The sequence below is a fragment of the Pinus tabuliformis genome, chromosome Q (genome assembly GCF_031772625.1).
Source record: "Pinus tabuliformis cultivar Carrire ecotype Pingquan chromosome Q, CPIR1, whole genome shotgun sequence".
NCBI classification, from domain to species: Eukaryota; Viridiplantae; Streptophyta; class Pinopsida; order Pinales; family Pinaceae; genus Pinus; species Pinus tabuliformis.
Window position 1 is genome coordinate 316,711,710 of NC_142296.1, and position 144,179 is coordinate 316,855,888.

A 144,179-nucleotide genomic window follows, 5' to 3' on the forward strand; every position below is an offset into this window, starting at 1 on the left:
CCAAATTCGACATGAAAGATCTTGGTGCTACCAAGTATATTTTTGGCGAGGAAATTAAAAGAGATCGGGCAAATAGGAAGCTCTAGTAAAACCAGAGGAAGTATGTTGAGACAATATTGCAGAGGTTTAATATGCAGGATAGTAAACTGGTGAAGGTTCCTATTCCTATAGGTGTAAAGTTATATGTTAAATAGTGTCCCAAGGCACAAGAAGAGGAAGAGGTTATGTCTCCTGTTCCATCTGCAAGTGTAGTCGGTATCCCGATGTATGCAATGCTATGTACTAGACCAAACATTGCACATGTAGTGGGAGTATTGAGCAAGTTTATGTCAAAACCAAGGAAGGAGCCTTGGACAACACTGAAGCGATTTTTCAGGTATTTGTGTGGCACTAATGATTATGGTTTGTGCTACCAAGGAAGACTAGGATTGGACAGAGTTTTGGATATTCATGGCTTCATTGATGCAGACTGGGCTAGATATCTGGACTAGAGGAGATCTAAAAGTAGGTATGTGTTTAACCTATTTGGAGGTGAAGTCAGTTGGATGAGTAAGAAATAATCTGTAGTGGCACTATCAACTATAGAGGCATAATACATGGCAGCCACTAATGCAAGCTAGGAAGCAGATTTGTTGCAGAGATTATGTTCAAGTATGGGATTAGTACAGGGAGCTATAAGAATAGACTGTGATAGCCAAAGTGGAATTTTCTTGGCAAAGAACCCTGCTTACCATTTAAAGACAAAGCACATTGATGTTCAGTATCACTTTGTGAGGGATATGATAGAAGACAAAAAGGTGCTGCTCATAAAGGTGTACACATTAAAGAATACTGCAGATGCATTGACAAAATCTGTGAGCTTTGAGAATATCTCTTGGAGTAGAGAAACAATGGGCATTGCAGGGCTGGATAAATGACTAAGCTCTCCTGTAGCCCGCTATGGAAAGAAAACAACAAGTGGGAGAATGTTGGGTTGTGTTATATTGCGCAGTCGGGGGGTCACAAGGGGGATGGAAGCCCTCCCTATCGAGGGGGTTTGAGGGGGGCCAGTGGCCCCACTCTATGGGGTCTCAGACATCACCTCGGGGAAAAAAAATTGGACCCTATATTAGGTTGGGCAGACCTACCTATGGTTTTGTGCATGGTTTTCACACATGGTTTTAGAAGCGACAGTTTCAGGTCCATGGTATTGGATGTTTCAGCATGTATAAATATGTATTGTAACATTGAAAGGAGCATAATGAAAAGTTAATCTAGTAGTCCCGATTTTGGGATCCACGGGAAAATCTTTGTGTATATGTGTTTTATGTGTTATGCTCTCGCATTGTTTATTTTTTGTGTTTTAGAATCCTTAGGCAAGTAATTTTTGTATGGGGTTAAGACATACAATAAAAATTTTCTCCAATTAAATATGTACATAGGAATAATAACCCTCTATTTGTAGTATGACCTAGGAAAATTACAGGAAAGGAAGCACTCTTTTTCAAAATAAGTGACCAACAAACATGTGTGAAAAAATCCTTCTTCATATCATATTCCTTCAGTGTCCTTCTTTGTTAATCATTTTATGAAGAACATCAAATGGTCATTATTTTTAAGTACAAGGATTAACCCTTGGTGAAGTAAAAAATTCATCCTTCCTTGAACTTGGGAGGCATCGATGAACTGCTAAGTTATTTCTCAACTTCCTTCATCACACATGTGGTCCAGGTCTATGTTACTTTAATCTTTAACTATGAAGTTCCCTGAAATAAAGGATAGTTATTTCTAGCTTGAAGTAGAACTAGAATCCCTTCCATCCCATTGTTGAATGCAATGAATCTTGCCAACACAATAAAGGGCACTATAGGGGAAAAATGGATAGAAGGACTTTTGACATGAATTATCTCATCACTTATATTCACCGGACCAATATCTTGTAAAATGATCATAGTAGATGATGCAAAACAATTGTAGTAAATTAAAAGGAATGAAGTGCCACTAGGTCCTCAAGAGAGGATACTTTTTCATCTCAGGGCTCAAAAATAAGATTAGAAACACCACAGTTGTTACATTCATAATTAGGTTCTTACAGAAAAATAATATATCATGAAATATGCATTAGGCCCATCTGTATGTGAGATGAAATATGCATCAGGCCCATTTGTATGTATCACATAATGTCCTATTTATGCTCCTTTAGGTCACCGATGCAAATATCAAATACCTTTATATGGGGAGTAGCAAGATCAAATTTTCCAAATATATAACCTCGATAACTCTTCACAACAACACCCCTAATTATGAATATATATCTCAGCTACTTAAATTTTTCTGTAGATGAGCTACCTTCAATTCAACAAATAGCTCATATTGCATTCTGTGCCAAAGTTATAATTTTCTAGCTTCTTTGTGGCTGGAATTTCACTACAAGAAAAAAGCTCATTGGTGAGGGTCATGCCTATGACGGACCTTTAAGATCCATCACCAATGTTGCATATGGTGACGGTATTTAAAAAAGCATTGTTGTAATTGTATATAGTGATGGTCCTTTAAGGTTTGTCACCAAATCCATTTGCAATGACACTTTTGGTGAGGGTCATTAAATGCTCGTCTCTAATTCTCTCTTTGGTGACACTTTTGGTGAGGGTCCTTAAAGGCCCATCACTAATTCTCTCTTAGGTGACACTTCTGGTGGCAATATTTTATTAACCATCACCAATGATATTTTTGGTTACTTTTGGTGATGGTTAATAAATGTTCGTCATCATTGATCATTCCAATGAGTTTTTGATGATGCTTCATGCCTGCGGCGAACCTTTAAGGTCCATCACCAATGTCGCATATGGTGATGGTCTTTAAAAAATCATTGTTGTAAGTGTATACAGTCATAGTCCTTTAAGGTTTGTCACCAAAGCCATTTTCAATGACACTTTTGGTGAGGGTCACTAATGGCCTCTCACTAATTCTCTCTCTGGTGACACTTTTGGTGAGGGTCATTAAAGGCCCATCACTAATTCTCTCTTTGGTTACAATTATAGTGACGATGTTTTATTGACCCTCACCAATGCTCTTTTTGGTTAATTTTGGTGACAGTCAAAATATGTTTGTCGTCATTGATCATTCCAATGAGATTTTGATGATGCTATGTACCTGTTACTATATTTTTTGTCAAAATATAATGATTTAAGACCATTTTTGTGGAGTCTTTTTCATTGTGTGTCCAAGGTCATAGTGGTTATAATAATTAGTCAATTTGTTACGAATTAATTAGTGTGTATCATTTCCCTCAAGTCATAATAATATAGTCTTCCTATGAGTCAACACATGATTCATTTGTATTAGGTTTATTATCTAGCAAATTTCCTTTAAATAAAGTTCCCCTAGTGTGTGTAGGAACTATATTATTTAATAGATAATAAAGCTCCATCAATTCTATTAATGTGAGAGACCTAACACTCCTCAACACTCATGGAACACCTTAACATGCTTTGGATCAGTACACTAGCATTCCTTGGCATCTCGCATGCCTTGGAACATATTTGTACCTAGAACATCTTTGTACCTAGAAGATGTTTCTATGGGTGCGATGCCCAAGCACATGTTGGCATGCCATAGCATAGCATAACACTCCCCTATCATTTGTTCACATTCCCTGTAGTCCCTAGCATGCCTTGGAACTCCTTGGCATAATATTGCATTGACAAACATTAAAACTTGGCACACATTGGCACGTGGCATGTATTGGAATGTATTATTAGTGTGCCTAGCATGCCACTTTTGAAAAATATAAAGTCCCCACTTATGAACCCTCTTATGTGTTCATTTCCTTGCATTTTAGCTTGGTTATTCCTTTTGTTGCGTTGAAATGCCTTGATGCATATTGGCATACTTTGGAACCCTACACATCTTAGCATGTCTTAGCACCTGACATGCCTTGGCATTATTTGGCACATTTTAGCACACCCCGAAACTACCTAGCACACTCTAGCACTTCTTGACATTCCTTGATATTCCCTGGCATGCCTTACCCGTGTTTAGCATACCTTGTCACTCCCTCCATGGCATGACAGCTAGCACTGATTGACCCTCCTAAGAGATGCTAGGATGTGCAGGTATTTGGTTATGTATTTTTCCTTCTCCACAACCCCATGTATCCAATGAATCTTTACCAATATCCTCAAGCATTAAATCTATGCAATGGGCAACATAATAGGTCCAAAAAATAGTGGGGTGGATAATCTCAAAAATTCTACCAGCAACCATATAATTAGTTGCATTGTCAGTGACAATTTGTAAGACATGTTCTTCTCCCACTTATTGAATGACCTTCTACATCATTTCACAAATAATTTGTGCAGTCTTAACCTTGTGTGAGGCATCGATTAATTTGAGAAACATTGTAGACAAGATACAGGGATATTTATTAAAGTTTTATTCCTCTAATCTATCCATCCATCACTCATGATGGTGCACCCTATTTCTACCCATGATGAAAAAAACTAACGTAGCACAAGCATGACATCTTCAACACTTTCTAATAGAAAATTTGTCCTAATTCTCTCTAATGAAGTGGCTTTGAACACTGGACCTGCAACATCAACTACATCAATCAGAGCTTGCCAATAAGGACTTATGGCGCAATGGAAAGGTATGTCAGAATAGTACCAAAAGTTAGGAATGGCCTTCCTTGCCTTACTATGGATATTCTTTTCCAACCAGTATTATCTAAGGTAGGTTGGGAACTCAGTTTTGTGCGGGGAGGAAAAAAAGTGTTTATGTTTCCACCTCCAACGTTGAATGCAGAAGGACTAATTTGGCCTTGATTTTGACATGGACTTGGAGGCATGTGTGGGAAACTTGGGAATTGCATTGAGGATTCAACAGAGGGAGATGAAAATGGGATAGTGGAAGAAAAATTGTCAACTACAGGAGTTCCATTTTCTTTTTTTCTTTTCTTTCTTTGCATTATGCTGACTCAACATATCAATGGCTAAGGTTGCTTGGTGTTTGACATTTTAGTCAACGTTTTTATGGAGACCTATATCATGGCCTGGTATTTTTGCAAGGCAGTACTTGAATCTATAAATTCCTCCACTACATTTTGCTTTGCAAAATTTACAAAGGAGCTTGGGGTGTCCAAGAATCTTGTCACAATAAGCCCAAGCAAAGTCCTTCTCCCTCGACATTGTTGTTGTTTTGAACTTGTGTTTAAATTGCGGCTTCTGTCTAGATTTGGGGTTGTGCCTTCTATTTAATTTGGCTCCTGTAAAAGACAATAAAAAATTAAAATTAAAAATGCCATATATAACTTCACAAAAAATATGGTTGGTTTTAAAGGATATGAGGTTTTGTTAAGGATCAAAGAGGAGTTTGTCCAACAACATAAGCACATTTTGACCTAATATATCATTATGACCTTAAAACAAAATTAGGTATATATGAGGAAGTGGTACCTAAAGGAAATATTATCAACATATATTGCATTGTAACCTTGAATTTCCAGGTTTGTTTAGCATAAGACAACTGCACCAATACATCAATAATAGATTCTCAAAGAAAAAAAAACCCAAAGTTGTGGATGCATGGTTAAAGCCTTTGGAGTTATCAAGACATCAACCAAGGAAGGAATGCTTAATGACTTAGCCAATGGCTGGTATGAAACCACTTAGTGAAATTTTTAAATCTATTTAAACCCCATTTATAGGGTTGAAAAGTCACAACCAAAGGAGTACGTCGAACATTCGATTGTTGAACAGTGAAACTTGAAACTTGCCATTGAAAATGAAATTGAAACTTTAATACAGTAATATACCTATCATTTAAGCCAAGTACAAATGTACCTCGATTCTTGAATAGTGAAGAAGCTAAGCTTGAAGGTAACACACATTGAAGGTGATTCGAGACTGCCCAAGGGTTGATATGGAGTATGGATAGAGCACACACTGGCAACTGCTCAATATGGAGTCTGGACATATGCTCACGTTGGCGGTTCCTCGATATGGAGTCTAGACTGTGTAATAATGAGTAGTGATTCATTACTAAAGGTCTTGACGTATGAGTTGTGAGCATGAGAAATGAGAAATAAATTTTGGAACGACCGATGTTTAGTTTTTAGAAATGTAGCATACCTAAACTTGAACATCTTGTGCTCGTCAAGTCAAGGCTGAAAATCTAATATATTAGAATCAATCACAGGAATCTGCTTTAATCAGCAAGTTGCAAGTCAAACTTGCATTGACCATGAGTTAAACCTCGTCAACATGAGTTTGAATCACAATGATTTGGATTAGATCAATTGGAGAGTGATTAGATTCTGACTCGTGATTAATCACGATTAATCGACGAGTCCTGTTTCATTGCATGTAACTAAAATCTGAACTGAAAATAGGAGATCTTACAATTGAAACTAATTGTGAATTTTCTAAACTGAAATTGGCCCATCAACATTGTTTGTATTTGTGGTTGGGCGCGTCAACGGAAGAGATTCATTTTAAATCAGGTTCATGGAGAAAATTTTTATGGAAGTTTTTTGTTTTATGTTGAGGAAGACATAGTAATATTCTTTAATAAATTTGAATAACAATAGTATCTACATTGTATCTCCCGTATCTCATTATTTTTATCTCGGACTATAACTCATACAAAAGTGGGGTAATAGTGGACATGTAGCATCAAGCTCCACTCCTTTTAATCCAAAGTTCTTCATGCAAACCTTTGTGTCACTTGCGCCACAAATCCTTCACTGTAGAGTGTGCAGTTAACACCTACCTCTACATGACAAAAGCTACACATACATTTTGACTTGGTTTTTTCACCTTTTGTCCATTCTTTGTGTGGATTCTAGGACAAAAAGCTCCACATACTTTTTTTCCATACCTCTATGTGAGTGTAACTTTGCACATTTCCTTTTCTTCAACCAATATTAAAAGAATTTGTGAGCTTCTTTCAAGGCATGAATACATGCTTTAATCATGGAAATTAGCAATGTTTCTAAAGAAAAAAATAACCATGGAGTTAACCTTCGCCATTTCAAATATGTTAGGAATTTATTGAGAGTTTTAGAAATAATTATTAACCAACCCTCTAATTTTCACTTTTTCTTAATATAAATTGCATGTCTTATTACATTTCTAATCAAGAGATTTACATCAAATACTTGATCAAATCCCCAAGGAATTTTCATAAATACTTCCTTGTCCAGTAGAAGAATAAATGGTCAACATGTTAGCTTGGCTCCAATTTCTTGGGAATTAATAATTGTTCCAAAAAATTACTACTCTTGTTTGAATCTAGAACTATATTTAACTTTTGAAAATGGATTTTCCTCCAAATTGATCCTAAAAAGTATAGAAGAGCTCCCTTCTTAAAAGCCTGGTCATCCCATTGTCACCAAGAGCTCCTCCTTTTCCCCTAATTGGACCCAAAACAACATTGAGTACTTAATTATGATCCAACCTGAGAAATTTTGATTCACACTGCAACTCAAGAGCTATTCAATTTAAAGTGTGCTAATACGATTCATCATTCTTTCATTGAATAAGTATATTGTTTTTGAATTTTTCATTTGTGCTTGTAGTATGTGGTGCTCAACTTGTTTCACATGAAAGGGTTTTTATTCTTGGACTATGACAATGCAAGTAAGATTTAGGCCTTTTGTAGTATTTGTACACCATGATCATTTTTGCAAGATGTATGTCCTACGTGGAAGGAAATAAGCATTTATTTATTACCTCCTACAATAAAGCATTGTTTCTTTTATTAGGTGCCATATAACGTCCTCTACAAATTGAGGATGAATGGGACGTAATATCCTATCCATCCCCATAGGCTATAGTCCTCCATAAAGGGGAAAACACCCCCAAAATACCCATTATTGGGCAATTTTTGGGGAAACTGGGTTTAAGAAACCCAAATTTGGGGTTTGGAGTAAGGTTTACTCAATCACTTAAGAATATGAAACCCCTCTGGAAAATATATAAATAAAGAAGCATTGAATTCATTTTCGATCACCAGGTGTGGATTAATTCATTTTTTCTTGAGCATTAGGTCTGATATTTTTTGACCCCTTCTATCTCTTGTCAATTTAGGTGGTGAAATATTCCACCCTAGTTGGCATTCCCTTATTAATTATTTGTTTGGGCACAAGGGTCCCTGGCTGGTGAGCGAATTCTATTGGATATTGGTCTCTCGTCTTTTTCTGGGCACAAGATTTCTATTAAAGGTGAATGAATTTGGAGGATAGTGGAAGATAACTTAGTTCTGTTTGGCATACTCCTCTCTTGAAGGAAGCAACAAATCTTTTGAGTCCTTAATATGTTGTTTTGGGAAAAGTACTTACCTTAGGTAGTGGATTCGTTTCTCGCACCTAGAGTAGCGGAACTCTTTGCTTTATTTAGCTTTTGCATGCACAGTTAAAAGGAGCACATCCCTAGTTATTAATTCTCAGCCTTAGATAAGGAAGCATGCTTGCATATCTCATATCATATTCAATAGAGGCAGACTTTAATTGTCTTGTCTATCCATGCATGGAAGGTGATTTAGGATTAGTAGTTAAGAAAGTTGAGACATTGTTGTACATGTTTCTAGATTCATTGTACCTTCTAGACTAAAGCAAAAGTGAATATTAGTGTTTAAATTTTTTAGTTATTTGTTGTTTCAAAGAGTAATAAATAGTGATGTGACTTCAGTTTCAAATCTTTGTACTTTCTATTACTTTATTCAGTGGCATGTGCTTCCCTATTTAGAACAAAGGGGTTTTTCTACAATATCTAGACTCCAAAGCTTCTTCAATGGAAACTAAATATCAAATCATGCCCTCATACTCCAAAGCATCTAAGGCATCACCGTAGAGAAGCTCCAAAGTAGAACAATGAGCTTTAATAGGCCAACTCCAACCCCATGTCACCATACAAGTGTTGACATCACTACTACAAAAATTATTCTAAAGTGTTGCATCCTACACCAATTCCTAAGATGGATGGCCAAAGGGGTTCTAGAATTAGGCTCAACCTTCACTACCACATCTAATACTTTTCAAATGGATCAGTCCATTTAAACCATACCAATTTTTACACATTCACAATTTGGCCCTATTCTTATCAATTTATATTTTATATTGGAAATTCAGTCCTATTTTACTTGTTTATTAACTTTAGGAACAATTACAAGTCAGCTCCAGAAAAATGTCAACAAAATTGTCAGTTAGGTTGGCATTTCTCAAAATACTATCACACATGTATATATAATCACACATTTTTCTTTTTAGATCTTGATTGGTTGAACAAAACGGTTTGTTGTATGTGTAATTTTGTCCCATATCTCCACATCAGCACTTATAGATAACAATCTTCTTAATTCTCCATCTGTGTGCACAGTAAGGTCTCTTTTGGTTACTATTTTTGATGAAGCAACCTCTGACAATACACATTTTACCAAAGAGATGTTGTTGTTGGATAGAAATCTCTAGAGGAGTCTTACACCAGACATAAAAATGGCTACTATATATCACAATAATAAGCATTAACATATGAACATGTGGCAGACCCTAAGCTCTGTGCATTCAATCCATTACTTTTTCTTTCATGGTAGATCTCATTCGACATAGTAGATGTGTTTTGGAAATTGAGTGTGTTCGCATAAAAAATTATAAGGCCAAACCCAGATTCTCATGAGTCATGGAAATTCAACATATGTCTTGTTGACCTAAAAACTACTTGTAACTCATCTAAGGGCACTCATGTATAATCTCAACTCATCCCACTTAACAAGTTACCAAGACAAGGTTCATCACATCCAACCTTGGTCTAAAACAATTAAGAAACACAATTTACATCTTGACATGCCATAGCACCAGACATGTCTTAGAATTCCTTGGCACTATGTGGCATGCCTTAACATCCCCTACATTCATTGGCATGCTTTGACACTCCCTAGCACACCGTGGCACTTCCTAACATGCCTTGATAGCTTAGCATACCTTGCCATTGCCTAGCACATAACCTTGTCACTCCCTCATTAACACACCTAGAACTAATTGAAACTCCCTCTCACACACTCTTATTCATTCATTTCATCGCATTTTGACCTAGTGCTTCCTTATGTTTCTCTGACATCCCCTAACACTCCCTAGCTCACCCTAGCACCTGACACGTATTATCCTACCACCTTAACAAATTAACATTCCTTGGCACTACATAGTATACCTTGTCACTCTCTCCTTAGCACAGCTAGAGATCGCTAACACTCTTGGTCACAAACTCTTATTCATTCATTTCCATGTATTTTTACCTAGTTCTCCCTTTTGTTTCCCTAGCACTCCTTATCACTCCTTGACACATATTGTTACACCATAGAACCTATGACATCTTGGAATGTCGCCCTATCCTCTAGCATGCCTTAACACTGCCTAGCATAACTTGTCAATTTGTCCTTAGCACACCTCGAACTCACTGAAACTTCTAATCACAAACTCTTATTTTTTCATTTCCATTCATTTTGACATAGTTAGACTCCCTTTTGTTTCCTTGGCACTCCCAGCCAACACTTCCTTGCACCTGTTGGCACATCTTGGCTACATGTCGCCCTAGAATTCTAGTATTCCTTAGCATTGCCAAGCATGCCTTGTAACTCCTCCTTAACACAGTTGGAACTCACTGAAACTCCATGCCACACACTCTTATTCCTTCATTTCCATGCATTATGAACTGGTGCTCCCTTGTGTTTCCCTAGCACTCCCTAACACTCCTTGGCACACATTGGCACACCATGGCACTTGTCACTTCTTAGTAGGCATTCCTAGCACTCTATCGTCTATTGGCACTGCTTATCATACATTTTAGCTCCCTCCTTAGCACACCAATAACTTTTTAACACTCCCTATCACACATGCACATTCATTCATTTACATGTAATTGAAATGAGTGATCCCTTGTGTTTCCTCGGCAATCCCTAGCATGTGTTGGCACCACATCCTAGAACGTAGCACACATTGGCATGCCTTATCACTTGGCATGTCTTGACATGCCTAACATTCCTTGGAACTTTCTAACATGTGTTAGAACTTCCTAAAATTCCCTGCACACCTTGGCACTCCTTAGTTTTCATGCCCTCATAGATAAACTTACCATTTTTGTGACTTGGCAACCCAACCAAGACATTGAAAAAATAGTGTTGTACCTAGACCAAAGTCTCCCTTTGTCTCAAACTGATGTTTCCATCCTCTTATCACAATCATAGGCTTTCCTCCTATAAGTCCTAATATGAAATTCTCCTAGCACACTTTGTCCATGGGACACCTAGAATTCACTGACACTCCCTGGCATAATCTCTTATTCATTCAATTTCATGCACTTTGACCTAGTTCTCCCTTGTGATTCGCTAACACTCCCAAACACTCCTTGACATCCATTGACACTATTTGGTATATGTCAGCACACCTTTTCATTCCTTGGCACGATATGGCACCCCTTAATTATCATACCTTCATAACTACCCTTATTTTCTTTTCTACTTAGGAACCCAACCAAGTCCTCCCTCGACTACAACAACTTTACGATGCTACATTTACTACAACTAGACTATGCCTTGTTCCCCTAATGGACTATAAATCATCTTATGCTTCTCATGTCCAATCTTAACTCATCCCACTTAACAAGTTAACAAGTCAAGGCTCACATCCAACCGTGCCCATAAAACAACTAAGAAACATAGTTAACATCTTCACATGTCATAACATTTGGCACGTATAACAATCCATTGGCATTACATGGCACACATTATCATCCCCTACATTCCTTGGCATGATTTTCCACTCCCTAATAGACCCTACTGCTCCATAACATTCCTTGACACTCTAGCATGCCTTGGCACTGCCAAGCATATACCCTTGTCACTCCCTCCTTAACACAATAGGAACCTGATGACAATCCCTATCACACACTCTTATCCATTCATTTCTATGCAATTTGAACTAGTTCTCCCTTGTGTTCTCGTGGCACTCCCTAACACACATTGGTACACCCGAGGACCTGGCACATCTTGGCATGTCGCCCTGACACTCTAGCATTCCTTGGAACTACCTAGCATAATAGCACACCTAAAATTTGCTGACAATCCTTGTCACGTGCTCATATTCATTCATTTCCATGCATTTGAAGCTAGTGCTCCATCGTTTTTCCGTGACACTCCATAACTCTCCCTAGCATGCATTGGCACACCTTAGCACCTAGCACATCTTGTCATGTTTCCCTGGCCTCTAGAATGCCTTAGCACTGCCTAGCATACCTTGTCACTCCCTCCTTAGCACTCCCTCAAATCACTGACACTTCCTGTCACAAACTCTTAATCGTTCATTTGCATTCATTATTTTCACCTAGTTCTCCCTTTTGTTTCCCTAATTCTCCCTAACACTTCCTAGAGCTATTTGCGCATCTTGGCACCTAGCACATATTGGCTGCATGTCACTCTAGAACCCTAGAATGACTTAGTTTTGCTTAGCATACCATGTCACTCCCCTCTTACCACACCTAGAACTCATTGACACTCCCTGTCACACACTCTTATTCATTCATTTCCATAGATTTTGACCTAGTTCTCCCTTGTGTTTCCCTAGCACCCACTAACACTCAGCACACATTGGCACACCTAAGTACAATGAGTTTCAGTAACAGTCAATCCAAAATCATCTTATGCTTCTCATGTCCAATCTTAACTCATCCCACTTAACAAGTTACCAAGTCAAGGCTCACATCCAACCGTGCCCATAAAACACCTAAGAAACATAGTTAACATCTTCAAATGCCATAACATTTGGCACGTATAACAATCCATTGGCACTACATGGCACACATTATCATCCCCTACATTCCTTGGCATCATTTACCACTCCCTAACAGACCCTACCACTCCATAACATTCCCTGACACTCTAGCATGCCTTGGCACTGCCTAGCATATACCCTTGTCACTCCCTCCTTAACACAATTGGAACTTGATGACACTCCCTATCACACACTCTTATCCATTCATTTCTATGCAATTTGAACTAGTTCTCCCTTGTGTTCTTGTGTCACTCCCTAACACACATTGGCACACCCTAAGACTTGGCACATCTTGGCATGTCGCCCTGACACTCTAGCATTCCTTGGAACTACCTAGCATAATAGCACACCTAGAATTTGCTGACAATCCTTGTCACATGCTCATATTCATTCATTTGCACGCATTATTTTCACCTAGTTCTCCCTTTTGTTTCCCTAACACTCCCTAACACTTCCTAGAGCTATTTGCACATCTTGGCACCTAGCACATATTGGCTGCATGTCACTCTAGCACCCTATAATGACTTAGTGTTGCTTAGCATGCCATGTCACTCCCCTCTTACCACACCTGGAACTCATTGACACTCCCTGTCACACACTCGTATTCATTCATTTCCATACATTTTGACCTAGTTCTCCCTTGTGTTTCCCTAGAACCCGCTAACACTCAGCACACATTGGCACACCTAAGTACAATGAGTTTCAATAACAGTCAATCCAAAAAACCTTCCAAAGTCTAGCTAGTTACTTGTTCTTCACTAAGATATCAGGGTTAAGTTTATTGCATAGTGTTCAGTGTGAAAATATTACTAGGTATTTCTTATTGCATTACTTGGAAGGTCACTGCCACCAGCATGCCAGTAAGGTTCCTAAATCTTGGATTGTAAAACTAGCCAACAAATATATGACTATAAGATACTTGGGAAATTGTAGTTCTCTAAAGAGATTCATGGTAGTGATTTTCCCATTGTGTTAGACCCAAGAACTTGATTGTTAATTAGATGCAGAGAAGTGGTAATTTGATGCCATAAATGTCAAATGTACAGTTCAACAACATGATGGAGGCTTACCTCTGACATCAGAATTTAGTTCGCTATCTTTGTGGTGCAAAGCCCATGATGTCCAAGTGTGACACCCTCCTTGCAACAACACCCTTCAAGTAGTTACCTAGTGACTTCCTTGCCTTTGATTACCCTCTCCTCATCTTGTTCACTCTCATTTTCGTCTCCCTTACTCTCCTCTCACAGTGCTCTTTTGCTTCCTATTCTCCTTATCCCAATTTCTCTTCTCTTTCTCCTTCTCACTCCATCCTTCTAGTTAGTTAGGGCTTGCCTAACTAGATTTTCCATTTCTTTCCATATGGCCTCCCATTTTCTCCCCATATGTCATTTTCCCTCTTGCTAGGTCTATTCTAGAATCGACAAGGTGTGGGGGAGGAGAAAAATCAATTCATGTGTGCTAATAGGTTGTAAAATATCTCCATGTTGTCATTGAATGCATCAATACCTATGAATATTATGCCTGTGAGTGTCTGTGAGTCTTTTATTACGTCGTGGGTCGAATTATTTTTGCTCTTTCAACTATATGAGTTGAGCTATATGCTCTTTAACCCCCCCATTAATATAGTTCCTTATACTTGTATCATGCCCCTAGTATAAAGACATATGTATAGGTTTTTATGGTATATGTCGAGCTTTGGTTATTACCCTCACCTTGGAGTCATTGAGGCCCCATCTAACTCTCCCTAGTTAATACAAGGTTCATGGAGTTAGAAAAATGTTCCATCAATAATTATAAGTGGTTACCTTAAGGAAGGACCATTGGCTCAAGCCACATGAATGGAGATTGGGTCGATGCTTAGGGTTTTGATTCAGTTAGACACTATTCACTATTATATTTGTGGGAATAGAGTAATTATGATCTTCCCCATGTACACAAGGATAACTGAGAAGTGTTTCCCATAATCATGCAAGCAGAACTTCAACATGTAAATCAGGGTAACCACAAAATATCGATCATATTTATACAATGCAAGGTGATAGGAAAATATTTACATTATATACATAAATGTACTAAGATCAGTATCATTAGCATCATATCTACATATTTACCATAAGATGAGGGTCATTACAACCCCTTAAAAATAACCATAAGGCCTTTCTCTTTTGCAGCTCCTTGACCACAAAGGTTTAATTGAAAAACACATAGTTACTTTAAATATTTTTAGGTTGAGGCGACCACTTCAAGCCCTTGAACTTAAATATAATCAAATATTTGGAATTTGTTACAATAATAAATCCATTATGCACATTCCTCATCTTAGAGTTCAGTAGAGAGGGAGAATACTTGATTGATGACAACCTTGTAAATGAAAAACATTGCCTACTCATTGGTTGGACTCTCCACCACTAGTTGACACCACTAACACACACCAAAATTCCAAGATACCCATAATATGTGCCCTACACCCAAGGGCTTAGACTACACCTCCATAAAGTGTACCTTCAACTTCAGATGTCCCAAAACAGTAATATCCTAACCCTAGCCTATTTGTTAGCTTTTTGTAACTTTCTCCTTAAATAACATTTGTTTTTATCTATTTAATCCACTTACCATATACTCTCTCTTGTTTTCATCCACGTAGTATACAAGAACACTTATTTTTTAATACAAGCAAGTTAAGAGCACGTGTTTTGTTTTCAAATTCCAAAAGTATAACATTTATATCTCTATAAACTAACAACAAAATCATTGCACAAAAAAGGTAAGCTTAAAATTAAATTAAAATTATATTATTATTATTATGATAAATAGACCAAATATGGAAAAAAAAATTCAAACACAACCATAAAAAAAGCGTTAGTTTCTCAGATACAACTACAAACTTATTAAGCCAGCCTAGATCCATCTTAACCCGAATCTATCAAGTGCTGAGAGGGATCCAATATCTTGATGTGAAAAACTCTCTTTTGGCACTTGATAGATCAAGGTTAAGATGGATCTAGGCTAGTTATACAATACTATATACTATCTATATTTGTATCTATGTGTCTCTTTCTTATTCCCTCTCTCTATCTCACCCACAAAACATACACACTCTCTCTCCATATATCTCTTTCTCCCTCTCTCCTCCTCTCTACCTCTCTCTCTCTTCCCTCTCTCTCTCCTCTCTCCATCACTCCCTTGTCACTCCCTCTCTCTCTCTACATTTCTCCCTCTACGTCTTTCTTCTTCCTTCCCTCTCTCTCCCCCTCCAACTTCATCTCTCTCTCCTCTTTCTTAGTCCTCTATCTCCATTTCTCTCTCACCTCCCTCTATGCCCCCCATCACTCTCTATCTCTCTCCCCCCTCCATCTCTGTGCATCCCTCTCTATCTCTTTCCCTTCTTCCCTATATTTATCCCCACCTATTCCCTCTCTTCCCTCCTCTCTTCTCTCCCTCTCTCTATCCATATATCCCTTGTCACTCCCTCTCTCTCTCCACCTCTATCTCCCTACAATTATTTCCTCCCTTTGTCTCCCCATCCCTTCTTCTCTCTCTCCCCCTCCAACTCCATATCTATCTCCCCACCCTCTCTTATTCTTTGTCTCCCCTCTCTCTCTTCCTACCTCCTTCTCTTTGTATCCCCCCATCATTCTCTCTCTCTCTCTCTCTCTCTCCCCACCCTCCATCTTTGTCACTATCTCCCTCCTCCTCTATTCCCTTCACTTTGCTTGCTATCATCACTTGGATCCTTAATTAAGATAGATATATGTTGGTTCTTACTAATATTTGTATTATATAAATTTCACATCCTTAAATACAAAAGTATTTCATTTTTAATTTTATTAAAAGCTTAATTTAATTTATATGGGAATAATTTTAGTAGTCCTGAGGATAGAGGGTTTACATATATCTCAAAACTTATTACAACCCTTTTCCTATTAGCTTCAAATAAAAAATGTTATAAAATTAAACTAAATTAAAATATTTCCTTTGTGAAATAAGTTATGGTTTTTGGGCATGTAGTATTGATAAGCAATTCTATTGGCCCATGGTATTGTAACAAATCCTATTTACATGTTAATAATATCCATGGTAAAGTGGGGGTGAATATCCATGGTTAAGAATCTTGTCATATTGTTATAAAATATTTAGATTGTGAAATAATATATGATTCTTTGGCATGTGGTATTGATAACCCATGGTATTAGCCCATGATATTGTAACAAAGCCTATTCACAAGTTCATAATATCAATGAAAAAGCAGGGGTGAAGATCCATGATTAAGAATCATGTCATATTCGTATAAAATATTTTGAATTTTGAAATAAGTTATGTTTTTTGGGCATGTCATATTGATAAGTCATGGTATCAGCCCATGGTATTGTAACAATGTCTATTTCCAAGTTAATAATATCCATGTTTTTTTTTTTCTAGGCTAAGACTAAACTAAGTACCCACAGGGAATTGAACCAGTGACCTATCGCAAGGAGTTCCTTAACAGCGCACCCATTCACCGTCAATCCAAAGCCCCGTGGGCTAATAATATCCATGTTAATGTGAGAATGAATATCCATTTTTAAGAATATTTTCGTATTGTTATCAAATATTTTGATTGTGAAATAAGTTATGTTTTTAGGGCATGTCGTATTGATAAGCCATAGTATTGGCGCATGGTATTATAAACAAACCAAAATTTTACAAGTTAATAATATTCATTGTAAAGTTGGGGGTGAATATCCATGGTTAAGAATCTTGTCATATTATTATAAAATATTTTGGTTGTGAAATAAGTTATGGTTTTTGGGCTTGAGGTAATTGATAAGCCATGGTATTGGCTCATGCTATTTTAACAAAACCTATTCACAAGTTAATAATGAAATCAAAGTATAAAAAATTGAATTTTATTATTTTTATTATTAATTGAGCCAACATTTAGATTTTTCCACTCATCCACATAATTTTGACATTTATTATTATTATTACTATTATTATTTAACTAAGCCCATATTTAGAATTCTTTACATACTTACACTACACCAACACATCTACTCTATACTCTATAAATATTGTACTTATTATTTTTTAGGGAGGGAAATTTAGACATTTTTGGAAAAATTCAGCCTTAATTTTGACGTAACAAAGCCCTCCCAATTGCAATCTTCATTTACGTTCCAAAACAAGTATTATATTTTCACTTTTGATGGGGCGGAGGAAAAACGAGTAGATATTTTCACTTTTCACAGGGCGGGTGGGAAAATGAGATTAAAGAGAGTTGTGAATTATATTTTCACTTTTTATAAGGCTGAGGGAAAATGAGTAGCATATTTTCACTTTTCATACGCGTGGGAGCGAAAACGAGATTGAAGAGAGTTGTGAATTAAGGTTGATATTGAACCCCACCATTGGATCTTCAATCCATTAATGGTGCCTAGGTATGTTTCATTTCTAACCTCGCTGCATTTCCACCCCACATTTAGTGTTCTTCTACACAAGGACGAGTACACACACCTTAGATCTCTGGTTCAAAATTCACTATTGTTTTCATCCTTGCTTTTAATTTTAGAATATTTTCACTTTTCACAGCATAGGAGGGAAAACGAGATTTAAGAGAGTTGTGAATTAAGGTTTTACCAGACTGATATGGGACCCCATGATTAGATATTCAATCCATTAATGGCACCCAGGTATGTTCCATTTCTAATCTCGCTCCATTTCCACCCCACTTTTAGTCTTGTTTCACACAGGGAGGAGTAAACACACCTCAGATCTCTCTTTCAAAATTCACTATTTTCTTTATCCTTTCTTTTAAGTTTACGAGTAGCATATTTTCACTTTTCACAGGTCGGGATGGAAAATGAGATTGAAGAGAGCTGTAAATTAAGGTTTTACCACCAGCAAACTGATATCGAGCCCCACCATTGGACCTTGAATCCATTAATGGCACCTAGGTATGTTTCATTTCTAACCTCATTGCATTTCCACCCAACTTTTACTCTTCTTCCACATAGGGAGGAGTACAAACACCTCAAATTTCTAGTTCAAAATTCACTATTTTTTCATCCTTGCTTTTATGTTTATGCTTTAATCTCTATGCCACACTTTGTTACTATTTGTAGGGATGGGATTGGCATTTGATGACTTTGAGAAGCCATATATTATAATAAAGAAGCAGGGGCAGAAGACTCAAATGAGAGGCTTAGATGTTCAAAATTTCTAACATTGTGGTCACTAAGGCTATTATGAGAATATTGCGCACATCATTGGACTCCAATGGAATAAAAATGATGCTCTAGAACCCCTGGGGTGATGTCATCATCATTAAGCTCCTATTCTTTTTATTCATTCTCTATTTCTAGATCAATGAAACAACTCTTAAGTTATGAAAATTAGTAGAATTTATTTTAAAACTTGTATGATTCATAAATAAAAATAACTTAAATTTTCTGTAAAGAATAAAATAAACCATTAAATTATGAAAATTAGTAAAATTTACTTTAAAACATATATGATTCATAACATAAAAATTACTTAAATTTTCTGTAAAGTCTGAAATAATCCAATACTCTGCAATCTACTCACTCTTTCTCAGAAAATCTGAGGCCCACCGAGGTAGATGCTCTACATATGTGGATGCCTTCCTTTTAAAGCTCTTAAAATTGGTGAATGCGTTCAGATGTCATTCGGATCATTGAACGTCTAATGTGCATTAAGGGTATTTCAGCCCCTATATTTGTATGTGCCATATTCCATCATGTTGGTTCCATTTATAGGTGTATGTGAGTTTTCGTTGTGGGTAGTTCTCCTATTTTATAGGATCTAGAGTTTTAGGGCCTACATGTCAAATATAACTATATGTTATTGGTCCATGCATGTAATATACCCAATAAATTTTGTGCACTTTGAGGACGTGGTACTTAAGTTTACCACCCAAATTTATACAAAAAATTAACCTAAATTCACACAAATTTATGAAGTAATTGAACTCAATTGCTTCTGTTATTAACTATTTATTATTGACAGGCATGAAACTATAGATTTATGAAACCTAAATACACACAACCATTCCATTAATCATGAATCCATAAATCACAAATGCCGCTAACACAAGAAGTTAGAGAGGAAACTTAAAAATTAATTCAGCAATGAAATAAATCATAAAAAATTAGGAATAATTCAATACAATTCATATATACATTTAGGAATACTTATCTATCTAGAATTGTTCAACAATTAGTTGCAGAAGATGGAAATAAGATCACAACCATATAAACAAAGATCAATCATAGTTCATATTTTAGTTGATCACTCGCTTCATCATTGACTTTAGCACTATTTCACTTGATCACGGGATCCATTGTTAGTAAGATCTTTGTTTGACAATAGATCACACATAAGGGTACGAAGGCGTATTGTCTTACTGTCCATAAGCACACCTAAAATATAATCTCTTCATGAGTATAATTGATGACATTTACTATATTGGAGCTAAGAAGTTGCTAAATTGAAGATTAATTTTTGCAAAGGATAGTGAGTGATTTCACTGCCTTTTTTTTTATAAATCTTCCTCTCAGGCTTGTCCTTGAAATATAATCTCTTATTGAGTATAATTGACCACCTTTATTATATTGGAGCTAAGTAGTTGCTAAATTGAAGATTAATTTTTGCAAAGGATAGTGAGTAATTTCACTACCTTTTATTTTTATAAATCTTCCTCATAGACCTGTAGTTATTCCTGGATGATAGGTACAAACAAAACAACATGATGCACTTCTTGTCTTCACATTATTGTTTTTCAAGTATATGCTTCGAATAAGACATGATAGCTCTTTTGACAATACAAAAAGAACACTTAATACTTTGTGAATAATCTGAAGAAGTTCCTTGGTAGTGTTGTGCACAAACTTATGGAAAAGAGCAAGAAAGTGAAAGAGAGTCGTAAAATTGGTTAGAGCATAGATTTTCTACTGATCACTAGATCCATACTAATGATCCCATAGTGTTAGTAGATAATTGTTCCTTCAAATAATGATCCTCATATGTCTCGGGTTATTTTTTTTTATTCCACCTTCCATGGCGCTAACCTATAATGTGGAAGAATTTTTCTGATGAAGGCTGCTAAATTAACCCACAAAATTCAAAGGGCTCCAATTGACATTCTTATGTCCAGCTTCTAATTTCTTGTCTTTAAGCTCTCTAGCAACGATATATATATATATATATATATATATATATATATATATATATATATATATATATATATATATATATATATATATATATATATATATATATATATATATATATATATATATGATTGATGGGCCTTTCTAGACTATCTATATAAATCAATGTTTTAAAAACAAGCCGTTTCGACTCCGACTCAGTTGAGTTGCTCTAAGTCATAGCCCATCCTAGACCAGACTGGTCAGCCAGGTTGTTACCGATCCAGCCAAGTTGGCTAACTTCTTGGTCATATCGGTAACAACCCAGCCGGCTCGGACTCGACCAAGCCAACTCGGTCGACTCAGTAACAGCGGCTGGTCAAATCACTTTAGTGGCATTTTTTTTTTAATTTCATTTTTGGGGACTCCCTGGGCCTCGCTATCTGACTCTGATCTAGAGGTTGAGCCAGATGATGTTGGATCCTCTAGCAATAGCCAATAGTGCTAGTGACAATTTACATTTGTTGTAGAGGAAATTTCTAGCCTCCTTGATTATGTTCTTTTGTCTTGATCTCTATATCATCATCATGTACGTATTAGACAGTGCACTAGGTGCCATTTCGATATAATGGATATATTCCTGAGCCTACTCTGATCATATGTTGTCTTCTATCTATATTCTAATGCTATGTGTTTGGAAACATGAATGAAAATCTTCAAAATTATGTTTTTTTATAAAAAAATAAATATTTAATGTATTTTTAACAATGATCGCGTCCTCGAAATCGAGTCGGCCAAGTTGATACCAAGTCGGAGTCAGAATCAGAGTTGACCCTTGGCCGAGTCAGTGTTGGAGTCGGAGTTGGAGTTTTAAAACATTGATATAAACAACTAATCTCTCACTAGATAGACAATCAAGTTAGTAATCTAAAGTTTACTATCACATTTTTATTTTAAAAGAGAGTCCTATAGTTCTTCTCTCAGGGTTCCTTGTCTCCCTTCATGTTCACTTCCATCATTTACTTTGGCTATAATTTTTCTCAGTCAGACTATTTCTATGGTTTCAGTGTTCTAGTAATTGTTCTCAACATCTCTGTAATGTTTTCATTTCTTTGATATATGCTTCTCCAATTCACGTCCACTCCTCCACATACCATGATTTTTCTCTTTTCGCAACTGGCTTTTGGACATCATCTTACCATTTCTCATCCTGGAGTTGCTTCTCTCCCCTGAATCTCCTTTGTTGGATTTGCAACAAAGGAGGGAGAAAATAATATGCTTTGTTGGATTTTCCTCACTGCAGGTTCTTCCTTCTTTAATACCAATTGATGGGTGCTAGAAAATGCAAAACCTAAACAAATGCACACCAATCTATTGTAGGTAGATAAGAAATAAAATTTACTATCCATCTCAATGGATGGTGTCAATCACAATGAATGTACTTTGGTAAATAGAGGCCAAACAATTGCACATGATGATTTTATCATTAAACTTGTATTAGAAAATTCAAGTAAATTAGTAAAATAATAGTGGTGATACTCAATTACATTCACTCTATAGTAGAATTGATCCTCGTGCATGGGATTAAGAAAGGACAAATAAAAATAAATACTATTTTTCTCACATAATAATGGGTTTCAAAGTTTCTTGTTTAGGCACAGATCCAATGTTAGTTCTCTTTCTAGGAGTTTACCCTTCCCGCTGCTTGGTGATTATTCCTTAACAATCTCCTTCATTTTCAATGGAGTGATCTTCTTCAATTGCCCAGTGATATGCCTCAACTGACCCAAGGATCTTCATGCCCAATGATTGTGCTCAGTTGCAGTTGTGGAGAATACAAAATCCCTCTATAGTAACATCGTCGGACATGAGTACAAAATACATGGCATTTCCATTCTCCAGTAGAGATATGGAAGCAATTGTCCCTTCCACTAGAGCTATAATTTTGCTTCGCTTTAGAGATATGTTGAGGGAATAACCAACATCCAATTTCTGCTTTCCTTGCCTTGTATTTTCCATGGTGATGGCCTCGTTGGACTGACCATGGTATCTCTGAGTGGTTTTCCACTATTTGTACAAAGAGGGCTATAGGGTCTTGCTATCTTCCAAGGACTAAATAAAACTTGCCACAATGGAATGTTGAGTAGGGTTCAATCTGCCATACCAAATCAGATGAACATCCACAGTAGGACTACTGGTGAGCAAGGGACCATTGTGATAAGTTAAAACAAGGGGCTATTATTCAACCAATGCAGAGGAACACAGATCAATTAGAAGAAGTAGACATACGAAAAAATTCAACCCTCCCATTCCCAAAATCAGAGAAACCCTACAAACCCTAGAGCTGTTGGGTTTTTCTTGACAGACAAGAAACGACTAATTTTTTCTCCCTCCTTTGTTGGATTTTCCTCACTACAGGTTCTTCCTGCTTTAATACTAATCGATGGGTGATGGAAAATGCGAAACCTACACAAATGCATACTAATATGTTGTATGTAGATAAGAAATAAAATTTAGTACCCATATTAGTGGATGGTGTCAAACACAATCAATTTACATTACTAAACAGAATCCAAACAAATCCAGATAAGGATTTTATCATTGAACTTGTATTATAACAATCAAGTAAATCAGTGAAATAATAATGATGCTACTCAATTACATTCACCTTGCAACCAAAATTAATCCTCATACACAGGATTAAGAAAGAATGAATAAAAATAAATACTCTATTTCTCACACAACAATGGGTTGCACAATTTCATGTTTAGGCATAGATTCCATGCTATTTCTCTTTCTAGGAATTTACCCTTCTTGCTGCTCAATGATTATTCCTTAGCAATCTCCTTCATTTTCAGTGGGGTGATCTTCCTCAATTTTGCAGTGATATGCCTCAATTGCTCCGAGGATCTTCTTTCCCAATTATTGTGCTCAATTTCATTTGTGGAAGTCGTTTCCTTCTTCTCAGAGAGTTTGCTGCTTCTCTTAATTTGTTTTCCTCAATGAAATCTTCCACTTTAGCTTAGTGATTTCTAGTCTATGTTAAAATTTCTTTCTTAGTGCTCTCCTCCTTTGCAATGAATGCCTTAATTATTGCTGGAGTTGATTTATGTTTCATCATATAGCAAGATGTTTCTGGAAACAACAAAATCCGTGATGCCATGGCATCGCACCCTGTTGTATTTTTGTTAATTCGGTATCTCTTTGTTTTTGTCTTATTTCTCCAATAGTAGCAATTCGTCATCTAAACTCCTCTTGTTTTTATTGTGGTTCTAGTGTAATGGGTGAATAAAATAAGTACACTATATCTTGCCTTTCGTGCCTGCTATTTTTAGAAATGTCATGTTTAATGTGGGAATCGGTGAAGCTAAGAGTGATCTCCTATGGGCTCATGTAAGTCTCACAAGCACAAATTGATGATTAAACATGAATGATATGCTGGAATTTATACACATTTTTGGTGATGCAAGAACACTAATGGACTGGGGATGCTCTTGCATCACTCATTCCAAGATAGCCTTTGTTTTAAAATATTTGTTGAAGTTACAATTTATTTATCATGTGGCACCATTTGGTGTAGTTTAACAAATTGAGTAGACAAGTAAATGAATAGATTCAATAGAGAAGTGGATCCAAGCTTGAGATTCCAATGGTAGTTTTCTTGATTTTAATGATAGGAATTGGATTTGCAACATGCCTTTGATGTTTTTAACTACTTTCAAATTTTCCATTTGACAACTTGTTTATGCCCTTACTTGAATGCTATAATTTAGTTATTTTCCCAATAACTATTCGGAGTAGTTTATGTTCTACTTGCAGCAATAATCTTTGTTTATCGGGGTTCTTTAGATTTATAGGTTCATGTTTAAAGACATATATATTTGACTTCCCCTGGGTCTAGTCCATTTTATTTCATCCTTTTATTCTATCAATCCTTTTGTTTGTTGGTGATTTACAATTTGGTGATATCAATTTGTAGCTGCAACACCTTGTTGGATTTCTTAAAGATATTTCCTTGCCTTTATCTCACTAGCTTTCCTGTGAAGAATGATTATTTATTTGCATACGTAGGGTTGAATTTTAAGTGGTTGGTTCTGCATTTGAAGGAAAATTTTCTTATATGATTTCATTCTATTTGGTAGGTACATCAACTTCAGAAGAAGAAGTAATAAGATTTCTTGATCCCTATGTAAATATAGTTTGCTTAGATTGTAATGAGGATGGTGATGGTGATATTTTATTATTGTTTGATCACTATGATTCAACATATCATACATATTGTGTTGGCCTTGGAAGGGATATTCCTGAAGGAGATTGGTATTGTCAAGGCTATCAAACATCTATGCCTAGACAGTCCAACACACATGATGAAGATGTTGAGGATTTTGTGCTTGATTTTGACAATGGGGATGAAGCTTAGGAATCAGAGGATTTGTGTAAGATTCTCAGTTGGGATGGTTGTAGAAAGAATAAACTTAGAGCTCAATTTATGACCACCTTCTTCTTCTTCTACTCCTCTTGCATATACAAGGCCAGCTCATGTAAAAACAATTAACCGAAGGATTTTGCAACAAAGCACTCCAAATCCATCTCCTAGATTGCCAGATGCAGGAAGGGCATCACTTAGGTAAACTGAAGTATCTAGGACTACATCACAAGTATCCATTGTATGGACAAAACCTCTCTCAGGTCAGCACATACTTCAAGAGTGTGTACAGGCTTTACAAGACAGTTGGTCTGTACCAAGAAAAGGCTTTTAGTAGTTTTCATCTAGCTCTTCCCTTGACAGATTTGGGGCCAGAGATGGGACTGATGCAATTGTATGACCCACACCCAACAACAGTTTGCTTCTCTTTCATGAATCAACTTGGAGAAGTAATTTAGCCCATGTTTTAGAGATGGAAAATTGTACAGTTAATTCTGATGTTAAACAGGTGTGGGCAATGATGGATCGTACTCTAACATCAAGAGAAGATAATATAGGTCCAACTAATTCTCATAAAGATGGAATATATTGCCAGGGATCATCCTGTGGTCATAAAAAAATGATTTATAAGAATTGATGGGTAATGCAAGGTCAAGTGTTATGAGTGGAGGCATATTCACTACTTATGTATGATCAAGAACTAGCTATAGTCAAGATAGACACATTCTTGCAACTACTAACATTTTGGAAAATCCAAAAGGATAATAGAGGAGATCTCATGTAGGGATGTCAGAAATAATAGGTTTCCAGCACCTAGTGTTTATAATGAGATATTCGATATAAGATTATGTGAAAGAAGTAATAGTTTACATCATCAGCTAAAAAATGGCACTTCATTTAGTCAACCTCATGAAAATGGAGTCGGAAAAGTTGAAGGTGCAAAGGAGAAGGTGATCTCCATGGTAAAATATCACATGAAGCACACACTGGCAAGGGGACATAGGTAAAAGCATCTGTATTTTTCCCTCTTTTATGGTTTATCTCTATAGAGCTAATTTTACTAGGTGTACATTGTATGCATCTCAAAATTTCTCTTTAGGAAATCCTATTTTTATTTTTTCCAAGAAAAAATCTCTGGGGAATCCCAATGGATATTTCCCCACACTCATGGATGGCATCCCTAGTAAACCCATTGGCACTGACTAGTGCACCTCACCTAAGGGATTTTGAACAGGGCACCTACTAACATAGAATTAGCCAAATACCCAGTAATGTTAATGACATTTGGTTGGGCTAACCCCTTGGGCTCAATAAATCATAATCAACCACACTATTTTCCATATCAATATATTGATCATATTTAACATTTTGTTAGAGTAACCATAACAATCCAAGCATCTTCCTATTTTTATTTTGGTTTTTAATTCCTTTTTTGGTGTGGTGACAACTTTATATGACTGTACAGATGTTTATTTTTGTCAGAGTATATGTTGAAAAGTAGATGCTCTCTTACATTCTACCTTGTCTGTTATGTATTAATGGAGTTCAGTTTCATTAGTTGTGACCAAAGAACTGTGTGCTCGGCATGTATACAAGGATTCTTGTATCACTATTTATAAACTAAATATTGTCCTTAAACAAGCAAAGCAGATCCATAATGCTACATGTTTCCAATCCTAATAAATGATGTGAAATTTAAGTGTTTCCAGAATCCAAATCGTAGGTTTTGTGAATTCACTCATGTATGGTCCTAGAAAAGAGAAGTGAAATTTAATCATTTCCAAATCTTAAGCTCTCTGAATTCACTCATATTTGGTGCTGGAATCTTCTGAGCACATAGGAAGAATTTCTTTTAGTTGCATTCAAATTTTCCAAAAGTAATACTAAATTTCTCACTGACTATAATTCTCCCTGAAATGGTTTTGGGATTGAAAAATTTGTAAATATTTTTAGGGAAACAACTGTAAATAATTTTCCCAATTTAAAGTTTTATAACACTGGGTAGTAAAAGAATCTTCTATTTTCTGCTACAAATGTCTGATAGAGTCTTCTCGGAAACTGATCAGAAAATTAGCTAGATGCGCTGGACGAACTAAATAATTTTGAATGAATAATCACTTAACATAAATGATATATTAGGTTGCATATATATATATATACTTAGAAGCATGAACTGAAGAATAAATCTTAACGAGCTTGACATATTCTTAATTGAGTTGAATGAGGCTAGGAATAACTTTGAGTAGAGGGTGTTGAAAATGGCATAATTTTGTTCTATTTTGATAGATTTAGAACTACTATAAGCATACTTGCATGGGTGAGTTGACTATATTGATATCAATATTATGGTTTTATCTAATCCTTGAAAGGAACTTATAGTTGATGGTCAAAACTTCACATTCCTTTCATTTTTTTATCTTCACATATAACAAATATCTTTATGTTATAGTCTCTAGCTAGATATATATAGTAACGGCCACTCAGAAGTTGGATGCCATCATTTTGGAGCTTGACCTTACTCAACTTACCTTTGTTTGAGTTGAAAATGTCATTAGATCTCATTATATCATCTATTGCAGAGCATGAATCCAATTTACCTTTGTTTCAGTTGAAAATGTAATTAGATCTTGTTAAATCATATTTTGTAGAGAATGAATCCAATTTCTCATAGTCCATTTGCTTGAGGTATAAAAAACCTACTTTATTTCATTAATCTTACTTTTCATATTCTATTTGTTGATTGTGATTCTGCAGGCCACATCTGCATGGAAAATGGGCATATTTGATGAAGTATGGAAGGAGAGGGAAGCTTCAGTTATGTCATTTCAAAATTTCTAAGGTATGTAATAAAATTAAAACAAAAATCTCCACAGTGTTGTGCTTTAAATTTTTCTCTTCATAATGGATTATTTATGTGATCTCCCCTCTCTTACACACAACCAAAGTCTAGAAATACATGGTCTTTTGATATATGTGGACAATGGACAGATTTACACTAGCCATTTATCTATAAATTTACACTGTAGAAGATCAAGAATTTACAGTTGAATATTTCATTGCCACTAAATTAGAGTTGAAGAGTTAGACTCCTATTTTCTAGGCATTTACCTCACTTTTAAATCAATTTATTGCTAACTCTGTATAGACCTTCCATGCGAGGGCAAAGAGTGATCACTACCATTGCTTAATCTTTCTACAGACCATGTAACGATTCTAAATGTGTATAAATTAGTGGCTCCTTGGAGAATCCCAAGAGTGGCGCTATTGTAGCAACAATAAATTCATTTATTTTGAGTTCTTCATTAGTGCAGTGATAGTATATTGTTTATTCCATATAATACCTCAACAGTGTATGATAAAATTGCAATTAAGCCTGTCATAATATTTTGACTTACCCTCTTTCAGAGGGAAACTAGAGTGTGTGTCAAGCTTGCACACCAAAATTGTATCATGCTAAGTTTACCTAGGACAAGTTTTGTGGTTCTAAGCAAAAAGATACCTTTTGGAATTCAAGAGTCAACAATACTACAAAGTGGGAAAGAGGTTTCATAGTTAACCTGCCTTTCACATTATGGTTGGAGTTGGTTTTTTGGAAAGATTTTGGATACCCCAACTTCCTTTTTATGACTGAGTGCAAGATTGAATCCTTCGACATATTCCTCGCTCAATTTTCATTAAGTGATGGGTTTTCTTAGAAGTGCTTCACACCTATAAACTTTAATAGAGTTATTCTCGAGTCTTTGGAGGTGGTTATCTTTTCAAAGCACACATGTACAAGAAGAGGAGAAATAATATGCCTAACTTATTTTAAGTTATCTACCTGTGAATAGGGTGTTCCCATTCATAAACCAGACGATTTGCTCTACTTCTTTCTAGTGAACAGCTTTGGGACTTTCCATTTCTTATTTAATATTAACCACAAGATTGGAATCTACACAAGAACTCCATTCTTGTTTCAAAAGAGCCTGCAATCGACTTGTACCATGATATTTAATCTTTGCTATATCTATTCAAATCCTTGCTCTGTTACATAAATATGAAACATGCTACGTTGCATTTTCTATACTAACACTCCTAAAAAATAATAAAGTATGCCAAAATCTATCATTTCAAGTGATCTATGTAGCTCACCTTTTGGTTTTTCAATTATCAAAGTTGTTACCTATATTGATGAGATATTCTATGACTGATACGATAGTGAAAATATATGTTATAGTTTTATCTTTGTTTCTCTAAAGGTGTTTCTCCTCTAGTAGAGCAACAATAAACTGCAGTTTCCATTTAAGGGAGAAGTGTACCTAGTAGCAACCTTGGCCTATCTGCAGATGGGTTGAATGCACATTAGACTCTATCTGTGGCTTTGAAGGTGTTTCTCCTTCAACAATACTTCATCTCAGTAGATCCTTTGGTTTGCACCTTTAGTAGATCCATGCAGCCTTGGGATACATGTTGTAGATTATAGTGCTCCGGTGAGGTTGTAGCAGTGATGAAAGAAGTGCATTGATTTTAGGCATCTTGTGGTTGTTATATGAAAGCATGTTTATTTAGTGTTTCCTAAACATAGGTTAAACCATATTTAGCATGCTTTTATAGTTTTACTTAGATGCTCACTTTTCTTAATTTAGGTGTTTTTCTTAGTTCTGTTTTATGCACGGATTTATATTTAAGAAAAGTGCACAGTAGAGAAGGGCTCTATATTTTGAGAAGGGGACAAACTTCTAGGTAGGAGGTACTCTATTCTAGGAAGCTTTTTCCATGCAGGTTAGGTGCTTTATCTGAGAATCCCAAGAGGTGCTATTGTAGCAATACGAAATTCATTTATTTTGAGTTCTTCATTAGTGCATTTATAGTATATTGTTTATTCAATGCAATACCTCAATAGTGTATGATCAAATTACAGTTAATATTGTCGTAATATTTCGACTTACCCTATTTTAGAGGGAAACTAGAGTGTGTGTCAAGATTGCACGTCACAATTGTATAATTTAGAGTTTACCTGGCATGAGTTTTGTGGATCTAAGCAGCCAAATACCTGTTGGAATTCAAGAGGGAACAATACTACAAAGTGGGAAAGAGGCTTCATAGTTAACATGCCTTTCAAATTATGGTTTGAGTTGGTTTGTTGGAACAATGCTAGATACCCCAACTTCCTTTTTATGACTGAGTGCAATATTGAATCCTTCGACATATTCCTCGCTCAATTGTCATTAAGCGATGGGTTTTCTCAGAAGTGCTTTACATCTATAAAATTTACCAGAGGTGTTATTAAGTCTTCGAATCTAGTTATCTTTTCAAGGCACAAACGTACAAGAGGACGAGAAATAATATGCCTGACTAATTTCAAGTTATCTTCTCATGAATAGGGTGTTCCCTTCCATAAACCTAACGACTCACTCTGCTTCTTTCTACTGAACAAATTTGGGACTTTTCATGAATTGTCAGACAATTTCAACCCCATAACTATCAGTGTCTTATTTAAAGTTATACCCACTAGATTAAAAACTGCACAAGGAGAATTTCATTCCCATTTCAAAAGAACCTAAAATTGACTTATACCATGCTATTTAATATTTTATGTATTCCTTTGCATCCTTGGCCTGTGACATAAATGTAGGTTTTAACCCTATATAGAAATTACCCGCATACAAATTCTAAAAGATAAAAAATAAAAAATGAGAGCGCATAACACATAAAATGCATATACATAGAGATTTTCCCCTGGATCCCAAAACCAGGACTACCAGCTTGATTTTTCATTATATTCCTTTCAATATTGCAACACATATTTATACATGTCGAAGCATCAAATACCATGGAACGAAAACCATCGTGTCCAAAACCATGGACCAAAAACCATAGGTAGGTTCGCCCAACCTAATATAGGGTGCAAAAAAAATAATTTCCTGGGATGCTACCCCAAACATTGTAGACCCCCTGTGACCCCCTACTGCGCAATTGGTGCAATGAAGGTGGGGCTCCACCCCCTCTCTAACCCCCTGGTTCACTACATGGGTTAGTCGTGGAAAGAGTATAACACAACCCAACAATAAAGACGCAACAAGCTACCTTGCATTTTCTATATTAACACTCCTATACAATAATAAAGTATGCCCAAATCTATCATTTCAAATGATCTATGCATCTCATCGTTTGGTATTTCAATTATCGATGTTGTTATTTATATTGACGAGATCATCAAAAAACGAGGCCATAGTGACAATATATGTTAGAGTTTTATCCATGTTGTAATACAAGTGTTTTTTGCTTTAGTAGCACTACAATATATCGCAGTTTCCATTCACTGGAGAAGTGTACCTAGTAGCAGCCTTCTTCTATGTGCAAATGGGTTGAATTCACAGTAGAATTTATCTCTTATTTTGAAGGTGTTTCTCCTTCAATAGTACTTCATCTCAGCAGATCCTTTCAATCTACACCTTGAACAGATGCATACAGCCTTGGGGTACATGCTATAGACTCTAGTTTTGTTTTGAGGGTATAACAATGATAAAAGAATCGCATCGATTTTAGAAATCTTATTGTTTTTATATGAAGCATGCTTGTCTATCATTTCCCAAACTTATATAGAGCCATATTTATTATACTTTTATAGCTTGTCTTAGATGCTCACTTTTCTTAATTTAGGTGTCTTTCTTAGTACTATTTTATGCATAGTTTTTTTAAGAAAAGTGCACAATAGAGAAGGGTTCCATATTTTGAGCAGGGGACACTCTTCTAGGTAGGAGGTACTCTATTCTAGGGAGATTATGTCATGCATATTAGGTGCTTTATCCTAGATAGAGTTCCAAGTCCTTGCATCCTTGAAAATGTCCCTGCCAGACAAGACACCAGTGGATAGAATTCCAAGTCCCTAAATTTTCCAAAAACCAACCTGAGCCTAGCTATCTAGCCTAAAATCCTTTACATTCTAGTCATCTCTTGGCCATGATTTCATAGAGAGATCCCTCTATGGTTTGGTAGGGCTAGCTACCAAACTAAAATTTTCGTCTATGGTTACCTCCGTCGATATCCTCATCAACCTGGGACATTATGGAGGATAACATAGGGCATGAAAACTAGGGAGTGCCAAGGCATTCTAGTGAATGTAAGGTTCCCAAGTCATGGAAAATGCAATACTAGTTGTGAGGCCATGACTTCCAAGGTGTGTGAGGGAATGCTAGGTCATGCTAAGATGTGCCAGATAGTATGAAGACATGTCAAACAAGCTAAAATGTGCCAAGTGCTAAGGCATGCCAAGATGTACAAGGGTTCCAAGTCCCTACCTCCTCTTCTTCCATATGTTATCTACTTATGACATTTCCTTTGCATTATTTAGTGCATTTGATAGTTATAGGTAATTTGTAGGTTATAAATGTCTTTAGAGTTTCACTTCTAATTGAGTATTCCACTGAACATATTGATTCTCTTATACATAACTATTTTTACTTCCACCCAATTTTCATAACTTTAATAACCATTAGGTAGGGACCTACAACTTCAATGTTGCTTTGCTTGTTTAGTAAAATAGTTTTGAGACTTTAATTTATTGACAGTTGTAGAATTTTTAATTTATGAAGTTTCAAGGTCTAATTTTTTAAAATATAATAGTGTAAAGGGTTCTAGCTCAATGGAAGAGCACCTGCTTTACAGGTAGGAGGTTGATGGTTCGATTACATCATTCTCTGACATCCATATGGAATGGCGATGATCAATTTTTGGTGACGAAGGCTCTTTTGACCATCACCTATGAGCTTCGGTTACATTTTTCGACCCTCACCAAAAATATGAAATGGTGACGGTCAATGAATGCCACCATATATATGGATCAATAATGACAACCCTCAAAGGTCAGTAACCATAAATCGTTGTTGTTGATATGAAATGGTGACGTTCATTGTTTGTTATTATAGTCATTATTCATGATGGACCTTGAATGTCACCATAACAGCTATACTTCTAACAATGCAGATTTTGGTGACGGTCAATGAACGTCACCATATATATGCACCAATAGTGACAAATTAAAGATCCATCAGAATAAATCATTATTGTTCATATGAAATGGTGACGTTCAGGTTTTGTTGACCAAGGCTATGGTCCATCACCATTGCTCATATGCAATGGTGATAGTCCCTATCCATCTTTATAAACCATTATTGGTGATGAACTTTGAATGTGACTACAACACCTATACTTTTTTCGATGACACCTTTGTTGACATTCAGTTTTTAGTGATAGAGGCTATGGTCCATCACCATTGCTAATATGAAATGGTGATGATCTATATTTTTCATTATAAATCATTATTGGCGACAGACTTTGTATGTCACCGCAACACCTATACTTTTGGTGATGTCACTTTTGGTGAAATTCAGTTTTTGGTGATGAATGCTCTATTGACCATCACCAATGAGCTTATGGTGACATTTTTTGCCCCTCACCAATGTCTTTTTTTCTTGTAGTGTTTATAGCACTAGAAGTGATACACATGAATAGGAGATTGGAAACTATAAACAACTGCAATGACTATTTCTATAAAGCAGTAATGGAATCCATTTTTGCAACAATGATAGTCAAGCTTCTATGGGTTTTGTACTTGTATGGTGAAATTTAGCATGTTTGAATGTCCATTGGACCAAACCATTGAAATTCATCAACTAGATATATTATTACCAAAAAAAAAACTAATTTGATTTCTCCTTCAAGTATCCAAGTAGTCTTTGCATTCCTTCAAGTATGATTCCTTTGGAAATTTTTCACTATTTACTAGTCCATGCCCCGCATTCCTCTTCAAAGTCTTATATTTTACGATAGTGTGTAATATTGAGAAATATCATCCTAGGTAGTATGAATATGTGCATTCCTATTATTACACCATTTTAGCCTGATTTAAGAAGGGGATAAAAAAAATCATCCTTTTACCTCCCTTAGTCTGTTTCACCTCAATTAGTAATTCATTCCACTGAAGCAATGGTAAAAAGGGAATTTTGGGCTTTTATTATTAGTCTGTGAATTTGTAAGGAATAAGTATATTTCAAGCAGAACAAGAGAAAGTAAATAAATTAGAAAGATATACACTATTTTAATGGCATCATCTATTATAGCAGAAATGTTTCCCTCGATCTTGGGAAGATATTTTTAGTAGTAAAGGTTTATGGATTGTATCATGAAAGGATCACATTATGAGAGAAATTATAAGTTTGAAATTTTTAAGCACTAGCAATCTAATATTAGGTGGGGGATCACTCTTACAATCAAACAAAAAGAGATAATAGGAAAGGAGGTTGTCTCGGGTAGACTCTTTGCACAGTTTTGAGGGAGTTGACCTTATTTATTTTGAGCCCATCAAGATGGCTTCAACCTAGAGTAAATGAATGGTTGGAAAGGAAACAACAAAAAAAAGGTAAATAGATTCCTGGTGTTTGAAGTAGTGATGAGAAGCTCTACAATAATTAGATCATGGATTTAGGTGAGAGGGATTCATACCATTTCCTAATTATGTTGTAAATTGAAGGGACAACAAGCTTCATAGTCCTTTCAAATTCAACCTAATATGGGTCAAAGATGAGGGTTCATAAACCTTGTGCATGACTGGGTGAGGTAAGATGATAGTTTAGTGGAGTTGACAAGTATTCAATTTGTTATTGGTTTAAAAAGAATGAAAGGGATTCTATCAATTTTGGATCATGGTGCAACACTATTAGAAAAATTATTAGGTTGTAGTGTGCATTAGGAGGATATTCATTTGTTAAAATAATTTATAGGTGGGTATTATATTATGTACGGAGAATACAACAAAGTAAATGTTGACAATATCTACAAACATAATAAAAGTGTAGGGTTATCAATGGACGGGTCTGTTTGTAGCGTCTATGGGTGTGACCTCCATTTTTTTCTCATCACTAACAACTTGCAAGACTTGAAGCAGTCAGGCATAAACACTCTAAGAGGATACCGACAAGAATTATTCTTCTCATAGAATCTCTGATTAACAAATTCAAAGACCCATACCCATGACCAAACAATTCTCTAAGACCAAGTCACACTTGCCACAAGTAAAAATTGACCTTTTCTTGATTCAACTACATTCTCTTCTTCAACTTCAACCTTCGACCTTGCAATTCTAGTCTGAAATTCTCAACCTACTTAATTGCAACTCTCAACCTCCTGCAGACACTGAACCTTTCACACATGTGATAGATTTGAGGATGTTTTAGACTCATTATTTCCTTAGCTTGGGAAAATGTACTTTCTTTGACTATTTGGCTTACCTTTCAGACCTCTTTCACCCTTGATTTAACTCTTTGACTTGACTGTAATTTTGTCCTTCTGTAGCTTATAATGTGCCCTAGTTATAGTCCATGCATGTGAGCAATGAGCCCAAAAATTTAAGTTGAAAATCTATGACTTTATCCTTCCTCTTATCCTCTTTCTTTTCACTAGATGTGAGAGCATTTCTTGTCCAATTATCAAACTTTTGTGATCTTTCTTGAATTCAATTCAAAGTGGTTGACTAGCCTTTTATATATACGCTTTGTGTCACATCAAATAGGTTGAATTGTCATTGGCCCTTAGGGAAACTTGTCTTTTGTGAAGGCTGACTTGTTGCATGCATTTTGACTTGGTCTTGGAGGGTTCCTTCACTCTATTTTGACTCAAATAATTTTCTTTTCTAATATGTAACTTGCCCAGATGGGTCTTTCATACATGAAAATGATTTATAATCCCTAAAATCTCTCAATTGGAGCTTGACATATAAAATAAATTCCTATTGAGCATGAAAGCGATGCCTCAAAAAAACAATAATAAATTTATTTTTATTATTACATAAAATCATGATTACATATGTCATTATGAAGATCGAAACAAGTTACATATTTCAATAGTCTTCAAGACTCTTTCATAATAAAAGAAGCATGCAACCATTGTTGGATTTCCTTTGAGCACACAAATTCCACATCCATGTCATTTATGTTTCCTTGGTTAATATATTGCATCATTATGTTTGATATTTAATTAATTATTCTTCTATGCACAATAAATCTCTATCAAATAGCAGAGAAGGATGACTTGGATGTTTTAGAGATATATAATATGAATTGATTAAAAATTCTCAAGGCTATTTCTATTCTCATCCTTCTATGTTACTTATTTAGATAAAACTATATATTCAAATAGAAACTCAATTCAAATCAAACTAAAATAGGAAGCCTAATTATGAAGATACTTCTCTCTCCACTACCTTGCAATGATGTTATTTTTTGGAATTACACTTGAATTTCACTTATAATGACATAGATTTGTGTATTTATTTTAGTAGTAAATTGAAATCATGGTAAACATATGAATATCCCATTAAATATGACCTAACGTTGATTCAAATAATTTCATCTTTAGCCTAAGCACGTGGCAGGGTAATTTATGAGGTGTTAATTTTTATTAGAGGCATTGTTTGTTTGTTTGTTTTGGTTAGAAAAGGGTTTTCTCGTGGTTTTATATGACTTTCAATATATCATATGTAGCATGTTGAGAAATTGGAAATAACAATGTGTAACATTTATTTTTCAGAAACTAATGTTGAAGGAAATAATATAGAGTTTAACCAAGTTACATCCTCTTTTGGTAAGGGTGGAGGAAATGAGGTTGATTGTTACTTGACTCTTGTGTGGGTAGGATAAAAGAAATGTGATTGGAAAAAGCATGGGGAGACAATGCAGAGCATGTCTTGAATAGGATTAACTTTTTGTTGGAGATCCTATAGGCAGCTAAGCCATTGACTTCGGAAATTTTTCTAGTCGGGATTCCCATGGTTTTTAATGATGTGATTCTTTCACCTCATGGTCATTTTGGGCAAGCAAATGTTTTAGGAATTATAGAAAATACATCGGTGGATAGTTAAACAATTGTTTTATAATTGGAATTTCCATTGCATGGTATCCTCTCTTTATTGTTTGATTGTATTTTGAACGTTTCTTTTGATTTTTTTCTGTCTCAGAAATATGAAATTGAAAATACTTGGTATCATGTCAATTTAAACAACAACCAAATCTTGAAGATGAAATCACTGTTACTTGATATTAATTGAAATCCTTTTATTTTTTTTGTTTTAAAAGATTTTCACGACTATTAGAAAATTTTACTTTCATGTTGTTAATTGAGCACATTTTGTTTATATACTTGAACAAGTTCATGCATTAGAGAATGAAATGTTGTTGTGAATAGAATGACAAGGATTAGACATCACACCACAGATTATTTTTTTTCACAAGTTATCTACAACTTGAGCTTTTTAGCATGTAACTTAGTTGGCATGACTATGCCTAAGCTTTTCCTAAAGATTGAATACTAAGTTATTAAGATGTTCTTTTCTATGGTGACATTTTGTTTTTCTTTCTTTATACAGGTCATCTGGCTGCATAGCGACCACTATTGCCCAACTAAAGAAAACTTGTTCGTGTTTCCTGTTTTTATGGGGAAAATGGCTTCGACATTGCTGATGTTGAGGTATATGTCATATAGATACTTTATAGTCTACTTTATTTTATATTCTAGTGTTCATCATCTTTCATGTCTTACACTCTGCATTGTATATTCTTCTTCTTCTTCTTTCCAAAAAGGAACTCATTATTGATGGTAAGAAGCAGGAATTGAAGAAAGAGGAGAACAATAACATTGAAGCGAAAAACACAAAAACAGAGAGAGAAGTGAATCGATCTAGTGATACCCTTAGCGCCAATATCCCACATATGAAAAACACATAAAGAATAATGGTCAAGTCTTCAGAGTTGGTGAATTCCACTGCAATTTCTTGTCAGCACAATGATAATGCTTTAAAGTGATGAAATAATATTTCATGTGTAAATTGTAGTCCAACCAATATTAATTTGGAAACTCATATTGTAATAATTGACATTTCATATAGTATAATTTGTGGTTGAAATTATTTATAGTTGCACTTGATATTGTTTAGTATTGTAATTAATATATTAAACGTTGTGTTTTCATATTAGATGAACATGCACATTGTATGCCATTTTTTAGATTTAGTCAAAAAATCGTAATAATTAATTTATGTTTCTTAATAATGAACACATAAAATAAATCTAAAACTACTAAATTAACAACTTATATTGATTAATGATGAACAAAAATAAAATAAATATACAATTAAATTAGTCATTTATAATGATTATTAATGAAAGTAAATGGAATGAATATAAACTACTAAATTATTCATTTATATAATGAATATGAAATTACCAAAAAAGGATAAATGACTACTGGAAAAGATAATTTTTTTGTTATAAATTAAGACTCAATTTTTCATATATACGACTATTAGTAGCTAATTTACGGTATCTTATGACATGACCAAAATTTAGTCATATTTTTTTGGTCATTAATTAGTCTCAAATGATAACTTAAATTTCCATATATATGACTATTTGTAGCTAATTTACAGTATCTTATAACGCAACCAACATTTTGGTCATATTTCTGTGGTGATTAGTTGTTTTTCTTGAGTGATCATATAGTAATATATTTTGTTGTATATTTGGTCATTAATTGTGGTAGTTAATGATTATATCATTAACTAAATTAATGACTAAATTTATGAATAAATATACTACTAGATGATAAAATTGACACAACCAATTAATGAGTAAGCTAAAACCGACTAAAAATTGGTGACGTTATAAGATACTGTAAATTAACTACTAATGGTCAATGAATGAAAAATGGTCGTTTATATGCAAATTTTAGTCATTTTTTAGTAACTAATTAGCCATTTTGTACTAGTGATGGATTAATCTTACTTTGAACAAAAATGATTCAAGAAATTTGCAAAGTCTACTTTATAAAACAAAAATAATTTGATAAGATTTTTTTTTATTCTATTTATTTAAAGCTTGATTGACCCACAAGGCTAGAGTGTTATTGTGAAATAATAGTTGAGGTACAATTTCCTTCAATTCATTCTTCTACTGGCATCTATTGTTGAGTATGATGTTATACAACATTGATCTCATCAATCACCTACAGGTGGATTCGACACATTCTATATGATGCCATAGTCATCCAACATTCTTGTACACCCTCCCCTAAACTTGTATGTAGACTTTTGGCTCAAAGACGTGCAGCAAGGTTGCCAAGCAAAATTCTTTGAGTTGCAAGGGCTATTCTAGTCCTAATCAATCCATGTTGTTCGCACCACAAAATGACCATTAAAAGAAGGGTATGTATATTAATGCTAAATATCAATAAGTTACACTACCAGAATCATTAAGAAAGGGATGAAGAAGATCTTTGTGTAGGAAAGATAATAATTCTCTCATGATGTACAATAGAGGAAGATGGAGACCAGCCCATTACTAATCATATTTACCGGTAAATTTTTTCCAATTAGTTATTTTTTATAAATAAATTTTTCAATCAATCATTTTAACTTTTAACTCATCATGGATAATAACAATATTAAAATTTCCTACTCGAAATTTCAAACCTAACTATTCAACCTACCATCCAAAAAGATGATCGAACCCTAAACATGACCTATTCACAACTGACACAAAATCATGATGTGACCATAACATGATGGATCTAGTGCATGATGTGACCACAACTGTATAGTTGGCATGTCACATGTATGTGATGAACTTTCTACGAACGTCTTAACTATTTCACTCCCTAAACATTGCGCAAACATTTTATGTATTTGGGTCCACTGATTTAAAGATAATGCTCCACAAACTATATTTTTTGCATTATGTTTATTCATATTTATAACTTGACTATTTTACATGCAGTGTTAAATGCATTTTTTGTTGATGGAGGTATGATACATGATCAGGTGAATTATTTTCTTGTCAGGGAATATATGCCCATTAAAAGTGTAATCCGATCAGAAAAGAAACCTAATGCGATGTATCCGGAAGATTATATACATAAAATTGTAATCATTTTAAGGCCAGATAATTCTAATATGTTTCATTTTCTGAAGCAAGTGTCGATCCTTCTATTGCATTAATCGGAAAAATAGTTTACAATAAATACAAGTATCTCCCCAATGCCTAGGAGACAGAAAAAATTAGTGAAAAAACCCCTAGGGCAAAACTTCTTAGCTTTACAAAATAAAATATTTAACCCAAGAAATATAAACCACAAATTCCTATTGGTCATTAAGAAATCCCACGAAGACTCTCGCCCAACCCTCGGAAATGCCCCCATGATCTGGGCCATTCAATTCCACAATCAAACCAATGGCTGAGGTTGACATCGCTCCGTCAAGACGACCGAAGTATAACGAACCAAACCTTCAAGCTGCACGAATAAACTTTACCGTTGATCTATTCTACTAGATCCTACGATGGAGAATTATATCGCACCGAACAAGTTGACCCCACGATAGTGTACGATGAAGGGCCGTTTCCCAAACCGTCTCCCTGCCATGTTTCAGATGCTGATTTTGATCGCTACAAAATTGCAAATACCACTTCCCAACTTAGAGCGATATGCTCATTCGAAAACTGCTTGGGAAGCATTTTTGCTCTCCAGCTCCCAAAAATCGGATTAATTCGGCTGCCAGAAGAACCAAGATTCCTCTCACACCTGCTTTTGCTTCTCAGCTGAACCTGGAATCCAGAAAGGAAGAGAGATGCTCCATTAAAGAGGGAACTGTGATGACTATGAACAGTGATATCCATCTCACTAACTCCGAGAATTTTAGTGGCCATTCGTATTCTGCCCCCCACTGAAGACCTGATTGCCCCATACTGATAAAGCATACTGAGGATAAAACTTAAGAGCTTGCCTCATTAGCTTTGTGTCTAAACACTCTCTTATCCTCTTCTGCTTGTTCAAAGAAAAGAGTCCTCAGTCTACCTTGGCTCAACTCCTGCCACTTCATCGAAACCTTATCCTCTGTATAGCTCACCCCCTGATTTCCAAGAAGATCCGCCAGCTTATTGGCCTTTCTGTGAACATGATGGAAACTGATAGTATGGAGGTTTTGTAGATAACCTTGAATTCTTTGGAAAACCCGGATTAATTTCTAGTGATTGGAGACATTTTCTGGCAATGTTCCACTATTTATTATTTTCACTGAGTTAATGATTAACTTAGAGTCCGCTACTATTATCACATTGCAACAGTTATTCTGACTCAGAAGATCCAGGCATTGCTCCATGTCCATTAGTTCTACCATGTTGTTGGTGGCTTTCCCTAGGTGACAATGGAATATGAAGATAATATTTCCTTCAGCATCCCTAAGGACTCCTCCATACCCAGCAGTTCCCGGGCTTCCTTTTAAAGCCCCATCGATGTTGTATTTCAAAAATCCTTCCAAGGGAGGATGCCAGAAATCCTTCTCCATGTCCATTGAAATGACCTTCCTATCTAGGCCTTGAGGAGTGAGCCCCTGCATCCCCATCTACCTGAGAATATTGGAATCCCTATATGAGGGAGGGTTTTTAGGGTAGCAGAGAACAATGATTCTTACAGATTCCTTAGTCTATTTTAGGATTAACTCGAGCAGGCGGTGTGGGGGATTATTTTCATCCTTAAATATTATTTTATTCCTCTCCTTCCAAACGTTCTAGATAATGAAACTTGGAGCTAGGGCCCAAGCTGAGTTGAGTAATTCATAACCTGAAAAATTTCTTCTCCAATTATTGAGGGTATTAATGATGGTACCTCTATCCCCGTCAGATTGTTGAAATATGGTGGCAAAAGTGTCCCATAACCAGAAGGTGAAAATGCAGTTGTTGAGTAAATGCTCCATTGTTTCCTCTTGAGCCTCAAAGAGCTAGCATCTTCAAGGCCCTAGAACTCCCCTCTTCCTAATTTTGTCCCAAGTCAAGATTTTCTTGTGGTATACCAACCACATAAAGAGTTTTATTTTCATCCACCCTTGGTGCCTCCAAAGGTTCAGCTAGATTTTGCCAGAAATTTGGGAATCTAGCTCAAGGAGAATTCTTTTTTCCTCCTTAAGATTAAAGGCACCCTCTTTGTTATTGCCCCATCTTAGTTGGTCTTGCCCCTCTGAAGCTAAGATCTCCTCTGTTCCACCGTTTTCTTGAGTGTCTCTACTTTTGTTTTCAAGGGATTGTTATTCCTGTAATCAATATTTCTCCAGATTCTCCACTTATCCATGTGCTGAGTATAGTCCCAGAAGTCTTTTACCTTAATTAATCCTTGGGAATCTGTTTCTTGTTTAAGGTCGAAGAAGTCAGCTTTTAATAGAATTGGCTCTTGTTTCCACCTTTCTTCCTGAAAAAGAGCTAGATCTCCTTCTCTGATTTCCCAGAAACTATTCTCTCACACTAGGCTTCTATTCTTCCAGGCTTTGTTCCAAATGTGTGAGCCCTTTATATTTCCTGACATTCCTATGAGATCCCTGGTTTGCTAGGAACTTGCATATTTTTCTTTCCAGATATTCGCCCATTGGGTCTCAGGATTCTGAACCCAACGCCGGCATAGTTTGGCTCCTAAAACTTTTCTAAGTATTTCCTGATCATCCAATCCTAGCCCTCCATGGGATTTGGGTTTACAAATTTTTTCCCAAGACACTAAGGCCCATTTTCTCCTTGTTTCCTCCTTACCCCAAAGGAAGTTTCTTTGGATTTCTGAATTGCTAAAGAATTCCTTTTGGAGCTGGGAGGGCTGATAACATGAAAATAGGGATAGCTTGAAGAACAGCTTTTGTAACAACCAACCTGCCAGCAAGATTTAAAGATCTAATGGTCCATTTACTGACTTTATCCTACAACTTATTGATCAAGGGTTGCCAAATACTTTTGAGCAATGGTTTAGTAGTTAGAGGAACTCCCAAATATTTAGAGGGAAGGGAATCCCTTTGAAAGCCAAGAATTCTAGAGATATTTTTCTGAATAGCAATATTCGCATTGAAGAAAAAGATTTTTGATTTGGAGAGATTAACCTCCATACCTGAAGCTAAGGAAAAGAGATTCAGAACTCTTTTCTAGGTTGAAGCTTCTTTGACTGTGGGGACTCCCTGCAGCATGGTATCATCTAGAAATTGTTGGTGAGTCAGGGACTGACCGTTCTCAATTAGTAGGAGACCCTTAATCTTTCCTGTTACTTTAGCATGCTTTATTGACCAACCCAGTCCTTCCATCATAAGGATGAAATGAAAGGGGGAGAGCAGATCTCCCTGTCTGAGGCCTCTTGAAGGACTAAAAATCTCTGAGGAAGAGCCATTAACCAAAATAGAAAAACTGGATGAGGTCACCAGTGCCATGACCCATCTGACCTAGTTGTGATCAAATCCAAAAGCAATAAGAACTTTTTTGATATAAGACTAGTTCACCTTGTTGTAAGCTTTGGCAATATCCAATTGCATGATCATACCTACCTGCCACTTGCTACTTAATGAGTGTACCACCTCTTGAGATTGAATAATGTTGTCCAGAATTTGTCTACCTTCCACATATCCTAATTGTTTCCTTGAAACCAAAATAGGAAGTAAAGGTTTAAGTCTATTAGCCACTACCTTGGATATTATCTTGTAGACCACATTGCATAGGGCTATGGGTTTGCATTTTTTCGATGTTTGTGCAATATCCCGTTTGGGGATTAAGGAGATGAAGGAGGTATTAAGTGCTTTCAAAATAGTTCTGTTCAACCTGGAGTCCTCCACTACCTATAAAATGTCTTGTTTAACAATATTCCAACAAGCTTTGAAAAAATCCACATTGAAACCATCCGAACTTGGTGCTTTGCCATTCTGCATATCTTTGAGGACTTCACTAACCTCCTCTTCCATTATTGGCATGTTAAGGTTGAAATTATCCTCTTTTGGTATGTTACAAGTTACCTCCCCGATGAAGTACTCTCTATCTAAATTGTTCTGCCGAGTTATACCTTGGAAGTGCTAGACTAGTACAACTTCTATCGCTTCATGGGAAATATGAAGCTCCCCCTTCTTATTCTTGATCAAAGATACTCTATTGTGAGCCCTATCTGCAATGGTGGATTTCTGAAAAATTTTGGTATTACTCTCTCCCTCTTTGAGCCATTGAATTCTGGACTTTTGTCTCCAAAATATTTCCTCTTGTTTACATAGATTCTCCCACTCTTGTTGATGTTTATCCACCTGATCATTTATGGCTTTATCAAAGCCTTTCATGATCAGAGCTTGGTTGAGAAGCTGCATTTTGTTTTCTACAATTTTTTTTCCACAAAAATATTGTCAAAATCATTCTTGTTGCAATCTTTAAGTTGAAGTTTGATGTGCTTCATTCTTTTGTGAAGTACGAACATTCTTGTCCCCTGTATCTGCCAATCTTCTGACCACCATTTATCAATGTTGCTGAAGAATTCTAGGTGGGACGCCCATATATTCTCAAATCTGAAAGGTTTGTTCCTAGGAGTTCCAATGCCCTTAATTTCGAATTGAACCGACCAGTGATTTGAACCTCCAAAGGGGAGAACTCTTGTTGTTACTTCCTTATCTACTATCATAAGATCTTTTGAGATTAGAAATCTGTCTAACTTTGAGGCCACATGGCACTGTCCACCTCTTTTATTATTCCAAGTGTAGAGGCCAATATTCCTATTTGTGTCAACCAGATTCATATCATCTAGAAAGGTTTGAAATGCTAAAGAGTCTTTACTTAGAGCTCTAGTTCCCCCTTTTTTCTCTGAAAGAGATTTGATCATGTTGAAATCACCTCCAATGATCCAGGGTATCTCTGAATGTTTGTCCCCGAGATCCATAAGAGAGTCTAGAAACCTGAGTTTGTCATTTGTTCTCTGAGGTCCATAAACATTTGTGTCGAGAAAGGTATCCCTGTCTCCTACTGGTTGGATCACTACTAATAAATAATTCGTAGAGGCCTCATCATCTGAAATGTCAATTTTTTGGGGATTCCAAAGAGTGAGTATGCCCCCCATTGTGTTCTCTGCTTTGACCTCTAGAAACTCGACTCTGTTGAGCCACTTGGTATGAATTTGTCTTACTTTTTGAATGGAACATTTGGTTTCTTGGATGAAGATAATATCCAACATATCTTCTTTCATTCTATTACTGAGCATTCTCTACTTTCTCTTACTCCCTATACCCTTAATATTCCATTATGTAAACTTCATATTTAAAGGTTTGTGAAGGAATAGCTAGCTAGGTCTTTCATCTTACCTCAATCTATCATTAGCTTTCCACACTCCATCAAGAGTTCATTCTACCTTTTCTAGCCTCTTTTCTTGCTTGGGGTTCTAGTAGATAATCCCAGAGTCCTTATTATTGTTTTCACTCCTCTGTTGTCCTACCTGTCTATGAATTTTACTTCTTCCAATGCATTAGCCTACGTTTTCCATAAAAACAACTGTTGTATTCTATTGAGCTCCTCTTGAGGTAACGAATGTACTCCTCCCATGGTTCCCTGAATCAAGAACCCCTCCAGATCTATATTTTCTTTCTCAAGAATTTCTTGTAGTTCATGGTCCTCTAGGTCCGTCTCATTCTGGGTCATTTCCTGATCCATCTCCAGTTCAACATCGATCATTATAGCTTCTTTCTAGTAATCAATATCCTATTTGTTCATGGTGTTCCTCTTTCTCATTATTCACTGGACTTCCTTCCCTTACTTGATTTTCTTTTGAGATCTCTTCATCCTCCTCAAGTACTTGGAATTTGTTTTGACTGGTCTTTTGTCCTTCATCTCGATGTTTCTTTTGTCCTTTTTGCCACCTTTTCCTCGATTCACCACTTTCTGAAAGCTGTCTGATTCCTTCATTGTGTTAGTTTTTCACTTGTTTACTACTTTAGTTAGTGGACAATATCTAAAAAGGTTTCCATGTTCATGACATCTATGACATCTGAACATAATGTGCTCATAGTCTACTATTTGCACCCATTCTTCATCAAATACTTCCAAGATCACCTCATCTAGTAAAGCTCCTGATAGATCCATTTCCAGACATGTTCTGGCAAAGGAAGTATATTTTCCCCTTCTTGTGGGTTCAGAAGCTTTAACAAAATGACCTGATTGTTGCCTATCGTGGCCAATGATTCATTTTTCCAATAATCAAGAGGTTGAGAATAGATCCTTACCTAGACCGGTACTGAAGTAAACGTTTCACACTCTGGAACAAAATTCATCATCCATGGTGGCATGTAGAGTCTAGCTACTACATAGAAGTAAGGACCTCCTTCAAATACTCTGTCCTTGCCTTCAATATTAGTGAACACCATAGTAAAGAAACCCTTTGACCCAAGATCTATGTCAATTCTACCTTTAGGTTTCCAATGGTATTTGACCCACGACTATAAATATTTTTCAGTGGGCCATAATCCCATGCATTTACAAATGATTGCATGCGTCTGAATGTGATCCCTATGTGCCTGTAGAGTCAGATCATTTAAAATAACTCTGGGTGTGATTTTTGCTTTGGGTTTGTAGGGCCCCCTTTGATTTTTGTCTTTAGTTCCCAGATTTTTGTCTTCTTCCTCCTTGTCTTTTGTGGCATTATTTTCCTTGTTTATGGCCTCTCCTATCTCCTCTTCCAATTCTCTTCTCCCTTCCTCCCTAGTACCTCTAGCCTTTTCTAGAGGTTTCTTGCCTCTACTGGCTATGGCCTCCTTGTAGGAGGGAGTGGAGCTTCCTCCTCTACGGCCCTCCATAAGTATCACCGACTGGAACTAGCTACAACCCTCATTGTTCGCTCCCACTATTCACTCCCACTGTCAATAATTTTCGAAAGCCAGTTTGTTATTGTAATATGTTATCATTATTATTATTTTTTAAATACTAATGTGTATGAGTATGCATTCACAAAAGGAAATCAAGTAATAAGTGATGACTGTCAGTGTAAATAAAAAATAAATTATTTGAAATAATATGGTTATTTTATGAATAATGGTAATAAATTTAAATTCCTTTATGCATAATATTTAATAATAATTATTTATTTTATTATTAATTAATAATTCAATTGCAATAAGTTTTATTATTTAAAAACAATTGCTGCTAGAAATTGCCCCAAAAGGTGTAAAGTGACGCCAACATGAGTGTTAAATTCAAAATGTTCTATTTTGGTTTCCAATCTGGGACTCGCGTCACCATATGGTGGACAATAGATAGATATAAGGGTGTGCCACACTTGGGGCAAGGTCTATCAACAATTTGTACTCATGTATAGGATGTGAACAGTGGTCTCATGTGGTAGCATTTACATTGGAGATCTTGATAGACCATATGTGCATGCATTCAATAGTGGGATATGTTCATGGCAAGAATATCTTCTCAAACCTTTTATTCCTATGATGTACCTTTAACGAGAAAAAAAAGTTTCTTCCTTCGAAGTAAACATATCCATCAAGCATTGTGCAGCTATTTCTCCTATTTCCTATTTGCACAATGTGAACAAAAAATAAAGAAAAAATGATATAAACATGTCAACATGTCAACTATGTCAACTAGGATTTTGATTTCTTTTCAAGTCAAAAATCTTGTAAGATGAATGGTCGCTTTCATAGTGCACAGAAACAATGGTTGAAGGATAATTGTTATTCTCCACTATTTTTCCTTTGCACAAAATGTAGCTAGTTTTGCAAGCTCTCATACATTCACCTTTGAGAGTATTCCCCAATGGTCTATCCAAAATTTTTGGGTGTCTTTATCATGGAAGTTGAATATGCCCCAAAGGCTCCCTCTACCAAGAACTGACTAGTGAGATTTTCAAGCAAGATCATTCTAAAGCTATAGACATTACCAACTATTGTCATTTGCATTGTATACACATACTCTAGTATATGCATACTCAAAAAATGTAGGGAATAAGTAAATTCAAAAGAAAACTGTAGGAAAAACTAATATTTCGAAAAGAATAAAAAACCTACAGTTTGTCAAGATTCTTTATTCCGGTATGTTGGCTCAAGGACAATAATGACCAATATCACATTTGATTTTTTTTCATTCTAAATATTAGGAACTTAATAGTTAAAATTAAGGTTTTACATTTCAATATTAAAATTAAAGATGATAAATTTAATACTTAAAACTTTACTTAAATTGGTGAGAGGGTTCATCTCAACTTGGAAATATCATAAATTACAGAAGGGTGTCTTTTTGTCGAACCTCTAGTTGAGGATCATTCAAATTGAAGAACTATCCCTTTTCTCACTTTCTTCTTTTCAATAACCACTAGATGGAATGAATTGTATCCTTATTAGAGTGTGCAATGACAATTCACCATTGAATAATTTCATTTATGGAATTTTAAAAACTTTATACGTATATATTTTATAGAATTGAAGCTTTTGTGCTGTGAAATAATTTGAGTTTTTCCTTTAGTTTCATACTAACATTTATCAAGCGTGATTCATCTTTAAAACAAATGGATGATGAACCACACTTGATGGTTCAAAATGTTAGGTGGAAATTTTTCAATTTTATCATTGATTTTGATTTTTAGAGAACCACATAAATAACTTAATACTTTATAACAAACACCTATGGCTTGAATGTTCACACCATAACTTGGAAAAATTGTGGCATGGCCCATGCTAAAAATAGAAACAAGTTAAGAATAATAACAATAATTTGGGTTTTTCTCCAAAGGCAGGGCATCATTTTCCCACCAACTTCAATGTTTGAGACACTTGATGTGTGGGTAAGGTTTCTACAATAAAACGTTGTGGATGTTTGAACTAGTGAAAAATGAAATTGAAATGGCATGTGGGTAATTGAAATGGAATTGTCACCCATAGTAAAACATGAATACTGGAATGGAAGGACAAGTTGCACCAATCCAGAGCAAAAAAATGATTATATGCTTTTGAAAATGAATAATGTTTATATTATCATGGTTCCTTGATGCAAAGGAATACCAAACAAAAATAATAGGAAAGGCAACTCACAAGTAGGTTTATAGATACATTTAGTTACAATGACCAAGTCTAGCTATAGTTAACAAAAATAATTTAGTTGAAAGTGCAAGGAAGTTCAAATCGTTCTCTACAACTTTATAATAACCACTTGTAAGTAAGAATGATAAGTTCCAAATTTTACAAGCCAATAATGTAATATGATACATCATAAACTTTTGTCATTATGAATAGGGAAACTATAACAACACTTTCAAACTTTCAATATATCGGGAAACAATATATACAAAAATACATACCTATAATATAGTTTAGCATGTAAATCCCAAGAGGTTAACTAAACTAGTTGTCATCAATGTGATTAGGCATTTGGCTAATTTTATGTGAGAAAATCTCCAGTTCAAATCCCCTACGTGAGACACATTAGACTGTGCAAATGGATTTATTGTGGATGACATCCAAGAATGTGTGGAAGCATCCCTTGGGTTCCACCACAAGGTTTTCCCTTGGAAAAAAATAGTGATTTTAGTATTTATTATTTATAAATATAGAAAAGATAGCATTTTTGTATGATTAACGTTATATTTTTCAGTAAAGACTATCTTTTTCTTAATATTTTTCTTGATCTTTTTAAGTACAAAAGAAATACTTTTGAACAAAATTTTTAAGGAAATGTTCTCGATAGGCTTTCTAGGATTCCATATTAATAATGCTTTCCATACTAAAAGGAGAGAGAAAGCCAAATGTTTCAATTGCATAGTCATGAGGTGTTATCATGTTCAATAGTATATCTTATATGTTATATTTATCCATTATATGATGTAAGTATTTATGACATAAGAGAGTTTGATACATATTGAAACGATTTTGGAACTAATCACATGCTTATTTATGCTTAAAATGAAGTCAACATGTTGTATAAATTATTTGGATTTATAACAACCTAAAGGTAGTATAAGGATTATAATTCATTCTTGGATAATATCTTTAGGGAGGGAACCCTAGGCTAGTGCATATGGCTCCCGTTCAATCTATGATATTCTTTATTTTTATCACTGAATGCATTTCTAATTTCATGTTTCAACTCTCTCAATCTATCATTTCTTACACACTATGTCTCACTTTATTTTCTATTGTGTGTATGTCTTCTTGAGAGGTTCCTACATTCAATGTGCATTATTTACAAGGTAATATTTACCTCTCATCATTTGGGACTATTAGGTTGTTCAAACCTATAAGAATCTCCTATGAAGCCATCACTTGTTCTTAATTATGCATTATATCAAAATAACATGGATGATATACAAAAATGAAAGCATGATTCCTATTAGTCGTTTTCATCACCAATGTATTAAATGATAGCCCAAAATCAAAAAAATTATGGGAAACATTGATGAGAAAAAATAAATAGATTGACTTATATTTAATATTATGTTTTTCCTGTTGGGACACATGCCCTCGTACCTTTTCATGTGAATGCCTATGGAATATTGTGACTACCTTAAGGTATGTTACCATTTATGGTGTATCTTAATGTTGTCATACTGTATCTTATGTATTTGTAGGTGAAGGCATAAAGCCATGTTTCCTAGTGGCCAAATAAATATATTGAATATAGTATTTAATATAATATTAAATGTAATAGTTACAAATGTATAGTGATATGTGATAATGAAATTTATATAACATATAAGGCATGAGGGACATGGTTTCCTAATGTACATAATTATAACTAACAAATATTAATGTAAACAATTATAATTTGCTCAATTACAAGATGCATCAAGATCTAGATATAGGATGTGATCATATGATCTTAAAACTCACTAAAAAAGGGACAAAATGACCAATAAATCATAATTATGATAAATTTTCATTCTTTTATGTTGTAGTGGTTATGAGGCCCTAGTGGAAGCAAGAAAACTATTTTTCCCTTTTTTTCAGAATTTATTGTGGCAGGTTTTTCTATTAGTCTCTTCACAAGATCACAATCAAACCATAGTGCCATTAGAATTAAAGTGGCCATAGCATTTCAAAACTAATAAAAGATATTTGAAGAAAAATCATGGAAGTTACAACTCTTTTAGCTTGTGAAAAAATTCTTGTCATGTACCTTTCTCTTTGTCTATGTACCAAATTTTAGTAGGGTCAATGACATAGAAGTAGAGTAGCCATGGAATTTTAGATCTCCCATGGGTGAGCAAAAAAATTTAAAAAAATTATAGAATATATGAGAAAATATACATAGCTATTTTGAATCAATATTGAGAAGATAGCGAGGTAATATTTTGAGGGGTTTGGGTAGACATTGAGTAATAACTAATCACAATACCTAAATTGGTAGGGATGAATATGAAAATGATCCTAAAGAATGGTTGAAGATAGCAAAGAAAAATTATGACAAATTATAGAAGTCCTTTTGACCCAAATATTTATTTTTATAGCGAAGCTAAAATAAAGTGGTAGTCTTCAAAATATATTAGATGACACTCTAGTTTGGGTTGAAATTGAGAAACCATTTTCATTTTGATGGATCCCACAGATAAATATGGGGAAGTCACATAAAATTAAAGGTGAATTGAAGGAAGATAAAGAAAAACTTTCTAATTTGCAGAAAAATACCCATGGATTATAAAGAAGAGCTTAAGAAGGAGGGTGCTCAATTTTCCAAGATGCAAGGTCCTAATGAAGTAATAAATAAATGGGTTAAGAACTTAAAGCAATAAAATATGAGAAAATAAAAGGCAAGAAGCATGAATATATCTATAGACAGTAAAACGATAATCAAATACTACTTGGATGAGGTGAATATTTTCAAAAGGAAAACAAGCATTGTCAAAATCGAGAAAATACAAAGATCTTATATGAAGAATATTGTTTCAGCTTCCATTCAAAAAAACTTGGCAACTTTAAAAAGGGAGTCTACAGAGGTTGCGCTTATCAAGACCCATTAAATTCTCCTTTGAAATATCCCTTTCACCATATTTCACTCCTTATTATAAGGAATGGATTCATAAGATATGTTTGACTCTGTAGTTTTGTCTTGGGAACATTATATGAAGTTTTAAGAAAGTCTTGTATTTTACATCACGTAAGAATTTGGGAGGCATCTAGCTATCATCATGAATGTTCTTGAAGTTGATTTTTTTCAAAATTATATCTTCTCTCTACTTCAAACCCATTTATTCATAATTTCAAGTATATGCTAGCATATCACTCTGATTTTTATTTTATTTTGTTAGCGCAATGTGGTACAATTTGTTTTCCTCTCATCTAACTTCATCGGCCTTGAGTTAGAACATATATGCCTAATCCTATTTTAATTGAAAAATAGTCTTTAGTTCCTCTATATGTTTCTTCTTATGTTGCCTCTAAAATTGCAACTCTGCAAGCTCTCTACTTTTGTCTTGAATCTCTCTAAAGTTTCCTTTTTTAAAACACGAGGTTTGTCCTCTGAAAAACCCTCCATCTTCCTTACAATTTCCTACAACACATCTGAAATATGATTGCAAATTTCTTGAGGTGTTATCACCCTTCCCTCTTCCCCCAAAACATTTTTAAATACCTATGTCTCTAGCTCTACATCTAAAAGACAAAAATAAAACTAAAATATGTTATAACCCAAATGTCAGTCCTTTCAATTTCAATCATTCTTGCATATCACATCTAAGTGGAATATGCAAATGAATAGAATTGCACAATCCATACCCAGATAGGCCATATTTCATAGTATTTACGCAAGCTTAATAAAGTAAATTATGTAAGATATATTTATTTGACATGTACTCAAGCAAAGTTATACCTTGTGATTTGAAAGGCAATTTGAATACATTAAGAAGTTGTAAAAGAAAACAATATCACCAGACATAAATGTGGAAGAATAATGGAAAATAATGGCACACAATGAAACAACAAAATATCTAATCACAGAGACTTAAAAAATATCTTGTAGTACTGACCCACGGATACCCACCTTTAAATTACAATGATCAATATTTCATATCTTAATGTAGTGATGTAGCAGATATGTTGTGTGTCAAAGTGATATGACTCAACTTAAGTGCTAAAGCCAAAAGATGGAGATTACACTTGCTAATCATTGCCTGCCCTTTCTTAATCTTTAAAAATTTCAATCATGGGACTCAATCACCCACCTGTGACTTTCAATAGTTAAGAGGGCATCTAGATGCAGTAAGGTTCTAGGATAGGTAAAAAATTCCTCACACCTGGAGCAAGAAAAAAAACCATTAACTAAGATATTAAGTGCTCCCCTAAAATGATGCAACAAAGAAATCTAACCATATGTATAAAATCATGGGTAGAAAAATACAATCTTACTAGTCATTGAATCTACCAATTAATCCTCGATCATAGATCATGTTATATAACTAGGGGGGATAACATGGGGTACAAAGTGAGGTATCCAAGGGAATAATGTAATAATGGGATGGGCCATAGTAATAAATAAGGTGGTTAACCCATATCATGTAAGGGACCACAAGTAGTCAGTAATAATGTAATGGGCCCATGGTATTAGATAGATGGTTTTGAGGGAACCATGGTAATGACCCATGGTATTGTATGTATGAGGCCTATAAAGAGGCTAGAGACTCCACATTAAGGGAAGTCAAGGATTATTGTATGAAGAAGCATATGGCTTGTGGAGTGTTCTCCTTCCTTAAGGAGTGAATGTATGGTGTTGCCCTACCTTAAGAGTTTGATCAATAAAGAAGCATTTCTATCTATTAAGATCTTATTATTTTTGGTTTTATTTCTATTTCTCATATATTTTTTGGGTCAGATCTATAACAATTGGTATCAGAGCACTTTCCTGGGCAAAAAAATGGAGAATTTTTCTTATGTTTTGCAGGAAATTTTTGGGGCAGCGAGTTTGTAGATTAGATCTCTATGTTTTGGTGCAATATATGCAAAATATAATTTCATATATGGATTCTATGTGAAAAAGTACCTGATTTCAAAAAAAAAAATCGGTTGAATCGGAGTCCGGATGAAGGAAATATCGCTGATTTAAAAATCAGTGGGGTTGTAGACAATTTTTCGGGGCAGCGAGTTTGTGGCACAGATCTAGACGTCCTAGTGCAAGATCTATAAAATCTAATTGCAGATCTGAATTCTTTGTGAAAAAATACTCGATTTAAAAAAAAAAAATCGGTCAAATCGGAGTCCGGATGAAGGAGATATCGGTGATATAAAAATCAGTGGTGTTGCAGACAATTTTTCAGGGCAAGGCGTTTGTGGCGCCGATCTGGACGTCCTAGTGCAAAATCTAATTGCAGATCTGAATTTTTTGGGAAAAATTACCCAATTTCGAAAAAAAAATCAGTCGAATCAGAGTCTGAATGAGGGAGATATCGCTGATTTAAAATCAGCTCTTTTTTGCAGAAATTTTGGTGATGACAGGAGAGTTGTAGTGCAGATCTGAAATTCCAGTGCCTGGATCAGGATTTCTATCACATGGGTAGATGCAGAATAGTTGTTCCATTTCCAAAAATATGTCATAATAGGGATTCTGAGCAATATTGACGAAATTGTGGCCATTTCAAATTTTCGCCAAGTAAGTGAATTTTTCTCAAACCCTCTTCATGGAAAATTTTACTGGAAAAGATGATAGCCCTACTATTGAAGAATACATAAAACAAACTAAATTAATATGGGCAAAAAATTGGAAGGATTTGGTGTGGCTTAATTTCAGAGATGAGGCTTACAAATGGTATTTCTCACTTGACGACAAGCAGTTGTCCAAACTTTCAGATGCAGAATTTGAAAGTGTCCTTTTAAACAAATGGTCTCGGACTAGAAAAAAGGAGAATGAGACACGTAAAGGGTTATTTTCTACAGGTGTCTCCTTATTGCAGGTTCATGGATTGATTAAGAAGGAGAAAATCGTTGTATCTATAAATCCTAGTTGCAAGCACAATTTTATGAATGTTAATTTGGTAAAAAAATTGCGAGTTCCAGCAAAACACATTGAAAACACACAAGTAGATGATGAGGATGTTCAAGTGTATAAGGATTTGAAGATTTCTATGGATAAGTATGTGTGGCATGGTGATTTTTATACTTCAGAGAGGGATAATATGGATGTTGTTTTAGGATATCTTTGGATGGAATCCATGGGTACTATCAATATTAATGTGCAGAAGAAATTCCTGAAGCTCTGGTATAAAAAGAAGAAAATTACATTACAGGATATTTTCATCAATAAACAAGTAGAGTCAATGAAGGTTGACACAGAAGATGTTCTAGGGACTGACATATCAGATGATGAGACATTGATGATCAACAATAAAACACAAACAGAGGCTGAAGCAGAAAAGGATACAGGTGTTGTTACATCAGATGAGGGCTCAGTGGTTGAAGTAATATGGGAAGATAAGACACCACAGCAGGCACCACAACAGGGTGAATTAAATAAAAAGACACCGTGGGTTAAAACTTCAACATATCATCACCCACATCACCCCGCAAGAAAACAACCAACAAAATGCCAACCAATTAGCCACAAGGACAACAACCCTCGCATGACAGATAGAGAGGAGGGAAGGTCCACCTACTACACCTCAACACAGAAGAGCTACCACGGTCAACTTCCATCTCAAGCGAGCGAGGCACCAACAAGATCGAGGGTTCAGCTTTCACTTGGATGGCTAGATGCACGTGCATGGTACCAGTGGACTACTCTTTTGAGTAGATCTTATTATTTGTGTTCTTCTCATGTTTCGGAGACGAAATTTGTTAAGAGGGGTGGAATGTTATATACCTAGGGGGGATAACATGGGGTACAAAGGGAGGTATCCAAGGGAATAATGTAATAATGGGATGGGCCATACTAATAAATAAGGTGGTTAACTCATATCATGTAAGGGACCACAAGTAGTTAGTAATAATGTAATGGGCCCATGGTATTAGATAGATGGTATTGAGGGAACCATGGTAATGACCCATGGTATTGTATGTATGAGGCCTATAAAGAGGCTAGAGACTCCACATTGAGGGATGTCAAGGATTATTGTATGAACAGGCATATGGCTTGTGGAGTGTTCTCCTTACTTAAGGAGTGAATGTATGGTGTTGCCCTACCTTAAGGGTTTGATCAATAAAGAAGCATTTCTATCTATTCAGATCTTATTATTCTTGGGTTTATTTCTATTTCTCATATATTTTCTGGGTCAGATCTATAACAGCTAAAAAGGCATCTAGATGCAGTAAGGTTCTAGGACAGGTCAAAAATTCCTCACACCTGGAGCAAGAAAAAAGACCATTAACTAAGATATTAAGTGCTCCCCTAAAATGATGCAACAAAGAAATCTAACCATATGTATAAAATCATGGGCAGAAAAATACAATCTTACCAGTCATTGAATCTACTAATTAATCCTCGATCATAGATCATGCTTAAAGAATTCAGACTAAAGGTTGATGCCACTTTCATGGCCGAGACGGGATCATCTATTAATGTCACAACAAAACTCCATAAAGAGTGTTCATATCCACCACATTGCTTATTGTATCTCTTCCATTCGTCTCATGACAGTTCAATTCCCTCTTCCTTCTTTGCACCTACAAGTTTCAATTTCTCCCTTCCATCGTTGTAATAATGCACATCGATTGGAATTTTACAGTTTAAATAAAAGACAAACCATTGATTCCTTCTTCCCTCCTATCTTTATAGATCAAACTCCTAGATTTAACCCAATACATTTCTTTATCACTCGTCAATTTTTCACCTGCACCACTGTAGCGTCAAAATGAAAAAACAACCCTACTTTTCTCAGACTTATCAACAGATTATTGTAACTCCTATCAAAATGACCAAACCCACACCCACATATGACATTAAACAGTGAAATAAACTCATTAAACATCTTATCCTGGTTAACAAATCAATCAAAATATCCAAAACCATTCAATTCTAACATTGATTCACTAAAAAATGAACAGTTTCCAACACTTAATCCTTACCCTTTTCCATCACAAGATGTTGAAGCAAAGTTTTGACATAAGACCACATTATAATTCTTCTCATGATATCAATTGTAATACAATATGATTCAACAGTGTGTTGAAACCCTATCATGTTTCCTACCCATAGAAAAACTTTAGACCAACTCATGGTTCATCGTTATATCGTAACAACACTATGACGAATCAAGAAGGTGTAAATCTCAGTACCATTTTTTGTAGCAGATTCCATTGATTGTGACAGAGAAAACCACAGACTTGATCCATAATATCATACTATAAGGGTTTAGACAACCGTACTTCATTCACTACTACAAAATGGCTAATTAGTTACTAAAGAGATAACTGAAATTTGCATATAAATAACCATTTTTCAACCGATGACCAATAGTGGCTAATTTATAGTAGCTTATAATGCAACCAACCTTTTGTCTTATTTAGCTTAGTCATTAATTGGTTGTCTCAATTTCATCGTCTAGTAATATATTTAGTCATAAATTTGGTCATTAATTTAGTCATTGATTTAGTCATTAATTTCCATAATTAATTACCAAATACACAACAAAATATACTACTACATGATCACCCGAGAAAACCAATTAATGACCAAAGAGAGATGACCAAAATGTTGGTCACATTATAAGATACTATAAATTAGTTACCAATAGTCCTATATATCCAAATTTTAGTCATCGTTTGAAACCAGTTAATGACCGAAGAAATATGACCAAATTTTGGTCATGTTATAAGCTAGTGTAAATTAGCTACTAATAGTTGTATCTATGAGAAATTTACTCATCATTTGTAATCACAAATTTATAATTTCCAGTAGTCATTTACATTTTTATTGTACTTTCATATTCATTATATAAATGACTGATTTAGCAGTTTATATTCATTTCATTTACTTTCATTAATAATCATTATAAATGACTAACTTAGTCATTTTATATTCATTTTATTCGCATTCATCATTAATCAATATAAACTACTAATTTAGTAGTTTTATTTTTACATTTATTTTATGTATTCATTATTAATGAACATAAATTAATTAGTATGATTTTTCAACTAAATAAAAAAAATTCATAAAATGTCCAATTTCATCTAATATGAAAACACAAAGTTACATATGTTAATTACAATACTAAACAATATCAAGTAAAACTATAAATAATGTCAACTACATAAATTATATTATATGAAATAACAAGTATTACAATATGCGTTTCCAACTTAATATTGGTTGGGCTACAATTTACACATGAAATATTGTTTTATCACTTCAAAACATTATCATTGTGTTGTCACAAAATTGCAGGTGAAGTCACCAACTCTAAAGACTTCACTATCAGTATGCATGATATCAGCTTTAAAGGGATCACTAGACCGTCTCTCTTATCTCTCTTTCTAAATTTGTCACTCTAGTGTTATTGTTCTCTTCTTTCATCTATTCTTGCATCTTAACAGTGATATTGAGTTTCTCTTCTAAAAATTAAAGAGCATACAATGTAAAGTATAAGACATGAAAGACAATGAACACTAGAATATAAAATAAATTAGAATATAAAAGATTTATATGACACATATCTCAACATCAATAATGTCAATGTCACTTTTCCCCAAAAAAGAAAGAAACTTGAACATTTTTTCTTGAGTTGGGCAATAGTAGCCACTATGTGGCCAGATGACCTATATAAACAAAGAAATAAAATGTCGTCATAGAAAAGAATACATTAGAAAGATAGTATTTAACCTTTAGGAATAGCTTAAGCACAATCATGCCAACTAAGTTACATCCTAAAAATGTCAAATTGTGGATAACTTGTGAAGAACTTGTGGAGTGCTTTGTAGTTCACTTAGTGATACAATCTTCGAAATTTATTTTGATTGGATTTCCAATTTTTTCAATGTGGATTTTTCACAAAAGTTATATACTTAATATTTTGCAAGGTTTGAAAAAAAATGTAATATTCCTATTACAAATATTCTAAATATGATAATGAGTATACCATGGACATATCAAAGGGAAATTAGTGCTAGGAGTGGGATAGTCGAAGGAAATTTTCTTGATTTCAACTATAGGGATAAGTGAAAGTCATTTTCAATTTGATGGATGAATCAACTATTGCTTATGAAGCGGTTAGTGAGATGGTTTTTTTTCTCTTTTAATGCTCTAAATGACTTGAGTAATAAAGACTTTAGGATAGATTTTAGTTGGGTAGTAATGAGAATGATATATATATATATGTGTGTGTGTGTGTGTGTGTGTGCGTGTGTGTGTGTGTGTGTGTGTGTGTGTGTATTTGTGTGTGTGTGTGTGTGTGAATTTATTATCAAAATAATTATAGGCAAAAACATTAAAAAAAACGAAGACCTTTTCGTTATTTTGATTTATATTTTAATAAGTTCCCAATGTATCTCAATTGAAAAGTACCAACCCAACTTAATTTCCTATTTCCCTAAATACAAATATATATGTATATATAAACTTAACATTTAAAAACTACTTCTTAACTTAATTTGAAAAAAAAAAAAATTATTAATAAAAAAATTATATTTACAAGCTAAGCATTTGATTATAGAAAATACAAAAAATAATTTTTTTAATGAAAAAACATGCATTTTTATTAGGTCACACAACCAACAAAAATGAAAATGAACGTTGCACATAATGAAGGTAACTTCGTTAAAAATAATTGAGGATAAACCCTCATAAGGTGTTAACTTTAATTTGTATGTCAAATTGTTCGTCAACATAGTTGAGGTTATTGTCAGCCAACAATCGACCTCGTTCAATAGTTGGTCAGTATGTGTGGAGTAGATACGCTTTCTCTCGAATTTATGTTTACAATATCAATCATGTGGTCTGCACCACATGCACCGAGTTCATCAACTAGTTTTTAAAAGTGAAATGAATCCTCACATGAATGAATTAAAATAAAGTAAAAAGGGAGTAAAGGACAATTATTGTTAGACCACGAATTGCGAGTATATAATTAGTGGCAACGCTGCCCTATTTTCACAGTTCATTGCAAACCCCGAAAGAGAGTCTTTATTTTTTTAATTCTTTCAACATCACATATTTCACAACATATGTAAATCCTAGGGTCTTCAAAATGGGCTACCTTATCTTCCTTCATAGCAATAAAACATTACTTCATTATAGGCCTTAGAAATATATGAAACTGCACTCCTAGAGGATCTTCATACACTCTAAATGTGGTGAATATCCCATTATAAAAATGGTTAGTTTGGTGTAAATGTCTGGAAGTCACATCCCTAATTGACAGGGACATATTATTTTCTTGGATTCAATGTTAGACCTTACGAAGTAGATATAAAATTTACGTCTTGAATATGAAATTTACCATATTTGTTTCATGCAATCCACACAACCTTGAAACAAAAATTTGAAGTTGGACATAACAGTTCTATTCAAATTTTATTATTTTTATTCCTCTAAAATGAAAAAAAAAAAGCCCTAAAAAAATAGTGTGATGAATGCTAACCATCCTACATAGTATGTTAGATGGTCTAAGGGAAGCACTTTTCATCCCAAAGAGAAACTCAAAAAGAAAAAAATTAAATTTAAAGATAATAATCATAGCACAGTCATGGAAAACTTAAACCAAGGGATTCAACTATATGCCAAGCAAGAGAAAGGATAATCACGTCAAAGCAAGACTCAAACTACCTCTAATAGGTGGAAAATGTGAAAGAATGTTTGACATCAAATGGGGCATCCTCAAAATAGTGCATATTTTAAAAATGAAAATTAGAAAATAGGCTATGAATAAGCCATTGACAACTTGGATAACCAACATAAGATATCAAAGAGCCATTGAGATGTCATTTCATAACTAAATTGCATGTTTTGAACTTTTCCACTATATTGTACTGACAAGGCCAATACTTAGCAAATAGAAGACCAAAATCCCTCTAGTGGCGTGGCTTAGTTCTTTCCATCAATGTTAAAAAATTTACCCTCCAAAAGTGTTATTCTGTGCCGATGAATTTAAACCCCTCTTAAAAACAATATAGAGCTTCTCTAATGAGAATCCAATTATTAGCAGCTAGATAAAATATTTTGCATTGCTAAAATATATAGTTAAAATTTCAATGAAAAGCATTGACAAAGACACCCAATTGTAAGTACCATATTTCTTTCCTCTAAAATTATTCTCCTTTATTATGACTAACTATAGATCTGAACTTGAATGGTTTGCATTATAAATATGTTGGGACTCTTATTGCCCACCCAAATTATGCTTGGCATCATTGGTAATTGGCCTCTCATATGAGGATAATATGATGAGAACTTTTTTATTCAAGTCTAAAAGGAATTACAAAGGGATAGCTTGAGAACCTTGACAAGGGAAGGTTATGAAGGAAGTGATGTCTCCCCATGTTGAAACAAATAAAATTTTCACCATGTTCAAGAAGGCCCTAGACCTTAAAGTTGATAAAAACATATCAAGAAGAAAGCATTTTTGGTTCTCTATTTGAAACTGATGAAGAAGAAATTGAAAAAAAAATTCCAAATTCAATGGAAGGTCAAGAAGAAATCATTTTTGGTCCTCAATTTGAAAGTGATGAAGAAGCAATTGAACAAAATCTTCCAATTTCAATGCAATGTCAAATTCTGGTTCTAGGCATAGATCTTCATATATTCTCATGAAAGGTATATTTTGCACAACCCATCTCCATGTTCAGTCCCAATACAATCCCTCTTTTGTTTGAGAAGCAGACCCAAGCTTTAGTTTTCATAAAGGAATTGAGTAATCTTGGTACAAATTTGAGAATTTATGACAACATTTTTTCACATGATGTTTTGGTAAAGATTTTGGTATTTTTTTATAAGAATTTGTCACATGATGGTTTTGTCACCTCTAAAAATCGATTTTGTTCCAGAAATTGTAAAGAATGCAAGGTGAAGCCTCCACAAGCAGACTTGAGCCTATTCAAGATGCATTATACATTAACACAACAAACAAGTCATCCCTAGTCATTGATATAAGAATAGATTGATTATTTAAATATTTTTAAGTGGGGGTAAAAGCTGATGTATGCCATAAGGTGGAAAAAACTTTTTCTTATTGTCCACATTCTTCAAATCATGAAATCAACAATTTCTCACACATGCATTATCCTATGCCTTCTACTCTGATTATATGTTGGTCTTTGAAATTGAGTGTGATTTTGACCAAAACATTAATTTCACTACACTCATGTTCCAGGGTATCTGTGAAATATAGACAAAAAACATTGTGGTAGATTTTCATCTTGAGAACAAAATCAGTCTCTTTGAGGAGATTGGTAAATATGTTGGCTTGCTGAATGAAGAAGAGAATGGTCACAAATAAAAATTATGTTTGATAACACTTATTGACAAGGAACAAGAAAAACAATGCTTCCCTAATGGAATACATTTTGAGGACATGATTTACCCTATGCTTCCCTACACTTGGTCCACATAAGAGATAGAGTATGACCTCTAGCAAAGATGAGGGCATCTAGTGTGAAGGCCCTCGAGAAGATATTAATCAGGATGATGGTGTCAAAATTGGATATAGAAGGGCATATAAATCAAATGCAGATGGATCCAGAAGACAACCAAAAGACCATACTCCTTCACTTGGTGAGAATTGAATGAGATCTTTAGGATATGGAAGATGGAGAGATCAATCAAGTAAAAACCTCAATCAATAGGCATATTGAAATAGAGGTCTCCTCTTATTTCACTAATGACACTTTCCATCTCTCAAACCTAAAAAATCCATGCCCTTGATCTATGACTTCTAATCTCTGTGATCTAGGTGATAACATTATGACTAATTTGATGCATATGAAAATGTTTTGGAGGAATGTTGTTGACAAATATCTCTAGGATATAAAAGATGGATAGGTCGATCAGGTAACAATATTGTATCTACCAACATTACAAGTTCCATCTTTTCTTAACTCCAGCCAAGGATGAAAATCTCATAAATAAAATAGGATTACAGAGTTCACTTGGAAAATTATAAATGCGATATGATTAAGCCACCAAGGATATAATAACATTATGAAACTTTGAAGCACTTTCATCAAAGAAATTGTTGAATGAGTATAATTCCCAATATTATTCTCGTGGAAGTCATGTATTATTCAAAAACATTCACTTGTTCCAATTATGATCACCATTTTATAATCACCAATGCTTGAAGGTAGTGTATTTGCTAAGCTATGGAAAGGAAGACAGAAAGAAGAAAAATAATGACATCATCTAGGGCTTCAGATCATATCAACATAGTTAATCTTTTCTTTACTCCAATCCACACGCGACATATGGCAAATGGTTCTCAATAGTTAAAACCTTTGTATGTATAACAAAGCACTACAAAATCAGTAGTTGAAACCATGCATTTAATAAAACCATGTTATGTGTAACAAGGTGTTGTAAAATTGGTCGTAATATGAGTAACAAGGCACTACAAAATCTTTAGTGCACCAAAGAAATTTTGATGAGGTTTATCAAAATAAAATCATGTTGGTATTTCCATGTAATATTCTTGAAGATAGATGATTATGTTTGGCATTTCCCTAAAATTTGCTTGAAGAGATATGTCATGCGTGGAATAAAAGGGTGGACTAATGCTTGGCTTGAAAATTTTCAAAGAGAGATGCATGTTTGCGTAAATATATTTATCTACACCAATTTGATTAATTTTATTATAACATATTTCAATTAAATATATATTTCAGAAAAAATAATAATTTGAAATGCAAAAGAAATGCACACTTAACTATGGGTGTGCAACTATGTTAGAGAGCTTATTTGATATGGATTCACTTCCATGGCGCACTTATATATATATGTGTGTGTGAAGCAATGTGAAAATTCCTTATTAGTCTTTTTCTTTGGAAGTGAAATGACTATAGTGGCTATTGAATAGTTGACTACCTATTCATCTAAGATGACCATAAACACCATACATTCACAAGATATTTAAATGAATCAAAGCATAAATAAATAGAATTATAAATAAAATAAAAAATAAATTATTTTTGTTTTCTAATGTCAACTTTAATTTTTGGTAAAAATGTAATAATCCAAACGTCAACATATATAGAACAAATGGAAATGCCTTGTTTATTTCTTTCAATTGTGATGACTCATTTCCCCACACAAGTCAAATGATATAGCTATAGTTGAATTATTTCTAGTTTGACATAGATATAGCTATAGTTGTATTATTTATATAGTTGTGTTATTTCTAGCTTGTCATTGTTGGTCGTTGATTTATTATAATAGAATTGTGTTCTAGTCAACTAAAATAAAGTTACAAAGTGGAATTATTGTGGAAAGAGTTCAAAGGAATAGATGATGTCACATCAATTTATCTACAAAGAATTTAGAAATCAATTTCTTCAGTTTTGGAATATTAAAAAGTTTAAATAATACTTATAAAAATATAAACCCAAATCATTCTTAATATTTTTCCAAAATTATAGAAAATTTTTACAAATTAGAAAGACATTCAAATATTAGTCATGACGATTAATTTATATATTTCAAAGTTCAATAATTAATCTAAATACCAAAAAAACACTAGCTATATGATCTTATCAACTAACACTTCAAATCAACAATATAATAATATTAATTCTATATAATCTACCTGTTAATAATATATGATAAACCAAAATAATATATTACTCACTATATCTAATCAATCTATCTTGGAATAAATAAAATAAAATAAAATATCCTATTATATCATTTCAATGATATCCTATATTTTCTCCCACCGTGAAAGATAAATGTTCATAAATTCTGTTATCAAAAAATCTAATCTCCGCAATTATTCGTTTTCGAGAACTAACTCTAACATATTTAATTGCACTCTATCTTACTACATATATTTAATTGCACTATTTCTTAGTGAACATAAATAAAGTAAAATAAGTTATTATACCTCGCTAGGTAATAAAATAAGTTATTATATATGGTAGGATATATTCTAAGTATTTTAGAATCAAAATATCTTTATTTTCAATTAATTTAAAAAAAAAATAGTAAGCAAAGTTTTTCACATAAGAGAAATAATTTTTGAAATTTAAATTTCTATTTTTTTATTGGCTCATATTAAATGAAATGGTTTTATAGGGTTATAAATAAAATTTGTCAAGAAAAATAAAAATATATATTCCACCAAGTCTCATAATAGTACACACATCAAATCTCAATATATATGAAAATTTTATTATTATTATTATTATTATTATTATTATTATTATTATTATTATTTAATAATAGTACACACATCAAATTTCCATATTTATGAAAAGTAGTACACCCATCAAATCTTAATATTTATGAAAATTTCATCATTTATGAAAATTGCATTTCTAAATGTATCAAAGTCATGTTTGACTTTTAAGTAATGTGTAACTTTTGAAAATAATTTAACAATCACATTTTAATTAATGTGTAACTTTGCTTAAGTTTTTGAAAGATTTTAGCATTCACATTTTAATTTATGATATTTTTTCTATGGTTTAATATATATATGTGTGTGTGAGAGAGAGAGGGGGTATTTTAAATGTGAAATTATTTTATATATAAATTCACTTTTATATATAATATTAACATATATAATCTGCTTTATGTAACAAAAACATTTAAAATTGTTATGTCATTACTTAAATAAAATATTTCTAAGTTATAGTGGGAAATATTTAACAAAATCTGTTTTAAGCCTTACTGCTAGGACTCCAATACTATTGCAACAACTACAAAAATAATCCAACAAACACAATTGTGATTTTCTATCACTTTCTATATCAATATAAACATATTTTTGAAAATGCAATCTAAGTTCTTCCTCTAAACTATTACTGCATTTGAGTTCTTCCTTTATTAATACAACTTCTTCAGATATATGATCAACATTTGAGTCTATATATATATATATATATATATATATATATATATATATCCATTTTGTTTTTACCTTCATAAATTGATTTGGATTGGAATTGATATTATAGTCTTAATTTTACGTTTATTGCCTATCTAATCTACTAATAACTTAAAATCTCCCAATACTTATAAATGTTTTTCTATTATTTTTTCATAAAAATATAAATTATTTAAAACATAATTATTCCTTTACTAACAACATATTTCAAAATAATATAATGTATTGATAAGAAAAAACAATGTCGCTTCTATTATTAATTTTATAGTGTCTTGGTATGTCCCTAAGTCTAGATGCCTTTTCACAATATAAAATGTGTTCCTTTAATATTATATAATCATTTTATTTCAAACATTCTTACCTACTTTTAATAGCTAGCTTGATTTTATGATATTGAATATTTTTCTTTCAAGCATTGTTACTTACCTTTAATAGCTAGCTTGATTTTATGGGAAACTTGTGTAGGAGTCATATAAGGCCTTGAAATATCAAGTTGTCAAATAATTACACGTAAAGACTTATAAGCATGTGTTGATGCATTAGTTATTTAAGAATATAGACAACAAACAAAAGCCAATTAATGTCATTTGTTGTATAAATTTTTGTTATAAATGATTTAATGGGAAATATAAATTTCATTGTTTTAACTAAACACTTACTAAATCTTAACTTTGTGAATTCAACTATACACATATCCCTACTTAAAAACTTTAACAATTTTATTTGTTGTAATATCTTGAAGATTTGTTTTAAAAACCTAAATTCAAAAGTTGAAAGATCTTAACCATTATAATGTCTCTTACAAAATGAAACTTTGCAAATCATAAATTTTAATAATTAAAATTTTTTAAAATATCTATACATAAACATAAAAGGAATTTTTATACTTTTACCCGAAAAAAACAAATAAAACAGATACTAAACAACAAGACTGGATATTAGAATTATTTTATCCTGCCCATTAGAATGATATATATTTTCACTCTCCCTTACGGATGAACGTACATAAATTCAGTTCTCAATAAATTTAATATCTCGACTGACTCGTTTTCAAGAAAACCCGAACAAACTCAAACCTATTTAATTGCAGTTATCGTTTCTAAGTGAAATATACCTATGATAATATAGCATTTGTATTCTTAACTTTTAGGGATCAACTAAAAGGGAGTGAACCTTTAACTTAAATTTTGTTCAATGGAAAACATTATCTTGGGTACTATGTTAATAAACGAGAATGAAGAAGGATGGATGGTGACATAAATTATGCTTTAATTTCCTTCGGTGAAAGCTCTAGCTTCGTATTCCACCGTTGTTACCATACTTGAAGAGAAGCTCAATAAGGTGGAACAGTCAAGATTGACTCGCGTTTTCAAATATTTTCAGTGATCTTCTTTCTTTGCTTTCCACGAAAATAGGAAACCAAAAGTCATTTTGGTTATTTGCAACCCTACAATTTCGTAGAAAGTATACTTTATACTCTAATCATCATTATTTAGATCTTGATATACTCTGTAACTCTAACTATCGTTATTCAGATCTTGATTGATTTTCCTAGTTACATCTTTATTGTGCTTAACACTGGATTAGCTGAAATATTTATATGCTCTACATAAAACAAGGGTAAACACACTAACCATTATTCACTCCATGGATATCATTTACATACTATACGTTAAGATCCTATTCTTCTAAATCAAGTCCAAATGCTATCAAGATGGCCGAGATAAAGTTATTTGAAGGATGCGAAGTAGTTGTATGTTAATTTTCAGATTTGTATTTATATGGAAGGAAAAATATAGAAAAAATTTAAATGCACAAGTATCTTCAATGACCTAGCAAATTTAAATAACTAGGTATAAAGTAAAATTTTGTACTTATTTTTTCATGAGAATAGACAGAAATTGTTAAGGTCTGAGCCATATGGGTTTTCTCAACAACGTTAAGGGGCATCATGAACTGACTTATGCTTATCTTTTTTTCTGACTTCTTGGGAAACATCTAAGAATCAAACATAATCACTATCCCTAAACCAACGAATAAATTTTTTACAACAAAAAAACAGAAATCTCATAGTCAAAGATCGCTATGTGATTATAACTTAACAAATGAGATAGTTCGTATCTTGTGAGTCATCAACCATTCATAGAGTGATTTGATGAAATTCAAACAACTGTGGGATATTTTAGCTTTTTCGAATATTTCCATATCTTTAAACCTCTTAATCAACAAGCAGATCGATAAGAAAATAAAGTGTTTATTACGGATTAATACCTTTTGACAAAAAAGTGAACGAGGTGAGTAACCTTTTCTTCAATCAGCTCTTACATATGTTCAGAGTAGTAGCATTGGTAAAGGCACGCATATGAAATATCTGGACAAGTAGCAATTATCATCATCACATATAATGGAGCATAAATTGCAAAACCCCCCTCATACCTCACATTGATGCTCTCATGCTGGGAAAAGAAGAGAAATTACAGCCAATGTGATGAGTCACCATAGGAAAGGTATAATGTTTTATGTTTTTTAAAGCGTTATTTTGATGTTTTTCCTTGTCGTTAGATTATGGAGTCTGGTAGAGATCTTCGTTATTAAAAAACAAATGAATGCAACATAAGTGTTATTTATAGAGGAAATTTGAGCCAATATTGACCAATTCAACCATTTTGAGATTAAAAAAATGTAGGAAAGTTAGGAGGGCATTGGGTTTTATCTCTATAATTTTGTACTTCTCCAATAGTTTGAGATATTTTTAGAGGAGGATGCATAGTTTGTCACATATTTTTAGAGGAGGATGCATAGTTTGTCACATATGATTTGTCTAGATAAATTGTTAAGTATTATTAAATAGGGATATTTGAACTTGTTTATCTATGACATTTTAAGTGTTTATTTTTTCATATTCATAAAGACACCAATGCTCTAATTCTATTTGTATATAACCATGGATGAATATCTTTTCACTCTAGTTGGTGAATAACATGTGACACGATAGATATTTGAAGGATATTAAGAAGAGTGGTCCATCAAAATAAGGCTATTTAAGGTATAATTTCCCACTTTAAAAAAAAAACTTTCCTCTCATAGGATAAGATTTCATGCGTAGCCACGTAGAATTGGAGTCAAGAGTCATGTTCATAGGTATTATGTTACCCCAATGGGGGAGACCCACAATATCACATAGAACACTCACACTAGTATTTAAAGAAATCATGATGCAATTATGGAAGGCCCATCTGTGAAGGGGTGGGTCGGGGGATAATTGGAAATAGAAATCATTTTAATGGTCTCTCACAAGAGGGATAACGATGCCCCTATCTCACGCATTGATGTTGCATTCAATCTCCCAACACATTAGATATCAATCAATCTAGAGCATTCACTTTGAAAATGAGAATGGAGGTTGCCACTCAATTGGATGAAGTTCCCATTTTTTCATGCAGAATGTTCAAAAATTATTTAAGAATTTTTCTTATCATAAGAAACAAATATATCATTCATTCTAACATTCTCAAGGTGTTATGTGGAAAAATCCTTGTATGGGGTGATTTGATTTCTAAACAATAAGAAGGACCAAACTTTCCGAGCCTAGTCACTTTATCTTTGAAGGTTTTTTGAGTCACTTTCATGCTATCATCTTTCCTAACTTTCCTCTTAATGCAGTTCCCTATTCAGGTCACAAGCACTCCTATCTCTCTCCACATGACTTTTCTCACGTATATTTCTTCTATTGGTTTTCATGTTTTCTTTCAATTTCTATTCTAGCTTCTCGCACTTGGGATCTTTTTTTGACTGATGTCTTAGACTATCCTGTTCAATTGACTCTTCCTCTGCTTACATCTCTAGCAGCCATGACACTTCGAGTAACTCTCCCTCGATTTCTCTCAAGAGATCATAGCTCTTTGGTTATATGACTGATTTATTTGTGTTTGCAAGGGAAGATAATTGATATGCATGGATGTAGAAGTATTTCATGTCTTATATGGCTATTTCAGATTGCATGATTTAGTTTTTTTCATTTAGATTATTTGCAGCTAATGTATTTTGGTAGTGTGATTTGAGGATGGTTTGTGAATGTGAGAGAGATTTACGTATTAAGTTGATTTGTAGCTAATGCATTTGCAATGTTGTTGATGGTATAGTGATTGATGTTTTGTTTGAGCAGAAAGTGTTTGTCTTGAGAGTTTTTTATTATGTGTTATGAAGATATTGTTGTTGTGATGTTTGTGTTGAGCATCTCAAGGGTTCCAATTTGAAAATGCATGAAAGGTGAACCACATAGAGAAGTGGAGTGGGGGATATAGCAAAACAATTATTGAGAACATATTTCTTGATAAGTCTAATAGGAGTTGGGAGAGGCTTATTGGTCTCGGAGACTTCCAGCGGCTGGTGTTTTGTAGAGTTGTGAGATGGAGATCAAATTTCCTTTCACACAATTGCCATTTTTTATTCTTTATCTAATGATTTTCTTCACAGATAATAAAATATATTGACGAGTGTAGCAGCAACAAGGGTGGCTTTTAACCTGAAGAGGGTTTTCCACTAGATATCCTATGTTCATATGTGATGTGATGCTTTTCGTCTCATTGTGCATGTTTATTTCATATTTTATAGCTCTCATATAAATATACTTGTTTAAGTTTCATATTCATATCGAATGTTTATTTTTTAAGGGATGAATTAATTAATATACTAGAGAAAAAGTTCTAAAGTTGTGTAATTTCTATCACTATTGATTCACCCACCCCTCGAGTAGTGACCCTCGTTCTAACAATTGGTATTAGTCCCTTGTTCCTTCTAGTCCAGCTTCACCATTGGAAGGTAGATCACTGGTAACCAGGAAATATTTGTAGCAGATGGAGTTCCTTTTCTACATGGATCGGATTATATGCTTTGGAAGGCGAAATTTTAACCATATCTTTTAACTCTTGATGTGAATCTTTTTCTCTCAATTGAATATGGCATGCAGAATGAATTTAATGAGAAAGACAAGAACATCATTTTAAAAGGATTATCACATAATTATGTGGCTAAAGTGAGACATTGAGTGACTATAAAAGAAATCATTGACAAGTTGCATAGTCTCTATGCAACAGAAAGGGTTCAAGATTCAGAAATTATTCAAAAACCCCATTAAATTATTGTAGAGAAAGAGAATGATAAGAAAGAGTCCACATTCATAGCAGTAGTAGATCCAATTTTCTCTCTAGAAGATAGTGAGAGTATCCATCAAATTAATTCCATGCAAATTATTGATCTAAATATACAACATGAGGAAGTCATCAAGGAAAATGAGAATTAATCAAATTAGTTGTAAGACTAGGAAACCTATTGTGCAATACTATAAAAGAAATTAGCCTTTTTGAGATGTGAGCTTGAAAAGGAAAATTATCAACTATCCCAATATCAAAAGTTGGAGAAAAGCACCAAAATTTTGGATGAAATCCTCATGAGTCAAATATCTTCACTTATCAAAACTAGATTGGGATTTAAAGAAGAATCATGCCTTGTGAAGGAAAAGGATAAAGTAGAGGGTAGCCATGTAATAGAAAATCACAAGTCAACCGTCTTTGAAGTCAATCAAGGTCTTATGAAGCAACATCACTAAAGCAAGACAAAGAAGTAAAGAGGTTATCAGCAGAAGAAAAGTAAAGAAGATCACAATCAGAACATGTAGCAGTTCATAAAGATAAGGAAGCATCCAAGTGTTCATGGTCTAGTAAATCAAAACATGAGGTATCCAACTTTATTTTATTGTTATTGTTTTTATTGCAATCATTATGATCATTGCGCTACAAAATGTACATTTTTTGCAAGAAAACAAAGTTTGTTGGATAATTGTTGTTTCAAGTGTGGAAAATATGGCCACAAAGATCTTGCTTGTAGATATGATGGGATTAGGCCTTCAAAATAGCAAGCCCACCACTGAAGAAAAATAACGTATCGAGGAGAAAACATGAGCAGCAAATATCTAACACTTCAAAGGATTTCAAGGAAGGATGTTTTGTTTTGAAAAGGGATATTCTACTCATGGGGAGGTTATCTTTACCTTGTGCCCAAACAGAGATGCCTTCAAAAGAGGACAAAATTGATAGGTGCATGCGATTAAAAGAGTAAATTTGAGCTTCATTCATCTATTTGTTTCAGGTTCACAAGATCAATATGAGTCGTAGAAGTAGAGCACATGAGTCGTGGGGGAGTTCTACGAGGTTTAATGTATTACATGCCATTTTTATCTTTTTTTTCTGATGATTGTTGATGGTTGTAGCCATGTTGTGAGAATATCATTTTTCTATCTATGCACACTAACATAAGTTTTTGCAACAAGCAATAGTTGTTGAGGGAGAAATGGCATATGCTTAGGGGGATGTTGATATGGCTTAATGATACGCACGTATAACACTTATATCATACATGCCTCTACATCTTCCATGGAATGATTGGTGATAGTTTGAGTAAATAGTATTACTCAATTGAAACCCTCACTCATTACTCTTCATTAGATAGTCATCTTTCACATGAGGAAGGGTCATTGACGCATGCATGTGTCTTAAAGATTTGTTGGCTAGTTTTGTGAGTTGTTTGAGGAAAAGTGCTACATCATTCAATGTATTACTAATTCCTTATTTTTCTTGTTGTAGTGTGGTTAAGAATCCATTTCATGTGTATCCACATGAGTCATGTATCTCACATTGTATTATCATGAAGCCATGTATCTTATTTTTATATCATATTTTCATTAGGTCGAGATATTTTAATTCTTGCATGTCATGCAAAGTTGAGTCAAGATCCAAGCACTCAAGTGTCCAGTGTTGAATCTTTCTCATGAGGATCTTGCCTTGAGGATTACCACATGTATTTTTTGATGAGGATGAGGATTGTGCTTGATGGTGCACGTATGATATCAAGAAAGTGTGGATGAAGTTTGTATTGTAAATTCCTTACTTTTTTGATGGTAATTTTATGCCTAGAGGTTGTGATATAAAAACATGGTTGCATGGTTACTGTTGTTGATCTTATTTGAGGATTACATACATATGTTGATGTTGCTTTATTGTTTTTAGGCCAAATTATTGAAGTTGAGTCATTGATGATATTACTACTCGTGATGCATGTGTGTTGTTGGTGTTGGTTAGAGCAAGGTTATTTTGATGGCATATATATGTTTTGTCATATGATAGTTTCCTAATGATTAGAGGCTTGTTGCTACTTACTCTTCAGATTGAGGTTATAGTGTTGATTGATCCATGTGGTTGGCTAATAGTATTTTTCTACTTATTACTATAGGTTGATCGATAGTTGCTGCTATAGTAAATTCTTGAGGGCTTGTGATGTTCGTACTACTAACTATTGATGTTGTGGATTTCTAGTTCAGGACATGTACTAGCAACTTTTTAGAGAGAGTTGTGTATAGTCCTTTTGGCAGACATTTATTCATTTCTAATATTGATTATGGGTTGTTGTTTACATTGTCATAACATTACACTTATGAGTTATAGCTCTATGCTCTCGTATTGTGAGTCATGGGTCATATTGTATGTGTGGTCATGAGTTAATATTGTCTTGAGAGATAGAGATTTGAGAATCACTTTAGCCTTGTTTCTGCTAGTATATGTTATGTCTTTCAATCATGTGTGGGATTTTCGATTCATTATGTAGCCATGTAATGTCATGTATCACTTTTGATTCATTGGTGGAGTCATGTTTTAGCCTTGAGAAAGCACAGTACATTCACATTCTATCGTCCCTGTAGCCATGTAATAGGCCTATGAATCCTTGTACTTTGATTGTAAATATTTTAGGGTCATAGCCCTTGGTTCTCCTGGAGTGTCCTCCTTCATGTCACATGGAGGAAATGATTATTGCATAAATATTTTGTTCACTAGCTAGGTGAACCATTTGTATCCTCTTGTACATATTCAAGAGTAGTATATTCAGTCAGAAAAGACATTGTGATGGTACAATTGTTCACTTATCAGAGACAGAGAGGGAGAGTATTGATATCCGCATTATGCTACTAATGCATGTGAAATGTTGATTCTTAGAGATTATTGATACGAATGGTTATATGCATGTTATTATTTCCTTGGTTGAGAGTGATGTTGATGTGGATGGAGTTGTTGGTTATTTTTTCTACTGATGCTTATGATGTGTTGCTGCTAGTGATTATGATGTTGCTCCTTCCTACACTATACTAATGGATATGGTTTATTTCTATTGGTTGAGGTGGATTGGCAGTGTTGTTTGTGTAAATGAAGCTATTGCTTGAGTTTGTTGCTAGTACACATCCGTTTTAGTGCTACTTCCATGACATGGAGATTTTGTTATTGATGTAGTTGGTGTTGTTTATTGACTTTATTGCTTCTATGATATATCTATTTATTGTTGATGAGTTGAGTGATGTTGTTGCTATTGATGTTGATGTCAATCACATACTTGTTATTATTGTTTGATATGGTATGTTGTTGCCTAGGAGGATGTTGTTGTTGTTACCCACATGATGTTAGTGATGATGGATGTAGCTTGGTATTGCTTTATGATGGTGATAAGATATATTGTATTATTATTTATCTTTCGTTAAGCGAGTTCATTGTTACTTCAGGAGAGATATTTTTTCTCTATGTTGTTATGAGAAGTGAGTTAGTTGTATTGTGGTCAGATCCAACTCATGTCTAGCGGGAGATAATATATTTTCATTGGATGATCAGTACTCTTATGCCACCATCGATGATTTTTCTTACCCTTTTCCATTGATGCCAAAGGGGTAGCGCATGAGGAGATCAGTTTCAGAGATCAACGTTAGTTGGATGGTTCAGATGGGGTTGAAATCAATGCCAAAGTGGGAGATTTCTGGAATTGATAATGAGGTTGTTTGATGCAGTGTTTTTTGTTGGAATTGATGTTAACTTGGTTTCCTCATGGTAACATGTTTTGAGGGTGAAGTTATTGGATTAGTAATGAGTATTGATACTGTTATTACCCTAGTATTTGGCACTTTCTATTGGTTCGAGGTTGTTTCCTATATGTTTGTGTGGTGCAAGTTCACATTTGGTATTGGCATTGCGGGTATTGTTATTACCAAGGTATTTACCTATGGTATTAGCTTGGGTATTACCATGGTACAGGGGTCTATGCTTTTGGCATAACCATGTTATTTACCTATAGTATTGACTTGGAGATTACCATGGTATGTGTGTCCGTGGTATTGGCATAGTGATGGTAATTAACCATGGCATTCACTTGGAGATTACCATTGTACATGTGTCTGTGGCATTGCCATAACCATGCTATTTACCCATGGTATTGGCTTGGATATTACCATGGTACAAGTGTCTTTCGTATTGGAATAACCATGATATTTACCTGTGGTATTGACCTGGAGATTACCATGGTATGGGTGTCTGTGGTATTGGGATAACCATGGTATTTTCTTGTGTTACTCACATGGAGAAATTATTTAAATAGATGAGAAGCTCTATCATGTTTTGGTTACAAAGTCCTCATTATAGAAAGTTGAGGTCTTTGTAGAGCCAAGAGGTCAAAACTCTATAGTAGGAAAATATTTAGAGACAAATTGTAGTAATTAGAGGATAGGAAGATGCATGGAGAGGCCAATCTTGGTGATTGAGTGGCATAATTCAATTTTTTGGTGTAATAAAAGCAATGGTGATGATAAATTGAGGCCACAATGAAGTGAAAAACTATGACTATGACTTCATTCATTTGGCATCAAGTTGACCCTATACACCCAAATTGTTGAGTTAGAAAATGTTGTGATTTCAGATTCGAAGGACCATGTGATTAAGTTGGTGGTTCTTTGATATGTGATCATAGGTCCTCCCAGAGAAATAACTATCCATTCATCATTATCTTTATAGAAAATCTCTTTATGCTTAAAGTACTACCAAACCAACATATAACTTCCTTCATACTCTAACCTTCCACCTTCTCTTACACATACCACGATTTATCTCTTCTTTATTTCTTCTCGTGCACATCACGTAGTTTGTTTTGACTCTCGAATATGTTTCTCTATCTACATGTATTCATATCTACTCAAACATTGTGCTACATCATACTAACATACATCATACTAACACATATCTAGAAGCTTTATGATTTAATTATCTTATTTGTGCTATATTTTCAAAACCTTTATTTTTTCAAATTATTTGGGAAACTAATTCAAATATAATTAAGAATTTTTTATTTTTTATTTTTTTTCTAATTATCAACTTCACTAAATTATAGTTAAAAGAAATCGATTTAATTATTTTAAAACTAAATTGCATATTATAATTGTTTTATAATATAAAAGTTGCAAAGAAGCTTAGTCTTTGCTAGAGAAATTAGAAAATATGTTAATATAGATTCATCTTAGCCATGTATCTAACAAGCATTGAGTGGGATCAAATTTGTTAAGGTTCAAATCATTTCTAGAGTCTAAGAAAAAAAATTCACCTTAGTAGACTTGATTCCTTTCCATGCTTAACAGATCGATGGTCAAGATGTTTTTATGCACACTCAATCTTTACACATTGGCATGTGTGTAGATACAAATTTTCATTATTTAAGTTACATTTTTAAATGCATAAGTGGGCTCCACTCAAAGAAATCACCTAATTGTATATACTACCAAACATAAGCTTGCAATTCCAAACCTTTGTTATACTTTTGACAAAATCGATAAAAAAAGTATGTTTGAAAATGTACCAAAATATAAAACCCTAAGATTCATTATAAGAATCTATCGTTTTTCAATATCTTTGTAAAATATATGCATACCTTTCTTAAGCCATATATAATATGTATTGAAATATATATGAGAATTATATGTCTTCCTTATACTTGAAAGTGAATCATTCATATATATATATATATATATATATATTAGTTTATCTCTTTCTAAAGATAAAAAATTATGGACATCTAAACATTTTATTTATGGATAAGAGTGAGAGTGAAGTATTTTTACCGTGTCTCCTATATTCAACAAGTAGGTCCCAAGCAAGAACAATGACTTAGATTACTGTTATAATTGTTTTAATAAAAAATAACCAAATATGAATGTTCTTTTTTATTTTTCATTACATATTACTTTTTATTTAGAAACTATTTTATTTCTATTTTAAGGGACATGTCACCTCGAGATTTAGCATGAAAGAAATTGCACATCTCCCTCCTAATGTGTGAAACAATGAATAATATATATCAATATATAGAAGTAATGATTGTTCTTTGTTAAAATATAAGTAAAATAAGAAAAAAATTATTTACTCCTAGAATCTAAAAAGGACGATTTAATCATCTATCATTCTTTTTATGATAAATTGTATTTCCTTAAGAACTCAGAGTTTCAAAATAGTATTAAAAGTCTTGTATTAGTCTCTCATAATGGATATCTGTCCAAAGCCAAAAGTGAATTCTTTGTAGAGAGGTACAAGATAAGTAAGTGATGGGATGTTCAAATTTTAACATACACTACAAAATAGTGGTCCTATTTGGTCGAATGTAAAAAATACGAACAAAACACCATTATAAAAATACCATTGGATACAATTAAGAAAAATTATTAGATTCAGTGGCAGCAACCTAGATGGGACCTTTATTGTCTACAATAATGATTCCCATTTAGTGAGGTATTTTGAGATGTCCTGTGTGCTCCATCCATTGGACCATGTCCTTCATATGTTCATACAAATGATTAAGAGAGTGGAGGATGTGTACATGATTATCATGTTATTCCAAGAGGATTCTTCCTAGTAGGAACTTCATAGACTACTAAAGTTCAACTATCTACATGTACTAGTAAAATCTACCATGAGTGTGTCCAATGTGTAGCACCTAATCTTTCATCTCAACGAGAACCTTTCTGTCTAAGAGGTGAGGCTTATGTGAGGAACATTCTCCCTCGGGATGGGTTAGCTCTTCCTAGATGGTCCTTGGTGTGAGGTCACGATAACTGGAGGTTGATTCCTCTAGTTGATGATGGATATGTGTGTTTCCCCTGTGGGCCTTATCATGATAATAGGTCACTTCCTAATTCACCTAGGCTTGTTTATTAGGCATGAGAGGATGCACAAAGAAAATAAAAGAGGTTGACACTAAAGAGGCAGAGATAGAGGTGACAAGATTTCTATGGGGTGTGATGTCAATATTGAAAGAATGATCACCAGGGGAAATTTCCATCCATGCCCACCAGTGACAAGGAGGGAGATAAGAGGGGAGTGACAACATCTTGAGGTAAAAACTCTAGCTAAGAAGGTCCTTGTGGGGAGCTTGTTGGCTGGGCACAAAAATGAGTCAAGGATGTAGGAAACGAAGCACACTAGAGTCAAAAGGAGTTCAGAGGGAAGGTAAATGAATGAATCCCTAGAGGAGGCCAAGGACTTAGGTGAATACCAATAAGTGTACTCCTAGGGAAAAATTCATGTGACATAAACTAAGCCTTTGAAAAAGGAAAATCTTAAGCTCAGGAGAAGTGGGTAACCTTACTAATATGGAGAAGTGAAATGGAATGAAGAAAGAAAGAAAATAACAACATGAAAGAAATATACCATCTACATTACATTACAATTGAATAGGAGGTTTAAGAGCTTCCTTAGGATGGTGTATGTCCATTTGGGGAAATATTTGTTTCCAAAACTAGAGCATCGAGGAATCATGTGAAGGTATGCTGCACATGGAGCTACTACAAGTCTCAATTGTCTCGAATGGAAATTACATTCCCCTCCATATGTGACACTATTAATTATCCGTAGATGACAAACCTTAAGGCCATGAATAATTTTTTACCAAACTGGAGAGCGCAAGTGAGCACCAAAACGGTAATTGATGTGTTTGATATGCAACTATGGGCCAACTACATGGTAGATTGGCCGATGGTTGACTTGACTTTGCTCGAAGTTATAAGGACTATCATAGGGGTATCGTGTCATGACCATCAGTGCTTTGCCTAGGTGGGATGGGAAGAACATGCTGCTTCCCCCTCCCCACCCATTTCATTTCTAAATACATCCCCTCCAAGGAAATTGAAAGAATTTTTTTCAAATTTTTCTTTATCTTCTTTTATTTTGAATTTACTTTTCTAGAAGACTTCAACTCTTTTCACTTATAAAATGAAAAAATATAAAATTTTAATATATCACAAAGTTTATATATATATATATATATATATATATATATATATATATATATATTAACAATAAAGGTAACAATTTAATATAACACTATAGTTTATTAATTTTTATCAATTTTTTAAATTTTAACAACGTGGATGTATTTTGAAGTGATTTTTTTGATATTTATCATGAATTTATGATATAGTTATTGAATAACTAGTATCCACAATTAAATTAATAAAAAAATAAATAATATTTTCTGATATCATCATAAATTATATATTCTTAATTTATAAAATTAATATAAGATGATCTACATATATTTATTAATAATTGAAATTAATGTAAATGAATGATATAGATTATGGATATGTAATTATATTTAAATATATATGATTAACATTTAAAAATGTAATATATAAATACAAGATAAATGATATAAATATAAAATGTTTCTCTTCTCTTCTTTTTTTTTTTTAAATTAATTTTAATTTTAAATGATGAAAAATCGAGGAGAACTTCTCTTTGCAATGGAATAAAATTTAAAATATAAAATATATATATATATATATATATATATATATATATATATATATAATAGGATATTTAAATATTATTTGAAATATTAAAGATATTCCCATATTTTGGCTTGGGTAAAGAAAAAAAACACAATATTAAAATTAAAACAAATTATCACAAATATAATAAAAAAATGGTTTTTTATCCCATTAAAATATTTAATGTTTAAATACATTTGTGGTTAAAATGATATATGTATTGACTCTATTAAATCACAATTTGAAAATATTGTTATAACATAGGTGTTTTTAACCATACTTTCTTTTTAATTTTTAAGTACAGAAATTTCTTATCTTCTTAAATTGCAAACTGAATTTAGTTTAAAAGAATGTTTACCATCAAAATTATAGAAAAACATAAACTTTAAATAATAAAAAGGTGATAAAATAATTTTGATTGTATTGGAATTATAGATAGCTATTTTGTTTTGAAACATAATCTTATTTAATTGGTCAATAATTATGAATTGGATGGTAGAGATTTAACCTCCATGGATTATTCTAGAATATTCACAGTAATGTACACAAATAAACAATTGAGATTTATCTTCAAAGTAGTTACTTCTTTTTTACTCTTTTAATTAAATTGATTAATTAAATAAATGTCATATGAAAGTCTCATATCAAGTGAATTACGATTTTTTTTAACGTGGTATTGATAAGCCATGTTATTGTCCCATGATATTTTAACAAGGTGTATTTACAGATTAAGAATCTCCATGATGGAGAATATTTCTCTAGGTTTTTTTAATTTACATATGTTTACTCATACTTTATTTAGTTTTTATGATTTTTTAAATTTTATTAATATAAGATCCATCATCAAAAAAAAAATTTTATGCTTGTTATGGACTGATGTTTATTACTATTTAACAATCACTTTATATATTGTGCTAGTTTACTTGAAAATATACCTAAGAATTGTAGTAGATTCCAAAGATAAAAGAAAAAAAATAGTAAATGGAAAGAGATAATATATTACAATTGAATATAATTAAAAAGTATAATAGTAATAAAAAAAATATTATTCAACAAAAGTATAAGAAAATTTAGGCCAAAAATATATATTAAAATATGATGTTAATGATTATTATGATTAATGTCTATTAGAACCTAATTGGCTTAGTCATTATTATTATCATTATTATTTAATAACCTTTTTCGATTAATTTTAAAACAATACACTTGCTGAGACTTTATGTGGTCTCCCACTAGGGAATCTAAAGCAATGACATTCCATTACGACCTTAGTGCTTGGAAGGTGGAGGTTCAAAATTTCACAGGAAAAGGCCTCTACAAAATGCCAAAGCTAAACAAAGTGAGTGTTTATGATTGACTGTACTTGTCTTTGCTGTAAAGTAAACTATTGTTAAAGAACCAAGAAGCTAAAAATTTGGAAATATTATGAGGATTTTGATATATCCATATCAAAAAGGAGGTTACTAACCTGACCAATTGCATTGGGACTTGCTATTGGTGAAATATTGGCTTCAATTCGCTCTGTGTACTATCCCAAGTCCTATATCAATAGTTTCATTTTGTCCAACATCAAAATAATTTCATGTTTGTTGTCATTTATATCGTGAAAAAAAATTCCAAACAAAATCTCGATGTGCCAATATAGGTCGATGGCAAAGAGATACCATTTCTTAGTGCAATGATTTTGGAAAGTATTAGGGATGTCTAAAATGTTTGTCATAACCTTCGAATTAAATTCTATGCTACATTCCTAGATTATTTCACCTTCAACTTTGTGTAGCTCTTATTGGATGTCTAAAGGAATTCGGTAGAAAAACTACCAAGCTAAGGATTCATCTTTCTATATATCCCTTAAATCACTAATGCATCATTTTCCTCTACTTCATATATGAACCTTAGCTCATTCACTTACTATAATGTAGTCCTAAGAGCACTACTAACCATAGAGAATATATATTCTAGAAAGGAGTAGCAAGGAATGAGACCAATACATGGGAGGGAGTAATGAAGTGTCAGTTATCTCCCATCACAACCTATATTATTGGATGTATAAAGGAATTTGGTGCAAAAACTACCAAGCTAAGGATTCATATTTCTATCTATCCCTTGAATCACTAATGCATCATGTTCCTCTACTTCCTCTATGCACCTTAGCTCATTCAATTACTATAATTTTGTCCTAAGAGCACTACTAACCATAGAGAAAATATAAATTCTAGTAAGGAGGGGCAAGGAATGGGACCAACACATGAGATGAAGTGATGAAGTGTCAGCTATCTCCCATTACAACCCTTCAAAAGCCATGATGAAGGCCAAAAATATAATTCAAGTGTCAGAGGGAAAAAACCATTCGCAAAAGTGGGAGGACTAGCTCATGCGGTAGAAGTATTGGAAAGACCATAATAGTAGGTAGCATGATGAAAATGAGGACATGATTCATCATGGATAATAGAAAGTAGTAGTGGTTTAGTTCTATATCTTTCATCACCATGTTGGTTGTAACATGGAAAAATTAATGGAAAACTCTGAAATTTGATCAAATTCATTATATTTATGAGATTCCATGACTATGTTATGGCTTATACTTATTTTACCGTGGTAGTGACATGTCTCCACCACTTATTGTATGGAGTCACTATGGCTTCATCTCACCTTCTCGTATGTTCCCCCTTCTCACCCCAACTAGCGAGCATTAAAAATGATAATAAATTATTTAGATTCCTTAAAAATCTTGTTTTTGTGCATAAAAAGAACTAAGAAAAGAACTCCAAAATCACCATAGTTATGGTGACTTCTAAGGTTAGGAGGATCAATATTATAAATATATTTTCAAATAATTTTATGCTATTCTAATAGAAAATGATTTTCATATTTACCTTCATAACCTAATAAAGATGATATACTCTTGCATCTGATGGATTTTGGGATTGTTCAACACCTCATTTTTCATTGTAGCTCATGAAAGTTGGTTATATTTTAACAATGTTGATTTTATTATTTGTGCTAATTTGAACTAGGAGATACTTCCCATCTTATAAATTAGGGTTGACCATCTCCTTGTAATATCTTAGCTTCCCCTTATTTTAGAACTCTTTATTGCACCACAATTTTTCCTTAAACTTAGATGTAATAATAATTTTAATCTAATTTTTAAACAATAGTATATATTCCATTGAAATAGTTCATCACAACATATCTAATAAAATACTAAATTATTTATTGTGAAGGTTAGTTTTCTTTAGATATCAGATTAGTTTATTACTAGTTTAATGCCTAGATGTATAAAATGACTAAAATGAAAAAAATGGGAATAGAGATACACACACACCTACCAAAAATAAAAATAAAAAATATTAACCCTTGCAAATCAATATGGGAGAAAATATAGCTAAAACGTGAGGCTACTCTACTCTCTTTTCTCCAGTAAGGAAATGTGTAAACACAAAGAAAGAGGTACTCTCCATCGAGCTTCCTATAACTTGTAACCCATAGAATATTATATAATCTTGTCCTATTCTAATTTTTTCTCTAATTTCTCATTCCTAGATGATAATCTCAGCTATGAAAGCAATTCAATGACATAAATGGAACCCCTTCTCCTCGTAGTTGTATGATATGTAACAGTGCCCTATAGAAATCTAGAGGTAGAATTTTGACTTCTTCAACTCTTAATTAGAGTTATGGTTTGGACCTTATAGAATCCTTTTGAAACTACACACATGACTAACTACATAAGCATGAGTAATAGGGGTTGATGTGGCATCATCTCATTTCGTAGTGGTCAACACAATAGGTCCAATTGTGGGAGGCCTATCATTTGCATATGATCTTTGATTGACATGATTCTTGTGTTACTAGAAAGGTATCTTGGTTTAGATCAACTTAAAGGGGTCCTAGAGTATGTGAGGAAGGGTTTGAGCCATAAAAATATCATTTCATGAATCAAAATGTTTTGAAATGTTTCTAACCATAATTTTCCATGCGAAAATAATTTAAATAATTACATATAAACTTCCTCTATTTCCTAATGATTTAGTTATAACATGGCATCTTGATGCAATCCGTGTTTAAGTTTCTCATGGTTATTTCTAAAGTTGGAGGCAATATTTGGGAGCCTCTTGTCATCCATGTTCTTTATCTTGTCCATGTGTATTAAGTACCTAAGCATCTTCCCACCGTTAAAAGCAGGAGAGACTCACTTATATGAGGAGGATAAGATAAGGTGTATTATTTTTTCAAGATTTTCTAGATATACTACATCTGAAAACTTCACATCTATATAACGTAATAGGAGTGACGAGAGTATCAAATAGGAATTTTTTTCTTGTCCTAATGATGAGCACCAATATTGCAGCAAGAATGCTGCAACTCTTGGGCTACCAGCTTTACTTATCAACCCGGGGTTCATACAAACTTGGAGGTGACACTGCTATATGCACAAGTAAAAGTGAAGGTCCTGACAGTTGTCACTGTTTACCTGGCGAGAGACCCCAGGAGTTCCAAGACAGACTTTTATAGAGTCAGAAGAAGCTTAATTCTTTGATGGAAGAAAGAACATCTATTCTAAGAGAGCTACTCTACTGCAGTAATGAAGAAAACAACATGTAATGCTAACTCACACCATATCCTAATCAACCATTTAAACAGCTATGCTAACCAGAATTGCTAAAACAACACTAACATAATGTTGCTATCTAAGTTACAGAGATAAATAGCGTCAAACCAAACTAATGTGTAAGCAAGGAAACTAAACTAAATATGTTTTCACGTTTTTGGTTTTTTTGGTAAAATCAAGCATGCAAGGAGTTATGCGGAAGAGCAAGCGAAGGTTGAAATTAGTGAAAGGGAGATGCAATGAAGCGGCAGTGCATAGGAACCATTGGATCAATCAACAAATGGTAAAAATGGAAGATGAGGGGTGGATATCTTATCACAGGGTATTACGTGAATAGGTGGACGAACAGGACTAATGGGAGATGAATGGGGGAGCTCTTATCACGAGGGATTATGTGAATAGAGGGACAAATAGGATTAATGGAACATGAATGGCGGACATCTTATTGTGGGAGATTAAAGCAATAGATGCATGAGCAGGATTAATGGAAGATGCGCAATGAAGATCTTATTGCAGGGGATTAAGTGCATAGAGGGACGAACAACATTAATGAGAGATGAATGGCGGAGATCTTGTCACGGTGATGAAGTGAATGAATGGATGGATCACATCAAGTTAGGTGGCAACAGAAGGGTAAAAAAACATGTGGGATGGTGGAGCGGGTTTCGTAGGTGGTAAGTAGTTTCTCGTGCCCTCAAAGTTTTGAGTTGTATTTCTAATTTCCACACTATTAGCCTAATTGAGTGACACGTAGCATGGGAAAACTACTTTTCTTGCGTGCTCTCAAGTGAATATAGACCGTGTAAGAATTCGCGCAAGATTATGAGATAGTCATTGCATCATGTGGGATTGATCAACGATGGAGATCGACCAAGCTACTTGGTGGTCGGGTGACGCGATAGCTGTTCGATCGAGGGTGTGACAAATCGACGGTGGAGATTTGGAGTGCATGAAGTAGGTGGAAGAATTCACGATAGCCATTGTATCAAGCTAGACAGATTGACGATGGATATCTGGAGTGCATAAAGTCAAGCGTTGAAATGAATCAGAGAGTGATTGGTCATGTTTGTTGTGGATCGAAAGGTAAGGAAATATATGGGTATAATCTGATCAAGACATGTTTTATTGGCTTTCACTTAAGCATTTCGTGATGAAGGAAATGAGCCTAGAGCAAAGAGTGATGGAAAAATATGACAATCAAATGAACCTCATATTGAATGAAGAGAAAAGACTTCATGCAAGAACTCCTAGCTAACCTACTAATTGAAAGAAGGCACAAATGGAAGCAAACTAAAACACAACTAATCTACGCTACACTATTGTAATGGAAATGTAGCTACTTAAGCAAATGAATGATTAAACCATGAATATAAGCTATCATACATGTACAATAAAGAGGAGCCTTAGCTGCTAGGATTGGGCCCTAACTGAATAGCTTCATCCCTCTGATTTAACACAGTGCTGGCTCAAAACAAAACTCATCCTTATTATCAAAACAATGGATTACATAAAAAATTGTCCCAAGTCTTGCAGCTCGAAAATAAAGTAAATTTTTACAATCAAAAGTTTGAATCCTACTATTGTGGCCAGCAACAACCCCCCTTCTTATGTAGTATTATTCCTAATACTAAACAAGTGGGGACCCTTAGTTAAAAATTTAAAAAATCAAGTTAGTGCTTGAATTTCCTTTCTTAATAAAACTTACCATCATAAACATAGGAAGACCCCCTTGAAAAATCTAAAAATCTAAGTTCTATGATAAGATAAGACAAAATCTTTCCTTAGGAAATATCGGTTCGCAAAAGGATAATAGGATACCTCCTTACAAGCCAAATTCTAACATTGCGATATCGCGATACGCGATAATAAACAAATATCGCATCGCATATATCAAAGGCAGCTTACATTGAAGCACCTTAAATTGTCGATATACGATGATGCATATCGCATATCACATTTCGCAGAAAACAGATTAACGAAGATCATCATATATGACATTCTTGCGATATTGCGATATTGCGATATTGTAGTTTTGCGATAAAGCGGCAATACGATAATGCGATATAGCGAGCTATCAACTTTGCGATGTTGTGATTCCGCAATGTTGCGATCTGTGATATTGCGAAGCAAATCGCAAAATTGCTTCATCATGGATATTTCGGGCTTGTGGTTCAAAAAAGTATTTTCCATAAACTGACACCTGGTTACGCGCTTTAATGCTAGTTAATGAGTTAGTTTCCAATTATTAATGGAATATGGTTTTGTGCTTATCGAAAAATCATTTCACGTAAGGTGATATATTTTATACGTCTTCGGCATTTAAAACTTTCCCATCACCCTTCCTTATCATTGTTTTCACTTCACTTGTGAATTGCTGGAATGGAGAACAGAGAACGATACAAAGAAATATGCAGGATATTATGGGAATGAAAAGCAAAGCTCCGAGCTTTGAAGAGAAAGAAATGGCGCCCTTGTATACAGACACCGCTTGTAACAAAGACGCCGGTATTGCTACTTGGGAAGGCATGTATAATCTACTTGAAGAGGAGAATCCTAGAGTAATGGAAGTTACTGCTACTGCGAACTCACATAGTTCTTCTGAGGCATCCATCACAGAGCTAGCTTGTTCATTCTTACATTGGATAGCAGCAAGGCCCAAAATTCTCCCATACACGGACATGGTTAAATGGATACTGGAAAATGTTGATATCAGAAATAGACAACTTAAAACTTAGGTTCAAGGATTCATTGGCTCATTTACTGCATAGGATTTGAAGCTCATGTATCATTTACCAGAGCCACAGGCAACTTATAACAAGTAGTTTATGGAGAAATTTGTAAAAGAAAATCAAGACCTGACAGAAACTACTAACAACTGGTCGAGGAGCGATGAACTGCTGAAGAAAGATAAACATGGTATGTATAGTACTGGTTCTCTCACCTCCCCGTATTTCTTTGCTGCTGCATGTTAGGACCTCATATTGTCCCTTTTTTACCATACATTTTGCCATGATAACATCCTTTTGAACTTATATTTAAAAGTCCTTGTTAGTATTTTAACCCAATTATCTCAAAGGTATGTAATGATTCTTCTCATCACTATACGTTTAATTATTTAGCATATAATCACAACATCTTCATAGTTAATCTTTAATTTGTTAAGTGTTGAACAGTTAAATAATGATGTGCAGTGGGCGTTGCTAAAACAGCCTGGAGTTTGCGAGACTACTTTTGCAGTTGCTGAAATAGTAAAAACGTCACGCAAATCTTGATGCTGAAACAGTTGAGATTTGCGTTCTAAATTTGACAGCAGCAAAGGAACCAGACTGATCACTAAGGAAGTTGTTACACTGGATGTAACACCTATAATCTAAAGACAGCATTATTGTAACAACATTTTGTTGACAGGAAATTGATTTCCCTATTTTTTGTATAATGGGTTAAAATAGATCTTTTGTAATAGATGCCTCCTCTTTAAAAAGAGGAGACTTCTACATTAGAGGGGGATGAACAGACTGTGGAAGGAGGCTTAGCTAAAGGAACAGGACTGGAATTATTTTTGTAATATGACATATTGATGGATGAATAAAATTTTGTTCTGAAAATATTTTTCTAGTTCTTGTTTCCTGGGGAATCTTGTGAGAAGGACAGGGCCCACCTTCATCACAAGATTCACCCATTATATTTCTGCAGTGTGTCAAGTGTGTCTTTTATTCATGCCTTGTTAACAAGTATTGTTTTCTGAATATTGTTTATAATACCTTTTGCTAAAACTCTGTTTCTTTCTCAATTGACTGTTGTGTTATTTGAAGTTAATTCATGAGTCTTCACTGGTGATTAAATTATAGAGTGAATTCGCAAGCTAGTTAATCAGAGGTAGGTGCTGGAGATTCCTGCTCTAGGATAGGGTCCTGACTCTCCGTTACAGCACAACCATTGTTTTCCTTTGTAGATTGATTCTTCTTCATTATATGATTCTTTGAATGGAATTAAGAATTCTTTAGTTATCTGCAATAGAGTGTAATTGTTGTAATACCGAGTGGAGCTTCAGTTTATTGATTTAAGGCATGATTTGTGTGTACTACAACTCTTGTTTCTTTTAAAATTGAGTGCATATTGTACACAGTTGCCTTTGAAATAACAAGACTTCCCTCGGTTGACAATTAATTTCGCACTTTGTTGTTTAATTCAATAAGCAATTAAAGTGACCAACATTTTGGTGCCATTGCCGAGGAAGGAAATTATAGATTTTAAAAGTACTGATGATTTTCTTGTAGATATGTAGGATGCATGAGAGGACACAAGAAAACTAATCCTATAGGTGGCAAGGGCAAAGGAAGAGGAGGAAGAAAAACTTCCATTGATGAGATCATTTCAAAAGTTGAGACATCCCAGAGGTTAAGCTCTCAGAGGCCATAGACTCAGCACTCTCTCCAAACGGACTATCGAACAAAGGATGTAGCGGGACCTGAAAGGGTTGTAGAAATAACAGAACATACCAAGGAACCAATGGAGGAAGTTGAAGAACCAGTAGAAGATATTGAAATTGAAGAACCAATAGAAGATATTGAAGTTGAGGAACCAGTTCAGGACATTGAGAGTCCAACGGAAAACACTGAAGACCGGGCAAGTGCATCAGGAAAGCAACCAATGGATGGAAACAATGAAGGAATCTTTGGTGGAGGATGTAGAGGTGAAGGAAGAGGTGAGAATTCTCTCTCCACCTTGGAATTCCCTATTGAGGAACCTCCTAGGGGTACAACTCCTATGAAGAATATTCCACTCTTAGGCCTACCTAACTTCCATGGTTTATCCTCTGAAGACCCTGATGAGTTTCTTTTTAAGTTTGATATATTGTGCAGAAGTTATGATTATGTTAATAATGATCAAAAGTTAAAGTTGTTTCCAGCAACACTAAAAGGAAATGCACTAAGATGGTTTATGAGCTTGGGAGGTCATGTGATCAGAACATGGGATCAAATGAAAGAGAAATTTCTGGCCAAATACCAAGACTATTGCCGGACGAGAGAAAAAAGGGAGGAATTATTCAGGATGGCTCAGAAGGAGGATGAAAATTTGGAGGACTTTGTGGAAAGACTCTAGTATATTCTGCAGAGATCTTAGCACCCTGATGTAAGTAAAGATATTCTTAAAATGATATTATTGAAAGGGGTAAGGGATGATTGTTTAGATATGTTAAATATGCTTGGTAAAGGGGATATATCTAAAGAATCGTATGATGAAATCATTAACCTCTGTAAGAGGTGTTTGAGAGGAGCTGCAAATAAATCAAAGAGCAGGGATAGTACTTATTCAAGGGTCCAAAAATCAGCCAGTGGAGGAGCAACAAGAGCCGAAATAGGTAATCTACTTAAGGAATTCAAGACTGAGATGTTAAGTTCTTTTGCTTCACAGATTGATACCTTGCAGGTTAAAAAGAAGCAGGCAGAGGTAGAAGCTTCTTTGGCCATTTTTTGCCCTAAATGTAGAGAAAAACACCCATTGAGGGAATGCCCATTGGACAAGGTACCAATCTGTACCATTTGTGAAAAGGACAACGAAACTCAACAATGCCCCTCTTTACTAGGGATAAAGGCAGCGTTACAACCAACTAAGGAGGAAGTTGAAGCAGTTTATCTACTGACACAAAGGAGGCAATGGCAACCACGAGGACAGGGTACAAACTCTAGTATGCCATTTAATCATTGGAATAATTATCCTTCTTTTAATCAAGCAAACTACCCGCACTTTAACCAAATGCAATACCCATCCTTTAATCAAATGAATTTCCCACCCATGCAGCAAACAAACCCTCCCTTTATACACCCTACAATGTGGACTCCCTGGCTTCTACAGCAATCCTATTTTAACCAATGAAACGCAAACTGGAGAGCTCAACAAACTCCATTCACAAACCAATTTCCTCAGTTCCAGCAACAACTTTCTCTCCTGTCAGGTACCCCACCAAATAATCAGACCATGAAGCCTCAGCTGCCTATACAACCGAACCCTAACCCTAATAATAATAAGGTTGTGCACGAAATTGACATTCAGAACCTACCTACATCTCCTGTGGAATGTAATGATATTCATTTATGATCTAGGAGAGTAGTCGAGCCAATTATAGATGATATTACCTCTTTCGACTCTAATAAAGGAGAGACAGAAAAGAGTAAATCATCTAATAAGGATGCTGAAACAGTCAAGCCATCCTCTAATAAAACTACTGAAACAGCAGAGCCACCATTCCCTGAGCGTTTGGCTCTCACTAAGATGCCTGAGTCGCCTATTTTTAACCTTTTAGGGGAATTTCAAAATCTGTATGTTAAAATTCCACTTTTACAAGCACTCAGAGATGTGCCAATCTATGCCAAAACTATCAGAGACATTTGCATCAAGAAACCTGGTAGGAATGCTAAAGATCCCCTCACAGTTCATGTGATGGCTAATCAAGCTGCTTTAATGTCAGGAAAAGTTCCCCATGTAAAATATGGTGATCCTGGTCACCACATGGTCACAGTACAAGTTGGAAAAAACTATTGTTTCACGAGTTCTGGTAGACCTAGGTGCTGCTATAAATATTATGACCCTTGAAACTGCACAGCTGTTACAGTTGAAAAATGTAATTAGAGAGACACCAACTATCCTAGAATTAGCTCATCGTTCCATAATCAAACCAGAGGGGGTTATTGAAGACCTGATCATTTCAGTTGAATCCTAGAATTACCCAGCTGACTTTGTTGTGTTACAAACTAAGTTGGGGGGGCATCCTCTGAGTTTAGGGAGACCCTGGCTAGCTACAACAGATGCTTTTATCAGCTATAGATCGGGTTCAATGACAATTTCTAATGGATGTGAAACTAAGCAGTTTACACTATACCCGCATGCTACACCTATGATTAACAATGATGATTCTGTATGGTTAGACTATGAGGATAATGATACTCAACCCATTTTGACCATCGGACAAGCCTTAACTCTTAAAGACACCACAGATGATGAAGTAATTAGTAATTTTATTTTTGAACCTTCTGTCGTTACTTCTGAAACATATAATCAGTTAACTACAATTTTGGATCCTGAAACATAGCAAAAGCTTAAATCCAAAAATTTATCTCAAACATCAACTGCTATCTCCTCTAAAAGCATAACAGTAGAAGTTGAACCTGGCAAAACATTGAACATAAACCCCAATTTATCAGATGCTGAAACACAATAGCTACTGAAGTTGCTCCGTGAAAACAAGGAAGCATTCACATGGGACTATACAGACATGAAGGGGATCTCTCCTGAATTATGTACTCTTCGTATCTATATTAAGGAGGGGGCCCGACTAGTCTGTCAACCCCAGTGGCGAATGAATCCCAATTTGAGGGAAATTGTTAAGGAAGAACTTAAAAAATTGCTTGATGTGGGGTTTATATACCCCATATCTGATAGTGAATGGGTTTCTCCGTTGGTTATAGTACCTAAGAAAAACGGGAAATGGAGAGTGTGTGTAGATTATAGAGCCTTAAATAAATCTACCCAAAAAGATCATTTCCCCTTGACATTTATTGATTAGGTGTTGGACAGCTTGTCAAGAAAGAAATTCTTTTCCTTTTTAGATGGTTTTAGTGGATATAACCAAATCAGAATTGCACCTCAAGGTCAAGACAAGACCACTTTTACTAGTACTTGGGGGACTTTTGCTTATAGAGTTCTCCCATTTGGACTATGTAATGCTCCAACAACATTTCAAAGAGTGGTGATAGGAATCTTTTCTGATATGCTTAATGATTGTTTGGAGATATTTATGGATGATTTCACTCCTTATGGTGTGACTTTTGAAGATGCGCTGCAAAACCTCGAGAAAGTACTTAAACGATGCATACAAGCTAATCTTTCTTTGAGTACTGAAAAATGTCATATGATGATGAACGAAGGAATTGTACTAGGAAACTTCATTTCATTCCTTGGGATTCAAGTGGATCCATCCAAAGTACAGGTAATTTAGACCCTTCCTATTCCTAAAACACAAACTGATGAAAGAATTTTTTTAGGACATGCTGGATATTACAGAAGATTTATCAAAAAAATTTCTAAAATAGCTTCTCCTTTGTTTGTGTTACTTATGAAAAATGTTGAATTTAAGTGGATTGATGCCTGTCAAAAAGCATTTGATGAAGTTAAGCATCAGTTGTCTACAGCTCCTATTCTGAGGGGACCTGATTGGGCACTTCCCTTTCATATATCCTCTGATGCTTCGGATACTGCAATTGTAGCTATCTTGGGTCAAGAAGAAAACAATCTTCCTTATGCTATCTGCTTCATTTGTAAGAATATGACCCCTGCTGAGCTTAATTACACAGTTACCGAGAAAGAATTTTTAGCAGTTATTTATGCTATTAATAAATTTCGACATTACATTAATGGTTATCCTACTTTTCTTCATACTGACCACTTGGCTATCAAGTATTTAATGAATAAATCTGTTACAAATGCTCGAGTTACCAAGTGGTTATTGTTACTACAAGAATTCAATATTAAAATTGTAGATCGACCACGTAAAGAAAATGTATTTGCTGATTTCCTTTCTCGGATAAAAACTGATGATAATACTTGAGTAGATGATTCCTTTCCTGATGAATACTTGTTTGTAGTATCTGCTTACTCACCATGGTATGCAGACGTTGCCAATTATCTGGTTGCAGGAAACCTACCATCACACCTATCACATCGGGAGAAAAGAAAGATCATTCAAAAAAGTGCTAGGCATAGCTGGATAAGTGGGTGTATTTTTCATACAGGACTTGACCAGGAAATCCGAAGATGCATTAAAGAAGATGAGGTTTATGATATATTGAAGGCTTGTCATGACGGCCCTTGTAGTGGGCATTTTTCTGATAAGAGAATAGCACATAAAATTCTCAGGATGGGTTATTATTGGCCCTCACTTTTCAAGGATGCAAAGAAATATGTTAGGGCCTGCAACAGTTGTCAGAGAATGGGCCAATCCAATCATAGAGATGAAATGCCACTGAACCCTCAGGTAATCCCTAAACCCTTTGAAAGATGGGCTCTAGATTTTGTAGGGCCCATCAATCCTCCGTCCAACCAAAGAGTTTATATATTGGTTTGTACAGATTATATGAGTAAATGGGTGGAAGCTAAGGCACTTATTAAAGCCAATGAAGAATCTGTTTTAACGTTTTTATTTGAAGAAATCTTCGTTACATTTGGGGTGCCTAGAGAAATAGTCACAGATGGAGGTTCTCCATTCAACTCACATGGTTTTAAAGCTATGCTTCAAAAATATCATATCAATCAGAAAATGACTACACCCTACCACCCCCAAGCTAATGGTCAGGTGGAAACTACAAATAAAGTCATAGAAGCTATTTTAACAAAAACAGTGAAGGAGAATAGGAAAGATTGGTCTCAAAGACTACCTGAGGCATTATGGGCTTACAGAACTACTTGGAGAAACACTATAGGTTTTTCACCCTTTGAATTGGTATATGGTAAAAGTGTTGTTTTTCCTGTGGAATTTGAAATCAAAACCTTAAGAACTGCTTTAGCTATTAACCTTGATTTGATTGATGCATAGACATCTAGGTTGCAGCAGATGCAGGAATTAGATGAAAAAAGGTTGGATGCCATCCATCAAACAACTATGATTCAATAGCAAAGAACCAGGTGGCATGATAAAACTATTAAGCATAAGTAGTTCCAAAAAGGTAATTGGGCTTTATTATATGATTCTAGGTTTGAAAATTTTCAAGGGAAACTATGAACAAGGTGGTTGGGACCTTATGAGATAGATACTGTTTTCCCAATGGAACAATAAGGCTCCTAATACTTAATGGTTCTAGAACTCCATTGTTAGTAAATGGGTATCGCCTTTGTCTGTACCAGCAACCAATTTCTAAGGAGGATTTTAAGGCCACTTGCATGGCAAATTCGCATTACATCTTTTTGGGGGAGTCTCTTGGCCCTTATTGCACTTAATATCTGCATTATATATTCTTGTATTATTATTACATTAGACTACTTAACTAATAATCCCTGTCAATGGCTTCCATATTACAATTTATTTTGCAAGTCTTAGATTCAGAGGGTGCTTGAAGGAACAATTGCATTACAAGTAGGATTAGGTTTCAGTTTGGGAAACATTGCCATTCCACTTCAATTCATGATCCATCCCCTCATACTACCCTTCAGCAACATTTTCTTGTTCTCCTTTAACAACAACATCTCTTTTTCCTGTTGCTGAAACACCAGTTTCGACCATTGCTGAAACACCAATCTTTGCCCATTTTCCCCATCGCTGAAACACCAACTTTTCCCCATTCTCTCCATTGCTGATACACCAATTTCTCCATTGCCAAAACACCAACTTTTTCCATCTTTCAAAAAAATCGTCAATTTTCCCATTTTTCCATAATTGAGGCATCAACTGCTCTAAAAAACGACTAATACATATCACTTTCCATTGAGAGAATCAGTCATCCATCTTGATAATTATGTTCCTTCACTATTACCTCCTGTGAATAGAGGAAGCCTTTCATATAAATACCCCCATACCTTACAACCCTTTCCCATAACTATCGATGATCTATTAAACGATAAAATTATACTTTCAATGCAACAATCGAAGGTAAAACGTGAGGTATGCGTGTTTATGTGTAAATATTAAACTATAGTTATTGAGAAGATTCTGATATGATTGCCAAAATCGTTGTACATTCAAAACTTATCATTTTAGCCACAGATGGGGGGGAATATCAAAATCTTGCAATCATTACCTGATATGCCAATCACCGTCATTTTTATTACGACCGTGTCTCGTCACCCCGTCTCTGTTTTATTATGTCATAACCTCATTTGCAATATCTTACTCTGTCTTGGCTGCGGTAACTCTGCTCTGTACTGTGCATTTTACTGAACCGGTAACTATGGGAGGTAACACTATTCAAAAGGAACCTAGTTCAACGGCTCTATTTGAACTACACCCAAAAGCATATCAAATTTTTCTGCAAGCGAGCTGGGTGGATTACTTCCGAAGGCTCCAGGAATTTGGTTCACAGCAAGTCCTAGAATTTGCACGTAATTTAAAGGAAGGTTATTCTACTATTCAAGGAGTGCGAATTCTGGTAACAGATGAAGATATAATGGACGTTTCAGGATTACCAGCCGATGGCATCCGTTGGTTCAGCCATAAACACATCATTCTGAACGCACAGCAAGATTTTCTTCTACTTGGGGAGCGGGTTGAACCTAAAGGCATGGGTGTGACAGTGCATTCATTACCACCTCCATGGCCAAAGGTTGCAGAGTTTTTCAAGCACTACCTCACCTGCGAAGGATGTTACCAGGTAGTGTACCAGCATGACTTTGTGTTGTTGAATCATTTAAGACATGGTCGTTTATTGAATATTCCATACTATCTGCTTGGGTGTCTAAAGAATATGTCACATTACTCCACCAATGCAAAGTACCCACTCCTCTCCCTCACTCACCATCGCTTGGTTCAGCTTTTAATCCTCAGGGGCTTTTCCCTCCAGAACCCTCCTCCCTTAACAAACCACCCCAGGAAGCTGCAGAAATCCCTCAACCAGCAGCTCAAAACCCCCAGGAAGCTGCTAAAGTTACTCAAGCAGTAGTCGAAACTCCCCAGGTGAATGCTGAAAATCCCCAGCCATCCACAACAGTTAGTCCAATTGACCCTGCCATTGCATCAACATAATTTACCTAGATCATCCACTCCCACTGTCCATATCCCCAGCGATGATTCAGAGGATGACATTCCCCTGGATAAACTGAAAACGAAAAGGAAAAGGCAAGAAATTGTTGTGCCCCCATCAAAAAGACGAACAAGGGCCTCACTTAAAGAAGCTATCACTTCTGATATCCCTCCTACCCCAGAGAAGGCCATCCATAAAAGAAAAACCACTGCTTTTCCTGCCTCCTTACCTCGAAGATGGAGGATGACATCTTCTGAACCAGCATCAGAGACCGCCACCCCAATTTCCCCACCCATTATCCTAAAATCCCAGACCCCACCAGACCTCGAATCCTTACCTTCCTCACCCTCGGGTACTGAAATGCAAAATATTCATGATTTTGTGACATCATTCCTTTCAGAAGACGTAGCTGCTCCACAAGAACAAGCTGCTGATTTATCAAAAGTAGACGCCCAAGATGATGTACAACATGTAGCTATTACACAAGAACTAGCTACCGACTCGACAGGTGTTACACGAGAACCACCCGCTGAGGAGCAAAAGATAGATGACCTAGAGGTAGCTGCCCAAAAGAACTAGCTACTAACTCAACAGGTGTCACACAAGAACCACCTGTCGAGGAACAAAAGATAGATGACCTAGAGGTAGCTACCCCAAAACAACCAGCGACTAACTTAACAAGTGCTAAGGAGAAAAAGTTAGATGACCTAGAGGTAGCTGTTTCACAAGAACCAGCTACTAGTCCAGTAGGTGCTACACAAGAACCACCTGCTGATGATCATGATCAGGAAACACATCAGGACATACTAGCTATTGACTCAGCAGGTGTTACACAAGAACCACCTGTTGATAAATAGGAAATAGATAATCAACATGTAGCTAAACCAGCTACTAGCTCGGCAAGTGTCACACAGGAACCACCTGGTGATGACCATGACCAGAAAACATACCAAGACTTGGCTGCTACTGACTCAGCAGTTGATACACAAGAACCACCTGCTGATGACCATGACCGGGAAACAGAGCAAGACTTGGCTGCTACTGACTTAGTGGTTGATACACAAGAACCACCTTCTGATGACCATGAGTAGGAAACAGAGCAAGACTTGGCTGCTACTGACTCAACGGTTGATACACAGGAGCCACCTGCTGATGAGAAAAGTGTAGACAACTAGGGTGCTGCACAAGCTATAGTTGTTACAGAAGAACCAGCCACTGAGTTGGCTGATATGCAAAATTCGCATGTTCAGGAGGATATAGTTGTTACAAAACTAGCTGATGACCCAATAGTTTTCACACAAGAACCACCTGTTGGAGATACAAATAATGAAGCTGCCACCAAACAACCATCCTCCCATCCACTTGAATGAGCTACAGAGACTGCAATTGCTACACAAGGCCCTGTCACGTTAGCTTCCCTTCAACAAGAAAGTGAGTTTCTCAAAGCCGAGATTTAGGTTTATAAGTAGGAGTTAATGATGGTAAGGGAAGCTTATGAAAAAGAACTTAATCTGTATACTTTAGCTCAGGTAGCATCTTCAGCTGAGAAAAGTGCAGATAAGGATCGATACGATGAGTACATGTGCAGCCAATGTGGTGACCTATATTGTCGAGCTGGTTATAGGGTAATCGAGGTCCCATTGCCTAGATCCACTCCTGCATTTACTCCTGTTGTAGTTAAAAAGGAACCCCTGCTATTACATAAGAACCAGCAGGGCCTTCAAAGATTTCTGAAGAAGAAGTAAAACCGCAAGTACCCCGGTCTACCCTAGTTGTTAAAGATCCTGCACCAAAGTCTACAAAGACGGTGTTTACCCAAACTGAACCTCCGTGTGCAGAGACTGTCTTCACTCAGATCTTAAGCATTCAAGAACTCAAGAACATATGGAAGAAAGAGTATGCCCTGTCACAAGAAAAGGCATTATAGGAACATAAATCATTAGGGCAGAATCATGTATATAGAAATTGGGAAGTCCTGGAATAGTTCCATGCATAGCAGAAGGAAAATAAGGAGTTGAAAACTAGACTGTCTCTTATCTTTGAGTTAGTTCAAAGACTTTTGGCCACCAGGAAACCATCCTTTAACTATTCTATGTTTCTAGTAGAATGCTTAGCATTCCTTCAGGTAAAAGTAGTCAGAGATGGATGACCTCATGAGGTGTCTACACCCCAACAGTTTATTGAAACCTTTGCAGCAGCATCAATCAGTGAACAAAATCTCTTATGTGAACTCTATCTCCATAATGAAGCCATGTCGGAGGATAGAAAGCTTAATTTGATTCCTGTGGCTGGTGACATTCAGATTAAAGCTTTGGTCTCTTTTATGGCCAATCAGCTCACGTGGGAAAACACTTTCCTGTCAGTGAAACATAACAAAGAAAATCGCCTTCTATGGATCCGAGCTGAACCACAAAATGTTGTTGTTTTCATTTCTGAACATCATCAGGTTATAAGAGAACCAGGAATGACTGAGCATATCAGAGAAATATAGGCAACAGTGTTAGAGTAATTTCAACAGTATATCAGAAAGAAAGGACCCCTTGCCATACAACAAACAATTTGTTCTGAGAACATTTCCCTAAGGAGAGAAGGGAATACCATCCCTTTAACCCTCTTAATATTCATGCAACAATTTCACGAATCCCTAATTATGTTAAATGTGTTCAGCATTGTGGCAAAAAATGGTTGGGTTATCATTTTCATTTCCCACTTCTCTGGTTACCAGTACAACAATATAAGGCCCACTTCAAGGTGTCCAAAAAGGAGGAGCTTGCAGCATGGCAGAGATTACAGAGTGTCCAGGGCTCCAGAGATTCAACTGATAACACCTTCTATACTTACTATATAAGTAATTTGCACTGTACATCCCAGTACTTCGATTCAGACTCAGAGTAAATGTTACATGGGGACATGCAACTGCTTCAGTTGGGGGGGATGTTAGGACCTCATATTGTCCCTTTTTAACCACACATTTTGCCATGATAACATCCTTTTCAACTTATATTTAAAAGTCCTTTTTAGTATTTTAACCCAATTATCTCAACGGTATGTAATGATTCTTCTCATCACTATATGTTTAATTATTTAGCATATAATCACGACATCTTCATAGTTAATCTTTAATTTGTTAAGTTCTGAACAATTAAAGAATGATGTACAGTCCGCGTTACTGAAACAGCTTGGAGTTTGCGAGACTATTTTTGCAGTTGCTGAAACAGTAAAAATAGCACCCGAATCTTGATGCTAAAATAGTTGAGATTTGCGTTCTAAATTTGACAGCAGCAAAGGAAATAGACTGATCACCAAGGAAGCTGTTACACTGGATGTAATGCCTATAATCTAAAGATAGCATTACTGTAACAGCATTTTGTTGAGGGGAAATTGATTTCCCTATTTTTTGTATAATGGGTTAAAATAGATCTTTTATAATAGATGTCTCCTCTTTAAAAAGAGGAGTCATCTACATTAGAGGGGGATGAACATACTGTGGAAGGAGGCTTAGCTGAAGGAACAGGATTGAAATTATTTTTGTAATATGGCATATTGATGGATGAATAAAGTTTTGTTCTGAACATCTTTTTCTAGTTCTTGTTTCCTGGGGAATCTTGTGAGCAGGACAGGGTCCACCTTCATCACAAGATTCACCCATTATATTTATGTAGTGTGTCAAGTGTGTCTTTCATTCATGCCTTGTTAACAAGTACTATTTTCTGAATATTGTTTATAATACCTTTTGCTGAAACTCTGTTTCTTAATTGATTATTGTGTTATTCAAAGTTAATTCAAGAGTGTTTCAGCGGTGATTAAGTTACAGAGTGAATTTCCAAGCTAGTTAATCAAAGGTAGGTGTTGGAAATTCCTGCTCTGGGGATAGGGTCCTGACTCTCTGTTACAGCACAGCCATTATTTTCCTTTTCAGATTGATTCTTCTTCATTATATGATTCTTTGAATGGAATTAAGAATTCTTTAGTTATCTGCAATAGAGTATAATTGCTGTAATACAGAGTGGAGCTTCAATTTGTTAATTTAGGGCTTGATTTGTGTGTACTACAACTCTTGTTGCTTTTAAAATTGAGTGCATATAGTACGCAATTGCCTTTGAAATAACAAGACTTCCTTGGGTTGACAATTAATGTCGCATTTTGTTGTTTAATTCAATAAGCAATTAAAGTGACCAACACTGCCACACTCTGTAGACTTTTTGGAATGCTAGACATTAACAAATTTTCATCTAAATGGCTACCATTATTGGATGACGTCACAAATGCCACTATTGTAGATTGGCCTAAAATATTGTATGATAACCTAGTCTCGACCATTGTAAATTACCAGTCTAAAAGAACTGTTTCTCAGAGAATTTATGCCCCTTTTTGCCTATCTACGTATGTGATGGATGCAATATGTTATGTTTCTAAGTTTCTTGTGATGGGTTGGAAATGGAAAACTCAAGACCCCTTACCCATTCATATCTATCATAAAGAATTGTGGGACTCTAAGTTCACTCCGCACTTCTACCAGATTTGTAATGTAATCATGCTGCCCCTGTATTATTGATTGTGTAAATGAAAATTTGCATAGGGAAAATTTGTCACAGAAACTACTCCAGGGTATTTACCTAACGTATGACAACTACAAACATACTGGAGGCAGAAAGATCAAGAAAAGGCAAAAGCAATCCAAGGGTTAACCAAGTTGAACTGGGATTATTACTGGGCATACTTGGTAAAGCCACATAGCCAGTGGATGACTCTCAAGTCTATCAGCAATTCTGCCAAGAAGATGGCGCCAGCTCTTACCGATTCTATTTTCTCATCTCAGCTAAAATCGTAAGTTGGCCAACCGACTCTTCTCAAACAGATGCTGAATGTGTGCAATTTCAAGGAGCAGATACAGAAGTAGTTTTAATTTTAGATTCAATTTTAGTTTTAATTTTTTTTTATTTTTGTGTAAAATGAGGACGGTCATTTAAACCGCATCCTACATTTTTGTAATAAGTTGTTTTTAGATTTAGTTAGTAGTACTTAAACCCTTCTCATGAATTTAGAGAAGGGTCCTGAAATTTGTCAGAAACTTATCCCCAGAACATGCACTTTTGTACCCTCTGAGGAGGTTTTGATGAATGAATGGAACAGGATTTATTGATATTTGCATTTAATATCTGCTACTGATGTTGCACTTCTGTACTCTTAGTGGATGTTAGATCAAGAAGAGATAAATCATTATCACTTGAAGCTCATGAGTAGGACTAGTTATAAATGGTACTTCTATCTCTTAACTATTTATGCCTTTGTGTTAAAGTGATATTCATGTTCAATTGTTTATATATTGATGCGTAAATTCCTGAGTTATCATTTGGCACTTTTGTACGGTGATAGCTATTTATTTATGCTTAATGTATGAGTAGCTTATTATGCGATATGTTTTTCACAACTGTTTCATCTAATTTTTTATACGAAGTAGTTCATCCTTATTGAATTCATTTCTCATAACAGTTGAATGATCTATATTACGAGTTGTTATTTGAAATCATTTTAGATCGCATAACGGAAAGATTACACCCCGGGTTAGTGTAGACTTAGATATTTCTACTTATTAGAATACAATTTCCATATTATTAGACTATAGTTAGAATAAAAAGTATTCCACTTAGAAACTATTAGAAAGAGAAATATCATTCCTTCACACACACACATAAATTGGGAAACTGGTCCCATATCTCTAGTCGGACCCACTATACCAAACGGAAAAGGAGCTGCTAACCAAGGTCCGGACCGGGTGGGTATTCCCCTTGTTGTAGACCCGATTTTCGGGGCTTCAACATATTTGGCACTAGAAGGAGGGCCCCGAACTGTGAATGGCAATAAAATCTAAATCTAAATACCATTCTGAGAGTAAATCACCCTCACCATCTCCCCCAACTTCTCCATTGCATTTAGAATATTTAAATCCAGAGTCAGAAGTCGTTGGAGCAACAGCCGCTACTACAAACCTTGACATTTCAGAAAAATCTACTACCGAACCTCCTGAAGTTGAATCTTTGATTCACAAACTTCAGCGATTTTCTATATCTCCTCAAAAATCTGATAAATCTCAAGGCAGCGTGACTTCACAATATAACCCTACTCATCCTCTTACCAGATTAAAGAGCAAAAAGTTTGGTGTTCAGCCTACCGAGTTACCTCTACCTACAAGGAAAAGAGAAAGGAAGTCTCTTAAAGGGTCTGATAGCGAAGTGAATGGTGCATCACTGCTTTACCATCAAATGTAGAAATCTTTGTTGATAGGGCTAACAAAACAACCTTAGTTGAAAATATGAAAGAAGCAATAGCAATAGAGAAACATATTATGGCCCTAGAAAAGAAAAACGCGATAGAAGAATGAAAATCTAAGAAGGTTTCATTCAAAGAAGATCCCAAGAAAAAAAAATCAAAAGATCCATTCGATTTAGAAGGATTACAAAAGGTTTTGAAGACCATGTCTAACGAGATGGTCGAAATTAAGAAACAAGTGGCAGAAAATTCTTCTAAAAAGCCATACAGGCCTTTTAAAAGAAATCCTTCAACTGATTCCAAACCCCCTAACGCAATTACAAGTGTTGAATCAGAAGAAGAAGAAGAGGAAATCGCTACTGAAGAACATACCGATGAAGAAGAAGTTGTAGAGTTACAAGGTATGTGGTATTTCATCCTCCCATATGAAGAGGACCAAGAGGCATTCCCAGTTAGTACTCGCAGTAGAAATCAACTTGATCCCCCTCAACCTACACCTAAGCCAAAGAGCACAAGCTCAATGACCAAGGATAAAGTCATAACCAAGAAAACGACATCTAAAGAGACTCAAACCAGCCCAGTCCAAACAGACCCATCAACTCCATCTAAAACGCTGATCGTTTTGGACGAAATGGAGTATAATATCATAGAAGACATGAAAAAGACTAGGGCCAATATCACTTTTTACGAATTGAGCAAGTTAAAACACCAACAAAAAGTGCTTTTGAAAGAATTACATGTTGTACCAGTTGCACCTTTGCCCACCGCTGTAATCTCTCAAGCTTTCCATGACATGGGAAGACCTCCAACTAATGCGATGAATAAGGTTGATCCGAACGATATCACCTTAATTGACGAAGATCAAGATCTCATACTCGCCCATTTCTCCTTACTTATGAAATTTTCAGTCAAAATTTGCATAATTGCTTAGTGGATTATGGAGATTCATCGAATATCTTACCGAAGTCAATATGTGCAAAATTGAATGTTCAACCCCAAAAATCCGTTGTGCGCATAGTCCAATTAGATTTATCGCTAGTCAAAGTAATTGGAGAATTAAATCAGGTTACCATAAGGTTGTCATCCAACCTAAAGGTATGTCAAGTTATCGACATTTTAGTTGTCGATATTCCAGAATTTTATGGCTTAATCCTTAATAGAGATTGGTCAGAAAAACTTCACGAATACTTTACAACTAACTGATCCCACATGTGGCACCCCTATAATGGTAAATTGAACCAAATAAAAGTTGAGCGCGAATGACATCAGAAATACATAGTAACAGAACTAGAGGGAGAAAATGAACCAGTAGCATATAACAATAACATCATTGGCAACTATTCAGTAGATTCTTTCCTAGGAAATTTTAATGCTCATACTTCACCTTACTTAGAACATTTTGTTTTATCTCAAGTAGAAAATTTCTCTCAAACAGATAGTTCTAAATGTATTAATTTTATAGATAGTCCTATAAATAAATCTTTGTTTTGGAAGTTATTTTTTGATGGTTCTAAGTCTAACGAAGGAGCAAGAGCAGGATGCGTGTTAATAAGCCCAGAGGTAGATAAAACTATGCTAACTTGCAAACTCAAATTTGGTTGCACCGACAATACCGCAGAATACGAGGCTTTAATCCAAGGGTTATACAAAGTAATCAGATTAGACGTCAAATACCTTGAAGTTTTCAGAGATTCGGAAATTGTAATCAGACAGGTACCTAATACTATACACTGTTTATCAGGTCATTTAAAACATGACCAATCTTTAGTTCAAGATCTGACTGAACACTCTATAGCATTTAATATTTCATCAATTCCCAGACTCCAGAATGCTAGCACAGACCTCTTAGCCAACGTAGCTTCCAAGCTCATTCCTTCAGAAGATTTTAGCCCTGACCGATTTTCAATTGAGTTAATTTTTAGACGATCTATTCCTAATAACATTACCGATTGGAGGATTTTCAATGAAGATCCTGGTATCGTGAGTTTCCTCACATCTGAAGGATCCTACACCAATCAAATAATTGACGAAGACCAACATAACAAACAATTGCAACAGGATAGTACTAACAATGTTATACCTAAATCTATAGTCAAGTTAGAAGACCTTTATGATTCGAAAGATCAATTCAAAAGATCTACCAATTCAAAACTCCAAAGCTCAACTTTTAATTATGAATTAGTAAATCGACGAAATGATGCCAAACTACAGAATATCAACCGAGGCCTTGGCCTAGCCCCTGAAGGAAAATTATCGTATATTCGTCTCTTGAGACAATACAAAAGTGTCTTTGCTTGGAATTACGATGAACTCAAAACATACGACACCTCCATCATCCAACATACTATTCCAATGATTGATAATGAAAAACCTGTCCAACAAAAGTTGAGAAAGATCCATCCCAATTTAGAAAACCAGATCAAAACTGAACTCAATAAGTTATTGAAAGCCAAAATAATTTTTCCCATTAGACATTCTAAATGGGTCTCCAATGTGGTACTTGTTAGAAAGAAAAATGGAGATATTAGAATCTACATTGACTTTCGAAATCTTAACAAGGCCTACCAAAAGGATAATTTTCCTTTACCCCCCATGGAACAAATACTGCAGGCAGTTGCGGGCTCAGAATTAATGTCATTCTTGGATGGATTCTTAGGATGCAATCAAGTGTTGGTACATCCCGATGATCAATTAAAAACTACATTAAGAACTAAATGGAGCACATATGCATATCAAAAGATGCCATTTGGTTTGATTAAAGCAGGTGCCACATTTTAGAGAGCCATGGATATCACATTCAAGGGGTTAGTTAATAAATCAATGGTAATCTATTTGGATGATATAATTGTGTATTCCAAGAAACGAAACAACCATCTCAGAAATTTAAAACAAATCTTTCAACATTGTTTAAGGTATGGGATTTCACGTAACCCGAAAAAATCCTTTTTCACATTAAGTGAAGGAAAACTTCTCGGATTCATAGTGTCAAAATCTGGAATTCACATTGATCCTGATAGAATCAAGGAAATTTCCGCAGTACCCCTACCTCACAAAAAGAAAGCCATGCAATCTTTTCTCAGCGAGATCAACTTTGTAAAGAGGTTTGTTTCAGATTTTTCAAGAATTGTGTCTCCTTTACAAGCAATGATTAAAAAGAACGCAAACTTTAAATGGGGCCAAGACGAACATGAGGCATTCAATCTGATCAAACAAGCAATTATTAATGCTCCATCTTTAGGAACTCCGAATTTTTATGACCCTTTTATTTGTATACATTTGCCTCGGATAGATCATATGCTGTGATACTCACTCAACCAAATCAAGAAAAGGTGGAATCCACAAACGCTTTTTTCAGTTCCAATTTACAAGGAGCTGAGTTGAATTATTCAGATGTGGAGAAACACGCTTATGCTGTTTTCAAAGAAATTAAATATTTCAGACCTTTTTTACTCAAAACACATACCAAAATCATAGTACCGTTTCCAACAGTAAGAAATCTTCTAGTACAGAAGGATGTGGGTGAGAAAAGGGCCAATTGGGTTTTTGCCTTACAGGAATATGACGTAGAAATCAAACTAGCAAGTATTGTAAAAGGTCAAGGCTTTTGCAAAATGTTGGCCGGAGCATCGCTAATGTCCAAAAATCCATCTGCAAAGGTACAAGTTTATGAGGTAAGCCTAAACGATGTTGAGTCATTATACGCTGAAATTATTTATTATCTAAAGAATGAATATGCTCCTTCAAACCTCGATCATACCAAGAAAAGAGCTCTAAGATAAAAAGACAAACAATATCATCGCGTGAATGATGTTCTTTTTAGAATAAATTATGATTATGCTCTCCTTAGATGTCTTGAGAAATCTGAAACTGAAAAAGTCTTGCAAGAACTCCACGATGGGCCAGCGGGTGGACACTATGCTCGAAATACGACTGCTCACAAAATTGTACGCATAGGCTATTACTGTCCCACATTATTCAAAGACATGCATAACTACATAAGGAAATGTCAAGTCTATCAAATCGTTGCTGGGAGACAAAAGAAACCATCCTTGCCACTACAACCAGTTAACATTGAACATCCTTTCGATTAGTGGCGATTGGACGTAATAGGTGAGATCGTTCCTCACTCTTCTAAACAGAATAGATATATCCTTACAGCAACATATTACTTTACTAAATGGGTAGAAGCAGTTCCACTCAAGACAACTAATGCTGAAAATATCATTGAGTTCATAGATCAGTTCATAATCACCAGGTTTGGGTTGCCTTCCGCTTTAATGTTTGATAATGCATCATATTTTTCTAGTAATGCAATGACTAAATTTGCACTCAAAAGGGATTTCAATCTTAAATACTCTACTAATTATTACCCACAAGGGAATGGGTTAGCTGAATCTACAAATAAGAATTTAATCAAAATCATTAAGCGAATGATTGACCAAAATCATAAAAATTGGCATAAGTCTTTAATATATGCTTTATGGGCACATTGAATAACGCAGAAAGCCTCCATTGGCACCTCTACCTTAATTTAGTTTATGGGAAAGAAGTGGTTCTTCCAACTCATTTAGCAGTTCCCTCTTTAGCCTTGGTTCAATATATTGATGAAGCACCAACTTCTTCCTTACAACTAAGGCAGTTGGAATTAATTAAGTTAGAAGAACAACGAGAACGAGCTAAGATAACTCACACTCATCACCAAGCATTAGTGAAGGCTTCTTTTGATTCAAACATGATATCCAAAAAATATTTTCAGATGGGAGATCTAGTTTTAAAATGGGACAAGGCGGATGAGGAAAAAGGGAAACATACAAAATTTCAGAGAATATGGCTTGTTCCTTTTCAAATCATAGAAGTCATAGGTCCGTATACTTTCGTGTTACAGGATTTAACAGGGAAAAGAGATTCTTTACCTGTTAATGGTTAGATCCTCAAAAAATATTTTCCATAGAAGATCATTCTTCTATTTTTGTAGATTAGTTGTTTTTCTTTCCACAATAAAACCAATTGTAAATGGTTACATTTGAGATTCACGAAAAAGACACAAATTCTCTTTTAGATTTTGTTTTTTTTCACTTGTATAAATAGAATTCTTTCTAAAAATTGATCATTACTATTGAAAGATGAGTTAAAGACTCTAGACCTAGAAATGATACTAGTTTCAACTGTATAAACTTTGACAAAAAATACATTTAATTAGAAATTGTTTTATTTCAGTCCAATGAAAGGTATCAATAACAAAAATGAAGATTCTCTGTAGAAAAGCTCTTTCAAAAAACTCTATCATTGTCGTCTAGAGTTGTCTTAAGGAAACAATGTCATCCTCCCCGCCTAGGAAACTACAACATTCAGAGAATGATCCAAAGATACACTTTAACTTAAATAGTAAGAGGTCTCATCACGAGCCGACTTATCATGATCATAGATATTATAGCTTGCTGATTTTGCCAATACTACATACCACAACAGGGCAATGACTCAAGATTGTTGCAATCATAAGACAAGGGGTCTCATCACGAGCCATCTTGTTTAGCAAAGTTATAAATCAGTGAATGGCTTTGTCATGAATTGGCTACCAAACCAAGACATTTTTCTTTAAGGATAAAAAGAAAATGAAAGCGAAAAGTGTGGAAATGGATTTTTTCTTTAAAAGTTGTAAATTTCTCTATGTAGGATACAGGATCATTGCTGGGTAATAGGTAACCTTGTCGAAGTTATAAACGCTTGTTGGCAGCAGAGGCTCTACCTATGACAAATGAGCATATTTAAAACTGATTTGCAGAGAAGACTTTGTTTTTATCTTTATAAACCAAGTAATGACTGATGTAGATACAAGGACTAGCTTGAGGGAGTAAATAATCAAAGTTGAAAAAAGAAGAAATGAAATATCATTGATAGGTAAAAGCATAATGTACTTAATCTTTCTAACAGATTAACGAAGATTGTCATATATGGCATTCCTGCGATATTGTGATATTGTGATACTGCAGTTTTGCGATAAAGCGATAATACGATAATGCGATATAGTGAGCTATCAACTTTTCGATGTTGCGATTCCACGACGTTGCGATTTGTGATATTGCGAAGCAAATCGCAAAATCACTTCATCGCAGATCTTTCGAGCTCGTGGTTCAAAAAAGTATTTTCCATAAACCGGCACCTGGTTATGCGCTTTAATGATAGTTAATGAGTTAGTTGCCAATTATTAATGGAATATGTTTTCGTGCTTATCGAAAAATCATTTCACTAAGGTGGTATATTTTATACTTCTTTGGAATTTAAAACTTTCCCATCACCCTTCCTTATCATTATTTTCACTTCACTTGTGAATTTCAGGAACAGAGAATAGAGAACGATACAAAGAAATACGCAGGATATTATGGGAAAGAAGAGCAAAGCTCCAAGCTCTGAAGAGAAAGAAATGGCGCCCTTGTATACAGACACCGCTTGTAACAGAGACACCAATATTGCTACTTGAGAAGGCATGTATAATCTACTTGAAGAGGAGAATCCCAGAGTAATGGAAGTTACTGCTACTGCGGGCTCACATAGTTCTTCTGAGGCATCCATCACAAAACTAGCTTGTTCATTCTTACACCGGATAGCAGCAAGGCCCAAAATTCTCCCATACACGTACATGGTTAAATAGATATTGGAAAACATTGATATTAGAAATAAACAATTTAAAACTCAAGGTAAAGGACTCATTGGCTCATTCGCTGCACAAGATTTGAAGCTCATGTATCATTAACCAGAGCCACAGGCAACTTATAACAAGCAGTTTATGGAGAAATTTGTAAAAGAAAATCAATATTTGGCAGAAACAACTAAAGACTGGTCGAGGAGGGACGAACCACTGAAGATAGATAAACATGGTATGTATAGTACTGGTTCTCTCACCTCCCCGTATTGCTTTGCTGTTGCCATGCTCTGTAGACTTTTTGGAATGCCAGACATTAACAAATTTTCATATGCATGACTACCATTATTGGATGGCACCACGAATGCCACTATTGTAGATTGGGCTAAAATATTGTCTGATAACCTAGTCACGACCATTGTAAATTACCGGTCTAAAAGAACTGTTTCTCAGAGAATTTATCCCCCTTTTTACCTATCTACGTATGTGATGGATGAGATATGTTATGTTTCTAAGTTTCCTGTGATGGGTTGGAAATGGACAACTCAAGACTCCTTACCCATTCATATCTATCATAAAGAATTGTGGGACTCTAAGTTCGCTCCGCACTTCTACCATATTTGTCATGGAATCACGCTGCCCCTGTATTATTGATTGTGTAAATGAAAATTTTCTTAGAGAAAATTTGATTGCAGAAACCACTCCAGGGTATTTACCTAACGTACAACAACTACAAATAGATTGGAGGAAAAAAGCTTAAGAAAGGGCAGAAGCAATCCAAGGGTTAACTAAGTTGAACTGGGATTATTACTGGGCATACTTGGTAAAGCCACATAGCCAATGGATGACTCTCAAGTATATGATCAATTCTGCCAAGAAGATGGCGCCAGCTCTTGCCCATTCTGTTTTCTCAGCTCAGCTAAAATAGGAAGTCAGCGAGCTGACTCTTCTCAAACAGATGCTGAATGCGTACGATTTCAAGGAGCAGATACAGAAGTAGTTTTAATTTTAGATTCAAATTTGTTTTATTTTTTCCTAAAATGAGGACGGTCATTTAAACCACATCCTACATTTTTGTAATAAGTTATTTTTAGATTTAGTTAGTAGTATTTAAACCCTTCTCATGCATTTAGAGAAGGGTCCTGAAATTTGTCAAAAACTTATCCCCAGAACATGCACTTTTGTACCGTCTGAGGAGGTTTTGATGAATGAATGGAATAGGATTTATTGATATTTGCATTTAATATCTGCTACTGATGTTGCACTTCTGTACTCTTAGTGGATGTTAGATCAAGAAGGGATAAATCATTATCGCTTGAAGCTCATGAGTAGGACTAGTTATAAATGGTACTTCTATCTCTTAACTATTTCCGCCTTTTGTTAAAGTGATATTCATGTTTAGTTTCTTATATATTGATGCGTAAATGCCTCAGTTATCATTTGGCACTTTTGTATGGTGATAGCTATTTATTTATGCTTAATGTATGAGTAGCTTATTATGCGATATGTTTTTCACAACTGTTTCGTCTAAATTTTTATACGAAGTAGTTCATCCTTATTGAATTATTTTCTCAAAACATTTGTATGATCTATATTACCAGTTGTTATTTGAAATCGTTTTAGATCGCATAACGGAAAGATTACACCCCAGGTTACTATAGACTTAGATATTTCTACTTATTAAAATAAAATTTCCATATTATTAGATTAGAGTTAGAATAAAAGGTATTCCATTTAGAAACTGTTAGAAAGAGAAATATCAATCCTTCACACACACACACATAAATTGGGAAATTGGACCCATATCCCCAGTCGGACCCACTAGACCAAACAGAAAAGGAGCTGCTAACCAAGGTCCAGACCAGGTGGGTATCCCCTTTGTTGTAGACTTGATTTTCGGGGCTTCAACACCAACTAAGGTCCTAGGCCTCTCTACTTATATGACTGATGTCTCCAATGAATTCCTTAAAATTATGGTGGCTCAGCTCCCAAACTCAAGATAAACTGGTGCTTTGACTTTCACTTACTCGGCTACCTTCTAGTCCTCATGATTTGGTTGTTTGCACTTTGAGCTGATGGAGGAATATTCGAATGGAGGGGTAGTAAATGAGGAGGATTTCCCTCATATAATTCCTCTCTCTTGTCCCATTGAAGTTTTGACCAAGGTGTTTGCCAAAATCCCTTTGCTTTTATCCTTTAGTCCTGCGTTAAATTCACATTAGACCACAAAGTAAAATATCCAACTCTAACTCATCTCATAAACAAAATATAATCAAAAGTATAAAATAAGTTGTGAGAATAGTTGGTTTGACTAAGTTAGGAGGTGAATTAAGGCCCATATAATTACCCAATGATGAGGCTCATCATCACCCCCGTTTTGAAAGTGTTTCTCATCCTCTAAGAAACCTATTCAATGTCCATGTCCTTCATGAATTTGGCAGCCCCTTTGACATCCCATGTCTCTCCTATGGTCGCTTCTTCTTGTTCATAGAAGCCTGCTTTCCTCTCTACTTCTTCCCACAGCCTCTTTTCCTCTTCTCCTTTTCTCCCTTCTAGCATCCCTAGGAGTAGTGGTGGACTGAGTTTTAGGCCTATCTAATTGACCTTCAACCTTTGCATTGATTGCTTATACATTGGTGTCATGTTGAGTGCCTCCCTTAACCTTTGAGGGGAGTGATATTCTCTGATCTTCAAGCTGTGTGGTAGTGTCACTACAAGAAAAAATGTCATTGGTGAGTGTCATGCTTGTGAGGGACCTTTAAAGTCCGTCACCAATGTCTCACATGGTGACGGTCTTTAAAAAATGTTGTTGTAAGTGTATATAGTGATGGTTCTTTACAGTTTGTCACGAAATCCATTTTCAATGACACTTTTGGTGAGGTCAGTTAAAGACGCGTCACTAATTCTCTCTTTGGTGTCACTTTTGGTGAGGGTCGTTAAAGTCCCATTGCTAATTCTCTCTTTGGTGACTCTTCTAGTGACGATCTTTTATTAACTATCACCAATGACCTTTTTGGTTACTTTTGGTGACGGTCAATAAATGTTCGCCATTATTTATCATTCCAATGAGTTTTTGGTGATGCTTCATGCCTGTGACGGACCTTTAATGTCCATCACCAATGTCGCATATGGTGATGGTCTTTAAAAAATTGTTGTTGTAAGTCTATATAGTGATGGTCCTTTAAGGTTTGTCACCAAATACATTTTCAATGGCACTTTTGGTGGGGTCGTTAATTTCCCATCACTAATTCTCTCTTTGGTGACACTTTTGGTGAGAGTCGTTAAAGGCCCATCACTAATTCTCTCTTTGGTGACACTTCGAGTGACGATATTTTATTCACCCTCATCAATGCTCTTTTTGGTTACTTTTGGTGATGGTCAAGAAATGTTCAACATCATTGATGATTCCAATGAGTTTTTGATGATGCTATGTACCTGTTACTATATTTTTTGTCAAAATATAATGATTTAAGACCATTGTTGTGGAGTCTTTTTCATTATGTGTCCAAGGTCATAGTGATTATAATAGCCAGTCAATTTTTTAAGAAGTAATTAGTGTGTATCATTTCCCTCAAGTCATAAGAATATAGTCTTCCTATGAGTCAACACATGATTTCTCTCTATTAGGTTTATTATCTGGCAAATTTCCTTTAAATAAAGTTCCACTAGTGTGTGTAGGAACTATATTATTTAATACATAATCAAGCTCTATCAATTCTATTAATGAGAGATACCTAACACTCCTCAACACTCATGGCACACCTTAGCATGCTTTAGAACAATACACTAACATTGCTTGGCACCACGCATGTCTTGGAACATCTTTGTACCTCGAACTTCTTTGTACCTAGAACATCTTGCCATGAGTAGGACACCAAAGCACATGTTGGCATGCCATAGCATAGCATAGAACTCTCCTATCATGTGTTGGCATTCCCTGTCATCCCTAGCATGCCTTGGAACTCCTTGGCATAATATTGCATTGAAAAAATTAACACTTGGCACACATTGGCACTTGGCATGTATTGGAACATATTATTAATGTGCCTAGCATGCCCCTTTTGAAAAAGATAAAGTCCCGACTTATTAATCCTATTATGTGTTCATTTACTTTCATTTTAGCTTGGTTATTCCTTTTGTTGCCTTGAAACACCTTGGTGCATATTGACATACTCTGGCACCCTACACATCCTAGCATGTCTTAGCACCTGGAATGCCTTGGAACTATTTTGCATATGTTAGCACACCTCAGAACTACTGAACACACTCTAGCAATTCTTGACATTCCCTGATATTCCCTGGAATGCCTTACCCATTCTTAGCATACCTTGTCACTCCCTCCTTAGCATGACAACTAGCATTGATTAACACTCCCCAACACACCCTCATATTCATTCACTTCCATGCATTTTGACCTAGTGCTCCCTTGTGTTGTCCTAATACTCGCTAACACCCCTTAGCATGCATTAGAACCCTCCAACACACCTTAGCACTCATAAGTGAAGAATGAAACTTCTAAAAAATGTTACCAGACTCGGAAAAGACAATAAATCGGTGAGGAAAAAGAGATAAGAGTTTTAATCAGATTAGGGAAAAATCAGAAAAGAAAAAAGGAAAAAAAAAAAAAAAAAAAAAAAAATACAATATATATATATATTCGGGAAAAAATCAGTGAATTCAATAAATAAAAATATACACATATATCGAATTAAAAAAAAAAAATTTCATTGATATTCATTAAAGCCATGTCCAAACAATTCATAATATCAATAGATGTCCAAAATATCATGAATGAATAAGCATATCATATATGTTATGGGTCCAAACATGATCGAAAGTTCTGAGTCATGACTTGTAACTAGTGACTACATAGAATTAGAAGCAACTGCTTCTAAAAGTTTACAAACAAGTGCATACTAATTAGAAAAAAATAGTAACTAAGAGTCTAAGACTCCTAAGAGTGAGAACTAGAATAGATTCCTCCCACTCCTCCACTTGCTTGACTCTCAAAGTTCTTCAAGTCATGTATGCTTAAAAGAGGAGCCTCCTCTAATTGGACACAATCTGCTGCATTTGTAGTTTGCAAATCTATTTCTTCAAGGTCTATTGGTGAATGATCCAAACCTAACATTATGATGAGACATTGAAATGTTAATTTAAGTTTGACTTTGAACTTTAAAGATTAAACTTTAAATTCCAAATCAGATTATGAAACTATTGAAATATGGCAAAAAGAATATTCCAATTTAATTTGTCCTTGAATTAAATTGTGAATTAAAATTGAATTTAGTCTTAATAGCTACCTCGAGATAATTAATTAATTTATTTTTAATTAATTAGTTGGAGAAATTCAAGCTAGAAGTCTTTCTAAAGTCATGCAAGAGTTATCCCTTAAATTAAGGAGATAAGATTGAGTTATATTTGAGTTGTAATTAGTTAACTTAGTTTACTAAGTTAAGTCTAGTTAAATTAGTTCAAAACTGTTTAAGGAACTAATAACAATCAGTTGATGCATTCATGCTCTCAACTAGTGATACTCTAGTTAATTGAAGATTCCCTCATCAAAAAATCATGCATGTCTATTCTGAGAAAGACATAGTTGAGATTAATGTTCAAGGATAGTGTACTATCAGTCGTATGTGTTTTCTCATGGAGAAAACTCATGCATGCAATCAAGGATTTATCCTTGAGGATTGCGTAGTTTTGAAGGAGGGTTTTCCACTTGGTAATAGGTTGATCATACACAAGGAACAATGCAAGGAAATGGAAGCTTAGAGGGCAGAGACGAAGGCTGGAGAGAAGCCAAGATTGCCTGTGAGCATCTGTGAGGATTGTACTGAGAGCTGGCTAGCTGTGGGAGCTAAGGCTTTGTATAATTCCTATGTATTTACACCATGTATGATAATACAATAGTGTGGGGTTTTTAGTTGAGGCTTTCCCCAAAGTATTTTCATGTGTATTGTGCCATTGATTCTTCTTCTTCTGGTTATATTGTTCAGCTCAATCTTTAAGCTTCCGCAAATTGATAGTAGAAGCAGGTTATATTATTCTTCTTTGATTTATATTGCATTATCGAGTTAACCTATCACAGATTTTCTACATGGTATCGAAGCTGTGAATAACATACTTAGAAGAGAACTGGAAGTTTGAAGTCCGTGGGTTGCAAGTGAAAATCAAATTCATATCATACTTCAAGGTTGGCCAATGGCATTCTATGGCTTGAGACTCGAGTATGCCTTGGATGGTAGCTCGAATTACATAGCATGGAAAGATAGAATGGAGGTTGCATTAGAAGACAATGGCTTGAAGGAATTGATTGATCAAGAAATATCAAAGCCAGCTTCAACTAATACACAAAAGTTGGTTGAGTGGAAGAAGTGTGTGGTGAAGGTGAGAAGGATCATCCTTGAGGGATTTTGAGTCCATATTGTCCCGAGTCTCCATGGGAAAGATACTCCATTTTCAATGTGGAATACATTGAAGGACCTCTACTAGAACAGTAGTGACTAGATGAAATTGGTGCTCAAGGATAAGCTTCAAAGAATCAAGATGGAGAAGGGTGATACTATTTCCACATAGTTGAACAAGCTCACCACCTATAGAGATGAGCTTGGCATTGTGGGAATAACTATTTCCGATGATGATATGGTGAGCCTCACTCTCCTTGGCCTTCCAAAGAATTGGAATAGCTACTAGGACTCTGTGAATGGAAGGGAGAAATTGTCGAATTTGAAATGACTGTGGTCGAATCTTATGCAGGAGGAGATCTAGAGGAGCACATGAGATGGTTCTTCATCCAAGAATGATGATGAAGAAAATATGACCTTAGAATGTAAGGCAAGGAAAGGGAAGGGGAAGGCTTCCCATTTCAATTGAATTCTTCTCATGAAGGGAAGAAGGGTGACATGTCTAAAGTAAGATGCTTTAATTGTCATAATATGGGACATGATGTGACTAATTTCCCATCAAAGAAGTCCAAGAAGGGATCCTCAGAAGGATCAAAAGGTGAGGCATTAGCCTTTAAGTTTGAAATGGACTTTACCCTCATCACATGCATGGTGTCATCGATGATGGGTTGTGTCTACTATCTTGACAGTGAAGCCTCATTCCACATGACCAATGATAAAAATTTATTCAGTGCCTTGGAGGAGAAAGACCTCAAGATGTGCATAGAGGTGGGTGACGACGGAAGGTATAGTGTTTCAGGAGTGGGAACAATTTATTTTCAGAGGGAGCATGGAGCTCCTCTCACCTTGACAGATGTGATGTATGTGCCTGGGCTGAAGAGGAACTTGGTATTGGTTGCAATGTTGGAGGAAAAAGGCTATGATGTTGTATTCAGTAAGGGAAAGGTGTTCCTAAGACACATAGCCATGGGTTAGACCAAGAGGATAGGGATTTAGGTGAAGAATCTCTATAAACTAAAGGTAGATGATTGTGGAGAATTAAGTACGAAAGTAGAATTGGTGCAAAGCCAAGACATTGGCTAGTTGTGGCACAGGCAATTGAGCCATTTTCATCATGGGGCTTTGAAGATAATGCAGCAGATATCTACAAGACTTCCCAAAGGTAAACTTCAACAAGTTGACACATGGAAAGGTTGTACCTTTGGAAAGTACACCAAGTCTTCCTTTCATGATTGAGATAGTCGAGAAGAGGCTATCTTAGAGCGAGTTCATACTAATTTGTGTGGGCCATTATCGATGGCATCCACAGTGAAGAAAATGTATTATGTTATTTTTCGTTGATGAATATTCTCGTAAATGCTAGATTTATTTCATGCAGAAGAAGGACGAAACTTTCACAATGTTTTGTGAGTTCAAAGCTTTGGTTGAGAAAGATTCAGGGAAGAAGATTAAGGCTTTGAGAAGTGACAATGTTGGAGAATATGTCTCTCAATAGTTTAAGGACTTCTGTGCAGTGGAAGGAATTAAACGAGAGTTGACGCCACCTTATAACCCACAATAGAATGGGGTGGCCAGGAGGAAGAACATAACTATTGTAGCGGCAACACTAACAATGCTGCATGACCAAGGCCTACCGCTTCACTTATGGGCTGAGGCATGTAGCACAGTGGTCTATTTACAGAATAGAAGCCGGAATCACATACTTGGGATGAAGACACCAGAGGAAGATTTCTCCAGTAAGAGACCAAATTTGGGTCACTTCAGGATCTTTGGCTCATCGATATATTGCCATGTGACAAAGGATGCACAGAAGAAGCTTGAGCCGACAACAGAGTTGGGGATATTTGTGGGGTACACTGATACACCTCACAACTATTTGGTGTACTTGCCTATCAGTCGGGGGATGGTGGTTCGTAGAGATCTCAAGTTTGATGAGTATATGGCCATTTGAGTTTCCCTTGAGAGGGAGCTCCAACTATAGGTTGTGGAGGAACTATTGGTTCCTAAGGGGGAGGAGCCTCAGGCTAATGCAAAGGTTCCAGGAGTGGAGACATCCACTCAAGCAGATTCTTCAAGAGATTGATGGAAGCATAGAAGCTAACAGATTGTTGGAGGATACGAGAGAGAATGTGGGAGCACCATCTTCTTAGTGCATAAAAAGGAGGTCACCTGAGAGGTACACTGCATACATGTCCCTTGCTGGGGAATGTGTTGAGACCAAGCCATCTTCCTTTAAGGAAGCAGTGCAGCAGCTAATTTGGGTTGATGCTATGGTGGAGGAGTATGACTCCATAGTTCGTAAGAGTGTTTGGGACATGGTTCTGAGACTAGAGAACAAGTCAGTTGTGAGTTCCCGTTGGCTTTACATGGTAAAGCAAACTGCTGATGGTAGTGTGGAGAAGCAAAAGGGAAGATTTGTTGCTCGTGGCTTTTCATGGGTAGAGGGGATTGACTATGATGAGACTTTTGCTCCTGTCGCAAGGTACTCATCTATCAGATCTATGTTGGCACTATAAACACATATGGGTTGTAAGATCCATATGATGGATGTGAAGACTGCATTCCTCAATGGCCAAATTGAGGAAGAGGTGTACATAGAGCAACTGGAAGTTTTTGAGACCTTCGATCATGAGTCGCATGTGTGTCGACTCAAGAGAGAATTGTACAGGCTGAAGCAAGCACCTTGTTCTTGGTACACAAGGATATACAACTACTTCTCCGAGTTGGGCTTCAAAAAGAGTGAAGCGGATGCAAACCTATACCACATCGTGGTGAAAGGTAAGTTGTTGAACATTGTACTTTATGTTGATGATCTCATATTGACTGGTAATGATCAGTTGACTGTGTCTTGCAAGGAGGAGATTGCATGGAAGTGTGGTAGAAGGATGGGGCGTTCTTCGTGTCTCAGTGCAAGTATGCCAATGAGATACTTAGGAGATTCGACATGGAGAAGTGCAAGCCCATACAGACTCCTCCAGCAGGTAACTGGAGGGAGGAGGTTGCTACTTCAAGAGAAGTGGTAGAGGCTACTGTGTACAACTAGCTTGTGGGTTCACTGATGTACTTAGTGAACACATGACCATATTTGTGCTATACAGTGAACCGGCTGAGTCAAGCGATGGTTCAACCTACCAAGATGTTTTGGAAGGCGACAAAGCATGTATTGAGATACCTTTGAAGAACATCTCAGTATGCAATATGGTACATATAGATAGAGGGAGTGAAGCTACAGGGCTTCACTGATGCATATTGGGGAGGGAGTCCATCAGATCAGAAGAGCACATCAGGAGGGATTTCAACCTTGGGTCAGCATCAGTTTCTTGGTATAACAGGAAACAAAGGTCGATTGCGCTAAGCTTGGAAGAGGCCGAATACATGGCTGCAAGTCAGGCAGCATGTGAGGCCATCTGGATGTGGAAAATCCTAGTTGGTTTGTTTGATCGGAGAATCGATCAACTATTATCTATTGTGATAATCAGAGTTGTATCAAACTCTTTGAGAATCTGGTATTTCATGATATTTCCAAGCACATCGACATCCTTATCATCATCTCAGAGACTGTGTAGCAAGGAGGACCATGTTGCTGCAATAGACTTCGATAGAGGAGCAAGATGCTCACATATTGACAAAGGCATTGTCAAAGTATAAATTCGAGTTCCATAGAGACAGGATCAGAGTGGCAGATAATCCCTTTCTTACTGAGAGGGAGTGTTGAAATATGGCAACAAGAATATTTCAATTTAATTTTTCCTTGAATTTAATTGTGAATTAAAATCGAATTTAGTCTTAATAGCTACATGGAAATAATTAATTAGTTTATTTTAAATTAATTAGTTGGATAAATTGAAGTTAGAAGTCTTTCTGAAGTCATGCAAGAGTTATCCATTAAATTAAGGAGATAAGATTGAATTATATTTGAGTTGTAATTAGTTAACTCAGTTTACTGAGTTAAGTTCAGTTAAGTTAGTTCAAAACTATTTGAGGAACTAATAGTGAGTTAACAGTCAGTTGATGCATTAATGCACTCAACTAGTGCTACTCCATTTAACTGAAGGTTCCCTCATCAAAAAGTCATGCATGTCTATTTTGTGAAAGACCCAGTTGAGATTATTGTTCAAGGATAGTGTACTATCAGTTTTATGTGTTTTCTCATGGAGAAAACTCATGTATGCAGTCAATGATTTATCCTTGAAGGTTGCACGGTTTTAAAGGAGGGTTTTCCACTTGGTAATAGGCTAATCATCCACAAGGAACAACACAAGGAAATAGGAGCTTGGAGGGTAGAGAGGAAGGCTGGAGAGAAGCCAAGATCACCTGTGAGCATCTATCAGGATTGTACTGACAGCTAGCTAGCTGTGAGAGCTAAGGCTTTGTATAATTCCTATGTATTTCCACCATGTATGATAATACAGTGGCGTGGGGTTTTTAGCTGAGGCTTTCCCCAGAGTATTTTCATGTTTATTGTGCCATTGATTCTCCTTCTTCTAGTTATATTGTTCAGCTCGATCTTTAAGCTTCCACAAATTGATAGTAGAAGTAGGCTATAGTATTCTTCTTTGATTTAGATTGCATTATCGGGTTAACCTATCATAGATTTTCTACATAAACCATGAAATTCAAGCTCTCACCTAGTATTTTCTTGTTGTGAAGTTGTAGATTGTAATGGAAAAAGACAAGGTAATTTAAGTGCTTTTGTGTGAATTAGTTACGCTTCTTAGAATGTATTTTCACAAACATGCTCCAGTTGCACTCACAACCTGAAGCACTGCATTCTTGGTTTAAGATTTGAATGGAAAATCTCTTCAAATCTAGTGTATCACTGCAAAAGTTTTTCCACCAAAGACCTGGCAAGTGGCAAGGGTTCGTGAGTAGACGGTCTAAATACTAAATAGTAAAAACATAAAAAGAGAACAAAATTTAATAAAACATTTAACATACAAAATAAAGTTTAAACAAATTTGATGAACCAGTAAAGCCTTCAAGCCATAAAGGGTACTTGACAACACCTTAGACCTTTCTCATATAACACCGGTATAGGAAAATAATTTAGGTGGTGCTCTATAATCTTATAGTTGGGAAAAGACACGACTTCAAAATTCTGGAACAGGGAAGCACCTTTCCATGCATGTCATAAGTCCTATGTGAACCTCCCCATCCTCATTAAATTTGCTCTTATCATAAAAATAATATGGGTTTAAGAAGTACCTAGCAGCATGTAAGGGGGAATGCAATTTCCTATACCAATGTTCATCAATAATGTCCCAAAGAGGCATATACTTTGCCTCCTCATCTCCATATCTTATTTTAATGGCCTCCTTTGTGAGATCCATCGCTTCATAAATGTAACCCATAGCAGGTTTGTCACCATCAACCATCCTTAAAGTTCAAGGTCTCAAATTTAAATTAATATGAAACATTGAAAATAAAAATAAGCTTGAAATGAAATTTAAAACATGAAAAAGTTAAAAGACTTGAAGTACTTGAGAACTCTAACAAGGGACTCCATCACAACAATAATGTCTTCAGCATCTTTCCAAAAACTGTCACTAATCACAAGTGAAATAAATTCAATGCCTTCAAGGGTCTTGGAATGTTTAGATGTCATCCACTCAGGTCCCAAGGAAATCCTCTTTAGATTTTTCTTTTGCTCAACCACAAATTGCAAAGATATGAAATTTGTTGCAAATCTAGTCACTGCAGGTCAAACAATTTCTTTACCTTCAGTGTATTTTCTCATGGTGTTTAGGACAATAATTTGGTTGTATAGGTATTTGGTTATGGATTTTTCCTTTTCCACAACCTCATGTATCCAATGAATTTGAATAATGTCCTGAAGCATTAAAGCTATACAGTGGGAAACACAATAGGTCCAAAAAATAGTGGGGTGCCTAACTCAAAACGTCTACCAGTAGCTATATAATTAGCTGCATTGTTGGTGTCAATTTGTACAACATGTTCTTCTCCCACTTCTTGAATGACTTCCTCCATCATTTCACAAATAAGTTTTGCAGTATTAACCTTATCTGAGGCATCCACTAATTTGAGAAACATTGCACCTACTGGAAATGATACAAGGATATTTATTAAAGTTCTATTACTCTGATTTGTCCATCCATCACTCATGATCATGCACCCCATTTCTACCCATGATGAACGAAACTCAGATAGCACAAGCATGGCATCTTCAACACTTTCTAATAGAAAATTTTTCCTAATGCTCTCTAATGAAGGAGCTTTGAACCCTGGACCTGCAACAGTAACTGCATCAATCATAGCTTTCCAATAAGGACTTATGGCATAGTGGAAAGTTATGGCAGAATAGTACCAAAAGTAAGAAATGGCCTTCCTTGCCTAACTATGGATATTATTTTTCCAACCAATGGTATCCAAGCTAGGTTGGGAACCGGGTTTTGTGTGGGAGAAAAAAATGTGTTTACGTTTCCACCTCCCATGTTGAATGTAGGAGGATTCATTTGGACTTGAGTTTGACTTGGACTTGGAGGGATGTGTGGGAAACTTGGGAACTGCATTGAGGATTCAACAGAGGGAGATGAAAATGGGGTAGTGGAAGAAAAATTGTCAACTCCAGGAGTTCCTATTTTTTTTTGCTTTTATTTCTTTGCATTATGCTGACTCAACATATCAATGGCCAAGGTTGCTTGGTGTTTGACATTTTCGTCAACATTTTTTCAAATACCTATATCATGGTCGGGTATTTTTCCAAGGTGGTACTTGAATCTATAAATGCCTCCACTACATTTTTCTTTGGAAAATTTACAAAGGAGCTTAGGGTCTCCAAGAATCTTGTCACAATAAGCCCAAGCAAAGAACTTCACCCTCAGCATTGTTGTTGTTTTGGACTTGTGTTTAAATTGCAGCTTATGTTTAGATTTGGAGTTGTGCCTTTTGTTAATTTGCCTCCTGTAAAATATAATTAAAAAATCAAAATTAAGAAACGCATTTATAACTTCGCAAAAAAGAGGGTTGGTTTTAAAGGATATGAGGTTTTGTTAAGGATCAAAGAGGAGCATGTCCAGCAACACAAACACATTTCGACCTAATATATCATTATGAACTTGAAACAAAATTAGGTATATATGAGGAACTGCTACCTAAAGGAAATATTATCAACATATATTTCATTGTAATCTTGAATTTGCAAGTTCGTTTAGCATAAGACAACTGAACAAATACATCAATAACAGACTCTGGAAGAACAAAAATACCCAAAGTTGTGAATGCATGGTTAAAGCCTTTGAAGTCTGCAAGACATCGACCAAGGAAGGAATGCTTGATGACGTGGTCAATGGTTGGTATGAAACCATTCGTTAATGCATTTTTAAAATCTATTTAAGCCCCATTTATAGGGTTGAAAAGTCATAACCAAACGAATACGTTGAACATTCGATTGCTGAACAATGAAACTTGAAACTTGCCATTGAAAATGACATTGAAACTTCAATATATAGTAATATACCTATTATTTAAGCCAACTGCCAATGTACCTCGATTGTTGAATAGTGAAGTGGCTAAGCCTAAAGGTAACACATGGTGAAGGTGATGCGTGACTGCATTAGGGTTGATATGGAGTATGGATAGAGCACACATTGGTGACTCCCCGATATGCAGTCTGGACTTAAGCTCACCTTGGCAGTTCCCCGATATTGAGTTTGGACTTTGTAATAGTGAGTAGTGATTGATTACTGAAGATCTCAACGTATGGGTTTTCGGCCTGAGAAATGAGAAATAAATTTTGGAAGGACTGACGTTTAGTTTTTAGCAATGCGGCATACCTAAACTTGAAAAATTCATGCTCCTCAAGTCAAGACTAAAAATCAAATAAATTGGAATCAATCGCAGGAATCTACTTTAATTGGAAAGTCTCAAGTCAAACTTGCATTGACCATTAGTTAAACTTGGTAAACAGGTGTTTGACTCGCAAATATTTAGATCGGATCGTTTGGAGAGTGAGAAAATTATGACTCGTGATTAATCGTGATTGATAGGCAAGTTCTGTTTCACTGCTTGTAACTGAAATCTAAACTGAAAATAGGAGATCTTACAATTGAAACTAAATGTGAATTTTCTAAAATGAAATTGGCCCGTTGGCATCATTTCTATTTGTAGCTAGGCGCATCAATGGAAGAGATTCATTTTAAATCAGGTTCATGGAGAAAATATTTTATGGAAGATGTTTCTTTTATGTCGAGGAAGACAATAATATTTTTTATTAAATTTGAATAAAAATAGTATCTACTATGTATCTCCCGTATCTCATTATTTTGATCTCCTGTAACTCATATAGAAAGTGGGGTAATAGTGGACATGTAGTATCAAGCTCCATTCCTTTTAATCCAAAGTTCTGCATGCAAACCCTTGTGTCACTTGCGCCGCAAAGCCTTTGTTGTAGAGTGTGGAGTTAACACCTACCTTTGCATGACAAAAGTTACACATACCTTTTGACTCGATTTTTTCACCTTTCTTCAATTCTTTGTTTGGAGTCTGGGGCAACAAGCTCCCCATACATTTTTTCCATAACTCTATGTGGGTGTAACTTTGAACATTTTCTTTGCTTCACCCAATATCAAAAGCATTTGTGAGCTTCTTTCAAGGCATGAATACATGCTTCAATCATGCAAATTAGCAAAGTTTCTAAAGAAAAAAATAACCATGGAGTTATCCTTTTCCATTTCAAATATCTTAGGATTCTATTGAGATTTTTTAGAGATAATTATTAATTGGCCCTCTAGTTTTCCCTTTTCCTTAATATAATTTGCATGTCTTATTACATTTCTAATCAAGAGATTTACATCAAATACTGGATCAAAGGGCCAAGGGATTTTCATAAATGCTTCCTTGTCTAGTATAAGAATGAATGGTCAACATGTCATCTTGGCTCCAATTTCTTGGGAATTAATAATTGTTTTGAAAAATGACTACTCTTGTTTGAATCTAGTACCATGTTTAAGATTTGAAAATGGTTTTTCCTCCAAATTTATCTTGGAAAGGTCCTTATTAAAGGTTCTCTATATATCCTCCACTAGAATGAATTGCTTGTATGTTGAAAAGTATAGTAGACCTCCCTTCTAGAAAGCTTGATCATCCCATTGTCACCAAGAGCTCCTCCTTCTCCCCAAATTGGACCCAAAACAACATTGAGTACTTAATTATGATCCAACCTGAGAAATTTTGTTTGACACTACAACTCAAGAGCTATTAAATTTAAAGTGCGCTAATATGATTTGTCATTCTTTCATTGAATAAGTATATTGTTTTTGAATTTGTCATTTATGCTTGTACTATGTGGTACTAACCTTGTTTCACTTGAAATGGTTTTTATTCTTGGACTATGACAATGCCAGTAAGATTTAGGCCTTTTGTAGTATTTCTACCCCATGATCAATTTTGCAAGATGTATGTCCTATGTTGAAAGAAATAAGCATTTAGTTATTACTTCCTAAACTAAAGCACCGTTTCTTTTATTATGTGCCATGTAATGTCTTCTACAAATTGAGGACGAATGGGACATAATATCCTATCCATCCCCATAGACTATAGTCCTCCATAAAGGGGAAAAACCCCAAAATACCCATTGTTAGGAAACTTTTCATGAAACTGGGCTTAAAAAACCCAAATTTGGGGTTTGGGGTAAGGTTTACTCAATCACTCAAGAATATGAAACCCCTCTCCAAAATCTATAAATAAATAAGGATTGAATTCATTTTGGATCACGAAGTGTGGATTAATTCATTTGTTATTGAGCATTAGGTCTAATAGTTTTTTACCCCTTCTATCTCTTGTCAATTTCAGTGGTGAAATATTCCACCCTAGTTGACATTACCTTATTATCTCATTGTTTGAGCACAAGGGTCTCTGGCTAGTCAGCAAATTCTGTTGGATATTGGTCTCTTTTCTTTTTTGGGCACAAGATTTTTGTTAAAGGTGAATGAATTCGAAGGATAGTGCATGATATCTTAGTTTTGTTTGGCATACACCTCTCTTGAAGGAAGAAACAATGTTTCTGAGTCCTTAATATCTTTTTCCGGGCAAAGCACTTACCTTAGGCAGTGGATTCATTTCTAGCACCTGGAGTAGAAAAACTCTTTCCTTTATCTAGTTTTTGCATGCACAATTAAAAGGATCACCTCCCTAGTTATTAATTCTCAGCCTTAGCTAAGGAAGCATGTTTGCATATCTCATATCATATTTAATAGTGACATACATTAATTGTCTTGTTTATCCATGCAAGGAAGGTGCATTAGGATTAGGAGTTAAGAAAGTTGAGACATTGTTGTACATGTTTCCAGATTCACTGTACCTTCTAGACTAAAGGAAAAGTGAATAGTATTTTTTGAAAGTTTTAGATATTTCTTGTTTTAAAGAGTAATAAATAGTGATGTGATTTGAGTTTCAAATCTGTGTACTTGTTGTTACTTTCTTCAGTTGCATGTGCTTCCCTGTTAAGAACAAAGGGTTTTTTTGCAGCATCTAGCATCCAAAGCTTCTTCAATGCAAACTAAATATCAAATCATTCCCTCATACTCCAAATCATCTAAGGCATCACCCTAGAGAAGTTCCAAAGTAGACCAATGAGCTTTGACAGGCCAACTTCAACCCCATGTGACTATACAAGTGTTGACATCACTGTTACAAAAATTAATCTGAAATGTTCCATCCTACACGAATTCCTAAGATGGATGCCCAAAGGGGTTCTAGAATGAGGCTCAACCTTCATTACCACATTTAAGACTTCTCAAAGGGATTGGTCCCTTTAAACCATACCAATTTTTACACTTTCACAATTTGGCCATGTTCCTATCAGTTTATATTTTGTATCGAAAAGTCAGTCCTATTTTACATGTTTATTAAATTTAGGAACAATTATAGGTTAGCTCCAACAAAATGTCAACAAATTTGTGGGTTAGGTTGGCATTTATCCATATACTATCTCACATGTATATATCATCACACATTTTCCTTTTTAGATCTTGATTGATTGAACAAAAAGGTTCGTTGTCTGTGTAATATTGTCCCATACCTCCACATCAGCACTCATAGATAACAATATTATTAATTCTTCATCTATGTGCATAGTAAGGTCCCTTTTGGTTGCTATTTTTGATGGAGCAACATCTGACAGTACACCTTTTACCACATAGATTTTGTTGTTGGATGGAAATCTCTAGAGGAGTCTTACACCAGAAATATAAATGGCTATTTTATATCACAATAATAAGCATTAACATATGAAGATGTGCAGACCCTAAATTATGTGCATTCGATCGGTTACTTTTTCTTTCATTGAAGATTTCGTTTTGCATAGTAGATGTGTTGTGGCACTTGAGTTTGTTCGCATAAAAAATTCTAAGGCCAAAATCGATTCCCATGTGTAATGGAAATTCAATATATGCCTTTTTCACCTAAGAACTACTTGTAACTCATCTTAGGGTACTCATGTACAATCTCACTCATCCCACTTAACAAGTTATCAAGAGAAGGCTCATCACATCCAACCTTGGTCTAAAACAATTAAGCAACACAATTTACATCTTCACATGCCATAGCACCTGACATGTCTTAGAATGCCTTGGCACTATGTGGCATGCATTAACATCCCCTACATTCCTTGTCATGCTTTGACAGTCCCTAGCACAAACTGGCACTTCCTGACATGCCTTGGTAGTTTAGCATACCTTGGCATTTCCTAGCATATAACCTTGTCAGTCCCTCCTTAACACACTTAGAACTCATTGAAACTCCCTCTCGCACACTCTTATTCATTAGTTTCCATGCATTTTGAACTACTGCTTCCTTATGTTTCCTTGACACCCCCTAACACTCCCTAGCTCACCCTAGCACCTAACACATCTTGGCTTACCGCCTTAAGACTCTAGCATTCCTTGGCACTACATAGTATACCTTGTCACTCTCCCCTTAGCACACCTAGACATTGCTGACACTCTTGGTCACAAAATCTTATTCATTCATTTCCATAAATGTTTACCTAGTTCTCCCTTGTGTTTCCCTAGCACTCCTTATCACTCCTTGGCACGTGTTGTTACACCCTAGCACCTATGACATCTTGGCATGTCACCCTATCCTCTAGCATGCCTTAACACTGCCTAGCATACCTTGTCAATTTGTCCTTAGCACACCTAGAACTCACTGAAACTTCTAATCACAAACTCTTATTTGTTCATTTCCATTCATTTTGACATAGTTCTCCCTTGTGTTTCCCTGGCACTCCCAACTAACAATTCCTTACACACGTTGGTACATCTTGGTTGCATGTCACCTTAAAACTCTAGCATTCCTTAGAAAAGCCAAGCATGCCTTGTAACTCCTCCTTAACACACTTGGAACTCACTAACACTCCATGCCACACATTCTTATTCCTTCATTTCCATGCATTATGACCTAGTTCTCCCTTGTGATTCCCTAACACTCCCTAACACTCCTTGGCACACATTGGAATACGATGGCACTTGTCACATCTTAGTAGGATTTCTTAGCACTCTATCATCTATTGGCACTTCTTATCATATGTTGTCACCCTCCTTAGCACACCTATAACTTGTTAACACTCCCTATCACACATGCACATTCATTCATTTACATGTAATTGAAATGAGTCCTCCCTTGTGTTTCCTTGGCAATCCCTAGGATGTGTTGGCACCACATCCTAGAACCTAGCACATATTGACATGCCTTATCACTTGGCATGTCTTGACATGCCTAACATTCCTTGGAACTTTATAACATGTGTTAGCACTTCCTGAAATTCCCTGCACACCTTGGCACTCCCTAGTTTTCATGCCCTCATAGATAACCTTACTTTTTTTATGACTTGGGAACCCAACCAAGTCATTGAAAAAAATAGTGTTGTGCCTAGACCAAAGTCTCCCTTTGTCTCAAACCAGTTTTTCCATCCTCTTATCACAATCATAGGCTTTCCTCCTACAAGTCCTAATATGAGATTCTCTTAACACAATTCATCCATGGGACACCTAGAACTCATTGAAACTCCCTGACATAATCTCTTATTCATTCATTTCCATGCACTTTGACCTAGTTCTCCCTTATGATTGCCTGACACTCTTAAACACTCCTTGACATGCATTTACACTATCTGGAATATGTTAGCATGCCTTTTCTTTCCTTGGCATGTCATGGCTCTCCTTAATTATCATTCCCTCATAACTAGCCTTATTTTCTTTTAGACTCAGGAACCCAACCAAGTCCTGCCTCGAATACAACAACTTTATCAAGTTACATTTACTACAAATAGACTATGCCTTGTTCCCCTAATGGACTAAAAATCATCTTAGGCTTCTCATGTCCAATATTAACTCATCCCACTTAACAAGTTACCAAGTCAAGGCTCACATCTAATAGTACCCATAAAACAACTAAGCAACATAGTTTACATCTTCACATGCCATAACATCTAGCACGTATAACAATCCATTGGCACTACATGGCACACATTATCATCCCTTGCATTCCTTAACACGATTTCCCACACCCTAACAAACCCTACCACTCCCTAACATGCCCTAAGACTCTAGCATGCCTTGGCACTGCGTAGCATATAACCTTGTCACTCCCTCCTTAACACAATTGGAACTTGCTAACACTCCCTATCACACACACTTATCTATTTGTTTCCATGCAATTTGAACTAGTTCTCCCTTGTGTTCTCATGGCACTTCCTGACACACATTGGCACACCCTAGGACTTGGCACATTTTCGCATGTCATCTTGGCACTCTAGCATTCCTTGGAACTACCTAGCATACCTTGTCATTCCCTCCTTAGCACACCTAGAATTCACTGACAATCCCTATCATGCACTCTTATTCATTCATTTCCATGCATTTGAAACTAGTGCTCCCTTATTTTTCCCTGACACTCAATAACCCTCCCTGGCATTCATTGCCACACCTTAGCACCTATCACATCTTGTCATGTTTCCCTAGCCTCTACAATGATTTAGCACTACCTAGCATACCTTGTCACTCCCTTCTTAGTACACCCTCAAATCATTGACACTTCCTGTCACAAAATCTTAATCATTCATTTGAATGCATTATTTTCACCTAGTGCTCCCTTGTATTTTCCTAATGCTCCCTAACACTTCCTAGCACTATTTGGCACACCTTGGCACCTAGCACATATTGGCTACATGTCGCTCTGTCATGATAGAATGACTTACCATTGCTTAGCATACCATGTCACTCCCCTCTTACCACACCTGGAACTCATTAACACTCCTTGTCACACACTCTTGTTCATTCATTTCCATGCATTTTGACCTAGTGCTCCCTCGTGTATCCCTAGCACTCACTAACACTCACCACACATTCACACACCTAACTGCAATGAGTTTCCTAACATTCAATACAAAAATCCTTCCAGAGTCTAGCTAGTTACTTGTTCTTCACTAAGATATTAGGGTTAAGTTTATTGTATAGTGTTCAGTGTGAAAATATTACAAGGTGTTTTTATCTTATAGAGTAATTATGATCTTCCCCATGTACACAAGGATAAATAAGAAGTGTTTCCCATAATCATGCAAGTGGAAATTCAACATGTACATCTGGGTAACCACAAAATATTTATCATATTTACACATGCAAGGTGATAGGAAAATATTTACATTATATACATGAATGTACTAAGATCAGGACCATTAGCATCATATCTACATATTTACCACAAGGCGAGGGTCATTACAACCCCTTAAAAATAGCCATAAGGCCTTCCTCTTTTGCAGCTCCTTGACCTCAAGGGTTTAATTGAAAAACACATAGTTCCTTTAAAGATTTCTAGGTTGAGGCAGCCACTTCAAGCCCTTGAACTTAAAGATAATCAAATATTTGCAATTTGTTACAATAATAAGTCCATTATGCACGCTGCTCATATTATATTTGGGTAGAGAGGGCGAATACTTGATTGATGCCAACCTTGTAAATGAAAAACTTTTCCTACTCATTTGTTGGACACTCCACCACTAGTTGACACCACTAACACACACCAAAAGTCCATGATACCCATAATATCTTCTCTACACCCAGGGGCTTAGACAACACATCCATAAAATGTACCTTCAACTTTAGATGTCCCAAAATAGTAATATCATAACCCTAGCCTATTTGTTAGATTTTTGTAACTTTCTCCTTAACTAACATTTGTTTTTAACTATTTCATCCACTTACCATATACTCTCTCTTGTTTTCACCCACCTAGTATACAAGAACACTTATGTTTTTACTACAACCAAGTTAAGAGGGCATGTTTCTTTCTTACACTTAAATGTTTTCAATACAACCAAGTTAAGAGGACGTGTTTACTTTTCAAATTCCAAAAGTATAACATGTCTATCTCTATAAACTAACAACAAAATCATTGCATAATAAAGGTAAGCTTAAAATTAAATTAAAATTAGATTATTATTATTATTATTATTATAAATACACCAAATATGGAAAAATTATTTTCAAACACAACCATAAAAAAAAGTGTTAATTTATCAAGTACAACTACAAACTTATTAAGCCATCCTAGATCCATCTTAACTCGGATCTATCAAATGTCGAGAGGGATCCAATCTCTCGATGTGCAAACCTATTTTTTGGTGCTTGATAGATCCAAGTTAATATGGATATGGGCTGGTTATATAATACTATATAATATCTATATTTGTATATATGTGTCTCCTTCTTATTCCCTCTCTCTATCTCACCCCCCAAACATACACACTATCTCTCCATATCTGTCTCTCACTCCCTCCCTCTTCCTCTCTGCCTCTCTCTCTTCCCTCTATCTCTCCTCTCTCCATCACTCCCTTGTCACTCCCTCTCTCTCTCTAACTTTCTCCCTCTATGTCTTTCTTGTTCCTTCCCTCTCTCTCCCCCTCTAACTTCATCTCTCTCTCCTCTCTCTTAGTCCTCTCTCCCCCTTTCTCTTTCACCTCCCTCTATCCCCCACATCACTCTCTCTCTCTCTACCCCCTCCATATTTGTGCCTCCCTCTCTCTCTCTTTCCCTTATCTCCCTATCTTTATCCCCACCTATTCTCTCTCTCCCCTCCTCTATTCTCTCCCTCTCTCTCTATCCATCTATCCCTTGTCACTCCCTCTCTCTCTCCACCTCTATCTCCCTATGCCTTAATTCTTTCCTCCCTCTTTCCTCCTCTATCTCCCTATGCCTTAGTTCATTCCTCCCTCTCTCTCCCCCTCCAACTCCATATCTCTCTCCCCCACTCTCTTCTTCTCTCTCTCCCCTCTCTCTCTTCCTACCTCCTTCTCTTTGTCTCCTCCCATCACTCTCTCACTCTCTCTTTCTCTCTTTCTCTCTTTCTCTCTCTCTCTCTCCACCCTCCATCTTTGTCACTATCTCCCTCCCCCTCCCTTCCCTTCACTGTGCTTGCTATCATCACTTGGATCCTTAGTTAAGATAGATCTACGTTGGTTCTTACTAATATTTTTATTATATAAATTTCACATGTTTAAATACAAAAGTATTCTCAGTTTTAATGTTATTAAATCAAATTAAATTAGAGTATTTTTATTGTGAAATAAGTTGTGGTTTTTGGGCACGTGGTATTGATAAGGCATGATATTGTCCCATGGTATTGTAACAAAGTCTATTTACAAGTTAATAATATCCATGGTAAAATGGGGGTGAATATCGATGGTTAAGAATCTTGTCATATTGTTATAAAATATTTAGATTGTGAAATAAGATATGAATTTTTGGCATGTGGTATTGATAAGCCAAGGTAGTAGCCCATGATCTCGTAACAAAGCCTATTCACAAGTTCATAATATCAATGACATAGTGTGGGTGAATATCCATCATTAAGAATCCTGCCATATTCTTATAAAATATTTTGATTTTGAAATAAGTTATGTTTTTTGGGCATGTGATATTGATAAGCCATGGTATTGGCCCATGGTATTGTAACAAAGTCTATTTCCAAGTTAATAATATCCATGGTAAAGTGAGAATGAACATCCATGGTTAAGAATATTTTCATATTGTTATAAAATATTTTGATTGTGAAACAAGTTATGTTTTTAGACCATGTGGTATTCATAAGCCATATTATTGGCCCATGGTATTATAGCAAAACCAATTTTTGACAAGTTAATAATATCCATTGTAAAGCGGGGGGTGAATATCCATGGTTAAGAATCTTGTCATATTGCTATAAAATATTTTGGTTGTGAAATAAGTTATGGTTTTTGGGCTTGAGGTATTGATAAGCCATGGTATTAACTCATGGTATTGTAACAAAACCTATTCACAAGTTAATAACAAAATCAAAATATAACAAATTGAATTTTATTATTTTTATTATTAATTGAGCCAACATTTAGATTTTTGCTCTCATCCCCATACTTTTGACTTTTATTATTATTATTACTATTATTCTTTAACTAAGGCCATATTTAGAATTGTCTACATACTTACATTACACCTACACATCTAATATATACTATAAATATTGTATTTATTGTTTTTTAGCGAGGAAAATTTTAACATTTTTGAAAAAATTCAGCCTTAATTTGATGTGACAAAGCCCTCTTAATTCCAATCTTCATTTATCTTCTAAAACAAGTAGTATATTTTTCACTTTTCATAGGGCGGAGGGAAAACTAGTAGATATTTTCACTTTTCACAAGGCGGGAGGGAAAACGAGATTGAAGAGAGTTGTGAATTAAATTTTAACTTTCCATAAGGTGGAGGGAGGGAAAACTAGTAGCATATTTTCACTTTTCATGGGGCGGGAGGGAAAACGAGATTGAAGAGAGTTGTGAATTAAGGTTTTACCAGTAGTAGATTGATATCAAACCCCACCATTAGATCTCCAATCCATTAATGGATCCCAAGTATGTTTCATTTCTAACCTCATTGCATTTACACCCCACTTTTAGTCTTCTTCTACATAGGGAGGAGTACACACACCTCAGATCTCTGGTTCAAAATTCAATATTTTTTTCATCCTTGCTTTTAAGTTTACGAGTAGCATATTTTCACTTTTCACGGGGCGAGAGGGAAAACAATATTGAAGAGAGTTGTGAATTAAGGTTTTACCAGTAGCAAACTAATATCAAACCCCACCATTGGATCTTCAATCCATTAATGGCACTCAGGTATGTTTCATTTCTAACATCGTTGCATTTCCACCCCACTTTTAGTCTTCTTCCACACAAGGAGGACTGGTTCAAAATTCACTATTTTTTGCATCCTTTCTTTTAAGTTTAAGAGTAGCATATTTTCACTTTTCACAGGGCAGGAGGGAAAACGAGATTGAAGAGTTTTGTGAATTAAGGTTTTACCTGTAGCAAACTGACATCAAACCCCACCATTGGATCTTCAATCCATTAATGGCACCCATGTATGTTTCATTCCTAACCTCGATGCATTTACACCCCACTTTTAGTCATCTTCCACAAAGCGAGGAGTACACACAACTCAGATCCCCCACCATTGGACCTTCAATTGATTAATGGTGCCTAGGTATGTTTCATTTCTAACCTCACTGCATTTACACCCCACTTTTAGTCTTCTTCCACACAGGATGGAGTACACACACCTTAGATTTCTAGTTCAAAATTCACTATTTTTTTCATCCTTGCTTTTAAGTTTACGAGTAGCATATTTTCGCTTTCCACAGGGTGGGAGGGAAAACGAGATTGAAGAGAATTATGAGTTAAATTTTTACCTCCTAAATCCATTAATGGCACCCAGGTATATTTCATTTCTAACCTCATTGCATTTGTGCCCCACTTTTAGTCTTCTTCCACACAAGGAGGACTGGTTCAAAATTCACTATTTTTTTCATCCTTTCTTTTAAGTTTAAGAGTATCATATTTTCACTTTTCACAGGGCGGGAGGGAAAATAAGGGAACATAGGTAAAATAATATGTATTTTTGCTTCTTTTATGGTTTGTCTCTATAGAGTTTATTTTACTATATGCATCTCAAAATTTCTCTTTAGGAAATCCTATTTTTATTCTTTCCAAGAAAAACTCTCTAGGGAATCCCAATGGATATTTCCCCACATTCATGGATGGCAGTAATCCCATTGGCATTGACTAGTGCATCTCGCCCAAGGGATTTCAAATAGGGAACCTGCCAGCACAGAACTGGCCAAATACTCAGTAACATTAATGACATTTGGTTGGGCTAACCCCTTGGGCTCAATAAATCATAATCAAGTACACTATTTTCCATATTAACATATTGATCCAATTTAACATTTTGTTAGAGTAACAATAACAATCCAAGGATGTTCCTATTTTTATTTTGGTTTTTAATTCCTTCTTTGGTGTGGTGACAACTTTATATGACTGTATAGATGTTTATTTTTGTCAGAGTATATGTTGAAAAGTAGACACTCTCTTACATTCTACCTTGTCTATTATGTATTCATGGATTTCAGTTTCATTAGTTGTGACCAAAGAACTCTGTATGTATACAAGGATTCTCATATTACTATTTATAAACAACACATTGTCCTTAAACAAGAAAAGTAGATCCTTAATGCTACATGCTTGTATCTCAAGGAACTTCCAGTCCTAATAAATGAGGTGAAATTTAAGTGTTTCCATAATCCAAATCTCAAGTTTTGTGAATTCACTCATATATGGTCGTGGAAAGCGGAAGTGAAATTTAATTATTTCCAAATCTTAAGTTCTGTGAATTCACTCATATTTGGTGTTGGAATCTTTTGAGTGAGCGGGAAGAATTTCTTTTAGTTTCATTCAAATTTTCCAAAAATAATACTAAATTTCTCCCTGACTAAAATTCTCCCTGAAATGGCTTTGGGATTGAAGATTTTATAAATATTTTTAGGGAAACAACCAAAATACTTTTTCCAGATTAAAGTTTTATAACACTAGGTACTAAACAGTCTTCTATTTTCTGCTGCAAATGTCTGATATAGTCTTCCCAAAAACTCAATAGAAAATTAGGTAGATGCACTAGATGGACTAAATAATTTTTAATGAATAATCACTTAACATAAATGATATATTAGGTTGCATAAATATATAACTTAGAAGCATGAGATTAAGAAGAAATCTCAACGAGATTGACATATTCTTAATTGAGTTGAATGAGGCCAAGAATAACTTTGACTAGAGGGTGTAGAAAATGGCATAATTTTGTTCTGGTTGGATAGATTTAGAACTAAAAATCAACAGTTTTCTTGCTTGCATAACTTGGGAAGATTTTGTATCTCAAGTCTCGACCTTATTGAATAGTATGATTTATGCCTTGCAGTGTTGAAATATGTTGTGATAGCACTTGCTAGTAACCTAAACACTTTGGATGAAAATTTAGTTGTGAATTTTACTTGCAAAAGATATAAGTGAAAATATAGATTAATTGTCCCTTACGTAGAATTTCCTTGAAATTATGCTATTGCTTGAATGAATAAATTTGAAACTAATTGTTGCATGAAGACAAAAAATGTCTCCACCAATTTGTAGTGGAATAGAACAGAAATAAAACATTGTCACACTATAGCAAAAAAGCAAAATTTTCTAGGAAACCCAACTGGAAAAACCATCTACTAGCTATAGAAATTTAAAATACTAACCATATTAGACTTTGAGACACATTCTTCAAGACTAGGTTAATCTATGCTTATTGCTTTCCATATTTATTTTCATAAGCATTAGGGTCGTTGTCCATCAAATCAGAGTAGCTAGAAAGTGTCTCTTTGATTTTAGAAAGCAGATTAGGATCAACTTCATCCAAGGATCCCCTAGAAGACTCATCGGTAGTGAGAAGAAAGGTCTTTTTTTATTTTATTTCATCACATGCATCCATCATAATCACTGATTTGTCTTCATTTCCTTCATAGTCATTTTCAATGTTAGATGCAAAAGGTAAATTAGTATGATATAATCCTTAGGTAACCAACCTCAAACATATTGTTGGTTAATTTATGTTGTTTGAAGTTTATTGGGTTTGAGTTTTATCATGAAACTACTAGAAGCGTACTAGAATGGGTGAGTTGATTATCTTGATAACAATGTTATGGTTTGATCTAGTCCTTGAAAGGAACTTATAGTTGATGGTCAAAATTTCACACTCCTTTCATTTTTGTATCTTCACATATAACAAATATATTTATGTTATAGCCTCTAGCTAGATATATACAATAAATACCACTCAGAAGTTGTATGCCATCATTTTTGAGCTTGAGCTTACTCAACTTACCTTTGTTTGAGCTGAAAATGTCATTAGATCTCATTATATCGTCTATTGCAGAGCATGAATCCAATTTACCTTTGTTTCAGTTAAAAAAGTAATTAGATCTTGCGATATCATATTTTGTAGAGAATGAATCCAATTTCTCATAGTCGATTTTCTTGAGGTATAACAAAGCTACTTTAATTCATTAAACTTATTTTTCATATTCTATTCGTTGATTGTGATTCTGCAGGCCACATCTGCATTGGAAAAGGGGCATATTTAATGAAGTGTGGAAGGAGAGGGAAGCTTCAGTTATGTCCTTTGAAACTTTCTAAGGTATGTAATAAAATTAAAAAAAAAAATATCCATACAATGTTGTGCTTTAACTTTTCCTTTTGATAATGGATTATTTATGTGATCTCCCCTCTCTTACACACAACCAGAGCCTAGGCATACATTGCTTTTCAGGATATGTGGACAATGGAAAGATTTACACTAACCATTTATCTAGAAATTTACACTGTACAATATCAAGCATTTATAGTTGAATATTTCCTTGCCACTAAATTAGAGTTGAAGAGTCGAACTCCTATTTTTCAGGCATATACCTCACTTTTAAATCAATTTATTGTTGACTCTGTATAGACCTTCCACGGGACGACAAAGAGTGATCACTACCATTGCTTAATCTTTCTGCAAACAAGGCAAAGATTCCAAATGTGTATAAATTAGTGGCTCCTTGGAGAATCCCAAGAGTGGAGCTATTGTAGCAACGAGAAATTCATTTATTTTGAGCTCTTCATTAGTGCATTGATAGTATATTGTTTATTCCATACAATACCTCAACAGTGTATGATCAAATTACAGTTAAGCCTGTCATAATATTTTGACTTACCCTCTTTTAGAGGGAAACTAGAGTGCGTGTCAAGCTTGCACGTCACAATTGTATCATGCAATGTTTACTCGGGACAATTTTTGTGGATCTAAGCAGCAAGATAGCTATTGGAATTCAAGAGGCAACAATACTAGAAAGTGGGAAAGAGGTTTCACAGTTAACTTGGATTTCACATTACGGTTGGATACTCCAACCTCATTTTTATGAATGAGTGTAAGATTGAATCCTTCGGCATATTCCTCGCTCAATTGTCATTAAGTGATGGGTTTTGTCAGAAGTGTTTCACACCTATAAACTCTATTGGAGTTGTTCTTGAGTCTTCAGAAGTGGTTAGCTTTTCAAACCACACACGTACAAGAAGAGGAGAAATAATATGCCCAGCTAATTTGAAGTTATCTACCAGTGAATAGGGTGTTCCTGTTCATAAACCTGACGACTCGCTCTACTTCTTTCCAGTGAACAAATTTCGGACTTGCCATGAATCATGAGACAATTTCAACCCCATAACTATAAATTTCTTATTTAGATATATACCCAATAGATTAGAATTTGCACAAGGAGAACTCCATTTTTGTTTCAAAAGAACCTGCAATCGACTTCTACCATGCTATTTAATATTTTTCTGTATTTATTCACATCCTTAGTTTGTGACATAAAGATGCAACAAGCTACCTTGCATTTTCTATACTAACACTCCTAAAAAATAATAAAGTATGCCCAAATCTATCATTTCAAGTGATCTATGTAGCTCACCTTTTGGTTTTTCAATTACCGAAGTTGTTACCTATATTGATGAGAGCTTCTGCAACCGATACCACAGCCACAATATATGTTATGGTTTTATCCATGTTTCTCTAAAGGTGTTTCTCCTTCAGTAGAGTAGTAATACATTGTAGTTTCCATTTAGGGGAGAAGTGTACCTAGTAGCAACCTTGGCCTTTGTTCAGATGGGTTGAATGCACATTAGACTCTATCTATTTGTTTTGAAGGTGTTTCTCCTTCAACAATACTTCATCTTAGTAGATAATTTTGGTATGCACCTTTAGTAGATCCATGTAGCCTTGGGATACATGTTGTAGATTATATTTTTCCTATGAGGTTGTAGCGGTGATGAAAGAAGTGCATCGATTTTAGGAAGCTTTTGCCATGTAGGTTAGGTACTTTATCTGAGAATCCCAAGAGGCATTATTGTAGCAATAAGAAATTCATTTAATTTGAGCTCTTCATTAGTGCATTGACAGTATATTGTTTATTCCATGCAATACCTCAATATTATATACAACCATATTTAGTATGCTTTTATAGTTTGACTTAGACGCTCACTTTTCTTAATTTAGGTGTTTTCCTAGTTCTGTTTTATGCAGAGATTTATCTTTAAGAAAAGTGCACAGTAGAGAAGGGTTCTATATTTTGAGTAGGGGACACACTTCTAGGTAGGAGGTACTCTATTATAGGAAGCTTTTTCCATGTAGGTAGGTGCAACATTTGAGAATCCCAAGAGGCGCTATTGTAGCAGTAAGAAATTCATTTATTTTGAATTCTTCATTAGTGAAATGATAGTATATTTTTTATTCCATGAAATACCTCAATATTGTATGATCAAATTACAGTTAATATTGTCATAATATTTTGACTTACCCTCTTTCAGAGGGAAGCTAGAGTGCGTGTCGGGCTTGCACATCATAATTGTATCATGCATAGTTTACCTAGCATGAGTTTCATGGATCTAAGCAGCTAGATACCTATTGAAATTCAAGAGGGAACAATACTACAAAGTGGGAAAGAGGTTTTGTAGTTAATATGCATTTCACATTATGGTTGGAGTCGGTTTGTTGGGAAGATGTTGGATACCCCAACATCCCTTTTATGACTAAGTGCAAGATTGAATCCTTCGACATATTCCTCTCTCAATTGTCATTAAGCGATGGGTTTTCTCAGAAGTGTTTCACATCTATAAACTTTACCAGAGTTGTTATTGAGTCTTTGGATGTGGTTATATTTTCAAAGCACACATGTACAAGAAGACGAGAAATAATATTCCTGACTAATTTCAAGTTATCTTCCTGCGAATAGGGTGTTCCCTTCCATAAGCCTCACAACTCGCTCTACTTCTTTCTAGTCAACAGATTTGGGACTTTTCATGAATTGTAAGACAATTTCAACCCCGTAACTATTAGTTTCTTATTTAACTAGATTAGAAACCGCACAAGAAGAATTCCATTCCCATTTCGAAATAACCTGCGATCGACTTATACTATGCTATTTAATATTTTATGTATTTCTTCGCATCCTTGGCCTACGACATAAAGATGCAACAAGTTACCTTGCATTTTCTATACTAACACTCCTAAACAATAATAAAGTATGCCAAAATCTGTCATTTCAAATTATCTATTCATCTCACCTTTTGGTTTTTCAATTATCGAAGTTGTTACATATATTGATGAGATCATCAACAACTAAGGCCATAGTGACAATATATGTTAGATTTTTATCTCTGTTGCACTAAAGGTGTTTTTTCCTTTAGCAGCACTACAATACATTGTAGTTTCCATTCAGAGGAGAAGTGTACCCGGTAGCAGCCTTGGTTTGTGTGCAAATGGGTTGAATTAACAATAGAATTTGTCTATTGTTTTGAAGGTATTTCTCCATCAATAGTGCTTCATCTCAGTAGATCCTTTCAATCTACACCTTCAACAAATGCATATAGCCTTGGGTTACATGCTATAGATTCTTGTTTTACTGTGAGGGGATAAGAACGATGAAATAATCGCATTGATTTTAGTCATCTTATTGTTGTTGTATGAAAGCATGCATGTCTAGTGTTTCCAAAACTTACGCCATATTTATTATACCTTTATAGTTTGACTTAGAAGCTCACGTTTCTTAATTTAGGTGTTTTTATTAGTACTATTTTATTGACAAATTTATCTTTAAGGAAAGTGTAGAGTAGAGAAGGGTTCTATATTTTGAGCAGGGGACACTCTTCTAGGTAGGAGGTACTCTATTCCAGGCAGCTTATGTCATGCATGTTAGGTGGTTTATCCTAGACAGAGTTCCAAGTCCTTGGCTCCTTGACAAAGTCCTTGCCAGACAAGACACCGGTGGATAGAGTTTCAAGTTCCAAAATTTTCCAAAAACCCACATAACCCTAGTTATCTACCCTAAAATCCTTTACATTCTATTCATCTCTTGGCTGTGATTTCATATAGAAAGCCCTCTCTAGTTTGGTAGGGCTAGCTACCAAACTAAAAGCATTGTCTGTGGTTACCTCTGTTGATCTCTTCGTTAGCTTGGGACATTATGGAGGATAACAGAGGGCATGACAACTAGAGAGTTCCGAGGTGTTCTAGTGAATGTAAGGTTGCCAAGTCATGGAAAAATGCAGCTAGTTATGAGGTCATGTCTGCCAAGGTGTGTTAGGGAATGCTAGGGCATGCTAAGATGTGCCGGATAGTACGAAGACATGTCAAACAAGCCAAGATGTACCAAGTGGTAAGGCATGCCAAGATGTACAAGGATTCCAAGTCCTTGCATCCTCTTCTTCCATATGATATATCCACTTTTGACATTTCCTTTGTAATAAATTAAGAGTTTCACTTCCAATTGAGTATTTAACTAAACATATTGATTCTCTTATACATAACTATTTTTCCCTCCAACCAATTTTCATAACTTCAATGACCATTAGGTAGGGACCTACATCTTCAATGTTGGTTTTCTTTTTTAGTAAAATATTGCTGAGACTTTAATTTATTGAAAGTTTAAGAATTTACAATTTATGAAGATTCAAGGTCTAATTTTAAAAATATAATTCTTTAAAGGGTGCTAGCTCAATGGAAGAGCACCTACTTTATAAGCAAGAGGTTGGTGGTTCGATTCCATCATACCTTGACATCCATATGGAATGGCGACGATCAATTTTTGGTGACGGAGGCTCTTTTGACCATCAGCAATGAGCTTTGGTAACCTCTTTCGATCCTCACCAAAAATATGAAATGGTGACAGTCAATGAACATAACCATATATATGCACCAATAGTGATGTCCATTAAAGATCCATCATAATAAATCATTATTGTTCATATGAAATGGTGATGATCATTATCCGTCATTATAATCAATATTTGTGATGGACCTTGCATGTCACCATAACACCTATACTTTTGGCGACGCCACCTTTGGTGACATTCAGTTTTTGGTGACTAAGGCTATGATCCATCACCATTGCTCATATGTAATGGTGAAGGTCACTATCCATCATTATAAATAATTGTTGGTGACGAACTTTGAATGTCACTACAACACCTATACTTTTCGTGACACCACCTTTGGTGACATTTAGTTTTTGGTGAGGGAGGCTATGGTCCATCGCCATTGCTCAAATGAAATGGTGACGATCGTTATCCATCATTATAAATCATTATTGGTGACAGACATTGTATGTCACTACAACACCTATACTTTTGGTGACGCCACTTTTGGTGACATTCAGTTTTTGGTGACGAATGCTCTTTGACCATCACCAATTAGCTTATGGTGACATTTTTCACCCCTCACTAATGTCCTTTTTTCTTCTAGTGTGTGTTCCATCTCCTTAAGCACGAATGTATACTATCTTCTCCTAGCAGCCTAAACATATCCTCAAAATGTCAAATTTCTTGTTCTTGGGCAGCAAGATATCTAGGTACTAGCTGCGGATCATTTGAAATTAGATTATGGTTGTTGATTAGGGCCATGGGAATTGATTATTTAGCTCTGATGAAAAGAGGTTCATTTTTCTCTTTGGCCAATACTATTTTCATCTCTATAGCCCTTGACTCCTCATGGTTCATCCATGATGCCAAAGCCATTAATTGTAGATCTCCTAGCTTGGCCTTAGGTTCCAAACATTCATGTTTGTGAGGGCCATGTTGTGCAAGTAAAACTTAGCCATGTTTGCCCTATCCTCTAGTGTACTTTGGTCACAAAGTTAAATAAACTACCTGTAGTGCTAAAATGGCATGGTGACCTTTTGTGCTAGTGTTTTAATATGAAATTGTAGCCACTTTTCTTTGAAGTAAAGAGCATAGGATTTAGCTGGCATCCTACACTGGATGGCCTCCAAGGAGAGGTTGACCATACATGCCAGTTGGTTTTCCCTTTCCTGCAATTGTCCTCTTAGCCATGCATTTTCCCTCTCAAGTCAATCTCTCATTATTGCTTCTCTATCCTTTGGTGTAGGGGAATATTCAATCTCAATAGGGATTTTTGTTGATATTTGTGGCTTCCCTTGTTTGATTTGTGTGCTCTTTCTTGTTCTAAAATATAGAGGGCTTTTCCTCCTTCTTTCCCCTTTTTTCTTGATTGGGGTGCTGAAAGTAGTGAAGGAAGCTGCTACCTCCCTCTTAGGGCCCTCTAGAGACACCCTAGGTGACTCCTCCTCATGTTCTTCCCCTTCTGTTTCAATTCCTTCTTCCTCTCTGTTTTTCTTATCGTCCTCCTCTTGTTATTCTTTCTTATCTCCATCAATTTCTTCCTTCATTTCCTCCTTTATTTCAGCATCATCCTCCTTCTTTTTTGCTTCAGCATGTTCCTCTCTATTAGTTTCTTCTTCATCCATCTCATCCCCATCTAGCTTTGTATCTTCTTCTTCTTGCTTTCCCTCCACCTCACTAACAGAAGGACTAACATTATATGTGAGGGTTTTGATGTCATCCTCTACTGGTAAATCTTTGAAGACTGACCATGTTATAGGGATCCTGAGGTTTTTGAGGGCATCCTTGATGAGGATCTTGATCAACCCATGGTGAGCCAATTGTTGGGAATTCCCTTCCTTTACTTTGTTGCTGGAGTCTATGAGTGATTGCATCAAGAAATAGGGTATGCTCAGTCTTTGGTGAACTGGTGTTTCTACCCCAAATATTAATACTCCAAGAATCCTAAGATGGTAGCCATAAACAACAATGTATCTACCCTCACATGAGATATATTTGATGAGTTGGTAACCTATGTCACTCCATGGGTATGGCAGACTGTCTCTCCTTACTCCATGGAATTCCTAGGGGAGTGTGGTGACCCTACTGATGAGCTCTAGGGTCAGATCTATTATGAGCCCTCTAACTATAACAGTGGCATGGATTCTGATGTGTGGAGTGAGGGAATGAGAAAATTGTTGAGCCACTTCATCATCATACCCTGTGAATTTTTCGAAAAACCCCATCCATTGGTGTCTTATAAAGATTTCAAGCACTTGGGGTGTTTTTGTATCCTCACAGTGTTTGTGGGTTCTCTCCTATTAAACCCTCCTATCGTCTTTCTTATGAGGCTTGAGGAGGAAATGAGAGGTTTGACACAATAATTTTAAATTCAGTAGAAAATAGAGTTTCCTATGTATGTAATTCACCTTCCACGGTTGTTATATCCACTAGCCTTTAGAGAATTTCTAGTTCATTTGCTTCTAAATGGGGATGAATTTTTAGATCCTACCTCTTTAGATTGATCGCAGTGGACAGTTCTCATGATATTACCTATTGAACCCCTCTCTGCCTATCTTGTGGACTACCTTTATGTATCCTGTAGACTTCTCATT